Source organism: Esox lucius, chromosome 20, assembly GCF_011004845.1.
Source record: "Esox lucius isolate fEsoLuc1 chromosome 20, fEsoLuc1.pri, whole genome shotgun sequence".
In the NCBI taxonomy this organism is placed as follows: Eukaryota; Metazoa; Chordata; class Actinopteri; order Esociformes; family Esocidae; genus Esox; species Esox lucius.
In genome coordinates, this window is record NC_047588.1 from 23,464,645 (window position 1) to 23,583,903 (window position 119,259).

General features: G+C 40.8%; 4 protein-coding genes across 8 annotated transcripts; all 4 read right to left on the reverse strand.

The window, feature by feature from the left end:
• Positions 1-3,149: 3,149 nt before the first annotated feature.
• Positions 3,150-23,158, reverse strand: ppox (protoporphyrinogen oxidase). The gene is made up of 13 exons (XM_010885085.3): positions 23,009-23,158; positions 21,175-21,282; positions 17,100-17,234; positions 16,726-16,841; positions 15,270-15,402; positions 15,010-15,154; positions 14,138-14,331; positions 13,961-14,021; positions 13,681-13,799; positions 11,641-11,754; positions 10,489-10,638; positions 4,801-4,843; positions 3,150-4,685 (listed from the first exon to the last, which is right to left on the reverse strand). Exons 2-13 carry the CDS (start codon positions 21,259-21,261, stop codon positions 4,552-4,554), a joined length of 1,431 nt encoding a protein of 476 aa, XP_010883387.2. The 5' UTR covers positions 21,262-21,282; positions 23,009-23,158; the 3' UTR covers positions 3,150-4,551.
• A 3,842-nt stretch (positions 23,159-27,000) lies between these two features.
• Positions 27,001-30,794, reverse strand: zmp:0000000951. The gene is made up of 3 exons (XM_010885100.3): positions 30,723-30,794; positions 29,728-30,591; positions 27,001-27,793 (listed from the first exon to the last, which is right to left on the reverse strand). The coding sequence occupies exons 2-3, from the start codon at positions 30,576-30,578 to the stop codon at positions 27,001-27,003; spliced, it is 1,644 nt and encodes a 547-aa protein (XP_010883402.1). The 5' UTR covers positions 30,579-30,591; positions 30,723-30,794.
• A 1,143-nt stretch (positions 30,795-31,937) lies between these two features.
• Positions 31,938-88,012, reverse strand: arhgap33 (Rho GTPase activating protein 33). Of its 4 annotated transcripts, XM_020041344.3 has the most exons (25): positions 87,020-88,012; positions 71,555-71,623; positions 66,822-66,913; positions 63,704-63,788; positions 57,099-57,185; positions 56,724-56,861; positions 56,100-56,192; positions 54,710-54,832; positions 53,196-53,273; positions 52,512-52,581; positions 51,430-51,486; positions 49,948-50,097; positions 49,541-49,643; positions 49,179-49,323; positions 49,003-49,085; positions 48,813-48,920; positions 47,848-47,996; positions 46,336-46,362; positions 44,910-45,066; positions 44,591-44,730; positions 44,311-44,460; positions 43,282-44,024; positions 39,796-39,991; positions 39,014-39,345; positions 31,938-36,546 (listed from the first exon to the last, which is right to left on the reverse strand). In XM_020041344.3, exons 3-25 carry the CDS (start codon positions 66,830-66,832, stop codon positions 34,105-34,107), a joined length of 5,667 nt encoding a protein of 1,888 aa, XP_019896903.2. In that variant the 5' UTR covers positions 66,833-66,913; positions 71,555-71,623; positions 87,020-88,012; the 3' UTR covers positions 31,938-34,104. The 4 variants fall into 4 exon arrangements, with proteins under 4 accessions (XP_019896903.2, XP_019896900.2, XP_019896902.2 ...); XM_020041341.3 differs by lacking the exon at positions 71,555-71,623; XM_020041343.3 differs by lacking the exon at positions 71,555-71,623 and having other exon boundaries at positions 44,311-44,385; positions 87,020-88,011.
• Positions 88,013-88,245: 233 nt separating this feature from the next.
• Positions 88,246-112,109, reverse strand: rbm42 (RNA binding motif protein 42). Of its 2 annotated transcripts, none has more exons than XM_010885081.4 (11): positions 112,010-112,109; positions 111,542-111,598; positions 111,184-111,319; positions 109,227-109,296; positions 107,570-107,641; positions 107,271-107,437; positions 102,977-103,153; positions 102,649-102,795; positions 91,012-91,129; positions 90,658-90,852; positions 88,246-88,871 (listed from the first exon to the last, which is right to left on the reverse strand). In XM_010885081.4, the coding sequence occupies exons 2-11, from the start codon at positions 111,595-111,597 to the stop codon at positions 88,759-88,761; spliced, it is 1,251 nt and encodes a 416-aa protein (XP_010883383.2). In that variant the 5' UTR covers position 111,598; positions 112,010-112,109; the 3' UTR covers positions 88,246-88,758. The 2 variants fall into 2 exon arrangements, with proteins under 2 accessions (XP_010883383.2, XP_010883384.2); XM_010885082.5 differs by having other exon boundaries at positions 111,976-112,105.
• Between the last annotated feature and the right edge of the window lie 7,150 nt (positions 112,110-119,259).

Below are 119,259 nucleotides of genomic sequence, written 5' to 3' on the forward strand. Positions count from 1 at the left end.
ACAGTACTATTAAAGGAACGACAGTTGTTGTACATGATATTCTCAAAGCCATTGATGAGAAATTAAGCTGTGTTGCTCTGTTTTTTGACCTGTCAAAGGAGGTTGATACAGTATATCACTCAATCTTATTGAAGAAGCTCTTTATTGGGCCTGGCCAAGGATACCTGCCTCTGGTTTCAAAATTACCTTAGTGACAGAACCCAGGCTTGTGTAACTCTTTTTGTCCACAAAGGAGTTCCACAGGGTTTAATTTTGGGTTCTGTATTGTTCACTTTGTGTATTAATGAAATATGTAACTGTAAGAAAGTGTATATTTATTCCATGCTGATAACACAGTACTATATGCTTCAACTCTCTTGTTTAAGTTGTTGCACACCTGTAGTCTGATTTCCAATTGTTACAAAACTCAATTATGCAGGTTGGTATTTAATGCTAATAAAACTCTGTATATGCTATTTTCTAAGTCCCAGAACCTAGCTTTGGATGACCCTAAAATTATGGACTAAATTGAAAGATGGTATTGCTCTCATGTTTACGAAACCTGCGGTGAGACATGTACAATGTAACAACTGGAATAATGTACGATTTCCTAATCAAAATAAGACATCTGATGTTGTGTGCCCATCAGGTTCCATGCAGTTTAGATAGGGCCTCATAGAAATATTTACTGTGAATAATTCTATGAAGCCTTCATCATTAAATAGGCATTTTACAATTTTTGATTGAAAACAATATATTTAAGGATCTTTTGTTTCCATTAGTAAGGTACAACAAGCTATATTTGATCTTCGACAAAATTTGGACCAAAACACAGAGACCAATTTAACACAAAGTTTAGGACAACTGTTTTTGGGCCAAGTAATGGCGACAATGAAATTACCTGATTTCGCCTACAATTTTACATCCATGGACGTCATGTGCTGTGTTGGTTAGAGTGAAAAGAGGAAAGCCATAAAGGAGTTGTAAAGTAAAAAAAAAAAAAAAAGATTTATATTTAGCAAAGCTGGTATGATATACAGTTTCTCACAAACTTGAGTACACCCCTAACATTTTTGCAAATATTTTATTATATCTTTTCATGTGACAACAGTGAGGAAATTACACTTTGCTACAATGTAAAGTAGTGAGTGTACAGCTTGTATAACAGTGTACATTTGCTGTCCCCTCAAAATAACTCAACACACAGCCATTAATGTCTAAACCGCTGGCAACAAAAGTGAGTACACCTCTAAGTGAAAATGTTCAAATTGGGCACAATTTGCCATTTTCCCTCCCCGGTGTCATGTGACTCATTAGTGTTACAAGGTCTCAGGTGTGTTAAATTTGGTGTTATCAATCTCACACTCCCTCATACTGGTCACTGGAAGTTGAACATGGCACCTTATGGCAAAGAACTCTCTGAGGATCTGAAAAAAATAATTGTTGCTCTACATAGAGATGGCCTAGGCAATAAGAAGATTGACAAGACCCTGAAACTGAGCTGCAGCACGGTGGCCAAGACCATACAGCAGTTTAACAGGACAGGTTCCACTCAGAACAGGCCTCGCCATGGTCAACCAAAGAAGTTGATTGCACATGCTCAGCGTCATATCCAGAGGCTGTCTTTGGGAAATAGACGTATGAGATCTGCCAGCATTGCTGCAGAGGTTGAAGGCGTGGGGGGTCAGCCTGTCAGTGCTCAGACCATACGCCGCACACTGCATCAAATTGGTTTGCATGGCTGTCATCCCAGAAGGAAGCCTCTTCTAAAGATGATGCACAAGAAAGCCAGCAAACAGTTTGCTGAAGACAAGCAGACTAAGGACATGGATTACTGGAACCTGTGGTTGTCCTGTGGATGGATGTCCTGTGGTCTGATGAGACCAAGATAAACTAATTTGGTTCAGATGGTGTCAAGCGTGTGTGGCGGCAACCAGGTGAGGAGTACAAAGACAAGTGTGTCTTGCCTACAGAGCATGATCCCCTCCCTTCGGAGACTGGGCCACATGGCAGTATTCCAAGATGATAATGACCCTAAACACAACTCCAAGATGACCACTGCCTTGTTAAAGAAGCTGAGGGTGTAGGTGACTAGCCAAACATGTCTCTAGACCTAAACCCCATTAAGCATCTGTGGGGCATCATCAAATGGAAGGTGGAGGAGCGCAAGGTCTCTAACATCCACCAGCTCTGTGATGTCGTCATGAAGGAGTGAAAGAGGATTCCAGTGGCAACCTGTGAAGCTCTGGTGAACTCCATGCCCAAAAGGGTTAAGACAGTGCTAGAAAATGATGTTGGCCACACAAATGATTGACACTTTGGGCCCAATTTGGACATTTTCACTTAGGGGTGTACTCAATTTGTTGCCAGTGGTTTAGACATTAATGGCTGTGTGTTGAGTTATTTTGAGGAGACAGCAAATGTACACTGTTATACAAGCTGTATACTCACTACTTTACATTGTAGCAAAGTGTCATTTCCTCACTGTTGTCACATGAAAAGATATAATAAAACATTTGCAAAAATGTGAGTGGTGTACTCAGTTTTGTGAGATATGTATATGACCCTGTAGCTTAAATGTAATAAATGATTAAACTATAGCCAGGTCTCATTCATTTCATATACATACAGACCCTTCTCAAAATCATAGAAAAGCTTTAGAAATGATTTTTATTTTTGATTCTGTTTGTCAAATATTTCGTTATATTTAGTCCCACTCTACTAACTCTATCTCAACCAACATCAGTTCTCTTTGGCCAGTTAACTTAACGAAGAGTGTTCAAGCATCATCTGTTTTTCTCAGTCCTGGACAGGGGTCTTCCTGTCAGTGGCTGTCAGTATTGGGCAGGTAATTTAATCATAAAGCATTACTTTTCAATGAAGCCATTATACACTCATCATTCTGAGCCAAAATAAGAACCCAGATTAAATGAGATGAGGATAATTAAAAAAAGACAGCAAGATAGAGTGATAAATGGACTGAAAGAAGAAAGAAAAGTAGAGAATCACTTGTGTTTCTGTTAGACTCCACTTGCCAACACCCTCAGAATGGTGAGACAGAGAATGACACGTTTCATTATACTGGTGGCATTTCAGTTAATTCCAGCAGACTGACCATCATCTCTTATTCTTGGCAGGACAATTTCTTATTCTGGGCAAATTTGGTTCTGTCACATATTGTCGTGTCTCCACATCAGGTAACATTCTGAATGAGTTGAATGAATGTATATGTTTACTGACTACTAACGCCATATTATATGTTGATGTTTTAAAGAATGCCATATATATTTTTGTCAAATACAAGACCTCAGAGTTTTGCAGATGTAGCTTGATTCTCTAGCTTTTTTCCACTTAAGTCTACTTAAGCATAGCAGAGGATGTACTTCCTGCAGCAGCTGAAAAAGTTCCACCTGCCAAGGACTATGATGACATTTCAACATTGCCATAATAGTACATTCTGACCTCCATCACAGTCTGGTACGCAGCAGCCACTGCCAAACACAAGGGCCGGCTGCAACGCATTATCCGCTCTGCAGAGGGCGACTGACTGCAATCAGCCGTCTCTACACAACATAGACACCTACAGAACACGGAGGCAAGCGGCAATTATTGGGGCTGATCCCACTCACCCTGGAAATGGACTATTCAGAACTCTCCCCTCTGGCAGAAGGTTGAGGTCTATCAGGGTCAAAACCTATTGCCAAAATAAACTTATTTCCTACAGCAATATGGCTCATGAACATGTCCCCGGAAGCAAACTGACAATAGCCTGCTCCCAACATACCCTCAACCCTCAAATGGACAAAATCTTGCTGTTCTTATTTCAACTGTTCTTATTTCCCTTATTCATTTTGTTGTAATGATTGCACTAACAGCCAAAACAAATTCCTTGTTTTTTTTAATGAAACTTGGCAATAAAACTCTGATGACTAATGCTATTTCAGTCCATTGCTTGCTATGGGATTGTGCTGCACCAATGAGATTGTAGGGATTTAATCACAACTTTTACAGCACAATGTGAGTGAAATTAATGAAATGGTTTAAAATGGTTCTAATTGACTTCTGATGAAATAATTCAGTCATTTAGTGTCATCATGGTGAGTGGCACAGATCAAGAAATATTCTAGATGGGATCCAATGAACTGGACTTCTGCATCAAAAAAGCTTCAGAATCAAATGACCGAGAGAAGCAATGAACTTCAAGTGGACCTGGCTTGAAAAATATTACATATGCAATTACTTTTTTTATTTCTCATAACTTCTCAACATGAAAACAATTTCACTTAAAATAATGATTTAATTTTTGTGTCTTAAATATCAAACAAAAAGTAATTACCATAAAATAACTGTTCAGAATTTACTTTTTGCAAGGCACTGTATGTAATGTATGTACTGTAGCTGACAGAAACTTAAGTTCAGATTGTTACAATTTACATACTGAATTTCACCCACTTTAATTGAGCAGTCTATAGAAAAAGATGACCTTTAGCTTATTACAATGAAACTTCAATATATGCATACATTTTTTTTTTTTTTACAATATAAGCTAAAATTCATGGTTGGAAGCTTCTGTTATATTTTTCCAACAAGGCCCTCTGCCGCCACCCGTCCACTGAAGATGACATCATTGACTGAGACACCTTCATAAGAGGCCCCGACCAGAGTAAGGGGCAGATTGTGGTCTTTGATGTATTTCCTCATCATTTCTGTTGATAAAATTAAAACATGCATAGCTAAAATGTGTCATTTTTATTAAATATGAGAATCAACAGTGTAATACTCCAATTAAATCACACAAAATGATAAAAATCCCAATCTTACCAAGTCTTTTCCAGTGTCCAAGGTAATATTGAGGAATGCAGTCCTACAGGAGACAGTATATATTTAGACAGTAATATTTGTTATATTAATCAAAGGGGAAAGCCCTTAATATGTGAAACAACCTCTTCTCTATACTACGTCATTACAGGCATAGGACACAATACCAGCGACATGTCTATACCGCAACACCGTGCACAGCTTCTATTCCCAAGGTCACAAGACTTGACAAGAAAATAATTGCTAAGCTATCTGAATCTCTCCCCCATTTGGCACTATGCCTTTAGCTTTTACTATATGCACACACGCAGTGCTCACCCCTCACACGCACTTTATGAAAATGTAATAACATGGTGCATTTTGTAACAACCATCCAAAATTGAGGTCTTCATCTGTACAGTTACAATCTTAACAATTAAGCTAAATTAAACTTCCCAAATATTAAGACCCTTATAACCTGTGCCCCCCATGGCGTTATAGTTCACCTAAATAGCCACATAAAAACCTATTTCTAGCAGGGTTGACTATAGCAATAATATTTTGACAGGGCTCCCCAAAAAGACCATCAAAAAGCTTCAGCTCACCTTCTGGTCAAAATGCAGCTGCTAGAGTTCTTACATGGACCAAAAAGGTCAGACCACATCACCTCGATTCTTAAGTCTCTACACTGGGTTCCTGTCAGCCACAGAATTGAATACAAGGCAGTGGTGCTTGGGACTAAACTTGGTGAGTGCCAGGGCTAAACTGGGTGAAGCATCCCATGCTGCGCATCTCTGGACCAGTCTCTCTGTCTCTTAAAAGGTAGCCTAACCCTCAAAAACCTTTGAATCAGGACTCAAATCCACCTAGTTCATAGATGTTTTCAGTTACGTTATTTGAGTCCCTTTGAACTTTAACTTAAACACTTGAATCTAGTTTTCAACTACTCCAACTACGATTGTAATTGTCGGTATTAGTTATTTTATTCTTGGCGCCTAAAATGCTTAACTCAAAAAGTCCATGGTAAAAAAAGCTCAACTTGCATACTGTTAAAATTGTTCACCTTACAGACCCCCACCCTGAATCCTCCACCAGGGGCGCTACAGTACACGATTCAATTAGCAAATTTCTAAATGATGCCATTTCCACCCCCTTTGATCTACGGTCTGATTTCTTTGGTACCTGCCTCATTTCTCATGATGAACAAAAAAAGTCTCAAGAACCCATGAAGGCTGCCATGATGTATCTTTCTGTACAATGAGAATGTGTCCAAAACGACAAAAACCATCTCATGAACCGTAAATCCAATAGACTTGTCCTTTGGCATAAAGGGGTCTTATACATGCCTCCCTAAAATATTTTTAGGAATAAGGCAACTTGCAAAATGCCAGACAAGATGGCTGATTACTGTACAATATATTTAAGCACAATGTTGACTGCATTGACTAGGAGACTCACAGAACTGAGACTTTTCACATGGTATCACGCCACAAGTCCATTTTCTCACCCAGTGAAATGTTTAAGTATTTAATAGTCTAAATGATCGTCCAAAGTTTTGTTAACTACTACAGTGTGGTACATATACTATGCCTAAATATACCGTAATTGGGCACTGAGTGAAATAATGAACTTGAAACAATTTACTGTTCCATATAGGTCTTTTGTTGTGCAACCATTTTTTTACTCTCTGTATAGGCAAAACGTGCATAATCCTTAATGGCAGAGCAGTGTGTGCATGCATGCACATGTATCCTCACGTGTGTATACCAATACTTTGTGTCAAAAGTGTTGTGCAGTTGAACCCTCAAGTACAGTATAAAGCTAAGGAATACAGTGACACTACATAGTTTTGGCAATTGAAAGATATAATTAGTTCAGTAGATTAGCAGTATCTTTTAAAAAGAAAGAATTGAGTCAGTATGATTCATTCTAAAATGCATAAAATATGTTATTACATAATGCAGTGTTATTATGTGTTGTTAAAAGGGGGATTCAAATCTTAACCAACGAGATCCTGAGCCTGCTGGTTTTCTGTTATACCTCATTATTAACTGCACCAACCTGGTGTCCCAGGTCTGAATAAGTCCTTGATTGCAATGAAATATGGAATGGAACTGGCTTCGAGGTCCATATTTGAATACCAGTTGGTGAAACCACCCAATTTTGATTCTGAAATGTCTGGACCCCCACTTTGTTTTTTAAATGTCTGAAATGTAGGCCTAAATTGAGTTTTTAAATCTGTCCTAGTTGGATACACATACTCACACTGACCCCCACCAAGAGTTGCCCTGAACCAGACTGACCTGTTATCTCAGTTGTAGAGACATTTGAATGGTATCAGATAACAAACATTCATTAACCTGCGCCAAAATATTTAAATGGTACAGGAAAAATAACATTACCCCACATGTCACAGCTATCAAATATTTCCTGGAAAATGCCAACGGCTAAATATGAAACTAACTACAAATCTGAAACAGTGATGCTAGGTAATTAATCTACCTCCTCCATCCCTAGGGCTGTAAGCATACACATATTCATAACCATACTACACTGTGCAGGTACACATGACCTCCAATGAATACATTTGAAAACATTTTGAAAAAAGCTAGCTATGCTGTGTTAGATGGCTCTTAAAACTATGCAGAGAAGGCTAATCTGTTTATATGTCGCCTTTGCGCATGTAATTATATCCCATGGGAGCTTTTCCAACCCCAGTTTTGTGAGCCAATACTCAGAAACAGCCGCATAAGCGAGTTGTGGTTGGCTATTGATAAACCAACAGTGTACAATCCTCCAGCTTTATTTAGAACTCCAGTTTAGCAGAATTTTGGCTGTTGCCATTTGACGAAAGTAGCCTAACACCTCAAATGTTGACAGTAGCGATGTTCAGTTTGCAAACAACTTGTTCCCTCTGAAAGCCTTCTTACTGCATTCGGAGTAATACAACTTTATGACTTTTGACAGCAGATCTTTGCAACATGCATCTTCCTGGTGGCCAGCGTTCTTTTTACTAAACAACTCAAACTTCAAAGTCCGTAGAAAGTCTTGAACTTTTCACAAGTTGACATCTACATGGACATCACCCCTGTATGAGTATCCCCAGAGCAACACAGAAAAGCAAAAAACAACAAAACGTTGTCTTCCCCAATGCATTCAAGCAGCGTTTAGCAGCAATCGTGTCAAATTGCAAGAGAAATGTGTGTGGGAGTACTTGTGGCTGCACTTGTGGCTGCAGAGTACCATTACACCCCATCCATTCCCAATATCATCTCAGCAATGAAATGGAGATGGACATGCCAATTATTTTCGGTTAACTGGTTCTTGTGGCCCTGAAAGAGACAATTTGTCTCCCAAACAGGTCCTCCTTTCAAATGCTAAATTTAACATCTACACAAACTTCAAAGCATCTCCTTCCAAAAGTCACCTAGCATAAAGGTCTACATGGCCCTGCATAACAAGCAGTTAAAATTATGATTTTGGCCCAATTCCTTAAGAGAATAAAATAAATAAACCCCGGAACAATGAAGACACTGCAAATCTAAAATGTAAATGCGAAAAAGTAGAAAAGTATTATTTTACAGTGGTTATACATTCTGTCCTAATTATTAGATCGCCTGCTATTGTTTATAAGTTACCTTATTGGGTGTGGAACAGAAATGTGCTCTCCCCACTATTGACTGCATATTTGGACTGGAGAAACAATCTATATGGCTACATTTTGTAAATTATCTGCACATTATCATTGTTTGAGCCAAGAAATGTAGGAAATAGAGGATGAAAATTAACAGCTTCTTTCACCAGGGTGTTGCAGTGAAAAAAATGGAGTGAAGCTGGCTTTAAGGACCAGATATGAATACCACTGGAATAAATGTTTGCAACGTTATTTCCAATATGAAACATTACGTGATGTACCCCACAGACGGTTATATATTATGCAGAGATACGGAGGGGCACTCAAGGGACCAATCACATTTTCAGTGGGGCGTGTAGCCCAAACTTTAGATCCACCAGTGGGTCCAATCAGGCTGTGAATCTTTACAAAACCAGATAAAGTGTGTCTACCTGGCTCCCCTGCAATGTCATGGTCGATTATTATTGTGATTAATCAGATAAAAAAATATTATTTGAATAAATGCACTTAAAAAAAAAAAAAAGTAATCAGCCATCTTGTCTGGCATTTTGCAAGTTCTCTTATTCCAAAAAATATTTAGGCATGTATAAGACACCTTTATGCCATAAATGCACTTTTTTTCTTTTTTTTATAAATTCAATTGGTGTTTTTCCTCATCTTGCACATTCTCCTTAAATCAACTTAATAATAAAACCAGAAAAGGAACCAGGCAAGCCTAGTTCATCCGTCCCACAATTTAAAGTGAAACATTTTGCTGCCTTCACTGGATTCCAACCCAGCTCTCCCACGTGAATAGCTGTGTCTTTAACAACTACACCACGGTATAGCATCTCGACATTAGATCATTTTGTCACACATTAACATCATGCCAGGTTTGAATATTTCACTAGACACCATTAAGCACTATGTTAAACTGACTAATGTTTATTAAGTTTACCTTGACCACAAATAGCATCTATGAAATTTATGGATTTTAACAGGTTATTAGCCTCTCAATCAGTAAGAGACATTCACTCGTCTCAGCCAGCTGCGCTTACGCGTTCCTGCAACAAATAGAAATCTTGTGCAAAAAATAAAGGGCTTTATGAAGTGCAAATAGCAAGTTATTTTGTAAAGCGGTTTTACTCAGCAACATTAAGGTGCTTTTCTGAACAGCTTTGTTAAATAATGACTAAAGGAAACTATGTAAAATAATATGTGGAATTAGCACTAGTATGCTTTAACATGAATGTATGCTTTAACATAGGCTATTTCGGATACATTTTATATTATTTTAATGGAATAATAAAAAAAAAGCTTTACATTCGAAAACAAGGAAATTTCAAAATGACTCCAAACTTTTTAACGGTGGAACATATGAAAAGCAGACACTTGTGGACTAGGTTACAGCAATGAGCACCGCAGTCTCCTCCACATTTTTATTTCAGCTCCGTCTCACATAGTACCAACTAATCAATAATGAAATTTGATGGCAACTACTTTTATTAACTACGTCATTGATTTTTATTGATTAGTTGTTGCAGCATTCATCTCCACCCACAACTAGTGTGATCAAGCAAAACACAAAGGTCACAATAACTGCTACTAAACCTAACTCAAATAATTTTTAGATGAGCCATCAGGCGCAATCAACCAATTTTGCCACTGTTGAACTCCAACAGCAAGAAATACTGCTGTGGGATATAATTATGTCTGAAACATCTCTAATCACAGGAGATGAGAAAACCACCCCAGTTAGTTTAGCTGTGGATTTTCTTATTACACATTTAACAAATGTATTTACCTAGGCTGTGTTAAACAAGATGTTGCCTTATTCCACCGCTTGGGATGGCCTGTACGTATGGACGCATGGTCAAGGCTTTGTGGAAATGTTTGCAAAGCTTAGTATGTCACTGAAATTGTATCTGGATCAGAAATATCCTACTGTGACAAATAATACAAATTAAAAGAAATGCCATATTGATCTGATCCTGGAAAACAAAGATAAGGATGTGAGAATCTGGTTCATTCTTTAAAAAAAATAATAAGAAAAATAAGACACAGATAAAGTTAAGCCCTTCACTCTGAACTTGTCTCACCTGGAGTAATGCCACCACGTTCCAGACAGGTGGGGTGGTAATGCCCAGGTGTGATGTTACTGCCTGGATAGCCCTCTCCAGAAGAAGCTCCTTTGTCACTTCCTCTGGCTTTCCAAACACTTCATGGAACCAGGCCCCACCCATCATTACCTAGTAAACACAGTATAGTGAACATCTGTTTGATAAGGAATATCAAGACTTAACTGCAGCAATTGATCTTTTTACAACAATGTACAGAAAACAAAACAATGAGATGTAATAAAGAAATGCTATGAAAAAATAAATAAACAGTATCTCTCTCTCACAAATACTTGTAACACCTCTGAAAATACAAATCATGTAATACTCTCAAGGTTTACATAGAAGCCATGTAAATCACAGCATGCCTGATGTACCACTGTGGAGGATTTACTTACCCGGTTAAAATTAGACTATATTCATTCGGCTCACAAAGTGTATTGAACCAAATGTCTTGTAACGAACGGTAGGGATACATGTACCATTACACCCTTAATATTACATCCCCACAGCATTATGCTCCCACCACCATCCTCACTGCAGGGATGTTATTGGCCAGGTGATGAGTGGCACCTGGTTTCCTCCAGACTTTACACTGGGCATTCAGTCTAGAGTTTAATGTTGGTTTCATCACATCAGTGTCTTGACAGTCCTTTAGGTGCCTTTTGGCAAACTCCAAGTGGGGTGTCATGTGCCTTCGATTGAGTGGCAGCCCCAATTTGGCTACTCTACCATAAAGGCATGATTGGGGGAGTGCTGTAGAGATGGTTGTCTTTCTGGAAGGTTCTCCCATCTCCACACAGAAAGTCTGGAGCGCTGTCAGGGAGGCCATTGGATACTTGTTCAATTCCCTGACCAAGGCCTTTCTCCACTGATTGCTCAGTTTGGCTGGGCGGCCAGCTCTAGGAAAAGTGTTGGTGGTTCCAAACGTCTTCCACTTAAGAATGATTGAGGTCAAAGTTTACTTGGGGACTTTAAATGCTGCAGGAATCTTTGGGCAACTTTCCCCAGATCTTAGATTTAGAGGCATTACGTCACGGCAATGATACGAAAATGTCTGAAATCGTTCAAGGTGTAGACTTCCTATTAGCTGTCTAGAATAATACTCTTTGTAAGAGGGTGTGTGTGTCTTACTGTTAGTCTGGTGGAAGGGCCTCCACTGCGGTTGTGTTGGGGGAAAGGAACAGAATCATAGACCACCCCAAGAAGACCTCCATCTTCAGAGGATGGCACCAGGTGGCCAAATCCCTGAAACCACACGAAAAAACTCATCAGAAAAACATCCATATGGCTGAGGGATATGGCCTAAAATTCATTGTGCTGTATATTTTGAGTTTTGAAAGTTAACGGTATATAACATGGCAGATTTTTGTTTTTTTAATTGCAATTTAAAAAAAACATTTGAGTAGAACAGATCTTCAAGTAAAAGCATAAACTATTCAAGTATTTCAACATAAACTGAAATTACTATTGCATAGAACAAGCTACAATATTGTTTTCCAAAAAATAACAACAGTAATAATATTATATAGAGCCAAAAATGCACCACCCAATAGAACCCCTGGCTGCAATTAGCAGTGCCTTGACTGTAGCTGCTCAAACCTGTGGTCGTAGTGACACAGGCAGGCTGTTCATCTTTGCTTACAGAGTGTGTGATCAGTGCATTTGTTCACATTTCATTACCCAAATTAAAGTAGCTCTTCATCTCTTTTCTTTACTAATTTGCCACAGCACAAACAGCATGGGCATAGCCCTACTGTATTACAATATTCCCACTGGCATACCATCGCCACAGTCCATTGTAGGGTTGCACGATATTGACAACATGTGATATTGATCATGAATATTGTGATATCAATACTCATTTTGACATTCTTCAACATATGTAGAAACACTAAAGTTATGGGAAAACCCATCAAATAGATACATAAAATATCAAAACAACGAGTTCTTACAACACAAGGGTTTATTTCCACTTTTTTAGTGTACCAGACACGTGCAGCAAATTGGGGTTCAGAACTCCCATTTGCACTTGCCTTTGCCTTCATTGCACATCTATACATTCCACTGGTTCGTACATTATACTTAATACTTGTAAATTTTCTTCCCTCCTCTATTTGCACTTCTGGTTAGATGCTAACTGCATTGCGTTGTACTGTACTTGTACTGTTCAATGATAATGAAGTTGAACCTCAGATTTTTCTTAGGATATGCCCACAAAGATTAGTCTCTACAGTACAGGAACGCTTGTCAACTCTCAAACAGGGACACTCACAGGTATTGGCTTTTTATAAACTGTACTTAACCAACACTAAAAGCAAAAACATTTGGAAAACATAAAAACAAGTGATCGCATGGACACAGTCTGCAAACAAAGCTTTATAAGCTACCGCAAAGGGAATCTGAACGCTGTTCGCTGGAAGTGTTCGGTGTTGCAGCCTACGCAAAGGTGCTTCTTTCTTGGCATAATTTGAGATTAAACCACAAATCCAGTGCAAAGGCATTTTAGAATAATTGTCTCTATAGCTAATAGCCTACTCATTCTTTATTGTGTAGTCTTGTCCCGACTCCATGTAATGCCAAGATGGTTATATTTATTTAGGATTATAATTTTGTAATGCTTTTTGTGACATGGATCAAAATTACTGTTACATTCTATCACATACCTTTCTGGCCACTAACGTTTCGTCTTCCATCTGCATTGTTTTGTTGTCTCTCTGAGTCACACTCGTCTCACTTTTCTGTCCTTTCTTTTCTTTCGCTCCTCTGACATGTTTCGCTGTCCCTCTCTCTCCACTCTAACGCTGTAGAATATTTGCACACGTCACAAGACTTTCTCCATCGGGTATGTTCGTGTAGTGGACCCTTTGCGCTCACACTTGCATGTGACAGGGCAACTGGCCAATGAAACATGATCATTCTATAGTGGTTTCAAGAGGGCTCTAAATCGAACACAACTAAGCCACACAGCCAACGGATGTGTCTCTCCCCAATATAAACAGAATATTGCATACTTTCTGCAACATTTTCCATTTTGATATTGCGCAACGTGATATTGCGATAACGGAATTGAGTCAATATATCGTGCACCCCTAATCCATAGTGCCCACACCTATGCATAACCACACAATTCTTTACTTTTTGCAAATAACATCCAACTCATTGTGTTCTCACCTTTACAGGCAGGACAAAACCCTCATATTCCAGGTTTACCACAGCAACAGTCACCGTAGAGATCTCCCGTAGCTGCTGTGACAGCGTCTGTGCCGCAGAAGGCAGTGCTGAAGCCAGAGCTAAAACACCCCCACCCCACAGACACACAAGGAGAGCAGGAAAGTGAGAGCTGAAAACCAACACAGGTTTTCAGGCAGAAATGCAGGGTCTAAATTCAGAATCACTGTTTGAATGTAAAAGATCAAGGATTCTAGAGCCAGTTTAGCAAAAGACAATTTACCTTTTGCAGGTAGAGCAGCAATAATATGATCAGCTTTTATGGTGCCGTCCTCCAGTTTAATCTGTGTGTTAAAAAATGATTTGATCCATTGATTGTTTGAATTAGATACAAATAATTGTGTATTGCCATTGCATTGGAATGTATCCATTCTAGCATCCAAGTGACCAGTATGCTCACCTCCCAGTTGACACCATTAGTGCTCAGTCCCCTAATAGGGGAGTCTCTGTGCACCTCCACATGTCCCACATTCTTCATCCTGTCTTCCAGGGCTTCTGGAAGGTTCTGTAAACCCCTTTTAAGGGACCACTGGGCCCAGTTCTCCACAGAGGCCCTCTTAGCCAAAGCAGACGTGGGCACGTCTGGTTCAGGGCCTACAGGGTACAGTAACACTTCCTATTTACACACACACACACACACACACACACACACACTTCCATACTCCATGAGTCCTCTGAAACCCCCCGGAGTGAAAGGTCACCTGGTTCTAACATGGTATGGATTTTGAGAAGAGTGGAGATTAAGGGATGCAATTCCCCCTCCAATACAATAGCCACGTACATTTTGAAACAAACAAGCTAGCATGCTTTATTCAGGGGTTGCATCATCTTCATCTGGTGAAAGGAATGATCAACTGAATTGAAACCTGGTCAGTCAAGAACTTTCCACTTTTCAGCCAAAAAAAAAAACTCTGCAGCTATGTGGTCATTGTCCACAATGAACTGCACAATGAAACACTGTCCAATGACTTAAGGGGAGGACTATGAACAAAATATGCAATCATTTCTAAATGGTATCAAAATGCTACAATAAAGCAAAAAATAAATAAAAAAATTGCTAATTGCCGTAAATTAACTGCATTTTAGACTAATACAAACATTTCTGTGAAGGCAAAAATCAATAAATAAAATCAGCCAGTCAGCCTCTAGAAATGTACAACCCATGAACGGAACCAAATCTGAAATAAGGCCAAAATAGGAAATTCCGCTCCCGTTCAAGACTCTTATAATGAAATGTGTCTTTGACATGACGACTGTCTCTCTCTCTCTCACCTGCTCCCAGCAACATGCCAAGAACGACAGAACCTCTGGCCTTCTCTGCATTGTAGAGTATTGGAAGACAAGACCGCACACTCAGCCTCCTGCAGTCCCCTGCAAACACTCCTCTGCACAGACTGTCAACTGCAATGTCTGCAAGCTTTAGAGTGAAAGAAGAGAAGGACATGATCACTTTGCTCTCACATAGAAGGGAGACAGGTGAACACTACAATTGTTTTTGTTTTGCTCTACAATTGCCATCTTTAGCATCTCACCTCAGTGCCTAGTCTCCTAGACACAAAGGAATGGACCGATTCATCATCCTCTTTCCCTCTGCTGATCAGAATCTCCCTCAGCACACTCAGGACCAGAGGGCGTGAGAATGGAGGGACAGTACACATCATCCCACTGGAAATAAGAAGATAGAGAAGCAAATAGATGAGAAAGACAGAGTACCTACAGTTCATATTATGTACAGTGAATGAAAACTAGACATGTGGGTAATAATTTTTCTACATTTTTCATAATTGAACCATCAGATACTTTTATTTTTTGCATGTAGTAATATATAGAGGGAGTCCGACGGAAAATTATGACATAGCTTTGTTGTGCTAGGTAATCTAACGTTGTTTTCAGGTGTGAAAAATGAATTTAACCCCTATTCAAAGAAATTGATTAATATGGTCAGCTGTTTCAATATTACATATATCTACACAATATTAGGCAGGTGGACATAATGTTGTTTCAATATTACATATATCTACACAATATTAGGCAGGTGGACATAATGTTATGGCTGATTTGTGTATGTCTCCCTTTTGTTGCCAAAACAGCCCTGACCCGTCGAGGCATGGACAACAATGCTCAGGTAGGTGGTACGTGTCAAGATAACATCTACATGAATGGCAGGACCCAAGGTTTCCCGGCAGAATACTGCCTCTGCGACTTGTCTCCTACCCGTAGTGCATCCTGGTGCCATGTAAGTGACACACATGCACCCAGCCATCCACGTGATGTAAAAGGAAATGTGATTCATCAGACCAGGCTACCTTCTTCCATTGCTCCGTGGTCCAAATCGGATGCTCACTTGCCCATTGTAGGCACTTTCGGCAGTGGACAGGGGTCAGCATGGGCACCCTGACAGGTCTGTGGCTATGCAGCCTAATATGCAACAATCTTACACCATTCTATCAGTACCAGCATTAACTTTTTCAATTTGAGCATGGACAACAACATAGGTACTGACCACTGCAGACCGGGAACACCCCACAAGGGCTGCAGTTTTGGAGATGCTCTGACCCAGTCGTCTAACCATCACAATTGGGCCATTGTCAAAGTTGCACAGATCCTTACGCTTGCCCATTTTTCCTGCTTCTAACATATCAACTTTGACATCACTTGCTTTCTAATATATCCCACCCCACTGACAGGATAACAAGATTCTCATTTTTATTCACTTCACCAGGCAGTGTATATATAGCACAGCCACAGTAACTCTGACTAACTTTGGCCCTTGCCAATTGAATGATTGGACCACACACTGTAAGCCAACTGGGTGCGCTTTAGAAGGTCTCCTACTAATTTTAAATTATACTTTGAGATCAGTGACTCCACTGTACCACGTAGTCAATGGACGGAAGTAGAAAAACTCATACGGTAAGCAAAGTCAAATGAGGTCTTCCGCGAAAGTTAGCTATTGGAGGCAAATGCTAATAGCCCATTCGTCCTTACCCTAAGCCAGATGGCATTTTGTGCAGCTGCCCTCCCACATAGAGATAACGATTCTTCGAAGCTACGTGGTCATAGGTGACTGGCAAGACCTCACTTTCCAAACCTAAATCTTCCACCTGTTGGACAGACAAAGTTTGATATTTACCTACCTAGAACACATGGTCAAGACCTGGGTGATAATGAAATCCATAAAGCAATGAATCGCCTAAATTGATACGATAATAAATATAACAATACATATAAAGAACTAAAGAACAACTTGGCTTTTATTCTGTAAAGTGGTTGATTTTTATCAGTTTACCATCCTAGCTGTAACAGTCCATCTTAAACTAACACACTGAAAGACTCAAAAACACTCTTTTGGTGGTGCCTACCATGTTGAGTGTGTTTCGCCCAACAGCTCCAGCTGGTCGTATGCCTCTCGGTCCATGTTCAAACACAGCGCCATCCTCTCTACGAGTTGAGCTCAGCCAACCTCCAAACCGACTATCCCCTTCCAGCAGCACAATCTACAGATAGGGAGGAATATACATTAGTGAAAAGTAAACCCATAGAATGAATAGTTAAAGCAGCATTTCACCCTGGGGGATCCTTAGTTGGTTTATATCAGAGCAAGTCAATACTTCAAATTAGCTTATTCTTGATTGTTGTATTTTTATGACACGTATCACTGCTCACATTAAGTAAAGGAGTTCCTGTGAAATTCCCCCTTAAGTACAGTTGCTAATAAGCAAATTAAAGATTAAGAATGTCAGAGCATGGGGGCAGGATTCTGGTAGAAATTTGTAATGGAGAATCTATGGGTCTGAACAGTCCCAAGTCAATCAACTGAAGGCAGGGTTATCCCTAAAACACATATGGTTTAGATGGGGAATATGTAGTCACTATACAACCCAGTTTAAAAAAAAGTTGGGACGCTCCATAAAATGCAAAAACAGAATGCAATGATGTGCAAATCTTTCATCACAATATTTAATTGAGTACAAAGACAACATATCTAAAGTTAAAACTGAGAAATGTTATTGTTTTTGGAACAATACATGCCCATTTGATGCCAGCAACAGGTTTCAAAAAAGTTGGGACAGGGGCATTTTAGCCACTGTGTTGCATTGCCTCTTCTTTTAATAATACTCTGTAAGCATTTGGGAACTGAGGAGACCAATTCCTGTAGTTTTGAAAGCGAAATGGATTCCCATTCTTGCTTCATATAGGATTTCAGCTGCTCAACAGTTCGGGGTCTCCCATGTTGTATTTTTCGTTTCATAATGTACCCAATGTTATCAATGGGTGACCGGTCTGTACCGCAGGCAGGCCAGTTTAGCACCCAGACTCTTATGCTACGGAGCCATGATGTTGTAATATGTGCAGAATGTGGTTTGGCATGGTCATACTGAAATAAGCAAGGCCTTCCCAGAAAGACATCATCTGGATGGCAGCATATGTTGCTCCAAAACCTGTATATATTGTTCAGCATTAATGGGACCTTCACAAGTCAGCCATGCCATGTATACTAACGCTCCCCCATACCATCACAGATGTAAACTGTGCGCTGATAAGCTGGATGGTCCCTGTCCTCTTTAATCCGGAGGACGCAGCATTCATGATACCCATAAGCAACTTCAAATTTTGATTCGTCAGACCACAGGACAATTTTCCACTTCACCTCAGTCCATCTTAAATGAGCTCAGGCCCAGAGAAGGTGGCAGCGTTTCTGTATATTGTTTATGCGACCTATATGTGACTTCCCCCCCATCACCATGGGTGGCTACCCAGTCACCTCTGTGGAGTCCTTTCGCTTTTTGGGCACCACCATCGCCCCGGACCTAAAGTGGGAGCTGTGTTTTCTTACAAAGAAAACACAGCAGAGGATGTACTTCCAGCAACAGCTGAAAAAGTTCAACCTACTACAAACAACTATGATGGTGCATTTCCACACTGCCATCATAGAGTCCATCCTGACCTCCATCACCGTCTGGTACGCTGCAGCCACTGCTAAAGACAAGGGCAGGCTGCAACACATCATCCGCTCTGCAGAGTGGGTGATTGGCTGCAACCTGCCATCTCTACACACAGGCATTGCCAGGATCACAATACATTCTGGGCTTAGCACCCCCCCCCCCCCCCCCCCGGGTCTCAAATTGGTCAATTTGAGACCCGGGGCCATTCATAAAGAATCTGTGGCTATAGCCCCGGTAGCCCAGTCCTAACAACGCCACGGTCTACACAACCTATACACCTCCAGGACGCGGAGGGGAGCGGCAAAGACTGGGGCTGATCTCACTCACCCCGGGAAATTGACTATTAAGTGCTCTCCCCTCTGGCAGAAGGCTGAGCTCTATCAGGACAAAAACTTCCTGCCACAAGAACAGTTTCTTTCCTTCTGCAGTAGGCCTCATGAACATGCCCCTGGAACCAAACTGACTAGTGCCCGCTCTCAACACACACCTCAATGAACAAACACCCACCTCTACCGCATAAATCAATTACCCCTCCCCACATACATAAACAACCTTCACCTGGACAAAATCTTGGACATTACATATACTTGAGTTACTTTTATAAATTTATTAATACAGTCTGCTATTGTTATGCCCACTGTTTCTTATTTGCTCCTTTTGTATTGATTGTTGCACCAATTGCCAGAACAAATTCCTTGTTTGTTGTGAAACTTGGCAATAAAACAATTTCTGATTCGGATATATGGTTTAATCTGTGCTTGGTTGAGTTTTAATTTGCAGTTGTGGATGCAGCGATGTACTGTACAGAATCGTGTTTGTTTTTAATGCAGTGCTGAGAGCCCGAAGATCCAGGGGAGGCCAAACCTCTTGGGCCGGGGGCCACATCAGGATTTCGAAATTAAATGGGGGGCACTTATTTTTTAATTTTTTATTTGTTAATCATAATTGATTAGTGGGCCAGAAAAGGGCAGTAATTAAAACATTTGTACAGTAGGTCCACTATAATGTCTAAACTCAGATGTATTGACTGGGCTGGGGAGTTACTTTTTTTACTTCCCCTCAAAAGTATTTTATTACCTACTACGGGCCAGTATGTGGAACGGCCATGTGGGCCTAACGGACCTTATTTAGCCCATCTCTGGCCTAGTCCCACTAATCAAATTATCTTGAAGTTAAGAAAACCAACTTTTGGTGGAAAATAGTAAAAAGAAAGAAATACCCTTGAATGAGTGTACTCTTTATCAAAGAAGTTTGGTACTCAATATATCATTCATTAACCTCTCGTACCCTGTGGATGGAGAGCACAATTATCCAGGAAGAAACCAATCCCATAATTTAGCCATTTTAGTAACTTAGCCTGTGTTCTTATCCAGAGCGACTTACAACTGCATTCTTAAGGTGTCTTGGAAAAACATCTGACAATCATAAGTACATTTTCTTTCACCAAAGCAAATTAAAGTGCTTTTTTCCCCCTCTTTACTTTTTAAAGGTAGAAATGTTTCCCCTATCGGATAAAGGCAATCACTCAGAATAACTTTATGATCCCTTTAAGGAAGTGTTTCTGAACCCTGCTCCTGGGCGCCCCCTTGCCCGGCATGTTTTAGATCTCTCCCTGCACCTGATTCAAACGAGCAGGGTTCAGAAACACTTCCTTAAAGGGAACGGTCACTCCAAAACACTGCTTTAAGGAGACACGCGGACCCAAAACATGCCACGAAAATTCCCCCCACAGCATAATGGAAATATCAACATAGAATAAAAATGGCCCCCGCAGCATAATGGAAATATCAACATAGTATAAAAATGCCCCCCACAGCATAATGGAAATATCAACATAGTACAAAAATGGCCCCCGCAGCGCTTTTACCTACAATTTCCGACCATATTGACTGATGTCATTCCCATAGCTCTAAATGCAGATGCAACTTTATTCCTATTGAAACACTAGCCATTTGAACAGTTTTTGTGACAGAAGCTCTTGCCATCCGTGCCCCAAAAATGAACCCTCAAAGACCCTGATGTCCATATGAAGGCTTCCGTTAGGGACATTTGTTGTTGGCAGCATTTTCATTTCCCAGACATTTGAGAAATGAACCAGACACACAGTCTACAGCGCTAATGCAAATATTAATAATTGTTATCAAATGTTACTTATATGATAATTAGAAAACAATTGTCTTCTAACATAAAAACAGGTATACATATATATTACACAAACGGTTCCACATGAGTAGTGACGTACAAGGTTTGGGTAAAAAAAAAATATGAAAGGACCCTTCCAGCACCATATTGAACAGACATTGACATTCTCCAGAGAAGGTAATGACATCAATGAGAAATGGGCAATGTTTTATTTTGACTCCCAGGGATTAATAATTTCCCTTTGCAGGACCAGTTGGGCATATCTCAAGTGTACTAACAGCTTTGTAACAGGTTTTGACTTGATAATAAAGACAATAGAGATGTAACCTACCTACTGATTTATATTTACCTTTGAGATCTGGGTGCTTTTGCTGAGGTGGTAGCAAGCAGACAGGCCTCCTATCCCCCCACCTAGGATAGCCACTGTCTTCTGCATTCAGCCCTAAGACGCTCAGCTCTGTGCAATGGCAAAAAAAATGTCTGCAGTGTCTATTCGCTATTTAACAAATAACACAAGCAATAAACATATGGCATTTAGAGCAACCAACCAAGTCAAGGAGTGATAATAGAAAAATAGCACTATAAAGCCCTAAATGTTATCAGACCGTCAAACAACTTATTATATAATGGAAATATGGATGGCCAAACAAAAAATGTGATACTCATTAGTTACATCTGTGGGTTTTCATTCATGAACTACTGATTTCAAGTCCTGCCACAACATCTCAATGGAGCGCTGGTAAAAATGTTGACCTGAGCCCCATTGAGATGGGGTTTAGATCCAACAGCTAATTAAATGTATTTGAACTGAAACGACTGTCTCACTAAGGATTTAGTTGTCTTATTCAAAGAATTACATGTCTAAATCCCCCACTGACTAACTGAGAATGAGGGTTGGGTCTACATGGTGAAACCTGATAAGATAATGTGAATGCCACCAAAGCCTTCTGGAGATGCATGGTCAGAAAGACAACAATTCATGCTTGAATTTTTTTTTTAAGTAGGCACATTTATTTTGCCCACTAGTCTTAAAATCTATTTATTGAATTATTTAAAATGGAATTCATCTGGTAAGACAATTGAGAAAGTATATAAAAAAAAAAATATAAAAAAGTATATTACATGAATGAGTACCATTTGGGTATTTGTGTTGTCAGTTTGAATTATTCAAAAGAAGGGGGGCAGTCTGCATGTTGGAACTATTTATTGGTGGCTTAGTCTATGATAACTGAAATGCATTGGGATTTTGCAAATACAACTGCAGTGTGAATAGAAGTATTTGAATAAAATAAAAATCAACGTTTTATAATTGTTTTGGTATAGCAAGCTTTTACAGTTCCTTCCGTCTAAAGTTGTGCTTTGCTTTCTTATCTAACATATACATGTGGATACAGGCAGTGACAGTACACTTGATCATAGGTCTAGCTGAATTCATTACAACCCAACTACAACTAGCTACCTGACTTTCATACCTTCACTTTCATAAGAAAGGAGAGTGCACGTACAAAGTCATGGCGCCAAATTAAGCTATAGCGAAAGACAGTCAAGTCATTGATTGCATGCTCTTTTACTGTAAATGCCAACAAAAGTAACAACTATGTTTAACGAAACGTGGTCTGTCCTCACAACACATGCTCTCAGATATTATCCTTGCTACTTTGTATGGTTGATGTGTATTTTTCCTTGGCTCTGCGCCCACAGGTTACATAGAGAGGAACGAAGACTAGATGAACAAATTTAAAATATACTGATGGGGAAAAGGACCGTCTTCATTCTAAATAAGTGGAAAGTTAATTGTCCGCGCCCAGTTAAAAGGTACTGCTAAACACTCCAGCGAAAATTATCCAGAAATCTTCTAATCCATGTTTACCATTTCTAATATTGAATGTTTGTGTTCATCTGATTTGATACCATTACTTAGCAGACGTATTTCCACTTATCCAGAATTAAGACCCTATCTACAACAAATTGAAGAATATCTGCGCACATTGCATTAGTCCAGCAACTGCATTCCTATTAACAGTCGTGTTTTATCTCTATTTCAATCATGAACCGCTGAAATGTTTGCCGATAAACAAACAAATGGTAGACTACTACTAGGCTTCAGAGCTGCATACGTTGCAACTAAATGCACAACCTCACTACGGCAATGCATGAAAGAAAGAAAAAGTCCCAAAACATACCGTATCCCTTCGAAAGTTGTACCCACGGTTCGACTGAACTTCGGGGATTAGCGTCTTCTGTCAAGCGTCTTCTTCTAGTAATTTGATGTCTGATCGCATCCAAATGAAAGATGCTGCCACCTACTGTACTTCACCGGATTGTAAGGCCGGGCACTACCTACCTACATCATACCCTCCTGCACAAACGCGTCCGGGTCACGAACATTTCAAAATAAGAGGTCAACGTATTTCTTCACAACTGACATAAATTGAATTTATTCTTTAAATATATCTGCCAAAACATTGATAACATTTAGTATTGTCCCATATTTAAGAGTAAATCAATAAAAAGTGGGTATTAACACATTCCAGACGTTCCAAGGTCAGAATTCAGACAATTCGAATGATTGAATATTGAATACATTGCCTCATAACTCAAAAACTGTTGTATATGCCACAGTGAAAGCATCGTAGGAAATATTTTACACAAGAGTTGCATATGAACGTAATTGTTGAGTTGCATCGTTTTATTTGTAATAGTATTGTTTCTGTTTGTTTCCAATTTTGCATGGTGTTTTTTCTTTTCTGGCAAAAGATTTTTGCAGAGTACATTCGACAGCCAACGCCTATGTGAATGTCTATTGGTCAATTGGCCATTTTCTTTTTTTATATGATTTTATTTAAATTTTTAAGACATAACAGCTTGACATTACCCTTACATTTTTTTCTTTCAACAGACAAGTGCACGAAAACATTGCACTTACAAATATCTAAAACAACAAATTCAACATACACTGACAAGGACAAAGCTCCAAATACAGATTATGCAGACAAACAATTAACATTTCCTGTACAAACAGATCCCAATATTACAAACAATGAAGTCCAAGATCCCACTTATGCCACCACCCTTCCTCATGTGTTACAAGATCACTTACGTTTTTTATGGTTTTGTAACTTCTCCCCCATAACACATTCAATTGTTTAATTTTACTAGTCTAGATTGGAAGACTGTTCTCTAGATTTAAATAATACCAAATGAAATTCTTCCACTCTCTCTGAGATGGTACATGGTTTGATTTACAGTATTACTGTCCTATAATTGCGGAAAAGATAATTGCCCAACCCACTGTTGTATCTCATTGCACTCCCATATATCATGTCCTGAATCAGGCAGCTAGATGGACTGTTATTCTAACATGTATAGCATCAGACAACTTTCCAATTAAGACCAGAGCTGTTGTTCATTACACTCCCAGGAAGCATGAATAATTGACTCTTAATGTGTTTTACACTTAAGACCGGACTGCCATTGTGCTACTGTACACATAAATATTGTCTCTGGTTATAATTCTTTACATTATTTCATACTAGATTAATATATCATTTTTGTTAATTGTAATTTAATTTGTTATATTCCAATACCGCCTCCATCTTGTACCAATATTTTTCCAACTGCAAAAGTGTACTGAAAGAATTTATGTATCCTACCTATTATTTTAGTGTCCTTTTCTGACAATTTTTTTTTTATACTATACACTGATCAGCCATAACATTATGACCACTGACAGGTGAAGTGAAAAACACTGATAATCTCGTTATCATGGCACCTGTCAGTGGGTGGGATATATTAGGCAGCAAGTGAACATTCTGTCCTCAAAGTTGATATGTTAGAAGCAGGAAAAATGGGCAAGCGTAAGGATCTGAGCGACTTTGACAAGGGCCAAATTGTGATGGCTAGATGACTGGGTCAGAGCATCTCCAAAACTGCAGCCCTTGTGTGGTGTCCCGGTCTGCAGTGGACTATACCTATCAAAAGTGTCACAAGGTAGGAAAACCAGTGAATGGGCGACATGATCATGGGCAGCCAAGGCTCACTGATGTACGTGGGAAGTGAAGGCTGGCCCATGTGGTCCGATCCAACAGACAAGCTACTGCAGCTCAAATTGTTGAAAAAGTGAACGCTGGTACTGATAGAAAGGTGTCAGAACACACAGTGCATTGTAGTTTGTTGCGTATGGGGCTACATAGCCGCAGACCAGTTAGGGTGCCCATGCTTACCCCAGTCCACTGCCGAAAGCGCCTTGAATGGGCAAGTGAGCATCCAAACTGGACCATGGAGCAATGGAAGAAGGTCTGATGAATCACATCTCCTTTTACATCACGTGGATGGCTGGGTACGTGTGCGTCGCTTACCTGGAGAACACATGGCACCAGATTGCACTATGGGAAGAAGGCAAGCTGGCGAAGGCAGTGTGACGCTTTGGGCAATGTTCTGCTGGAAAACCATGGGTCCTGCCATTCATGTGGATGTTACTTTGACATGTACAGTACCACCTACCTGAGCATTGTTGCAGACCATGCAACGGTATTCTCTGATGGCATTGACCTCATTTCAGCAGGATAATGCGCCCAGGCACAAAAGCAAAAACAGTTCAGGAATGGTATGAGGACCACAACAACAAGTTCAATGTGCTGACTTGGCTTCCAAATTCCTCAGATCTCAATCCAATCAAGCATCTAAGAGATGTACTGGACAAACAGGTCCGATCCATGGAGGCCCCACCTCAAAACTTACAGGACATAAAGGCTCTGCTGCTAACTTCTTGGTCCTAGAAACCACAGCACACCTTCAGAGTTCTAGTGATGTCTAGTGTTTTGGCAACAAAAGGGGGACCTACAGTGGGGCAAAAAAGTATTTAGTCAGCCACCAATTGTGCAAGTTCTCCCACTAAAAAAGATGAGAGGCCTGTAATTTTCATCATAGGTACACTTCAACAATGAGAGGCAAAATGAGAAACAAAAATCCAGAAAATCACATTGTAGGATTTTTTATGAATTTATTGGTAAATTCCTATGTAAAATAAGTATTTGGTCACCTACAAACAAGCAAGATTTCTGGCTCTCACAGACCTGTAACAACTTCTTTAAGAGGCACCTCTGTCCTCCACTCGTGACCTGTATTAATGGCACCTGTTTGAACTTGTTATCAGTATAAAATACACCTATCCACAACCTCAAACAGTCACACTCCAAACTCCACTATGGCCAAGACCAAAGAGCTGTCAAAAGACACCAGAAACAAAATTGTAGACCTGCAACAGGCTGGGAAGACTGAATCTGCAATAGGTAAGCAGCTTGGTGTGAAGAAATCAACTGTGGGAGCAATTATAAGAAAATGGAAGACATACAAGACCACTGATAATCTCCCTCGATCCGGGGCTCCACGCAAGATCTCACCCGTGGGGTCAAAATTATCACAAGAAAGGTGAGCAAAAATCCCAGAACCACACGGGGGGGGGGGGGGGGGGGGGGGGGGGGGCTAGTGAATGACCTGCAGAGAGCTCATACCAAAGTAACAAAGGCTACCATCAGTAACACACTATGCCACAAGGGACTGAAATCCTGCATTGCCAGACGTGTCCCCCTGCTTAAGTCATGTCCAGGCCCGTCTGAGGTTTGCTAGAGAGCATTTGGATGGTCCAGAAGAGGATTGAGAGAATGTCATATGGTCAGATGAAACCAAAATATAACTTTTTGGTAAAACTCAACTCTTAGTGTTTGGAGGAGAAAGAATGCTGAGTTGCATCCAAAGAACACCATACCTAATGTGAAGCATTAGATTGCACAAAGTTTGCTAAGGCTGAATATACTTGTTTGAAAAATGTCAGCTTGATTGGTATTACTTCTAATAATATATAAATATTTTTGCAGCCATTTCATTCTAAAGAATTTTCATGCCTGTAATATTTATGGAAAGCATTTTATTTTTGGGGGCAAGTTTCTTTAGGTACTACTCTGACAAATATTGTGTTGACCTACATGAAAGTGGAAAATAAAGTTTTGGGCAGATTGGTCAATAGTTGCCAGGGTAAAGTATCAGAAAATTAGGGTTGGCAGATTTGTTCCTAGTTAGTTGAGCTTTTATAAATTGATTATCCAGATCTTTTGTCATTTCACTTAAAAAATTGTATCTATCTAGCTATAATGATTAAATTTGTCAAAATGATTTGTCACTGAAGCTTGCAAAGATCTCCCAGGTTCTTCCCCCCCCACACTTTTGTTTTCAAACTCTCAACCACATAACGGGCAAAAGCAGCCCTTCTGTGGGAGGCCAAGGCACCACGCAATGCTTCTTGCAACTTGGGTAAGTCCAAGTCACCTATATGAAGGGCTGAAACTAGAAAAGTGGTCTGCTTGAGGCCTATTCTACATAAAGTTTCTTCACTCCATCTCCTCACCTCTTCCACGGCCACCTCATCAATCAAATCCGCCTTAGAAATAACCAAGTAGCATGACCTTCCCTGAGCTGACAAAATCTGCAGCAGCTGAACACTCTCTAAGCTAAGCCTAATAGGAGAGACCAGGATGTAGACATCACATGGTGGGTGTAGAGGAAACAGAGGCAAAGAAAGGGGTAGTGTTGGAGGTTGAATTGAAGGAAGCTTGTCATCATTGGGAACCAGATCCCCTACTCTGCCCATGCCTGGTAGATCCCACAGCCAAACATTAGGAAGCTCCGGGTAGGGGAACCCCAGAACATCAATGGTGGTTTCAGTGACTCCTGTAGGAGATGCCCCCTGATCAGTATTCTTCAAGCCCAAGAGGGAGTTGACCAGGCTGGAACAGCCAGAGCCAGTCTGCCCCAGAACCCCCAGGTCCAGCCGGAGGTGCTCCAGGGCCGTGAGGGCTGATAAAAGTCTGGATGGGGGGTTGATTAGATCCATGGACTGGAAGAGGTCACCATGACAATCAACATCCTCCTGACGCACCTTACCTATTTTCAGTCCAGCTGACAGCAGAGATCTGTAGTGAATAAAAAGTCAATAAAAAAGTATCCCTGGGTAATGTCTACAGGTGCTGGTCATAAAATTAGAATATCATCAAAAAGTAGATTTATTTCAGTAATTCCTTTCAAAAAGTGAAACTTTATTCATTCACTACACACAGACTGATATATTTCAAATGTTTATTTCTTTTAATTGTGATGATTAAAACTGACAACTAATGAAAATCCCCAATTCAGTATCTCTGAAAATTACAATATTACTTAAGACCAATACAAAAAAATGATTTTTAGAAATGTTGGCATGTACAGCACTCATTACTTAGTTGGGGCTCCTTTTGCCTGAATTACTGCAGCAATGCATGTGTGTGGCATGGAGTCGATCAGTCTGTGGCACTGCTCAGGTGTTATGAGAGCCCAGGTTGCTCTGATAGTGGCCTTCAGCTCTTCTGTATTGTTGGGTCTGGCGTATCACATCTTCCTCTTCACAATACCCCATAGATTTAAGGTTAGGTGAGTTTGCTGGCCAATTAAGAACAGAGATACCATGGTCCTTAAACCAGGTACTGGTAGCTTTGGCACTATGTGCAGGTGCCAAGTCCTGTTGGAAAATGTAATCTGCATCTCCATAAAAAGTTGGTCAGCAGCAGGAAGCATGAAGTGCTCTAAAACCTCCTGGTAGACGGCTGCATTGACCTTGGACCTCAGAAAACACAGTGGACCAACACCAGCAGATGACATGGCACCCCAAACCATCACTGACTGTGGAAACTTTACACTGGACTTCAAGTAATGTGTATTCTGTGCCTCTCCTCTCTTCTTCCAGACTCTGGGACCTTGATTTCCAAAGGAAATGCAAAATTTACTTTCATCAGAGAACATAACTCAGCAGCAGTCCAGTCCTTTTTGTCTTTAGCCCAGGCGAGACGCTTCTGACGCTGTGTCTTTTTCAAGAGTGGCTTGACACAAGGAATGCGACTGCTGAAACCCATGTCTTGCATATGTCTGAGCGTGGTGGTTCTTGAAGCACTGACTCCAGCTGCAGTCCACTCTTTGTGAATCTCCCCCACATTTTTGAATGGGTTTTGTTTCACAATCCTCTCCAGGGTGCGGTTAACCCTATTGTTTGTACACTTTTTTCTACCACATCTTTTCCTTCCCTTCACCTCTCTATTAATGTGCTTGGGCACAGAGCTCTGTGAACAGCCAGCCTCTTTAGCTATGACCTTTTGTGTTTTGCCCTCCTTGTGCAAGGTGTCAATGGTCGTCTTTTGGACAGCTGTCAAGTCAGCAGTCTTCCACATGATTGTGTTGCCTACAGAACTAGACTGAGAGACCATTTACAGGCCTGTGCAGGTGTTTTGGGTTAATTAGCTGATTAGAGTGTGGCACCAGGTGTCTTCAACATGGAACCTTTTCACAATATTCAAATTTTCAGAGATACTGAATTTGGGTTTTTCATTAGTTGTCAGTTATAATCATCAAAATTAAAAGAAATAAACACTTGAAATATATCAGTCTGTGTGGAATGAATGTATACATTATACAAGTTTCACTTTTTGAATGGAATTACTGAAATACACTTTTTCATGATATTCTAATTTTATGACCAGCACCTGTATATCACGATTTTACAAATAATGTAAATGTAGTTCTACAGTATCTCCTCAAGGGGAAAACTTATTTACACTAAATCAAGATAGATAGTGTTTGCACATTCAACAAAATTAATTCAATGGGCCAGACCAAAAATTATGAAGCTTTGTGGTGGCAAAGGGTTGATGATATTTAATTGTTTCCTACTAGACCCTAATTTAATTGATCCATGATGCCTTCTCCAAAATGTAGTTTAATAGAAAAGTTAAATGTAAAAGTAATGATTAGCCTTTGCCACGTCAAAGTGCCATATGGCATTTGGCCCTCAGGCACATGGATAAGACAAAACCAAACTCACTGTTTGGTATTCCTCAATAGTTTTGGAACTCTGTTTTCTCTGACAACTTCAACCATGAACTGACAAAAGGCTTCCTTTCTCAACTCAGGCAGAGATGCAGTCATGGTTGCTCCAATCTCCCATAAATCCAGTAATGTTTGCTTTGCTTTCATGTCCCCTCCAGCTCTGGTGGACAGCCTTTTCCTTTCAATCTCCATTTTACGATCTCTCATTCTCTCCCACGCACAGGTCTTACAGGGTCCTGTGATCTTCTCCTGGACTAGGTCCTGCTCCTGTTTAGCTCTGACTAAGACCATAGGTTGGTCCCTTTTACGGAGCTCCATGATGGGGCCTGGCAGGTCCTCCTGGTGCTGTTCTGAGGTGAGGACTACCAACACATCATAGTGGTCAATTGGGTGATTTTGGCCATCAAGACTTGAAACTGACCAAATACGGATATTGGGAATCGTGGGGTGCAGGACCATTGGCTGGTTGTCAGTTGGAGAGTCATTATTGTCATCACTTGCCTTAACTGTTATTTTTTCTTTGCTGACCAGTTTTCCTTTTTCCAGAGTAGTTACTCTGGAATGTTCCACCTCCCCCTCCCATTCCTTTTTGCAATCTACGTCATCAATGGCTTCCTCATTCTCTCCTTCTTCCACCTCTTCTTTGTCATCTGTTAACCCACACAGTGCTTTGGCTAGCTGATTGTTTGCGTCCTGAGTTCCCCCAGTAACAGCCACATCTAAATAGAAGTGGTCATACATTTCCAATGCTGCCACAATCCTGCCCTCCAGGCCTGTCACTTGTGAAGATGATCGCCATGGTGCCAGCAGCAACTCCACCATTTCGTCACTAAGTTTCTCAGTCATGTTGAACGTAGCCCTGATATAAAACAAATGATTGAAAAGGCATTAATTACACTTGTATACTCCGAAGTTTGTACAAGTAATACTGTACAAGTGACGAAACCACATTAAGGCAAGCAACTAAGTAAATAATGAAATTTAACTTACCAAAAATTTTATGCAGACTTGATTCTAAAGCTTATACTACAACAGTGCTATTGTAGCTTCATTCGAATTATCCTTCACTACGTAAAGAAAGGTGGTTTCAAAAGACTTGGCCAGGTAAGAAATCATCTGATGTTCACTGTTGACCAAGTCAGTCACATGCTGCATTGTAAACAAACCACAGACCATCCTTCCAGGATATTCAGATTCTTCCAGGTACAGAATGGTGTGTGAATGCAGAGACCAAAATAACTGGTTGATTCTAGAACAAGTATATTGCTTGGCATGAAACATGATTCGTTTTCTTATTTTATATTCTGTCCTTTACTGTTGGAAACATTTTGATATGCTTCAGCCTCATTCTGGAATAATTTTTGGTTCTCGTCAGTCAACACAAAATGCAACATAATGACAAACAAAAAACAGAACTGTTACAGTTACATATATATTCAGACCCTTTGCTATGACATTGAAATTGAGCTCAGGTGCATCCTGATTCCACTGATCATCCTTAAAATATAAATTTGTCATAGTTTCAATTGACTGGACATAATTTAGACACACACCTGTCTATATAAGGTTGAGAGCAAATGTCAAAGCAAAAACCAACGTTTCTGGACTTGAAAAATTAGATCTGAAAATGGTTGAGCAGTGATGTTCCTCATCCAAACTGACAAAGCTTCAAAGGATCTGCAGAGAAGAACATAATCTCTGCAAATACCGGTGTGCCAAGCTTGTAGCATTTCTAAAAAAGGTACCAACTTAAACTAGATGGGAAAACACATTAAGTAACATTTAAATTTCAATAGTAAAATGTCCATTCTACATTAATTTCATACTTCCTTTTTTTGCTCTATTACAAAACACAGGGAAAAAACAAGGACAACTTGCTTCATCTTTGATGCAACCATCAGGTTTTTAATTCACACATAGGAAAATATAAAATAAGATGACCTGCCTTTTGCCAAGTGCTTGCTATAAGGCTTAAAAGAATAATATTGGACTGCAAATTTAGGTTACACCCACACACACTTATACACACATAGGTAGTACAGCCATTTTAAGTCTTTCCAGCTTTCAATGTACTCGGTCACTGCATAGATGAGAGAGAGAGAGGGTGGGAAGCATGCTTGCTCACACAAACAAGGCATACTAACACACACACACACACAAAGAAAACATGCATTCACACACACACACACACACACACACACACACACACACACACACACACACACACACACACACACACACACACACAAAGAGAACATGGACACACACACACACACAACTATCCTTCAAAATGCCAAAGCCCAGAGTCATTAGGGTGTTTAATTAAAAATGTGCAATTCACTTCGATCAAAGAGGAGTTTAGGGACAACAGTACCATATCTGCAGGCTCTGGACACTGACTTTTGACATTTTAGAGCTATAGTGCACCTGGCAAGATAAACATTCACAACTTTACCAGCCCAGAATTAAAGAGCAAAGGTTCATATCCTAACATGCTTTATGGAACCAAATGATTGTTCATCAAAAAGGCACCTTGAACAAAAACGAGAGGTGACATTGAGGAAAACTGGCACCCTGTTTCACATTCTCACCTTACAAAACTTCTCTTTTCCTCACAGTTCCCTTATGTGCGATCACAGCATTACAACACAGTTGAGGACGTTCACCTGAAGATAGTATTAAATGTAGAATAAACAGTACTTCTAAATTAGTCTAATACAACCTTCTGTTTCATTTAGCTTTCCTACAATACTAACTACACTTGGCATCAGTGAAACATTGTAATGACAGGGAAAGGATTAAACCGCACTTGTAGCCCATATAGTCCTAGAGCCATGAATTGTGAGATCTACACATAGAAAGTGTCCAAACGCGCGCGCACACACACGCACGCACACACACCCACACACACACACACACACACACACACACGCCTATATATATATACAAACACACTTGAATTTAGTGGAGAGGTCTATGCAAAACTCATTAACGTACAGATGAAGCTCTACCTATGCTCTCCAATACCAATATTGCAGCCCCAATGCGAAAGTGGGGAAGACATGAACCATAAATAACAGAATTAAGACAAAGTGATTTGTACATGGAATGATAATGACATATACTGTATGTGGTCTCTGCCTCCACCTCATCCATCGCATCAACATCTTCGTAATGGCTTCTATATGCCAAGGATTTGTTGCATAGAGGCAGACAGTACAAATCCCAAAATGAAGGTGAAGATTTCTGAGTTGATTCTGTTGCACTCAACTACAATGTATACAGAAAAACAAGTGAGGATGAGTGTGAGTGGATTGTATTATAAAAACAGTACATTGCTTTGAATAAAAGCATAGACTTTAACATGTACAAAAACATCCTTCAAGGATAAGTACATTAGATAACACAGTACTATCTCTCTGCAATCCGTCAGTCAGACAGAGGCGGACAAACACACACCCTGCATTCAGAATGACAACGCAAAATAGTCTAGTACCACGAATCCTAAAACAACTAAGTACTGTCTGAAAAACAGTTTCTCTTGTAACAGAAGGCAGTGTTTTGATTCAGTTTCATTTGCTGAAATATGTGCTTTCTAACTCACCATGAGAAATTAATGTAATCTGTACATGCATTCAAACATTCATACACTCAATCCTGGGATAAAATCAAAACAAATGATACATCATCTGAAGCTATATATTACATGCATTCAAACTAAACACTAAATAAATAATAAAATCAATTAAAAAAAAATCAGCAACACAGCTGTTAATTTAAATCAAGCTTATGAAATCCACTGAAACAAACTTTTGTTCTTACAAAATTAATTTAAAGAAAAAAGAAAAAAAGACTGTGGTTACTTCCCTGTGTAGTCTTCTCTCTGCCCTACAACCTTACAATAAACAAAAACAAATCTAATTGGACCATACCCACAGCCAAGCAAACAACCACCACTTTGCAGAACATGGACGCTCTGTTAAAAAGTACAGCAGCTATTTGTCACTCAACAGCAGTCTGTTCAGGAATGTTTTCAAATCGAAAGACACTTTTCGGTTTCTCTCTTTGATTCACTTCTATGCCTCTGATCATAGTCCCCTTTCTGCAATTGGTTCATTGGTGGCAGATTTGCAGTGCTGACAGGCCCCAGAGAATGCTCTAACAGGAATTTGGACAGTATGTCTAGCTACCCTAGAATGCCTTGCCATTGGTCCCATGTCTAAACAAGACATACATTATTGCCCCTAAGGCTATCTATTGACTTACTCGCTCTGTGGACCATGTGAGTTTAACACTGGTCTCTCCCCATGTCTTCTCTCTCTTTTAAATGTAAGGTATGTATTGTAAAATACTAGAAGGTCCCTTGTGCTCCTCAGCAGTAGCTACGTGTCTGGCCCTCAGTGTGGATGGTCCAGTTGGGAGATGGTCCAGGTAAGCTGCCCTGCCGCGCCAGCCCTCTCTGGTTCCGCAGGGCCGGTGGCCGCAGCACCGGCTCATGAATCATGTCTCGGCGGGGGGGAGGGTTAGGGTATTGGCCCAACGCCAGACCATGCGGGAAGGGATGCTGGTTGTACTGAACGCCTCCTGGCTGACTGGGGTAGGGCCTTGGGTCTCCCAGCATCAGGGTAGAGAAGGCAGCAGGAGGCGAGGTGGAGGGGTCAGACAGGGGCTGGCTGGGGTAGTCAGAGGAGTGGGGTTCCTGGGGGCTCCGGTTGTGGTAGATGGCCTCCTGGTAGTGCTCCCGCGGGGGATAGGGGTTGGCACCAGCACTTTGGCGCTCTCCCGCGGGTCCTGGTGGGAAGTCTTGGGTCCGGTAGTATTTCAGCACCTGATCGCCTGAGGGCATGACGTCAAAGGCCTGCCTGTATTGGCCCCCCGATGTGGACCTCCGGAGTAGGTCTTGGCGTTGGTAGCCACTTGACCCAACGCTCTGAGAGGCCCTGCTCCGGGAGGGACCCGGCGTGTAGACATTGTAGGCTGGCGGGGGCTGGTTGTGATGCTGGCTGGGGTAGGGGTTGGGGGGGTGCTCCATGGTTGGGGAGGAGTTTGTTGAGGCGGAGGAGGTGACAGTGGAAGGACCCTCCCCTTTCTCCTCCTCATCTAGCTTCTCTATCAAAAGGGAGGCAATCTCCTTCCCCGACAGGCCCTGGATGGGCTTCGTGCTGCAGCTGTAGGGGTCTGAGCGGCTGTGGAAGTGGGCCCCTGCGGATGTGGATGCTGACGGCACCGGGAGGCAGTCGCTCTCCAGGTCGCTCCCGGGGGTCGTTGCTGATGGTTTTTCGCAAGCGGCTGGGCTGTCTGGAGTGGAAGGGCTGAGGCCGATGCAGGTAGAGCCTCCCGGTTCAGGGGCCAAGCAGGGGGAACACGGTGTCTGGTCCTCGGGAGGAGGGGGATTGGTAAGCGGGGCCACGGATTCACCTCGCGGAGGGTCTCCGTCTAGGTCTGTGGTAGTCCAGCTCTTCGTACTGTTGGCAGCAGTGGAGGGGCTAGTGAAGGGGAAGTTGACATAGATGGGCTCCGATGAGTTCTGTCTGAGGGCCTGGGGAGGGGAGCGCTGAGGCGGCTGGCCCTGTAGAGGCTGACTCTGACTCGGGGGACCCTCCTCTGGCTTGCGATAGCACACCTTCCCGTTCTCAAAGTAAGGGTGCAGTAGAGAGGCGGTATGGTCATTGGAGGGTGACCTGTTGGAGCGGTGAAGGCTGCGCTGGTGCTGATGGAGCGCCAGCGGAACCATCGAGGAGGATGAGAGGGGGTGCATCTCGCTACGAGCCAGCCTGACTGAGGAGGACTGGCGTTGGGACCGGAGATGAGAGGGGAGATGGTGGTGGGGGGAGTTGTCCTGGGAGTAATGGTGAGAGTGGCAGATGGAGTGGGACTGGGAGTGAGCGGCTGCCCAGGCCCGCGTGGCCTCTGATGACCAGAGCTGAGGGCCCCTCTCCCCCTTGGACCCACTCTGGTTGTGGTGGATAGGCTGAGGTTGATGCTGGTGGTGCCCCCTGGAAATTGGCCTTTGGTTGGCTTCTGGGTTGGAAGCCTGGCGGAGGTTACCGTCCAGGTCCAGCCTCATGTTCTGGTAGCTGTGACGGGCGTAGCTGGGGGGGCCCTGTGGGTTCTCAGGCCCAGCAATCTCGTAGTAGAAGTTCTCACTTTTCCCTTGGTCCTCTGAGGTGGAGGAGAGGGGCACAGGACGGATTTGGGCCTGATGAGGCTGCTGTCCTGGCACTGGTTGGCTGGCAGCCTTGGCTGCGTGGTAGCGGACAAGATGATCTGGTGCTCCACTCAGGCGCTCTGAGAAGGCTCTGGCCAGAGGAGGGTTCCCTTGTGGACCCTGTTGACCAAAGATCCTCCGAATGCGCCCTGAGTCCAGGGAGCGACGCATCTCAGTTTTGGCCAAAGGTGCTCTATGGGGGCGCTCCAGATCCAGGGGTTTAGGGGGGACTTTGGGGCGGGTGGGCTGTAAGGCACGGACCTGAGCCAGGGGGGAGCTCTCTGACTTGGAGTGTTGGAGATGGGAGTTAGGGTGAACAAAGGAGGGTTTCGACTGGGTAGAAGTTACGCTGGATTTCTGTTGGAGGTGAGGGGCAGAGAACTGCCGGGAGTAGGCTGGAGGCTTCCTCTCAGTGTCAGAGGGATGGGGTCTCTCCCCAGGTAAATCAGGTTTAGGAGGCTGTGCTTCGGTGTGGGGCAGCTGTTTCTGGTTCTTGTAGATAGGGCTAGGTGTCAGTTCGTCCCCAGACGAGTTCCCAGCGGACTGCTCCGAGTTGGACAGCACTGTGTCAGACACAGATGTCTCAGAGGATATGGACCCTGTGTCCTGCAATAGAAAAATACTTTTTAACCCACATATAGTAGGTTAATGTACTGGTAAGGTATGTATGATGGAGCTACGTGGCCTGATATACTGTACTGTTCTATATGAATAGTAATAAAAATAACTCTCAATGCTGACTGGCTAAACCAGGGGTGTCCAAACAGTTCCACGGAGGGCCGAGTGTCTGCAGGTATTAGTTTTTTCCTATAAATCCGTTCCCAGTTCACACCTAAACAACCAGGTGAGGGTAGAAACTAACCAATTAGTAACCTAATTAGTCAGTCAAGTACAAAGTGAGAGCGAAAACCTGCAGACACTCCGCCCTCCGTGGAACTGTTTGGACACTTCTGGGCTAAACGCTGTGGTGTATTTAAGCATTAATGCATGAGGTGGTGTGATATATGGACAATATACCACAGCTAAAAGCCTATCTTAAGAAAGACACAGCACTTAAGGATATATTGCCCAAATATTCCCGTAACAAGTTGCCTTATTGCTATAAACCTCTAATTCTTAACTATTTCTGACATAATGCCTAGGTAGCGCTTTCAAAAACACCTGGCAAGGACTGATTTTACTATGTTTATGGGGACTTCGGCATGTGTGGACATTTGGACATTTTCACTTAGAGGTGTACTCACTTTTGTTGCCAGTGGTTTAGACCAGTGGTTCCCAACTACGGTCCTCAAGTACCCCCAACAGTACACATTTTCATTGTAGCCCCAGCCAAGCACAGCTGATTCAACTTGTCAACTAATTATCAGGCTCTCATTGAGTTGAATTGGGTGTGCTTGTTCAGGGCTACAACAAAAATGTGTCCTGTTGGGGGTACTCGAGGACCCGAGTTGGGAACCACTGGTTTAGACATTAATGGGTGTGTGTTGTGTTATTTTGAGGGGACAGCAAATTTACATGGTTATACAAGGTGTACACTCACTACCTTACATTGTAGCAAAGTGTAATTTCTTCAGTGTTGTCACATGAACAGATATGATCAAAAATTTACAAAAATGTGAGGGGTGTACTCACTTTTGTGAGATACTGTGTGTGTGTGTGTGTATACATACACTCACCTAAAGGATTATTAGGAACACCTGTTCAATTTCTCATTAATGCAATTATCTAATCAACCAATCACATGGCAGTTGCTTCAATGCATTTAGGGGTGTGGTACTGGTCAAGACAATCTCCTGAACTCCAAACTGAATGTCAGAATGGGAAAGAAAGGTGATTTAAGCAATTTTGAGCGTGGCATGGTTGTTGGTGCCAGATAGGCCGGTCTGAGTATTTCACAATCTGCTCAGTTACTGGGATTTTCACACAAAACCATTTCTAGGGTTTACAAAGAATGGTGTGAAAAGGGAAAAACATCCAGTATGCGGCAGTCCTGTGGGCTAAAATGCCTTGTTGGTGCTAGAGGTCAGAGGAGAATGGGCCGACTGATTCAAGCTGATAGAAGAGCAACTTTGACTGAAATAACCACTCGTTAAAACCGAAGTATGCAGCAAAGCATTTGTGAAGCCACAACACGCACAACCTTGAGGCGGATGGGCTACAACAGCAGAAGACCCCACCGGGTACCACTCATCTCCACTACAAATAGGGAAAAGAGGCTACAATTTGCACGAGTCTGATGAGTCTCGATTTCTGTTGAGACATTCAGATGGTAGTCAGAATTTGGCGTAAACAGAATGAGAACATGGATCCATCATGCCTTGTTACCACTGTGCAGGCTGGTGGTGGTGGTGTAATGGTGTGGGGGATGTTTTCTTGGCACACTTTAGGCCCCTTAGTGCCAATTGGGCATCCTTTAAATGCCACGGCCTACCTGAGCATTGTTTCTGACCATGTCCATCCCTTTATGACCACCATGTACCCATCCTCTGATGGCTACTTCCAGCAGGATAATGCACCATGTCACAAAGCTCGAATCATTTCAAATTGGTTTCTTGAACATGACAATGAGTTCACTGTACTGAAATGGCCCCCACAGTCACCAGATCTCAACCCAATAGAGCATCTTTGGGATGTGGTGGAACGGGAGCTTCGTGCCCTGGATGTGCATCCCACAAATCTCCATCAACTGCAAGATGCTATCCTATCAATATGGCCCAACATTTCTAAGGAATTCTTTCAGCACCTTGTTGAATCAATGCCATGTATAATTAAGGCAGTTCTGAAGGCGACACACACCAGTATTACTAACCTGGAGGGGACACAAAAACTCCATGATCCTTAACTCCATCCTTAACCCTAACTCTAACCTTAACCTCAATAACCTAAAAAATATGCCTAAACTTAAACTAGCCCAAATGCCTAAACCCAGCCGGTAATGCCTAATCCTAATTCCATCCCTCTCCCCAATCACAACTTTTTTCAAAATGGGTACAGGAAAAAACTCCCAATGAGTCACATTTTACAGTCTGATTGTAATAATAATAATATTGTTGGGTTAAAAACACAAACACACCTGTCCTGGAACAGTCTCTCCTTGGCCATGTCCTGTATCTAATGCGGTCTCTGTTGTTTTTCCCTCAGTCATCCACACAGATAATGGGCGAACTGTGGAATACAGCTGGTTGGGATCAGAGGACAGCAGCTCTCCTGCATCGGCAGACAGGGACCTTTGACAGCGGGTTTCGGCTGTGTCCTGGGGCCGTGACTGAGGGGGGCGGTAGGGGGGCGAGGCACCCTGTCGTAGGGCCTTGTGGGCACTCTCAGCCAGGGCCAAGGCCATGAGGCGTGCTGGATTTTTAGGAGGGGGAGGGGGAGCCTGGGATGGCAGGGCAGAACCGCTGAGTCCTGTTATACCATTTGAAGGCAGAGAAGGGTTAAAATCCATACTTTTTTAAATGAAAAGATCTTAAATAATAGCAATCAATTAAAGGTGCAGTCTGGGACTTTTCTTTACCTCCCATTTTGGGATGGATGTGTAATCTGTTGTTTTGTGCATAACCTAAGTAGAATTACTATCGTACCTCATTTAAAACAACAAGTGGTTGAAAGCAAGTGGTTTTGATGACAAGCGCCAAATTCATGACATATCTACTGATAGGAAAGAAATCTGATGGCTCAATCAATCAAGGACAACCATGACTAGATATAAAATGCACTTGTAGCGTGATAGGTACAACATGAGGTCTTAATGAAATTAAATTAAACATGACTACATTTACTGTAGTCAAACATGACAACCCCCCACCATCTCTATGAAACTCACTGGCCAAGTCTCTTTAACTTGTGTTTACTAACCCAGTCCTCTGGTCTTGGCTTCAGGGCCCAGTTTGCTGCGAATCTCCTGCTGACAGCTCTCTGTCAGCTGGAAGTCACATGACCTGAGCAGCATGGAGATCATCTGAGGAGGCTGGGATTGGGAGGGCACACTGCTCGGTGTGCCGGCCACTGCTTGCTGTAATTCCCCGGCTCGTCCGCCAATCATGTCCAGCACCTGAGAGAGAAAAAACACAGCAGGCAAAACTTTTTTTTTAATTCAATTTTAGTGATACATAGATGCACAAGAGTAGATATGATTAGGCATGCTCAATGCGCAACAGTCAAACAATAGTAATAGACCCAAATAAAAAACTGATACAGTACATGGCCAAAGGTATCATCAAACATCTTCCTAAATCACAGGCATTAGTATGAAGTCGGTCCCCCTTCTGCGGCTATAACTGCCCCTTCTTGCCTCTGAATGAAAGCAAATCTCCCACATTGCTACAGGCAATAGCTTCCATTTTGCCACAATACCATCGGTGAGGTCAAATACTGAGGTTGGACAATGAGGCCTGGTTCGGTGTAGGTATTCCAATTCATCCCAAAGGTATTTCATGGGGTTGAAGTCAGGGCCCTGTGCAGGCCAGCCAAGTTCTTCCACACCAGAATTGACAAACCATTTGTTTATGCACCTGCTGTGTGCACAAAGGCATTTTCAGGCTGACACAGATAAGGGCCTTCCCTAATTCCAACACTGCGTTGCCATGAAGCACTCCAACAACACAACAGCGCCTCTTCGACCTTAGGTGACTGAGGTTCGGCACAATTCCCTGCATCCTGAGGTCCTCCTACAGCTGCACCGTAGAAAGCATCATGACTGGCTGCATTACTGTCTGGTACAGAACCTGCACTGAACTCGGTCACAAATCACTGCGGAGGGGAGTGTGGACAGCCCAACACATCACGGGAGACGAGTTTCCATCCCGTCCATGACATCTACTCCAGGTGGTTTCTGCCAAAGGCCCGAAAAAACATCAAGGACTCCAGTCACCCCTACTACAAACTGTTTACACTGCTACTGTCTGGCAAGTGGCACCAGGTCTCAGACCACCAGACTACGGGACAGCTTCTTCCTTCAGCCCATCATGCTGCTGAACAGCTAACAACTGCTCACTGCACTACCCTGGGGTCAGCATCCCCTAATCCCCACATCCCTTTTTTTCTGCAAACTTGTACACCACCACTTTGCACCCTTGAACAGTTGCACTAAACGACTCTTACTGCACTGTACTACCCTTACAGCATTGATGCAAAGTAGCATAGGTCAGAATAATGTCATTGTATTTGCATACTAACTTATCCTGTACATATAACATCAAACTTGAATTTGGAACTATTGCTACAAAGTTGGAATCCCAGAATCATCGCTAGAATGTCATTTTATCATGTGCTGTAGGAAGGTTTCCCTACATTGGAACCAACCATGAACCTGCGAGACGGTAAAAACTAATTGATCTGCAGAATAGATTTCCACTGCTCCAGAGTCTAATGGTAGCGAGTTTTACGCTACACTCCAACCCGTGGCAGCTCACAGGCCCTTAAGGAGTAGAAGTACATCAAATCTTTACGTTCCACAAAATGTACCGCAAAATCTAAAACAAATCTCAAGTTTTATAGATACTGCAGGCTTCCATGCAACTTGAAATTCTCTCACTCCTTTTAAGTCACTACTGGCATGAAAAGGAAAAACTAATATACGATGCGAATGGAGGTGTAAAACATACATTAAATAACTAAAATTAGAATCAGGTGCATAAAAACTGGAGCAATAGATTAGAAGATTTTGCCACAACATGTTTGCCAAAATCAATGTTGAAGTGGAAGAGTGAACAGTCAGAAATAGACTGCAAAACAAAACACTGACTTTGAACAGAAGAACCTCATCAATATTGCATAAAGGCGGTGGCATTATGGTTAAGGGATGCTTTGTTGCTCCAAAGCCTGGCCAACTTGCCATTAGACAACCAAGAATTCCATATTGTACCAGACATTCCTTAAGGAGAATATGAAGCTGTCAAAAAGCAGAACCAGCATGGAGAAGCAGGCAAAATAATTCTCCCTGTCGAGGTAAGAGACTGATCGTTATTGGAAACTGCTACAAAGTTACATACTTTGTCTACACTATGAAATTGCACTTGATTTTTTAAGAATAAATGATTGCAAAGTATAATCTTTAGGTTTCAGTTGTTAAACTATGTTACCTTAGTCTGTAAAATGTTGAAGGGACGTTTACACATCCATATGGCCAAATATGTAAACCCGAAAAGGAACGAGGCAAGCAGAGTTAAGCTGGCCTGCAATTACAATGATAAATGCTGTTGCCCTCACTGGATTCGAACCGGGTCTCCCATATGAGAGGCTGTGTCTTTAACCACCACGCCACAGAGATATATATTTGCTTGATGTAGTGTTGATGTAGCATCTCGACATTAGATAATTTTGTCACGCATTAACATCACACCAAGAATGAATAATTAGCTAGACACCATTAAGCATTGTGTTAAATTGTAATATTTCTTATTAAGTTTACCTCCACCACAAAGAGCATCTATGAACTGTATGGCTTTTGTTACTGGCCATTTTAACAGCATATTAGCCAGTAATAGGGTTACTAGTATCTACTAACTTGATAACTGGAATAGTCATAAGAATTGAGCAATTGCTAGTGAGTCGGAACTTTTCACTGCCAAAGCTATTTCATTTCATGGCACAACAACGTTAGTTTTTCCTTCATTCGTGAATGACACTGATACACTAACTATCAATATAGGTTGACGATAACTGACTCATGGAGATCCGTACTCTTTTACTGCCCAAGATCTAGCATGTATTACCCCAAAAACTATGCTTGAATGCGTACTTTGAAAATCCACCTGAAATAGTCGCAATATAACCGTAAACAGTTTTAGTTTAGCTTACTATAACGTAGCTACTGAGTAGTGATGAGCAGTTTGCGGACGATTTGTTTATTTTTTAACTAATCTTTTTAGTGACTCAGGACCCACAAGTCCTTTTTTCTAGTGACGTGTTCAATTGTATCATTCATTCGAACATTTGACAGCGTATTTCTACAACATGATCACTTGCTTCATACCCGGTCCTCCAGCTCAGTTCTCTGATCAACGTCTATGTACATTCACAGGGAAAAATAGATCAAGGTAGGAATATAGACATGTTTTTAACTGATAATTGAACGCAGACTATAATAATTAATATAGTTAGTTGATTACTGATGACATGAAAAACAGATGAAAACAAGCGCGGAGCCTTCGCCTAAGTAAAAAAAAGAAGACTTGACTCGTACAGTTAATCCGTTCAAATGAACGGTGGTTTCGTTTGGTTTCTTAAAAGGCACTTTAAATCCCATGTATTATTATTCTATTATCACTTCAGGGAAGTGATAGTGCCACCTCAATTTCCACCAGTGGTCAGGCAAATGTATCATAAACAGCGTAGAAGTACCTTAGCTGGGACGCTGATGGACACAGGGTCAGAGATGTCCAGTGGAGGTGACTTAGGAGCCTTTTGTGAGAAGGCGTTCACCATCTTCCGAGTGAAAGATCTTTTCTCTAGCGGGGGCTGAGAAGAGGAGGCAGCCGCAACAGGTGTAGTAGGCTGGCCCTGGCTTTGACCACTGGAGGGGCTCTGGTTGGCACCCTCCCCTGAATGGCCTGCAGATGAGCCGGTATTGGCCAGTCTGTGCTGACAGAACACCTGTAGGGGCGGGGCTGTGGCTGCAATGATCAGACTCCTCCTGACAGCAGCGTCAGATTGGTTGAGTACCGAGTCAGGATCCTCTGTGATTGAACGCTGGCTGCTGGAATGGGCATGTCCGTGGTGACTGAGGCAGCGGTAAGGAGGCGGTGTGCCAGTGGGTGGGGACTCCCTGCCACCCGCTGCAACCGCGCAGCCACCCAACCCAATTGGCCCGTCCTCCAGGAAGGTGGGGCTGAAGTCAATGACATCCTCGGCCATCCAGGAGGCAGCCTGGTCTTGGTTTGAGAAGTCAGGCAGCATGTAGACACCTTCCTCGTCATCATCGTCCTCATCATCATTACCAGGCTGTGGGTGGCGGTCCTCGGGGAGCAGGCTGTCATAAGAACGGCTGGAGGGCAGACGGGACGGGGGGCGTAGTGGATCCATGGAGGCAGCCAGAGACAGACCATCACTGCTGGAGCGAGGCCTCCGCAGGTGCTTTGACTGACCTGAGGGAGAGAATGTGAGAGGGGAGGTCAAAGAATAAGTATTGATTCACCACACAAGAGCAAATCCCTTTAAATTTCTCTGTTGATTTATGTAGATCCATTTTCTTCCACAGCCTCCCCTTAAAGAGATGTGTCTCGTACTCCTTTTTACAACTAAGACATGAAAAATACTCTGCTTTCAATCTGTCTTAGAGGTGTTAAGCTACTAAGATGAGCCCATCAGGGAATTCCTGAGTAGCGATATTATTGTGAGTGAGTTAGTGTGCTGTGGCCTACTGTACTGTACCTGCACCACTGTGCTGGGACGATAAGGATTCCTCACTCTTGGCTGAACGCAGGGTCACACTGTCAACACGGCAACCTGCAGGAGAAACAAATGCGAGAGAGAAAGAAGAGAGGGGAATACAGACAGCCAGAGAGAGATAGACAGGGAGATCTGTCATACAAAAAGAGAAGGGGATCCAAAAGAAAAGGTGTGGATGTGGCATCTTCTCCTTTCAACCATCATCAATCCAGGCAAACTGACTCAACATACCCCTGATGTGAGGTCAGTCTAAGAGATCTACCTGCGTGTGAGGTGGTGGGCTGGAACAGGGAGCTGATCCTCATTGGTTTACGGCGCCCTGCCCCTGGGGTCTTCCCAATTGCAAAAAACGTTTTCCAGCTCCCTCCGGCTGCCTTCCTCACCTTCATCCCCCTCTTTCTTCTGCAAGGGGAGGAGGAAAACAAGGTACGGATTGAGGATTGAGCAGACAGAGAGAGAGACAACGTTGGAGAAAGAGGAGCTGGTGGGTGAGATTGTTAAATCAACTATGAGTGTTGGTAAAACTACGTCTAACCTTCATGGTCTGAAATTGTATGTAATAAACCTGGCCTCAAACTCACCTGTCTACAGGTAGGTCCAGCACAGTGTGGAACTTGCCCTGGAACTGGAGTGATGCCTCCTGGAGGAGCAGAGGAGCTTGTGTCCTGGCCTGGGCCTCTTCTAGGGAGAGCAGCCTTGTGGACACAAAGGACTTGGGCCTGGTCAGAGAGTGTCGCCCTGCAGGTATAGACAGGAACTAAAGTGAGCAGGAGGTAAAGAGTGGGAGAAGGGTGTGACTTTGATGGCAGTGCCAAAAAGCTTTTTTACCAAATGAGATCCTATTTCATGTATAGTAGTGCACTACCTTTGGCTAAAGCCCCTGTGTGGTACCCTGTGTTACCCTATGTGGTACCCTGTGTTACCCTGTGTGTTACCCTGTGTGTTACCCTGTGTGGTACCCTGTGTGGTACCCTGTGTTACCCTGTGTGGTACCCTGTGTGGTACCCTGTGTGGTACCCTGTGTGTTACCCTGTGTGGTACCCTGTGTGTTACCCTGTGTTACCCTGTGTGGTACCCTGTGTGTTACCCTGTGTGTTACCCTGTGTGGTACCCTGTGTTACCCTGTGTTACCCTGTGTGGTACCCTGTGTGTTACCCTGTGTGTTACCCTGTGTTACCCTATGTGGTACCCTGTGTGGTACCCTGTGTGGTACCCTGTGTGGTACCCTGTGTGTTACCCTGTGTGTTACCCTGTGTGGTACCCTGTGTGTTACCCTGTGTTACCCTGTGTGTTACCCTGTGTGGTACCCTGTGTGGTACCCTGTGTTACCCTGTGTGTTACCCTGTGTGGTACCCTGTGTTACCCTGTGTTACCCTGTGGTACCCTGTGTGGTACCCTGTGTTACCCTATGAGGTACCCTGTGTGGTACCCTGTGTGGTACCCTGTGTGTTACCCTGTGTGTTACCCTGTGTTACCCTGTGTGGTACCCTGTGTGGTACCCTGTGTGGTACCCTGTGTTACCCTGTGTGGTACCCTATGTGGCACAGGAAAAACTTACTATACAGGAAGAAGGGTGTCATTTCAGATTTCCCCGCAAGAGAGTGAATCAGACGGGCGTGATGAAAAGAAATGATATGGAATAGACAACAAATGAAAGGCTGAGGAATGCAGTGAGTCTCATTTCAAACCCAAGTGCAACCCAAGAGCAACCCAAGTAACCTCAATGGTAGTTTGCTCAAAAGGATGTGTGTCAGGGAAGAGTAGGGCTTGTGCAATCAGACAGTACTGACAACTAAACAAATATGTATTATGCAAATAACAATGAGTACTGCAAAAACGTCTTCTTGCAATTTCTGACAGAAAGCAAGCATCTGAGCCCTAGGTGGGATGCGGACAGACACTTTTCAGTTGAAGATGCATACAGCTGCTGTAGTCTGTAGACAATACTGAGGTTGAACTATTTAGCCCATGAAACAAGCTGGGAATGAGAAATAAGACATTGTTTACCTGCTTGTCCTGTCTCAAAGGAATCCTCTTAAAAGAAACATCCACAGCATATAAGACATACATTTACCCAAAACACAACTATACAATATTTTAAGCATAACAGCTCAAATCAACCTAAAAAGAGACTAATAACCCTTTTAAATAAGACAAAAACTAATATTGGGAGTACAAACAAAATGTAACTGACCGGGTTTACATAAGGATGGGATGCAATTGAAACATTAATGTTTATTGCTAATTCAACTGTCAATAGAATACAAACTCACGCGAGAGTTCACATTTGACCAGTAACTCAACCTTGAAATGTCTCTTGTAGCTTAGTTGGTAGAGCATGCTGCTTACAATGCAAGGATTGTGGATTAAATTCACACTCACTACTGGAAAAGAAATTTAAGTGATAATGTGTTTGAAAAACGTATGTCAGCATTGTACACTACCGTTCAAAAGTTTGGGGTCACTTAGAAATGTCCTTGTTTTTGAGAGAAAAGCAGTTTTGTGTCCATAAAAGTAACATAAAATTGATCAGAAATACCTTGTAGACACTGCTAATGTTGTAAATGACGATTGTAGCTGGAAATTGAATATCTTTTATGGAATATCTACATACAGAGGCCCATTATCAGCAACAATCACAACTGTGTTCCAATGGCATGGTGTTTGCTAATCCAAGTTAATGATTATAAAAGGCTAACTAATTATAGAAAACCTTTTTGCAATTATGTTATCACTGCTAAAAACTGTTGTGCTGATGAAAGAAATAATAAAACTGGCCTTCTGTAGACTACTTCAGCATCACCAATGTGGGTTTGATAAAGGGCTAAAAATGGCCAGAAACAAATAACTTTCTTCTCAAACTTCAGTCTATTCTTGTTCTGAGAAATTAAGGCTATTCCACGCGAGAAATTGCGTACAGGGTTGTCTACTTTCACATAACAGCACAAACTGTCTCTAACCAGGCAATAGAAGAAAAAAAATTTTTCACAAGCCAGCTAACGGAAGCCCTGATACATACATACACACACTGATCAAAGTTGACACCAAGGGAGACAACGGACTGAGTACTTAGGCAAGTAGTGGGTAAAGATGGAATCCTAACTTCACATGACCAGGGGATCCAATGAGCAATGCACAATGAACCTAGCAGCGCCGTCCAGATGGAGAAGGGGCTAACAGGTTGTTCCTTGTCTTATTGTGACACTTCCATTGTCCTGGGTGCCGGCAAGCTGACTGAGGTGTACAGTCAACCAGTGTTTCCACCAACACATTGCTTTTACTGACATGGTACAGTGTGTTTTGCTATGCTTACTTACAAGCCCTTTTCCAAAACAGTGGGATTATTAAAAAAGCAAGAGTAGGTTTTAGCCCTGATTGTGACGCTAGCTGTCAAGTGGCATTTGCACAGTGGCCAGAATTGCCTGGGGAGCCATGTGTGTTTGTGTGTGGGGGGGTGGTAGTACCCAGCGAGTGGTAAAGAAGCCAACATTGGTGTCATGTTCCAGGTGATTTTAGTACCTGTGCCTGTGAAGCGTCCTACTGAGGTAAAGGAGTCACTGAAGAGCACATCCACGTGACTAAGGAGAAACTCCACCACCACAGACTGGATTCGCACCTCCTTAAACGGGTCAGCACCAGTCAGACCCATCGACTCAATCTCCATAGACCTGCCATGAGGGACAAAGAAGCCAGAGAAGGAAGGTGTTGCAGACTGAAATGCTATGGAGAGCTGTCAAAATTCCTCACTACATGTCTGTTATAAGGAACATCATCTCAGTAGCCAGTCATTTGTGTACACCGTTACGTGTCCACAATATGGATCACACCTGCTTGTTGTGGTGATAAGAATGGAGAAAAACCCCATACAGAACGTCGCAAAAAATGGTGCAGTAACAATAATGTGCCAGAGAGGTAGAAAGACATCTCAAACACATGACTTGTCTGTCCTTGTCAAAGTTTGCCTATTGCAGTATCCAGCCACACCCGGCTCCTATTCTGTGAGGCGGATCCAGACAGCATTTGGGCGTAAACATCAAAAGCCCATGCATGACCCATCCTGCCTGGTGTCAACAGCACAGGCAGGTGATGTAATGGTTTAGAAAGGGTTTTCCTGGCGCACACTAAGTTCCTAAATACCAACTGAGCAATGTTTAAACCACGCAACATTTCTGAACATTGTTACAGACCAGGTGCAAGAAGAAAACAAAGCACATAGTCTAAGAATGGTTTCAGGAACATTACAGTTCAGTCAAACCTGCCTGCGCAATCCCCAGCCCTGAACTAAAAAGTCTAACATGATATCAGAGACATGAGACCACTCGTCAGCATAGACCAACATCCGTGTGTAATGTGTGTGCAATCCACATTAGAATAGTTCAGCCTATTCTAGAGGCAAAGGGGTCTGACCAGGTACTAGATGGGCGTACCTAATTAACACATTAGTGTACACGCACACACACACACACACACACACACACACACACCTGAGCAGGTTAGGGGCCCAAACGATAGCCAGGTTCTTTATGTGCATGTTGGTCTCCCCGCTGCAGGTCGCCAGACGAGCCAAGTGTCTGATGAGGTACTCCAGTGTCCTTAAGAGAAGTAGAAGCAACGTGAGTCCAGTGAGGAATGTGTATCGGTCTCTCGGTCTCCCTGGAAGCATTATGGGTATACCTGTAGTGGGGGGGTGGGAGTTGCTGGATGACATCATGTACTTTCACCATGCGCTCATCGTCCGTCATCTCTCCCATACAGTCCTATGGAGGAAGGCCAGGGACCAACGGATGGAGAGTTGAGCCTTTGACAATGGACTTTCAGTGTGTTGTGTTGGGTGACGGTCGTGTACTCACAGCAAACTTGTCGTACAGCTGGTAGGTGAGCAGAGGGTTGGGTAGCTCTCTGAAGTAGAGCTTACACAGAGAGCCCACACAGTGGATGTCCTGCATGTACATATCCTTGGTCAGGTCTGGGATGTTCTCACTGTCAAATTCATGTCTGGTGGGGATAAAATGACAAACAGGGTTCAATCTCAAAGGGTATTCTGATAACTGTCTTCATGTATTTTATGTGGGCAGTAAATTAGCTAAGTACTACAGTACTTCACTGACATAAGAATTTCACTGCTCAGAACAACACTATGTTATTTTGTGCTTTTGACAATCTCAGTCTCTACAAGTTAAGGGCCTGAAATAGGGTTGGTAAGGAGTCATACCTAAGTTTCTGAATGTTAGAGGAGACTCCAGAGTGTCTGTAAATGCCGTCCACCACACCATGTTTCTCAATGAACTCTGAGCAGCTCTTCAGAACCTGTGGAACTGTAAAAGCACAAAAATATCTATGTCACTATTTACAGTAGTACCCTAAAACAAATCAGGGCTTTCAAGGACACCGATGTCTCCCTGAGACTCCCTCTAGAATTATAACCTACAACTGTAACTAGGGCAATTGGCAAAAAATGCTGTAGCATGAATATGTATCCTAAATTGGAATTATTAACTTATACATCATTTTATTATTTAAAACCATCAAAGTCATCTCCCATGCCCTAGCTGGAAACTCAACAGACAACACTAAGACAATTACTGACAACCTAAAGAGTTTCAGCAAATTTTCAAGTACCATCCAGTCCTGAGTTAAGGAGGTGCTCCCCCAGGTCGCAGCCGAACACTCTTTCTTTTAGGATGCCTCTCTGTTTGAGCTTCTGCTTGGTGGGCCTGGACTTCATGAAGGTGCGAAGGAACCCCATCAGTTTACCGTGTTTCTTAGAAACTATCAGAGTGGAGCGACAGAGCTGATGAATAACCCATGCAAAGAACAACATGTGTACTGCAGTGGGTGAAGGATGTATCTTTGTGACTGGTGTACTGTGTACATATTTGCACACATTTACAGTCTTCATAAAAAATTAAATAAACAGATGAAAATACATCAGAAATGAGAAGGAGATTTTAGCAGAAGCTGGCGCATGAACACTAGTAAGAGACTGTGTTGCGTTCTTGATCAATGTGCCAACATAACCAACATCGTTAGACCAGAAAGCAGCAGCAGATTACTTGCACGCATTGTGGAGATTAGGATTAGGGGCAAAGAAATACACAACATTGCCAGAGAGATTATCGTCATTGGTTATAATAAGCCTTTTTTGTCTTCCTCTAAAAACAAGTTGCGTCTCCACTGTGTTCCTATGATTTATAGATGGCTGTAAAGTATATCCACAACATCAATTCTCTAATACATTCTCACCACCCCTGACATAGTGCACCCAAACCGCCCTAAGCTTTGCTAGTTGTATAAATGGCTATTGTGTGTGTGCTGTCTGGCTTGAGGGAAACTGGGCTGTACAGGCCCTGCATTAAAGGGAGAGATGAGGCGTTAAGAAAGATCAGTTGGAGGGGGAAACTCTAATTAGATGACAAATAGATTAATGAAAATAATTCCATTTCAGTTGTTGTTACCAGCAAGTCTTAGGTACCAAGGCTGACGAACTGAGAGAAAGAGAGAAAGAGAAAGAAAGACATGCAATAGAAACAGTAGACAATTCAAGGTAGGTGGTTATAACATTAAGTAAATATATAGTTTTTCTGTACTTTGTATTTCCAAAATGGAGATACAGTGCTTGAAGAGATTCAGTTTGATAAAGATCGAAAATACTATTTTTGTGCTGACCACATTAGACATGTATAACTATCTATGGGCTGAATAACTATATTTTGTGATTAAAACTGTAAAGGCTAGTCATGCTACCTGTTGTGGGTTTCTGATGAAGACAACATGAGGCCAGGTATGTAATAAACAGATCTCTGTTTAGGAGAATTTGTACAAAATGTTTGTTAAAACATTTACCAAAAAAAGATATAAAGGAAGAGGGTGGTAAAATGGCTATAGTTATAATAACAATATGCCATCGAGCAGACATTTTAATCCAAAGTTAATTACAGTCATGGCCCCAGTGAGAATTGAAAACCAAATATTTGACAGAACACAAAATAGCAACCATCCCAACTAGGATATCTATTGTGGACATCTTTTCCAGTCAACCCATTCAGAAGCGGACAGCGGAGGCTCACTCATATTCATAATGAATTGATTGCGTGTGTTTACCTGATGTTGGAGACGGCGGTCCAGGGGCACTGGTGTTGGAATTGGCTGGATCACCATCTACAAATAAACACCCCCATAAAACACTGAAATATTTACACACTGATCTTGAGACACGATATGGCTGTATGAGATATAAATATATAATGGCCTGGATGAGGATAGTTTTGTGGTGGTGCCACTGCCCCTTTCTCTGTGACCAACCTGTTAACACGTCTGTCTCCTCTGAACTCTCTCATCATCTAGATATAATTGCCCATAGAAATGTGACTGACTGGATTTTTTCTTTTCTTGTACTAGCCTTTGGAGTAAATCCTAGACACTGTTGTACCTGAAAATCCCTGGAGGGGGCACACTTTGAGATGTTTTAAACAGGACACCAGGCACTGAGGATGTTTTATTGTACTCAGTCACCTGTGTCCCGAGTTCTGTATTTTCTTACATTGAATTGTATAGTAACTGAATCCCTTAAAGGGGATAGCAGTAATTTACTGCCAACTTGGAAGTTAGCTGAATTACATAATCAGTTTTGAAACTCGTAAAAAACTAAACTTGAATTAAAATTATACTATTTAACATGCGCTTTTGTACGCACCCAAAATAATAAGTGAATGTTGTGAAACGCCATCATTCTACTATTACTACAAACATTCTACAAAATGCCACTTTAATGGCGGTTTGCATGCATTACACTCCAAGCCACGCTCACTATCTGTTGCAGCTATCTATTTAAGTCACCGGGCGTACCAAAAGAAACTGTCTTTGGTGACAAGGTCCTACAGCATGAGCCCTTGTGAACAGCCTTGTGTTTCTGGTATTTGTGAGTCTTGGCCATGCTCATAGGCTGACAACGTGTGACCTCCTGATTGCAGGCTTGTTTAAAACCAAGACAAAGCACATACCAGAGATTATGCTCTGTGTCAGCGATTATGGGCAACAATGGAGAAGTTGGTGCTTTCTGTACATATAGGTGTACAGATTTATGACCTCTGTATGGTGAGAATCCTTTTGAATTTTATGTGATTTATGGATTCAAATTAGATTTTTCAAGTGTGTATGTGTGTGTGTGTGTGTGTGTAAGCTACCAGTTTTACAGGCTGGCTGAGACAACTTCTCGTTGATAAGCTCCACACACTCACTGGGGAAGAAGCCCACCTAAGTAAAAAAGATTGTCAGTTATTAGCTGAACTGAGGACAACAATAAGCCTGGACAGAAAACAGAAGTGAATTGGGTTTCAACATGTTTTAGTGTGTGTTTTAGTAGAACATGGTAATGTTGAAAAAGTTAATGGAAAACAACATAAGAAAAAATTAGGAACAGAAAAATAAAATCTAAAAGGAAGCAAAAAAAAAAAAGGAAGTACAGATAAAAATCATGAGAGTAGTTTTTATATTTTCTTACAAGCTGTTGTCATTTAGCCAGACAGAGTTGAAAAAAAATACAGAGAAGTGTGAGGGAGACGGCCAGAGTTGTGTGAGGGAGACGGCCAGAGTCGTGTGAGGGAGACGGCCAGAGTCGTGTGAGGGAGACGGCCAGAGTCGTGTGAGGGAGACGGCCAGAGTCGTGTGAGGGACACGGCCAGAGTCGTGTGAGGGACACGGCCAGAGTCGTGTGAGGGACACGGCCAGAGTCGTGTGAGGGACACGGCCAGAGTCGTGTGAGGGACACGGCCAGAGTCGTGTGAGGGACACGGCCAGAGTCGTGTGAGGGAGACGGCCAAAAGCTATGTGAGGGACTGGTTTGTGTGTCTAGTGGTTGTGGCCCGTACCTGAAAGCCATGCTTCCCCCTCCACCAGCTGGTGTCCTCTTTGGGAGGCATGTCAATCACAGAAAGTATATCTCCCACCTGAAGTGACAAAACACTTTAAATTAATATACACAAACATTCAACATATACATTAGACAAACTTTTATCAACAAACGACCCCCACTGGGCCAGGATCATTCATTAGACACAGCACAGCCTTGACAGCCAAAAGGCTGATACCAAAAGAAAACATTAGAGACACAACAACCATACCACGGCATACTTTTGTACAACTCCCAACTACAGCCCTGCCTGATTTAATTTTCCTTTAATTTAAAGGGATATTTCAGCTATGTCATAAATTATACACCTTTACATTGGTAGTAGTGGAAATAACCAAGTTATTTGATGCCCCAAAGAAATGGCTGTGGTACACTGGCAATATACAACAAATGTCAAAGGTGCTATTTTGCAAAATATAATTAGCTACTAAAGCAATAAGAACCGTACAAATAATTTTTGGAGATAAAGGGAGATAGCAGCTCTGGGAATATAGCACATTCTAAGAAGTCCACCACTGACGGTGGTTAAGGTCAGTGGATCAAATATGGCTAGGGCATGGCTAATAACAACTAACTTTTTGACTTTCTCAAAGCTCTTCTGAGCAGCACACGTCCACCTGAAAGGATTCGTCTGTCATTAGGCAAAATACAATAAAAAGAATGAAGCTGATTGAGAGAATGACAAGAGTGAGGCCAACAGCAGGACCGACACCTTAAAAGGTTCTTACACAATAACCATTGCTATGGCACCCAGAATCTGAAAGTCAGATAGATCATTCTCTTCTAGAATTATGTACATCAGATTTCAATGTCTGTTTTAGACTTGAACAAAAATAAATCTGTAGCATCCATAACAATTGATTTTCCTGTTAGTTTCCATGATAGTTTTCATGTTCAGCCAAGCCTTCTCTTTGAAATGTCTGTGGCTGTTTTGTTGCACTACTTACTAACTCATAGACGTTCGCTACAATGTCAGACTCCCTTAAAAAGCTTATCTATTTCATGCGTGCTCATTTGTCTTTACTCCAATATACTATTATTTAGAAGCCTGCTTTACTATACCCACACATCAAAAGTGTATTTTTAATTGGTGTACACATCCTAAACATTAAAGTCATGATTTTACGTAAAAAATGTCATGTCCATAGTGCTAGAATCTGTCATGAAGAGAAAGTTGAGGTTGTATGGAGTAAAGGATCTAAATCTGCCTTCATGTTTAGGTCACACCATTCTGAGGTGCTCTGGCCCAGAAACAAAAACAGTATGTAGAGCAGCGTCAGGAGGGTAGGACAGGAATAGGCTGAGAAAAAGAGGATGAAGAGGAGGACTGAGAGGAAACGGGTCAAGACCCAGACAAACAGGGCAAAGAACAGTACAGAGAGAAAAGGCCAGAATAAACGTGTGACATCTGAAAGCTGACTGACACTATTGTAATCTCCTTTGGTCCAGCGTGTCTGGGCGGCAGCTCTGTACCTCAATGGAGATCTCATCGCTGGCCTGTGCTGTGTAGCGCTTGATGACATGCGCTGCAGCAATGGCGGGAACGTTGAGTGAAGCTTCCTCTTTCAGCAGGAACCTATTCCCACGGTTGTCAATCTGGGGAGAATTTTATAACACAAACCTCAGTTTAGAAGGGCAAATAATTCCACAGGGGTATAACACCTAGTTCACACACAAGCAGCATGCCGACATGCAAGGGCAAACGCCCCACTGCTCGCCATTCAAAAATGGCTTCCCGCCCTGCTTCAAGCAGCGGGATGACGGCGCTGGTCAGGATGGAACGGCAGAAGGGAAAGAAAACAGAGCAGTGTTCTATTTTCTTTCCTTCTCTGTCGTGGAAAGGCAATCAGAACATAACGGGGGAAAAAACTATGGGATAGCTTGTAGGAGGTAATTCATTACTGAGTGGTCCATCCCCTTTTACTTATATCGACATGCCAACACTAAATCTATAACGTCAACTTCAAGGACTATCGAGACAATATAAGAAGAAATATGGCGTGATCAAGGATGAAATCCTCTGCGTTGTCTTTTGGTGAGTCTCATTTTAGCAATGAACAGGGATTGCTTTACTACCCTGTTTTATTTAATGTAATGTCTATTTAATGGAATTAGAACAGGGCAGACATGAACATCAGAGGAACTGATGGCATGCAGAACGACATAAAAGCATCTTCCCAAAAATAGTATGTGAACATAACAGCCTCCCACTCAATTTGCAGGTGATATGCGTCTAAGATGCGGCGGATCGTGAAGGCAGCTGTTGGCTCACGTGACTGTCTGATTCCACAGAACCACGATGATGGTGACTGTATAGGCTACATGAGGGAGCTGTTGAGGATGGGAGGCCTACTGGCGACTGTTTAATACTAGTTTAAAGGAAAGTATATTAGCCAGTGCTAAATACACTTAAATTGTCATAACTGTCCTCTTTTGTGACGTTTTTATTACTAGTGAAGCGAGTAACAACACAGCGAGCCAAATAAATAATTATGGCATGCATTCACAATGTTACAATATTGCATCGGCAGATTTTTTGTTTGCAGGGGTGTTTCTTATGTTTGAGGCTAAAAACAATTGATATTTATCAATGTGATCTCCAACTGGTTTGCATATGATTGTTCGATAAATCACACTTCTCAGCATATGACCTTTCTAAATGCTTTTAGAAATTTTAAATTATTTCCATGCAATATTGATAAATGCCCAAGAACTTAGTTAAGCATCTAACTCATTACGTAAGACTTCGGTTCTGAGTTAACCTGTAGAAATGTTTCCATGTTTCTTCCTCCCACTCAATATCAACTTCACATTCTCTTTCAACCTCTTTAATTTTCTAAAGAAAATGCTTCAATAGTTTTACCTCCATCCAAGTGAGCACAGGTCCACAGTTAAGCTTGTTGTCAACGATCATGGAGAGGCGGCTCAAGTACTCTGACAGCAGCGGGGTGAAGATCTGAAACAGCAACACATTCAGGACATTAGCAAGACATTGTACATGTACTATAGAGCTTACAATCAGATACTATCAATGAAAACAGTCAGATACACTGAACAAAATAATAAAATTCTAAGATTTTATTGAGCTACAGTTCCTATTTAAAAACAACACTTAATTGAAATTAGCTCATCAGAACCTAATCAATGGACTTGACATGACAGAAGTAAGCCATTTCTGAGTAAGGGCCATTTCTGGAATCTTTCATTTCAACTCATGATACACAGGACCAACACTTAACATGCATTTACATGTTGGTATAGTATATGAAGCCCTGAGAAAATCTGAAAAAAACAGGCAGAGACAGACATACAATGTTGACTTGTATACCTCTAATGAAGAAATATACTTACCGAAGTAATTGTACACCGCAAATCTCCAACAGCATAACTGACCTCAATACAGTACCAGTAAAACATTTGACAGCAAATGTAGAGAGAATACTATCAAATGCCCAATTACATAACCCAGCCCTCAGTCCACACTTACCTCGACCCGGTCCCCAATCTCGCTGAGGGGGGGCAGGGGAAGCAGCTGGGAGTAGCGGCGGTCGTAGATACACTGATGGAGGTGAGCGTCCAGCGTACAAAACTCCTCGTAGGAGCGTCGCACCATCCACATCTTACCCTATATTACAGAGAGAGAGCAAGTAAGAGAGAGGGGTTGAACAATACTGTGAGTAATAATGTGAGGAAGAGAAAAGGACAAGTAAAGGGGAAAATAAGTTTAAGGAGAGAAATACACAGTAGAATAAGAATGTTTCTGGATTAAAAATAGCTCGGGCAAGAAGAGAATGTGTCTGATGGTATGTGTGTGTGTGCGTGCCCGTGTGTGTTTGGCGAGGGTATGTGGACATATCCTCACCTGGCAGGACACATGCACCAGGAAAACCAGGTCTTTGGCAGAGAGAGAGTTCCAGCAGGCATCGTTCTGCTCGTTTGCAAACTGCAACTGAAGAACGAGACACAGCCATTTAAGTATTAGTTGGAGGTACAGGTGGAACAAGTGTTACAACTATACAACAGCCGACATTATGGCCACACTGGCATTCCAGCAAAAACTGGCCTTCATGCAACATCTTTTGGGCCAAAAATTTATTACGAATGAAATATATTTAAATGCTGAAATCAAGACAAATTGCCAGACCTTTTCAGTAAGACTTTCAAAAAGAATGATAAATTAACTAAATTGATCCTTAATTGAGTCTGAGCCATTCATTGGTTAATCAAGACTTAACATTGACAGCTCTCCTAGTCCTGGACGAATGATGTTAGTGAACACAGTAGGCTTGGAGTTTGCCTTTGGAGTAAGCTGCCATTGGTATCAACGAGAGGACCAAAGCAATGCCAATGAAAGTCAAGGAAGCCATTATGAGGAAAATTATGAAGGAAATCAACCAATACCATCTTCACCTTCAGAGGCTATACTGCAAGATGAAAACCTCTAGCCTCAACAAAACGATGGCTCGGTTAGTTTGCTAAAAATTCTGCAGAGCTCAATAGAGGTGCATCTCAAAAAAATAATATATGAGGGAAAAGTGATTTTTTCCCCTTAATTCAAATCTAAAAGTAACACTTTCATATATTCTAGATTCATCACACATAAGGAAACATTTCAAGCCATTTATTTCAATCTTGGTGATTACGTCCTTCTCAGGTGAAAATTTAACTTTCCACGACATTCTAATTTGAGATGCACCTGTACATACCAGAGTAATGACCCAAGGCAAATGTGGAGGAGAAAATGGAACAGCCCAAGATCCACCACATACCAGCAGGGGCTCAGGAGAAAGAAGAACTGTGTTCTGGACTGACCAAGTCAAAGTACTGACCTTAACTGATATGCTGTGGCAGGACCTGAATCAAGCAGTTAATGTTAAAGCTCACTCAAATGTCCATTTGGGCTTAAGATTAGTATATTATACATTCATTTTAAAATTCTATACAAAAATATTGACCATCACTGTAGGGCAGACATGTCTAAGCTACTTCAGACAAGTCTAAGTCAAGTCTCAAGTCACAGCACGCAAGTCCAAAGTGTCAAGCCTTTTAAACACTACAGGCTATAGTTCTATTAGTCTATTAGTCCAAAGCAAGTCCTTTCAACTTAAGGTGCACTTTTTGGGAATTACTATTATTTTATGGGTTATTTTAAAACATCAGTTGATAATCTAGTACACTAATACTGAAATGCAACATTTATTTTAGCAAACATGCATTTTATGTTTAATTGAAGTATGATCATGTTGAGGCAGGGGCCGGTCTATTCAATCTACTATTCTATCTGCCATTAACCATATTGTCTGACTATTTTACATAGGTTAGCCATGTGTTCTGTATTGTTATGTTAGCTAGTTATTAGCTACTGTATCTAACTAGCTGGCAAAGATTAGAAACAGGTCCAATTCTTGACAGAGAGCTAACATTAGGCTTCTCACTGAATTTAAAAGTTATATGTAGCCAAATGCTATTACGATAGGAACAGATGCACTGTTGCTAACGTTACCTAGGTGACTTTGAACTTTAATCGCTTGAGCTACCAGACCAGAACAGGGCGGGAATACAGGTTTTTTCTTTGGTTTTAGCTATTCTATATTTACCTTCCAAGGCACGAGTCCCATGACTACAAGTCCAAGTCAAGTCACAAGTCTTTTGAAAAGATCGCAAGTCACAACAAATTTTTTTTGGGTGACTTAAGTGCCACTTGAGTCCAAGTCTGCGACTTGCGTCACTAACTCTGCTGTAGGGTTCACTTACTTTAAAGGTGAACTGCAGATCACTACTGCAATTTGTCACTATTACAACCACAGCTGCAGAGGTCACATTAGGTTGCCTGCCAATTAGCAGTACTTAGACAGGTGACAAATTAAAGGAAAACCCTAAATAAATGATTGGAGAAATTTAACGCATGCATATTCTTCCATACAAGTTTACTGCATGATACAATTAAGTAATTTACATCCTCTGTGGCATTTGTCAAATTAATGAGAAGTCCCAGTTGATCTTGATTTTGGATCCAGGCGGCAGGAGGAAAGGATCTAAGTGACTTTGAAAGAGGGTTCATTATTGGGTCTCTCCCAGGATGACAATGCCCCCATCCACAGGGCATGAGGGGTCACTGAATGGTTTGAGTATGAAAACGTAAATGCTATGGCCTTTGCCGTCAGCAGGTCTCAACTCAATTCAACACAGAGGGGAGACTGTAGGCCGATGTGTTAGACAGCACTCTCCAACACCATTATCAAAACATCTAATGAGGGAATATTTTTGGAAGAATGGTATTCCATCCATCCAGTATAGCTCCAGAGACTCGTAGAATCTATGCCATGGCGCAGTGAAGCTGTTCTGATGACCCATAACCTAACTGAGACACTATATGGTGTTTTTTCCTTGAACTCGTCACCTGTCGGTATGTATCAGCTATGAAAAGGAACAAAAAATGTGCACTTTGATATGAGTTTTAAAAGCAACATGTGGCAACCAAGAGTTCCAAAGAGGCCAAATAGTCTGTGCTTGAATTCCACGTGCCAAGGGGGAAATATCATGACAGAATACGCCAAACAGCAACAAACTGCATCGGCAAAGAAGAACAGTGGCTGCAAGTCAAAGTTGACCAACAGGAATAGATGGACACTTAACAGAATACGTTGCTCAGTGCCCAAAAGCACAACCTCAAAAACAACCACAGAATCAGAACCATTGTAAGCTTTACAAAGCTGGAATTGATGGCAGGGCTGCCATTCGGGAAAAAGCTTTTAACCAAGGCCAACACACAAAGACGTATAACTTGGTGTGCGAAGCACAAAAGCTGGACACCCGAGCAATGGAAAAACTTAAAGAAAATGGTCTGAGGAGTCTTTAACCTTTAATGGTATACATTTGGAGAAAGCCAAAGGATGCCTTAAGCCCAAAATAACTGCTACCAACTGTTAAACATGGGGGGCTCCATAATGGTATAGGCAGTGATCTAATTTCTCTGCATGGGAGTATAAGGAAGGAAACCATATTTCACAGTGATAATGAACACCAGGGTGCCATGGCCATACCATCACCAAGTCTGTCATGAAGGGCTATCTATAAACAATGCATTCATATGTTAATGAAACCAATACTTACACATTACAGTATGGGGAAAGTAATATCAAAATAGCTATTTTTGCTGGACACTTTTTTTTGCTGGGCATTTCAAAATATGATTAAAGGAAGAATGAGGGAAAAGTACTGACTGTCAGCTTTCATTTCTGACTTTCAATACATTTTACTAACTAAGAATAGCAGCAATTTGAGTCATAATTTTTATGTGAGCATAAGTATTAAGACAATTCAATTTACAACAAAAGTATATTATGTACTTTAGCCTCATATATAATTGTATTATATTTTCATATGCCTCAAGTGTACAGCAAAAAAAGCAATTTTGACTTTAATATTAATGGAAAGCACTGAATATTCCAGCCTGGTAACTATTCACTCATAAAAACACAGTCCAAAAGGCCAAACAGAGTTGGCAACTGTTGGCCAATAACATACACAAATTGAACAAACACCTTTGCATACCATCAGACACACAAGACCAGGTATATAACCCTCTTGATTAATCCCTCCACCACTAATTCACACAACCACCTCCCAGTTCCCCATACACTGCCACCTAGTTAAAATAGCCACATTGCCTCAAAACTTTCAAAATGGGAGTCAACATTCCAATTAAAAATAGTGTTTAATGCCATGAACCAATAAATGCAGACGAAGCTTTAAACAGAAGACAGTCCTGCTACACTAGTTACATCAGAGCCATCGGCAGTTGACCGAATGCCTCTGATAAAGCCACAGTACACCCTGAGGTTCTTTTGGCCTTGATAGAAAAAATAAACACACAGTCATGTATATTTGTCTCTTTTTGTTGAGGCTCCAGGCAAAATTAAAAGAGAAATATTTTAATCTGGAGAATGACAGGCAGTGAAAGGAGAAAGAGAGAGAATGATGAAGAGCAGATAGATGTAGAAGTGAGTTAGAGAGAGAGATAATGATGAATGCAGGGGAAAAACAGCAAACGCATAAAGGAGAACAAAAAAAGACAGAACAGTGGTCATGTGGATTGTTTGTTCCTCAGTGAGCAATATCCGACCACATAACGACAGCAATCTATTTAAAAAAGAATATTGGGTGGGGTGAGGGGGGGGTTGTGCGGGGCGTGTAGGTGTTTGTTTTAAGACAAAAAGGCCTATTCTTTTTACAAATAAGCCTCTTATGGTTGAGAATTGTCAAAACACTGTGGATAGAAAATGTATCATCTTTATTTTCATAATAGGGTGTTTGATTGGAACAATGATTGAAACCATACATTAAATAGCATATTTTATCTTCTGAGTCTGAGCAATCAATTTGCCCATCTGACAAATACGCTACAAATAATTCTTATTGGTGATCAATGCCAGTAACCATGAGTAAAATCTACTTAAAAATTAAGGGAAAATGGCTAGAGCAAAATACAAGGAAATACTGTAACCTGCTTCAGTCTAATAAAATACTAAAGCTTGGCAAGAAATTAGCCTTTCAGCCGGACCACGATTTCAAGCAAGGCAAAGAAAGCTAAATTGGAGTGACTGCACATTTCTTTATTAAATGTTGGCGCAGTCAAAGTCCTCTTCTCAATCCCATTGAGAAACCGTGCCACTAATTGAAAATAGCCCTCCACAAGTATTGTCCCACCAACCTCAACAACCTGGAGCAAATCTGCCAAGAAAAATGGGCCAAAATCACTGACACTGTGTGCAAACTAATCCCCATAATGATGGTCAAACAAGGTCAATTTTAAGTTGTGCTGACATTGCACCAGTCCGCATGACAAAAAATGTATTGGTTTCAGCGAAGATGTTAAGTATAGGTAAGAGTTACAGTTTGGGTTAGAATCACGGTCCAGGTTAGGACAATGGGACATTGAATGAGAATAAGGTTTGGGTCCTCACAAGGATAATGTGCACTTTGGAGAACAGAATTAGAATACCTACAAATAGAAGAACAAAGTGGGGAAAACATTTTAAAATGAAAAGATATTAGGAGTCTGCGCAGAAATCTGAACTAATATAACTCAGTAGGAATCAGTGTCAGAAAACAGGGGGATATGGAAGCTGCTGCTGCGTTTCCACTCTGATGCACACAGCCTAGAAATCTTTGTATTTGTCCAGTTGTGTGCGTGTGCACGCGCGCGCAGGTCAGATACAAAGAACGAGAGGCAGCCTCAGCCCTGGAGATGTTCCTGCTCTTATCCCGTCCTTCTGCCCCCCCCACCCCCCCCCCCACCCCACATCTAGCCTATAGCACTGATGCATTCTGACAGAAACACAGTTACACACAAAGTGTAAGAGACACACATGGTATAGCTGAAAGAGTTGATAGTCCTTTCTGTTGAAATTTTAGATCTATGTTTTTATAGACTATATGCACAGAGCTTGTCTAATAAAAGAAACATCACAATTGACCAAGAGGTGCCGTATAATTACATTAGGAGCTAGAGATAAGATGGAAGGACCAGAACCTCCAGATTCTACCACTATCCTTCTGAAGTTGCTGGTTTACACACATAATCACTGCTGAAATGTAGCCTTTGATCAGGCTGTCATGAATGGCAATGCATGTTAAGTCAATCATGTTAAAAAGCTAACATTAGCTAGGGATATCATTTCACTTCTTTCGAGTCCATTTCATGCAGATTCATATGGCCTACCTGCATGCAGAGGATTTAGAATAGGATGGAAAGTAACATTCCATCACTTTTGAGGGCAGAGACAGAAAATGACTGGCCACCCCATTCTAGGTATCTATCTAGGTTGTAACCCTCCTTGCCACTACATTTTATGTTGCTGACTGTTCATTGGGTTTAAGGCTGGAAATCTCATTTCTTTTGTGGAATGTTGCTGATATAAAAAGAGCTTTATCAAAAATGTAATTGATTGACTGAATTTCATTGAAGGCTGTGCTCCTACTATGTAAGTCTACTTTCTTCCAAATATCATTAAATACATCTAGCCATCACAATTTGGCCCTTGTCAAATTTGCTCAGATCCTTACGTTTGCCCATTTTTCCTGCTTCTAACACCAACTTTTGAGGACAGAATGTTCACTTGCTGCCTAATATATCCCACCCACTGACTGGTGCCATGATAACTAGTGTTATTCACTTCACCTGTATTGGCTGATCGGTGTAAATCGTATAAACAATAAAAGTTATTCCAAGGATGTATATAGCATACTGTTAAACTGTTGTTTATAAGGAACCTGTTTTTGACAGGCTGACCTTCAGTAGTACTGTAATGTAAAAAAATAACTTTAGGTGCTAATAATAGGCATGGTTAAAACATACAATAAAGCCGACTCACTTCATTTTTCAAGTCAGCCATGTAGGAAACATTTGTAATTGACATTTCTAAACAGGCATTTCATATTTGCACACGACACGTCCAAACCTACCTCAATGGAGCCAAACTCAACGTTTTCATAGTGGAAGTGTGCACAGTCAACGAGCTTGGGGAAGTGGCCTTTCACAACAGACAGCCTGAGAGAGAGACACACACAGCAGGTCTTAGGTTAAAGCACAGCATTATATAGTCAGAAAGAGTGCGAGAGCAGAAAAATAAAGCAGTAGCTACAAAAGCTTCAACTTAAAAAGATACGTTCCAGGACTTTTGCAAAAAACTACAAAAAAGTTTCCAGAGCTAAATTCTTAAGCAGCCAATTGGCTACTTTAACCATTTGTCAATAATAATATTCAGAAGCTACAATTGGATAGCTTGAGGCTGTGACTTCACCATCTTGTTTGTTTCACTCGAAATGTTATTGCCTGCTGCAATCCTCACTAACGTATTTAAATGTTATAAAAAATCTTTACTGCTGGGAACTAGCAGCTTGGTGGCAATAACATTTTCTCAAGTCTTAAACATGCATAAAATCAAATTTTACAACAATATTACATATTACAACAATCATCTCATCTGACTATCACCAGTAAATGTATGCATACAATTGCAGGTGGTCAACAGAAGCCAAGTACACCGCAAATCAAATGCCTTTTCTCGAAATGGTCATCAATATCCTAGTACTACTTTTAGCTATAATGTCATAATTTTGCCCCTGAGGGTTCCCGACTACGAACCAAACCATATTTAAGTGGTTGCACCAGCACAACCTTTAAAACCAAACATTTTCTTTCATTTAGTGTCATGACTTGGTGAAATGACAATGTGCGTCATTCTTGCCCTCATACCAAACTCTCTACTCGTGTCTGAGCCACTCTCTCATTCACCCTTTTTCCAAATGAGGATGTCACTATTACAACAGCCTTCTGTTAATGTACAAAACAGGCAGACTGCATTGAACATTTTTTTTTTTTTATTAGAGGCAGAAGGACAGAACATGTCACAAAAGAGGACACCAAGAGCAAAATTGAACACACCACTAATATACCGTTTAAAATTCAAATCAGAGCTCAAACTCAAATGAAATTCATGACAAGATTTGTGCTTTTCATTGAACGAGTCAGTTGAATTGAACTTTCAATCACTAGTCCTAATTGGCCCTTGTGAATCTAGTATGGCAAAACATGAAGTATTTTCTAAAACAATATTATAATAGCATGATCAATCCAAAAAAGGAACCACATAAAACGTTAAAATTATTTGCATTATTACGACCTACGTCCCAATGCTAGTAGTTAAATCATACAGTGCATATGGAACATATTCAGACCACTTCACTATTTCCACATTACAGCTTTACAGATTTGTTTCCTCATCAACCTACACAACATACTCCATAATGACACAGCAAAAACAGGTTTGCATATATATAAAAAATAAATAGAAATATCACATTTAAATAAATATTCAGGCACACCTTGTTTTCCATTGATCATCGTTGAGATGTTTCTACAACTCCTCAGTAAAAGGTACATGACAGCCCACTTAGAGTTTGCCAAAAGGCACCAAAAGGACTTTCAGAGGGTTGTCATGTGCCTTGCACTGAGGGCTTCTGTCTGACCACTCTATCAAAAAGGCCTGATCTGGGCGGCCAGATCCAGGAAGTGTTGGTGGTTACAAACTTTGAAGAATGATGGAGGCCAATGTGTTCTTGGAGAACTTCCTGTTCTTGGAGAAGTCTTCCTACAGACAATTCCTGCAACCTCACGGCTTGGTTTTGCTCTAACATGCACTATCAACTGTAGGACCTTATATAGACAGGTGTGTGCCTTTCTAAATCATGCCCAATAAAATGAATTCACCTTTATAAAGTAGAAGTAACCTCAAGGATGATTAATGGAAACATAATGCACCTGAGCTATATTTCCAGTGTGATAGCAATGAGTTTATTGTAATGTGAAATATCTTGGGGGTGGGTATTCATTATGGGTTATTGTGGGTAGGTGGATGATACCTTATATAACGTAAAATTAACTGTTTTGGGGTGCAACCAAATCATGTGCTGGTGCCACCAATGGATAGACTCAGTGGAGCCAAAGCACATTGTTAGTCTGGACCCCTGCCCCTTCTGTCCGACTGACTGAATCTGCTCATAGCAAGAATTAAAATGTGCACCTTTCTTGGTTTTCACTACTGTCATTTTGAAGCAATTCATTTTTATATTAGGTCATCATCTTTTCTATCAAGTAAATTTACGTATACAACTGCACTTGTTCAGTTTGGCAGATGCTAAGCAAATCACAAATCAAATGACATGTCCAAATGGTGAACTTTCAAAATGATAATCAGCAAGCTGGCTATTTACCTCTCTGATATCCTAACACCACCTTTACCTATATAGATAAACCAGCTATATAGTTAAAATCACATTAAAAGAGGTGGGATAGTTAGCTAATAGCACGCTACTTATCTTAATAGTAGATTGCACCTGAGCACCTCCAACCCCAGCCTAGGATGCGGCTGAGCTTCCTAGTGTATTCTGATGACACTTCTTGTTTGAACAGAAACCACACTGACCGGAATGCTCGCTCGACTGCGTTGCATGTGTTTCAACTGTAAAATGGCTGTGGCAGTGATAGAGGCAATATGGAGGTCGGGGACGGTTCTAAACAATGACATGACTAACTCCACTAAGCTTTACTTCTCTTCAACCTCTGAGAGTCCACCACCACATCACCAAAACACATCCAGAGATATTGAAAGAGAACAACTTCATTTTTTGTTGCATTTTTTCTATGCATTTCATGCATCACAAAGGGAGATCTGGGGTGTCGTGTATGGCGTGAACTGACTCAGAATTTCTCGGTCTCATCTCTTTACAGTATTGTCAGTAACGGACAGTTTGGTCCAAAATAAATGATACTAAATTTCAAATATACATCCTGAAACACTGGGCCTGTGGTTTGTGGCATCCCCTAACTGGCACCGAAGTTCCATAGCTGCGTAACGGCTCACAGTTCATACCACTTCTCCATCCTGTAAATGTACAGCAGTTACATTTCCCTTACACAGGTTGTGTACTTGTTTCACTTTCATTAAATATGCCTTCAAATACTACAATCCTCCCTGAAATTACATATGGGGCAGGGTGTCAATCTTAGTGCCAGTCTCACCTCTTGTTCATCTTCCCCTTTAAGTTAGCAGTAGTGCCCACAGAGCGGGTAGCGGGCTCCCCTGAAGTGTCCAGATTATCGGTGCTCCGAGCCTGAAAGACATTAGGAAAAACAGTAGTAAGATGACAACACGCCAAGGTGTATGGTAAAAACATGAAGGAAACCCACTGCATGCAGCACAATGGAGAATCCATGAATGAATCGCTGAGAAACAAGTATATCATAATTAGAAAGACAACTTTTCTTTCATGTTTTTTAACAATGAACCTGGAATTCTGGAAACAAAGACATGCATTTATTATGTGTGTTACACACAGAGCACTTTGTAGTGAAAGTATGTCTACAGATCCTGAGGGCCTAATTACACACAACAAAATTGTCAGGACAACATTAAATTGAAATAATTCTCAACATTCACAATGGGAATGTATTATGCTTAAAAAGCTGATGTTTGGAAAACATTGTTTCCAACAGTATGCTGAATGTGTTCTTTGCTATCACAGTCGTTCCTTAATATGACCAGTTTCACCCCTATGGAAAGTGAAAAACTGCTAACAAACTCAAATTGTTATGTTGGGGAAGAAAGACTACTCCTGGTTTCTGGTGCACTACTGTTTACATTATGTCAAGCTCAAGAAAAATATTTTAGTGGATTTTGGCCCAACGTCAAAATATGGTTCTGACATCTTTGAATCACTTCAGACATCCGTCTGCAGAGACCATGAGCTGAAATCTAGACAAATCATGTGATGTTGAGAGACTATAGAGACCGCTGTAGCTGCACAAAATGTATGATGCTGTGCAGAGAGTTTAGTGAGGACTACCAGAAACTGTTCAGTCAATCAGTCCTAATGAGACCTTCCCAGCGAGCCAGATGATGCCGCTGGCTCAAACATTTTGCAATCATTTTTATTCCTAAATTGGGAATGGAGAGGGTATCACTCAGATTCATCAGAGTAATTGTTCAGTTTGTTTTATGCAAAACGTAGACATTACATGTTTTCATGAATTAGCAATGGCCATTAAAAAGAGTACATACATTTCTAGAAATACCTCTCTCCACTATTAGGGCAATAAATAATGTCTAAATTAATTGAAACAAATCTGCTTAGAAAAGAGCACAAACGTAATATCCCCCATGTAGTTAGAAGGATGGTTTAAGTGGTTAACAATTCTCCAAAAATCACAGAAGAATAGCAGAAGTTAGATGAATCTTGGGGTTATCAAGGTTTCAAAACGACTATGAGACATGATCTCCACGCCCAAAGACTATTTGGATATCTTACCAGACAAAAGTCTCTAATCTTATCAAGGCATAAGTATCAGTACTTGGGGTTTGCTAAATGTCATTGGAACTTTAATCTAGCATCCTTGGTCAGATAATAACATTTATTGGCCACAATCACCAGAGGTGGGAAAAGTATAAAAAAGTTCCGATCATACATAAAATAAGTAATGTTGCAGAACCATTTGGAAACCTTGTTAGAATACATCGCATCATGGACTCTAAAATCTGCCTCTGCCAGCAGATAAACAAGAAACCAGGCAAGCCTAGTTCAGCCGGGCCACCTCATGTTGCCACCTCGAGATTCGTACCCGGGTCTCTCACGTGGAAGGCTGTGTCATTAACCACTGCACCCCAAGAATAGTAAACAGCAAGAATAGCAATTTGAAGTTTGTCCCAAAACCTATGGAGGGGCACTATATGAGCTGTTATCTTGGCAAGTGGAGAATCCAAAATAATAAAACACAGGGATGCCATTAATTGTGATGCTGTGTGATGTATTCGAAAAATATATTTATTTCTTAAAGAATGTGTTTAATTTCTTTTAACAATCTAATCTCAATTGGGAGTTTAGATTTCTAAATGTTTTTGTTTAACATCAAGCTGATAAACTACACTGATTGTTTTTCATGCTCATTTTCACCAAGTGGGGCAATAATTCTAAAAGGCACTGTTAAGAATAAACCTCTTTCTCACTATCCACATTTCTCACTCTCACATACTCACAGCATCTTTGACCATTGTCTACCAGGGAAGTTGGACACCAGCCAGATTCAGATTTCTTTACTGCTCAGACTGTCGTTCCAACAATGGCTTTGAAAGGTACTATACCTAACCAGGTTGGTCCTGGTGAATCAACTAACTTTCGCACCATTCGTGAATTCGAAGGATCACCTGATATAGGTTTGCGCCGATGAAGTGACTTAACAGTGCAACTGGACAGCAGTGTCACCACCTGCTGAGTGCAACCGCAAGTTTATGAAATCCCAAAGCACCCCTCAGCTGCTAGAAGCACCTGAACAGGAAACAGAAGTGTCACCAAAATAATCAGCTCTGCATCACTCTGGTATGCAATGCATGCCAGTACTGAGCATATCACAAACAGATGTGCCTGTTCAGCAGTCCTGTAAAGCCCAGCCCCTAAGCTTAAAGTCTTTGGTTGGAGAACTTGGCGACAGCAGTGAAACTCAACCAGCAGAGAAACTTAACAAGCAATGTTCATCATTACAAGTGTGTAAGGCATTTATGAGAACTGTACTCAGCACTGACCGTCTGCAAAATACATTTATTTCATAAAAATTCTAAACGTTTAGTTTGTTAGGTCATTGTTGCATTCTTTATACGCAAAAGGATGCCAAAGGCAATTTAGCATTCCATTAATGTGTCCAGGCAGACCGGGCTTTTAAATGGCAGTACCAGGCATCAGAGCCAGAGGGAGAGATGAGAGGGAAGAATGCACCAGAGCCATGCCCCACATGAAGTCATGGCTCTTCCAGTAACTGTACACCCCTACTCTCCCTCTACACCAGACTAGTGTTTCACTGGCAGCCGGTATGGAACAATACTAATCTGAAATAGGATCTGCTATGAAGCTACTGCTACCAAACAACAGTTGCCTTGACAGGGCTATGGCTAGGCAGTCTGAGAGTAGTTAGCAGTATACACCCATAACCTAGGGCCAATACCATCTGTTAATCCAAAAGGACTAAACGGTAGGGCATTAATGTACAGTGACACTCCATTAAGGTCTTCTATGGATGAAAAAACCTGGTGCCATTCAGGCAGGCAAATAACTCGTCCATTCATTCGCTCTCACATCCAGTCATTGATTCGACAGCAGCTCTCTTTCAATGTGCTCTCCCCGTCTTCTACCTTATGCATCCTCCTCTTCTTAAACATAATGACGACCCTTCCCAACCCTTTCGAGGAGGCTCTTCAGATGTTAATGTAGTCCGTCTTCAGTTTTATACATCTGTTCTGTTCAACTGCCTGTCTGCAAGTCTGTCACCATCTCGTTCTACTATTGTTACCTCCACCCTGCCATCAACACCACGGAGCCCTCTCAATGCATTCTGCTGAGGGGAACAGGTAACCAGACCCAGCATACCTGGCAGATACGTGCATGTGGGCACACAATTGCACATGTAGAAACTGCACACACACACAGTGCTCATTGTCAGTGCTCAGGCTTCTCTGCTGTTCTATGAGAGGAGCAGGAGGCAGCCTGAGAGGTGGCTGGTCACATGACATAGACTTGGTTTCCTTTGTAATCTACCTGGCCACAGAAAACAGTTATACATAGCAACCAAACCTCCACAACATAACCACAGAAGGGAGCTATAGAAAAATCTTTCAAATGTATGTACAGCTTCGACAAGACCAAGAAGAGACAGTCTGGTGGTCCAGAGAAGATGTAGGATGCATAGAACAGTCTCTTACAAACACGTTCTCCGTCTCCCTCCGCGATGCACACAAGCAGTGTAAGACGCGTTTCAAATTACATCAGCTGAACCCACTCACATAGTCCAGATGTTGTGTGTCAATATCCAGCAGACACAACCCCTTTACTGTCTGGTTGGTATCTTACCCCAACATCTTCAGAGAACTGGAAAATATTTAAATGTATTCAAATATTCCAAGTTCCTTAGTGGATTTGCAATAACTTTTAGTTGTCAGAGCTCTAATAGGGCGTGTGTTCCATCGGCTAATGTTAGCTCAAAGTGGGTCTTATTTGCGTTAAAGATGGCTATGTTTCATATACTACTGGTCAAAAGTTTTAGAACACCAAGTTTTTTTATTCAGTTTAATGTCTTAGTGTAATTGACTAACTCTCCAGTTTAAGGTAACCAGTCAGATTGTTATTAATCTGTTACAATGTTGAGCTGTTCATTACAATAATGCTCACAAACTGAAATGTGTACGTTACACTGTTACAGAGATGTTAATTCAATTAATATAATACACGTCATTAACTCAGTCACACTGTTGCCAACATACTGGCAAAAAAACATTGCAGTTTGTGTCTTTGTGTCAAAATGAACGCTATTGGATGTGTTACAAAACATTATTTGACGTGTCATCAGAAATCTAGAAGAGAAATTGTGTAATGGCAGGGACGCAGATGTGTTTACTTGGTGTATTTTCTCAATGACAAATCTAGGAGAATAACTCTGTCAAACCACTGTTACTTCTTTGTCTTTTGTTACATAAATTTCACTAAATGTTCCTTTAATCTCCAAACTTTCAATGTATAAAGGTCACTACCCACAAATGTAAGAAGTTAACATGCAGTCATTCATTAGACATTTTATGGCTGCATCAGCCACATGCACAAACATGAATAAACATGCTAACAGGCCACAACACTACATACAGACACACAATACACAAAGTACACAGTCAAAAGAAAAGTTCCATGCAGACAGTTTAGGTAGAAAGGGAAACTTACCAGACATGACTGTCCGGCTCATAGCACGTATAAGCGTAGTGCATTTCCCAACCCACTGGGGTCACGATACTTTACACAGAAAAAGAAAATGAAGGAATCACATTTAATTTCCCTTCAGACATTAGGTGTATTGTGTGTAGATGAGACAAATCACTTGATTGCTTCCCTGAGTGAATGAATCAACTTGAGTTTACAATTGATTTTGGATGGACAGAAAGACAGACATTTGTCAATTGATTCCTACGCTTCGTAACGAATCATTCCTCTAATAGTTATATACCCTAGGGCTTGGAATTGCAATGGACTTCGCGATGCGAAATAACCACCATACTAAGGTGCCGATATGATGTGTATTGCAATTCTATGTTTTGCTATTCGATATAACAATTTACAGTTTATATTTATTATACATGCAGAGACCCAGATGGCATTGCTCATTGGTGTGCTTCCATTTTAAGCGCTAAAGCATTTTGGATGTGCCCATGGTGAAAGCCATTTCTGAGCCCATATTGCAGCATATGTTCGTGATTTTTGCCTTTGAAATAATCAGGCATACTAGATTTATTATTGGTTCACTATATAGACCCAATGCTGAATGCAGGTTCAGAAATGTTTCCGGTAATCAATCAAATTTATTCATAAAGCCCTTTTTACAACAGCAGTTGTCACAATGTGCTTTACAGAGACACCCGGCCTTAAACCCCAAGGAGCAAACAGTGTTGGATTTCAGTGTTGGATTTCAGTGGCTAGGAAAAACTCCCTAAGAAGGCCGAATTTTAGGAAGAAACCTAGGGAGGACCCAGGCTCAGAGGGGTGACCAGTCCTCTTCTGGCTGTGCCGGGTGAGATATTAAGAGTCCAATTGGAATAATAAATACATTTCTCTGGGCTAAATCCAGAGTCTATTTGATTCTAGACTAGGTCAAAAGTATGACTAGGTGGACAAGGACAGCAACGGGCCCCCCAAACCAGGTACTCCGCAGGTGTGGACCTCCTAAAATTTAAAACTGGAGGAGACTGAGAAAAGTTAGAAAGTGCATTCCTCATATCCCCCAGCACAATAATATAGCAGCGTAACACCTTGGAACTGAGACGGGGGGGTCCGGCGACACTGTGGCCCTACCTGGGGGAGGCCCCGGACAGGGCCCAACAGGCAGGAAATCAATTGCCAAGCATCAACCAAAGGGACACCCACCAACCGCAACCCCCCTGAAAGAGGGCTGAGTATTGCCAGCAGCGTACAGCCCAATTGCACAAGTGCGCAACAGAGAGACAACAACAAGCCAGACTCTTCCCCCGAAAGGCATTGGAGGGAGGGCATCCCAGTGGCGACGAGAGCCCACCTGGCAAGACAGCAAGGGTGGACAGTATCAAGCCTACTGGTCACCTTCACGCCCCCGGGCCAGGCTACACCTAATTATAAGCCGTGCTGTAGAGATTTGTTTTTAGTAGACACTTGAAAGTTTGCACTGAGTTTGCATTTCTAACCTAAATTGGCAGATCATTCCACAGTAGTGGAGCTCTATGAGAAAAAGCCCTGCCGCCAGCTGTTTGTTTAGAAATTCTAGGTACAATTAAAAGGCCTGCATCTTGCGATCGTAGGTTACATGTAGGTATGTATGGCAGGATCATTTCAGCAAGGTAAGTAGGAGCAAGTCCATGTATTGATTTATAGGTTAAGAGTAAAACCTTAAAATCAGCCCTAACCCTAACAGGCAGCCAGTGTAAGGACGCCAGGACAGGAGTAATGTGTTCAAAAAATGTTAGGATTCTAGCAGCCGTGTGCAGCACTAACTGAAGTTTGTTTATTAATTTGTCTGGATAACCAGAGAGAAGAGCATTGCAGTAATCTAGTCTAGAAGTAACGAAAGCATGGATAAATGTTTCTGCATCAGTTTATGATAGAAAGTTTCTAATTTTTGCAATATTTCGAAGATGAAAATAAGCAACTTGTGACATATTTTATATGTTCTTCAAAGGAGAGGTCAGGGTCAAGGGTAACGCCTAGGTTTTTTACAGTTTTTTGGGATACGACCATGCAGCCGTCGAGGTTCACAGTGAGATCTGCTAACAACGCTATTTGTTTCTTGGGTCCTAAAACGAGCATTTCTGTTTTCCTTGAGTTTAAGAGCAAGAAATTCTCTGTCATCCACTTCCTAATATCTGAAACGCATTCTTCCAAAGTAGCTAATTTAGGGGCTTCTCCATGCTTCATTGAAATATATAACTGTGTGTCATCAGCGTAACAGTGAAAGTTTACATTGTAATTTCGGATTATATCGCCCAGAGGGAGCATATATAGTGAGAACAATAATGGGCCCAGAACCGAGCCTTGAGAAACACCAAAGCATACCTTTGACTTGCAACGCGTGCAAGATTGTTGTGCTCTCACACAGTTGACAGAAAATAGGTAGGTTAATAGAGGCAACATATTATTGACTAATTGATATCTGAAACAGAAGTTAATCCAAAACTGGATTCTGAAAACAAAATATAATTGTGTATAACATCACCCATTTTGTATGTTTTTTGTATCACTGTTAATATCCAATTCAATCAATGTTGTGTTATTCATTAATATTTCGGAAAATATGTAACATTTCAAGTCAATACTGTGTGTGTGCATTCAACACTAAACTCCTGAAAGGGACCAAAGTCAAATGGTTATTGTTCAGCTAGGCCAACTATACCATAAAATCACACATGGCTGTTCATTTTAAAAATGTAGGTAGCATTTTTGTCTATGCAGAGCAGATATTGGCATTTGTGTTGAGAATCGATGCATTCTGTTAATTCAGAGCCTTACCAACAGTTGAGATCTTCCTTAATGTGGGCAGTATCACTATGGTAACACAGACGGTATGCATGTCAGGATATGAGAGGGAGATTGGCTGTGTGATTGACCTTGAGCTACAGAATTGAAAAGATGTAGGTAGACAGGATGTAAGGAGTATTAGCGGTTGTCGCATCCAGAGGCAGTTTTGAACTCTGTGGTGTGTAATGCAACAGATGATAGGGAACATTTACACGCTACGCACTTCAGCACTTGGCGGCCCTGCTATGTGAGTTTGCGTGGTCTACCATTTCGTGGCTGGGCTGTTGTAGCTCCTAGATGCTTCCACTTCACAATTATAGCACTTACAGTTGACTAGGGCAGATCAAGTAGGGCAGAAATTTGACAAAAAGACCAGTGGCAAAGATGGCATCTTATGACAGTGCCACGTTTAAAGTCACTGAGCTCTACGATATGACCCATTGTACTGCCAATGTTTGTCTATGGAGATTTTCTGGCTGTGTGCTGGATTTTATGGACCTGTGAGCAATGGGTGTGGTTGAAGCACCTGAACTCAGTAATTAGTAGGAGTTTGCACTTTTGGCCATATACTGCATGTCAGCTCAACCTATGCTATCAGTAGTATTAAATCTGATCGTATTACTACGCGCTTGCATGAGCAAAGAGGTTTGGTCAGTAGTAATCTCGTCCCCACACTATTAAGTCACACAAGTAGCCTAAGAAATATAAAATATTTTGACAATCCTGTTTATGGTGACAATCCACAAACAAAAACCGCAAGGGTATTGGGTTTATACACCTAAATGCACGGAGCTTATTGTCAAATATTTATTAAAAAAATTATATATTTATTTTGTACCTGTAATCTAGACTCATTTGTTTTATCATAAACTTGGTTGTCTAAGAAAACAAACGATGCAGACATTGCACATGATAGGAACAATGTATTTAGAGCAGATAGGTTCGGAAAATGGGAATTCTTTGGCCATTTTTAAAAATAATTTAAGAAATGTCTTTCAGTTTGTCTTTCATTTGTCTTAATTCATATGGAATTACAATTGAAATATTGGCCTCAAACCTCAAAAACAGAGTGTAAATCATGCCTGACAAATCTTATAAACAAATCCCTTGCTGGCTATTATTATGATTGTTTTGGGGGGCTCAGCAGGTGGCCTAGATCTGACCCAAAAAGAAAGAACAATAGGACAGTGACATAGACTATCAGTGAAGCAGAAGAGCCATTTGTTATTATCCATTGTGTTCCATGGTCAGAATCCCCAACCCCTTACCACAAGGTCTCGTTCCCTCAGTCTCAAGGAGACTCAACACAAAGCTGTCTTATAGACTGTGTGGATAAGCTGTCCCTTATCCACACAGTCAAAAACAAGGCCAATTTGATCATGTTGTTTATCATATGCATTCCTATTAATGTATGAAAGGTGACAACCAAGCCAATACATTTCTTTTCTACAATGGATCTAATGACTTTACTGAAACCGAAAGGCTCCTGATTACTATGAATGAAGAATTAATGCACTGGATGTGTGCTGTGACTTTGAGGTCTTGACGCAGAATGCTCAAATGTTCAAAACCTAGCTTATTGACATATCTGGAAGGGCTAAGTCAAACATTGACTCTAACATTGTTGCTGTATGGTCAGGTTGTTTACTGGTAATAAAACATTTTCATCTTGCTTTCTTCCAAAAATAATTGTTAACACCAAACAGTGTAATAACACAGTTTAATTAACACACCAAACATAATAGTTATCAAGCCAGTGCTTTGTTTGCAACTGTAGTAGAACCTTCAACAAAGTAAGGTAAAAGGGCGCTAAATGTAAAACTAAAAGTTGATCTGCGTTCATCATTCTCGCATAGATGGCTGGCTAGCGAAGTTAATACCTAAAGGTATAGAAATAGCCTACATGCTATTATGCCAGCAAATGATAGGCCACACTAAAAGGCTGTCACTATAGCGGAGTCATCCACTCATGAGCACAACTCTGCGACAAACCTTTTTATATATAAATTATTTGCTTTCAAACTGCATAACCAACTACAAACGTTAACATGTTGAGGAGTTCATTGACCGCGTCGTTGCAGCAGACAATCTTTTTGATAAAACATCATTACCTTCCTCAACTGAAATAAGAATACTTGAAAACCCTGTTGCTAATGGCCAACAGTTTTCACTGAAAAATATGGTGAGGATGCTTTGCTAGGTAAACAAACATAAGGAAATCTACAGGGGCAGAAAAACTTGATCCAGTTCTGCTGGCTAGTGCTCCTCCTTTCACCTTCAGAGCTGTAACACACATTTAAAAAATATATATATATATTTTTTGGTGTCATTCCTAAAAAGTTTGGAAAACAATCTATGTGCTGTCGCTAGAGAAGAGTGGGGATACCAATTATCTTCCTATATCTAAACTTTCTTTACTTGTTAAAATACTAATTAACAATTTGCTGTTATTGACATTGCCAAAGCCTTGGATGAGAAAATGTATTGTGTTAGTTTATTTATCGACCTGTCAAAGGCTTTTAATACATTCCATCTTGCTAAAAAAACTTCACTAGGCCTGGTCATGGACACTCGCTTGTGGTTTCAGAATAATTCTCGCAAAATGACTCAGGCTATTATTACAGCTGGGGTCAAATCTGAATTTCTTATGGTTGACAAAGTAGTTCCAGTACAAAAATAGTAGCCTACATTCCAGTACAAAATTTAAAACAGGCAAAAATACACATTAAGAATAGCAGACACAATTCACTGTAAAATGTTCACCCAACAACTGATTAAAATGCAAAATGGACACATAGAAAAAAAGCTATTCTTATATTTTTTACCAACTCAGTGATATAGGTGTTAAAGGAGAGTTTGTCATTCAACCAAATTCCAAAGTATTTGTATGAGTGTACACGTTCTAAAACAACGTTTTCTAGGGTTGCAATTTTAAAATGATTCAAACCTACGTTTCTAGCTCTAGAATCTTTTATATCTTTTATGCATTTAAAACCAACCCAAGATCTATAAGATCTATAAGATTAATTTGTAACAGCCAGGAATCAGACTGCAAGTTCAAAAATGCTTGTACAAGAGATGGCGCAACCATTGAAAAAACTGTCATCAGCATAAAAGTGAAGATTACAGTTACAAATATAATTTATATATATATATTGCAAAAAACAAAGGCCGCAAAATTGAACCCTGGGGCAAATCTTTAAAGAATGGAATGAATCCAGATTCATACCCCTCTGTTGCAACAGCTTGAGGTCTGTCACTGAGATTTGAGTTTTGAAATCATAACCAAGTATTCATTTCCATTTCCAAGGAAGACAGTTTTTCCAGGATAACAGGATGAACAGTTTGTTTCTAATGCATAAGCTCAGTTAGCACTACCCCCTACTACCACCATTAGCACAACCCCCCCTCCACCATTGCCCGCTAACCTTTCTCATAAAAAAAACAGGCCTAGGCCCTCTCATTCTGTCATGCCCCCCCTAACACATCTCCTATAAAATCCACCCAACCCCCAACACCCCAAAAAGCAACCCCATTCACCCATCTACCCAAGGCTAACTGACGTGGCAGGCTGGGAGGGCTGCTCAAGGACAGAGCAAGGTCGGCTCTATCATGGACATTCCAGAAGAGGGTCCCTTGGAAACAGTTATCCCATTACCCCAAAAGACCCCCTCTACGGGGCACTTCGTACCATTTCTTCAGAACGACAGGGCCAGAAATCGAGCCACCGGCAGCATACTAAACACCAAACACTGCCCTCATCCCAGCTGCAGCCATGCGAGATACTATGAGAGAGGCCACACTAGAGACGAAAAGAAAAATAAGCAATAATGAGAAGAAACAAAAAATGGGGACTGGCAGAGAAAAGAGGGAATGAAGAAGCAAAAGGCTGACCAAAGTTGGTACAGTACAAAGATATGCCAAAAATGTTAATCCAACAGAAATCCCTGATCACAGTTGTATATGATGTAATGCCAAACTTAACTAGCGTAGTTTGTGCACAGAAACACATCATCCTGCCTAAGTTGCATTGCGACAAACTTGGCATGTACAAAGATATTTTCACTCACCACATTGCATAACGACAATCTAAGCTAATACACAGAAATAGCTACTTATTTGTTACATGCTTCTTTAATAAGAGTTATACACTAAATGAAAAGTTTACTTTTGTCCAAAAGTACTGAGTGCTAAATAAACATGTAAAGAAAATAACATGCAAAAATTTGCTCAGGCAGCCTTGAATTATTTTAGTTATAGTTCTGCCATCTCCAACCATTGAGCTCTTGATAAAGGCATCAAGGACAATAACTGAATGTTAGACTACAGTATAAAGTAATGTTTGACTGTAAACAGTATCTTTCCTGATGGATGGTTGGCCACTACCAAATGATTGTGTAATTATTAAATATTTCCCAAATTCAATCAAATGCTACTCAAACAACAGACCAAAGAATAACATATTTATTTACTAACATTAATCAAGGCACATCAGTAAATGTATGCAGAACATAGAACGTTTGGTGATTCGACTATTGGGAGATGTTGGGTGGAAACATGACTGGCAAGTATTAAAACATAGCATGGTAACAGTTCTACAAGGAAGGTGTTAGCAGCTACATGATTGACAACATGAACACCTACTCCCTAATGACATACTGAAAGAAAATACCTGAAAAGCTCTCCAGACAAGTCAAGTGCCAATAAAAAATAAAATAAAAAACTACAGAGCTCCAGACAGCTTCCGCTCAAGTCAGAAACTGACTATGGAAGGTTTCAAAGCTGAAACAAACAACACATTAACAACAACAAAATAATTAACAGTCAAGCATTTTAAGTTCATTGCACGAGTTAACTTTGACAGCCCTAATAAGAATTACTATTGTGTTTTTTGTACAGGGTGTAATGGTATAAGAAACGTGTTCTAAAAGGCTTGTCTTTAAATAAAGGCCTTTCTTTTTTCTTTTTGACTACATACAAATACTCAGACCTCCGTTATATTAGCCTATTTCCCAAAAACAAAGCTCCAGCTCTACAAGTCCAGATGTTCAGGCTTTAGGCCATGCGTAAGAGCTCTCGGACAGGGCTGGTGTCCTCAGTTGAGCCTCATTAGCTTAGTTTACAGCTTCTCAGAATACCTCTCTAGACCTACTAAAGGATTGGAGATTATACTATTCATACAGCTTGAGGTGCAGTAGTTACTGCCTGGTAATAACATGGGGAGGGGTCAGGGCACTTCAAATGAGAATTGCCAGGATTAAGGGGTGATGCCAATATGCATTTCAATGCCTTTCTGTCATTTTATTGCAATTTGATCCAAAAGTTTCCCAAACCCATCAATCTACAGCAGAAGGGGAAGAGACAACCGAAAGAAAACTAGTTCAGATCCATCTTGGAAATGAAAGTACTTAGGGTGATCTGGTTTGTGTAATTTGAGGTTGAATCCACAACATAGCCTAGAGTTAGCTTAGGCTACACTCAGCATGCAATATTTTCCCCTTTTGGCAAACTGCTTAAATATGTCAAAGAATAAACTAACAGGAAAAACCATAGACGTAGTGCTCTGAGGCGGTCAAACTAGATCTTTATATATATATGACACATTGAGTGGGAAGTAAAGATGAGCCAAGAGCTGAAGCACAGAGTACACAGGAGGACTGTATGACCGTTAGCACAGTCAACAAGCTGTGAGCTGCCTAAACCAGTCCCCACGCCTCTCTTCACATAATTTCGATGTAACAGTCTACGGTTGCTGATGCAACAGTGTTCTTTTCCTTTCTTAGTGTATGGTAAGCTGTGATAAAATTATGTAATAGTGTAGTAATGTCCATGAGGTACCAAACCAGAACGATTAGCAAAATGGCAAACGTGTATCTATAATCAACCCCTAGTCCCTAACAACTTACTCTAAGGGCCCGTCATTGTCACACACCGCTGATAAAACTCAGCAGGTGACTTCAGAGATTGGTGAGGGGATAAAAATGTTTTACTCTAGGACACAGTCCTGACTTCAACAATACAATGCATGTTTGACTTTTAATAAATGAAGCGGACATGAAATTCCATTTATCAAATCACTTCAGTTGTTTTATAAGATATAAACCTCAATAATAGTTTAAAACGCATATGCGTAATAATTATACATGACTCTGGTACTTGGTGAGAAATTGTGGTACCAAACAAAGAGGATTCCACTATGATCATGAAGGCCACATTCTTGCAGACTCACTTGAAAGGCAAACTGGAGATGCTTATAACTGTCTAAGCACTGGTGCAAATGTTTAAGATGAGAGAGGGTGAGCAAGACAGTAAGGGCAGAGAGAGCAAAGGAGAGGATAAGAGACAGGGAAGGATGGAGGATGGCTTCACTGTAAACAGGAAACTAGGAGAGATGGAGTAGATGATTGGTGGGCGTGTCCGCACTGTGCACGTTTCTGTCTTTTAGATTCGTCTGTCTACCATTTTCATGTTTAGGCTCCTTTCATCTCCATTAATTTTGCAATCTGAAGTCAGTGTGTATGAAAAGTGTAAAAACAGGCAATTACGGGACCAACCATTATATGGAGGCAATTAGCCTACTCACTTGGATAATATAAGATCCACTTAACCTAGTAGAACACAGGGTTGGATCAGAGCATTTGTTGCTATGGTTTCTGATCAAGCTACACTTCACACTTCAAAACTCAGAATGTGCAGGATATCAGGTTTGACAGAGCTCAGTAGGTAACAAACCAAGAGGGATTTTTTTTGAATATCCCTCTGCATGTAATCTAAATTTGTGCCAAGGAAGAAGAGTAGTTCTTGCGCTGCAAATGTAAGCATAGAAGGTTCTTAAAATATTACCGTCCGTCTGCATTGACTGTTCTCAACAAACATGTCACCATACAGGTATCGATTTAATGGAAATCAATTAGGTACGCAGTCAGTGAGCCCAAACCGCAGTAAACTAACATTCTGCACGACACACAAACACACATTCACTCACACTGTCTAAAACGCATTCGGTCTCTGTCTGTCTCATAAAACAGTCTCGATTTCAGGCTCTCTGTCTCAAACACTCAGTTTTCATACCAAACAACCAGTAAATGTGCACATGTACATAGCTTCTGTCAAACAGTGTTATGACTATGCTGAGTTCATAATTAAACACAACGATCACCCACTGCTGACTACCCCGGATGCTGACCTCATCCTTAAACTGACTCTACTGAGGAGAAAAAGACAAGACGAGTTACGTCACCTGGAAATGGAATCCAAATGACAATAATCAAGAACACTGTGTCTGGTAAGGGTTCAGACTAGGGAAGAAATCAATGGGTAACCAGCTCTTGAGACTGTGAGATGGGGCCTAAACTATACCCTACTGCCAAGCATTAAACTCAGGACTTAGAACACGGAAATGGAACAAGTCACCAAATCTAATCTGTGTATCCACCAGAGCATTGGCGATGACCCTAACATGTCCGGTTGTATGGAGAACATTGTGCAATGAATCACTAAACAAGAAAATGTGTTGGATTTTCTAAAGAATGGACGTTTGGAGGACGGATAGATTACATATCACATTTTTATCCAAATATATAACTAAGAAATAAGAGACCAAAATTGGCATATTTATGACTTGTGGGCCTTACCAGGCATCCTTTAAAATCCTTTTCAATGTGTAATTTGATAGCTAAAAAGCAATAATTAGCGTAATAAGAATATAAAATGCTTGCTCTGGAACACAAGTCAAATTTTGACATTAATAATATTTGCTAAGTATTATTATGGAATGACAGAAATATGAGGGTTGTTTAACTTTTCCCACCCTGAGTGATCATAAGACTACTGTCCCCGACATGGTACAGTTTAAAAATGTATTGGGGTCATCCAGTGCCTAAAGTATTCTGTAGTATTTACATTCAAAGTATGAAGCAGGTGCACCAAAAAAGGTGCAAATGATTAGAAAATCATTAAAGAATAAGTTGTAAGGATCCAGTCGTCCATCAAGAATAAAAACTCGGTCTGACTTATATATACAGTATGGGTGTGTGGTAACACATCATGCCAAGACCAAAAGACCCATTTGATGACCCACAGAAGAATGATTATTGATACCTACGAGTGTGGGAGGGGTTACAAATCCTAAGCAATTCAAAGTCATCTTGACACTATCCCAAGGAACAGAAGCAGAAAAGTTCAGACCAATGGCGATTAACATTGGACAAGTTGTCTCATCAAATTCTGCCCAAGAAATCTCTAAGAGCCCCAGGGCAACATCAAGAGATTTGCAGGACTCTCTAGCCACAATCAATGTTGAAGTACACGAGTCAACTGTCAAAAAAAGACCGCACAAACCTGGCCTACATGTACGAAACACCATTTGGGACTTCACATTTCAAAGTTAACATGCTAAATAGGAAACTCGATAATAGAACTATCCTGAAAACAATGAACAGTAACAGCAGTCTTAGCAATGGTTTTTCTTCATGTGACTATATTCGCATGTTCAACTACACTAGTTGAAATTGAGAATAACTTTGTAGATACACTACAGTTCAAAAGTTTGGCGTCACCTAGAAATGTCATATGTTGGGAATTATGGCACTTCGGAACAACGTCACATGCGTTGTTTGTTGGATTACTTGAAGGATGAGCCAATCACATTCAAGTACACATTTTTTCAACACCCATTTAAAACGCCCCATGCCCAAACAGTTTGAATCCCAGGCTGAACAGATGGATATCCATGTAGCATTTAAATGTAAGCTTGCGGGATCAGGCAAGGCTACTCGTCAAAAACTCAAAACCGAAAATGCATGTATAAAAATGATTTCTGGATTTTAAAAATGTATTTCATAACAATAATCCCAATAAATCTAAAAACAGAATTCCCAGCACTAATACGCTGTAATTAATTTTCAGACTGTTCCGGGTGACACAGGTTTTTGAGAAATGCACCTGCACCCACTATTTGGCCTGTTTGGACCTCTGTTAGTTACCTCATGTTGCTTTTAAAACTCAAATATCAAACTGCTAATTGTCAGAACTCTTTATATCAGACGACATATGTACTGCTAAATGCCAATCAAACTAATAGGACCTCTGCAGCTGCATAAAAAGTGATTCAATAACTTCAGAGTAACAGCCCTTTTCTGTGTGGCATTTTCATTATTTTGTGTATCATGTAAGGCCAGCAATTTTTGCGAGTAAAGATAACTTACAAAAATAAGTGCATTCAGTACTAGAAATCCTAAATAAATTGTAAGTTTTACATACCTAAAGCGTATTTACAATTTTAGGTAACTCCCCGGTTTAACTAACTTTATTCTTTGTCGTTTGGAGAAAATTTGGCTTTTTGCATAGAAAAATATTACAGGTTTTACGTAGTATCTTAAATTTCATCACTGATATTACCAATGAGGTTTAAGTTCAACATATTTAAAGCATTACTTTACTTGCTCAGAAAAATTACATTGATACAACTCAAATCTGGACACCTTAAACTGTCACACTGACCTTGGGGTTTTACAGTGTAATATGCATTAAAGTCAATCTTGGGACCTAAGCCAGATTACTAATTGTCAATCTTGAGAGCAGCCGACTCATGGTTGACGGATTTGGGCACTCTGACCATAAAGATGGCTGGGCAATATCACATATACCTGAATGTTACAACACAAACAATTGGTCCCTTGTGATGAAAATGTACACAAAGTTATTCCAGTGAGGTGGCATGTGCGTCTTTTCCCCACAGGTTTACATATGTTTCAAGCTCCTCAGTCTCTTGTAGAACCAGCTGTCCTGCTGGTGCAATACAAGAATAAAGCCAGTGGCGTAGTGAAGGCCATGTGTTTTGTTTTGTGAGCAGGCTCATTTGTATTCCAAAGGTCTCTTTGAGAAAAAAAAAAAAAAACTTCAGATGCAAATGTCCAATGTAAATCAGAAAAAGTATGCTGGAATTACATCACGTCCTACAATTGACATTCCAATAGGCTACATCTAATCTGTCCTAAAATAAGGCTTTAATGGAACTATACCCTACAAAATAATTATGCATCATTCCTACTGTTTCTGCGTTGCAGATACACCATTTTATAGAATAATTTTGTACATTACCTTCAGATAAATTATTGTTTTCAGCTATGCAATTTAGCTAATGCTAAATGCAAACCATGGAGTCAAATGAAAGGCTCCTTTGACCAATGTGATTTAATTCAACATTCATCAAAAAATAGCTTTTTGTTCACAAACTACCTACCAATACATGCCAGTAGGCTAAGATGGCACAATTACGAAATTGGCCCCCCATTTTTTTAAATAAAATATTGCTAGTAGCACGAAAATATGAAATTGTACAAAATGGTATTCAGCAAAATGACAGCAGAGTTCTAGTGTGATAGAGGCTACTTAAATTATGTTAATGCTAAGTTATTACCACACCTGAACCAAATGTTTCCTTTTTCTTGGTCGCTACAAGGCCACTCTAGAAGGAAGACGCATTGCACATGTGTATCAGAAATAAACACAATCACAACTGATAAGGCCCAGTGGGTGCAAAGCAAACAACTGCACTCACCGACTTTCTGCTCATCACGTGCACTTCTTAAGCCTGATTATTTTTCTAGTAAATGGAAAACGTTGTTGCTATCCAGTCTTCTGCAATGTAACGGTTCATTTTGGATGCCATCCCCACACACCCCCATGTCATGCTGCATTCATCCTCTCTGGACATTTGGCTATTATTTCTTTTGCTGTGTTTGTAGTCCATCCTAATCTCCTCTGCTGGGCTCAATTTGTCGACTTCGTCTGCTTCCATGACCCCAGACAGAGTGACTGGAGGTTTTTCTACACCGGCCAATGGTGCAGGCTTTCTATCACTGTTTAGACAGGGATTTCGGTGGCTGCCTCTATGTTGAGCCCTTAGCCATTTCTATGCTCCAGAGTCTTCCCCGGGTGTGAATCCAGTAGGTTCCCTCGGTTAGCCCCCGTTTTGTTAGCTTGTTCTCCTCCCATTGTACTTGCTTGCAGTCGGCTCCGTGGTTTTACTCGCTTTAGTCAACCGGCGTACTGCTATACATTGCTACCAGGTTATGAGACAAAGTGGTTCAAAAAGTCTAAACAAGAAGGTTACTCACTAATTTGCCATCAGTTTCTTCCCTTCTACCCCTCCCTTTCAGTCCACCAATCAGTAGTATCTAAGCGGGTAAGCATCTGCATTGTAAGGACCAGACTGGAAGTTTCCAAACACTATCTGTCCCTTCTATGGTCTTAGGGTGGCAAGTTAAAGGATCAACTTCCCGGGTTGCATCCCCCTGGCTGCTTTTTGTCAGCGTCACAGATTTGCAATGCAGATGTGTGGTTCCGCCACCTTTATGTTAGCACCCCTGGCCTGGCATCTTTGCTGATTTGGGGGACAGACTCATTTATGGGCCCTTTGAGACACGGTTTTCTCCGGCCCCTCTTTTTTTGGCCAGGCCCGTTAGGTCAGTGTTGGGTCTCTCTGGCTAAGCGGAACTGTAGTGGCACTGAATGGGAACCTCATATTTGGAATATAACCTTCATTCCCTGATGGAGCAAATGAGATGGCACTCCTTTTGGACACCAAACCATTCATTCACAATGACAAGAGCCAAAGAAATCAGTGAGTGCAGGTGTTTGCAGGGCACTAACAGCACATGACGTTGGTCTCCCTGCTGTTTCACACCTGCTGGGCCTTATCAGTTGTTATCACTGTTAAGCATGTGATGCATCTTTTACCTAGAGTGGCATCTATATTCATAAACAAAGGTTTCCCTACTAACTGTAAATGTGTGCGTGGTGGAATAATAAAGGGCACGCGCAGAAGCTGAATCGATTAGGCCAACTACGACAACACCTGAAGTTACAGCCCAGACAATGTAAAATTGATGTTGTTTTGCCTTCAATTTCACACTTGTTGCTTTACTCATTTAGAATAACATAACATTATAGTACCTAAAACCTGGGACATTACTAGTTGATAAATTGCAACATGCAGTGTTTATTTCTCACTGGCTGGCGCGTAATTTATGAAATGGAAGCCTGGAAGACTAGACAAAAGATGGTCGGGATCTGGCATTCTCTACTATAGCCATGTAAATAGAGTTACATGGCAATCATAGTAATGTAGGTAGTTACAACTTGTTAGCTGACGATTACACAATGTAGACAGTACATTCGTAAAAAGGCAAGTGAGGAATTGTCGGTATTACCAAATCACCTTGCTTAACTGGCAGTACAACACCGCCATTCATGCTCGCATTTCCAGGGAGGGGCGCGAGATGTGGCTAGTATGGAGGCGCTAACCAGTAAACTACATGAAAGGAATAGCTAAGATAACTACCATACATTGAGATGACAAACGGCATAGCACAGAATATTACTGAATTACACAGTTAGTTATATGAAGATTGGAAGGACAATAGCAATTTCCTGAATGTGTCAAATGACTTGAGCGGCGCAGTGACAATGTCCCGGTACTGATTGTAAATAATAGCAACAACGGACGCGGCAGCATCTTCAGTTGGCCACACAGACGTGGAACCAAAAACTAGATATCACATTTGGTAGACCAAAAAAAACGTGATTTCATTGGGTTCTTAATTCAATGCACATTTGTAGCAAAAAATACATTTAGGTATGACTTACCACCATTCCGATATCCAGATTCTGAGGATAGGGTCGGAGAGACTCCGTCGTCAAATCCAATCACACCAGCTCAAATGGATCTTTGATGTAGCGTCATTCATTGGTTAAATTGTTCAGCTTTAGCGTTATTAAGCTATGCCAATAAGTTACCTCGTATTTAGAAAATAGCCCAGCATCATTACTAGCTAACTAACCAAAGTAGATAGTAGACGAATCAGACACGACAAAATACTGAAGACCAAACCACGGCGTCACACCGCTAGCCCCACCAAGTCATGAGGGCTGGGAGGAGGGACGCCGAGCGCAAGGGTTGGAAAAATGTAGCAAGCTAGATCTCTGCAAATACCTATATTTTCAGCTAGATATTCCTGAAAATTCTGACAACTGTATTCGCATTATTGACAATATAATTTTCCAATGCGAGATGCGAGGATAACAGGTCATTGTTCAAAAATCGCCTTATCTACATTACAGTAAGCTAGCAATATACTGTATATTCATTGCCTTCGTTTACTTTCAGTCAATGAGGGTTCAACACGTGTGGTTCAAATGTAGATAGGCATTGTCTAGCCGCTGATACCAAAACTCACCCCATCGGGGACATGCGTATTACATGAAACCTCAACAAAACGTGAAATACTCTTGCAAACCGTGAAGAAAAATATTCGACAACACCAACAATAACGAATAATCTATTTGTATAGATCAGCCAATCACACTCTCATAGCAATGCTATAATGCGCCCCTATTGTGTGAATACAGATCCAGTGAAGACTCAGCTGGACCAAGCTATTGAACCCAGCTCCAGAAAACGAGTCGATGGTAGAACAGATAAAAGGTTCTGTGATTTCTTTTAAGCTTTCGAGTTTAAATCAAATCTATTCAGCATGTTGGTTGGTGCATTTTCCTGCGTTTCAATTACGTCTTCAAATGTTTTAGACATCCTAATACGCTATTTCCAACAAATGAGGTGTAGGACAATATGCAAATGGTTTAACGGAGTCTTTAGATTTAACTAGACCATTTGTTTTCCGCACACTGTCAGTAAAATTAGGAAAATTCAGGAAACCTCCCAATCTGGCAACACTGTTAAAAGCTATTATTTTGTGTATTGCATTTACAATGCAAGAAATAGACTATTGTAGCGCCATCTTGTGATTCATTATTGAATAATTACATCAGGAAAAACAATAACCTCTACTAGGGTCAGGTAAAATGTCTAAATCTGTAATAAACATGGTTTTATTGGAAAAACGTTCAATTGTTTTCAACCTACTGCTTCTTCAAAATTGTCCAGTAATTTACAAACATTGAGATATGTTTTTGCAGTGTTGTCTGTATTAAAAACATATACTCCTGAAACACAAATAAAATCAACACTCATTCTGACAATATGAAATGCACAAGAAGCAATTCCCCAAGAAAATTGTCACAAAATGAAAAATAAAAGCAGTATATTGGGCATTTCAAAATGACATGGTACTTTGGAACATGGGAGGACAAATTCTAAATATTACAACCAGGGACACTGCCATGTACACTATGGTATTTTGTAGCATTGTTTACCCATGTTCTATAAGTAAAAAGGCATCCCTACTCAGACAACATTTGAAAACATGACAGGTAAGCTGGATAAGTGGCCTTCCAATTGGGCAATAAGAACAGTTCTGCTGTCAGTGTTTGTAATACATACTGCCTCAGTCAAAAACCAACACACTCACATATACAAAGGAAAAAGTTTATCTAAGTCCAAGTTTCTTTTTCTCCTTCTGTTTCTTGCGTACAACTTCCATGTTTCTGTCCTTCCACATGCTCTTTCGCAATTTGATGGGTCGGCTGCCAACATACTTCCCTGTGAAGAAAAATAAGATCAGATTGACATTATAGTCTGTAAGATAATTTGACAATTGCTCGAAGAATCACTACTATGAGAAAGGTAAGGGCCCCTTTTACACAATGTGGGAGAAAAATAATCACTGTGCCTACTTGTTAATAGATTTCAATTTGTGCCTGAACTAATGAGTAAATGACAAGGTTTCCTTCTCATCCAAAGTCAAATACTGTATATTTTATACAACAAATTCTGCATAAAGACAGAATTACAGCAAAAACTAAGTTTCAAATAGTCAGAAATGTATCAAGATAAATAATGTGTAAAATAAAATAATAATATCACTTCAAAAATTCAGTATTTGTTATCTAACAAAGGGTTTTAATGGGCGGGAAGCATTTTTATTCACCCTTTGGTGATGATTAATTAATTGGCAGAAACCTAAAACATTAATTTAAAAAATAATAAGCATTCATTTTTGGAAAGATTGTCTGGCACAAATGATTAGGTCACACCCACAACCTCAGAAAGAGACATCCACAAGTTGATGAAAAAATAAAAAACATTGAGCGGCTCTAGTATTTTTAAAATATCTTTCAGTAAGGTATCGTAGTGCAAATGTGCACAAAGCCAAGGCACCAAACTAACAGTTCTACTGGTGGCACTGGTGCCATAAAGTCATTCAGTTGGTGGTTCCAGCAAATTCATTGCTGGACAACATGTAACTATTACATTAAAAACCTTTCACATAATACACTGCACAAAAAAATTAAGGGAACACCTAAATCACACACCCAGTCTCAATGAAGGAAGTATATTAAAAATAACATTTTAACTGCATATTGTGTAATTCGTTGAGAACAATATGATGTTACAATGGTCAATGAAAACCAAAATCACCAAAACCAAAAACTCACACAGGAATATGAAAGCAAACAATTGAAATCACAGGCTGTTCCAACTTATGTGAATTTCATCACGGCAACTCATAATGTGACTCAGTAGTGTGTATGACCCCCCATGTGCCTGTATGCACTCCCGACAATGTCTGGGCATGCCCCTGAAGAGACAGTCGATGGTGTCTCCTCCCAGACCTGGATCAGGGCATTAGTGAGCTCCTGGACAGTCTTTGGCAATACTTAGCAGCATCGGATGCACCGATACATAACGTCCAAGAGGTTCTCAATTGGATTCAGGTCTGGAGAACATGAGGGCCAGTCAGTGGCATCAATGCCTTCGTCATCCAGGAACTGCCTACACAGTCTGGCCACATGAGGCCGGGCATTGTCCTGCACCAGGAGGAACCCACGCCCCACTGCACCAGCGTAAGGTCTGAGGATTTAATACCAGCAGTCAGGGTACTGTTGGCTAGCATGGGGAGGTCTGTGTGACCCTGCAAGGATATGCCTCCCCAGGCCATCACTGAACCACCGCCAAACTGGTCATGCTGGATGATGTTGCAGGCATCATAACGTTCACCATGGCGTCTGGACAGAATGATATCCCTGAAGTTTAACTGACTTGGTGTTATACTTTGATGATTACATGTTCCCTTAACCTTTTTGAGCAGTGTAGTGTATTAGTATATGAAGGTTAATTCAGTAATTTCATTAGATTTCATAGTTACACAGCTGATAGGGAGCAATAAGGGGAATGATTCACCCATGGAACAGCAGGAATAGGACAATAAAATGTCAGGCAGGTGGGGGGGTCTGGACCTACATAATTGGAGTTCAACAGGCACCCCTTTTTCAAATAATATCTATGGACACAAAAGAACCCATTTTATAATACATCTCTTGCTCACCATTCATCTCCCTCATAGCACGGACATAATCATTGGGGTCCTTGAAGCTGACGAAGCCATAGCCCTTGGTCTTGCCTGTGCGTTTATCCCTCACCACCTTAGCTTTCAGGAAGGACGGGTAGCGGCTGAATGCCCGTGCCAGGATGTCGTCGTTCACTTCATTGCCAAGGTCTCCACAGAAGATTCTGAAATCATCTTGAAGGAGGGTAAGTCAGAAGATGACGTGTGATGCCAGGTAAAGAGGGAGACAAAAGAAGTAATCTGTTTGCAGTGAACACTTACATTTTAATATCTCTATATAGGTAATTAGGCATTTAACATCTCAGTGTAATCTGAAGTCATAAATTAGGTTACCGGAGTCCCACTCCAGTAGACTCTGGTCCTCCCAGCTGGTGCCCGCAGCTGTACGAATACACTTCTTAGCCTTCTCCTGCTTTCCCTTTTTCTTCTCCTCTGCTGTGCCATCCGCTGGCTGCAAAGAAATACAAGATTATATAGCACCCTCTGGTAATGCTGCTTTCTATCACTAAACTCAAAGCTTCAGCCTCCAACCCTTGGACATTCCCTTTCTAATCTTCAATCTCCCTCGTACCTTAATTCAGACAATTTTTTGGGGGGAAGGTGGAGGCAGGAAGTCCTTGCGAACCAAACTGTATAAAAGACAAGGATTATTGCAAAAGTTTGCATCAGTAATAAAATGTAAGGCTACCTGGTAGACTGTATCCAGAGGTTTCAGCTCTGATACTGAAGCATGCACAAAAAGCACGTCACCAAAATCTAGCACCAACATAGCAGTTGTTTTTGTCTTTTAAAAGACAGATTTTCATATAACAAAATTGCAAGGTACAGTATTTCTAGGTAGAAACATGTGCTATGAAAGACCCTGACAAAGTAGTAATTTTGAAATCATCCAACAAGCTGTTGTATGCATTTTTTTTTCTCCAAATGGTAATTTCGTCTAAAACTGTTGAAAATCAACCCGTCAATTGCCTCAAAACCAGGCGTTACCAAACTCAGGCTTTGCGTGGCTCTAACATCAGATTTGTTTTGGGGCACCCAATGTTTTGCAAGCAGACATTTAATTGAATCTTAACCTGCTCAAAGCCAGCTACTGCTGTTGGGACATCAAAACTGCCTAACTCCTTTCGAGCACCTTGCAATGCGTATAATCTGGTTATGTTTTCCAAAAACGTAACCTGTTTTTTTTCGGTTTTGGAGAGAGAATCCCCTCTCCTCAGGCACACAGTAAATTGGGATTATTAAGACAATCTTGGCTAGTTTTGCCCAGTTAGGGTACACTTCACCAAACTCCCATAGGAGGACTTTGCATTTTTATATATCAAACAAAAGTTGGCTATAGCTAGCTAATAGTAGCCCTGTTGCTAAGGTCATTTTTAAACCATTTAGCAAAAGGAAGTGATCCTCTTTATACAAAGCCATTGACAGGCCAATAAAAAGGGCAACAGTGATTTTTCATCCAATGCTTCGGCAATATAATTCAAGAACAATGTCATTGCTGTAAAAATAGCTGAACTAAGGTCGAAAAACCAAACTGTTCAAAACTAAGCTGTCAGATAATATGGTGTATATTTTCCAATTAATTTTAACAATGCATCACAATTTAGAGAATCCTTTTCATAGTCAGGGTTCCCCTGTAAGCGGTGCTCTTTTTAATGAAACAAACCATAAATGTTTTTGGCAGTTATATATGCGTCAGTATTGAACCCTACACAGACATGAACTGTATGTTTACAGGCAATAGCATAAAAGCAAATATACAGCGCTGCGTGAAAGAATGCAAACTCCTTGTGCAATTATATTCTTTTTTAGTGTTCACTATGACATTTTTATTTAAATCAGAACCAGTCTTCAAAAACATGCTGTCATTTACTATTTATCAGTTAGCAGAAAAACAGGGGGGAAAAGCAGAAAAGGCAGGGATCCATAGGAAAGTGTTTGGGCAAGACTGGTATAGAGACAAAGTACGTGGTCAGTTTGGTGTTATCCTTAAAGGTAAATGCAAAACACACCAAGCGGAGAGGTAATTAGATCCCACAGGACATCAGGAAGAGGGTAGTGACCAACTCAGCTAGGTGGACACTTTCCAAGATACAAGAAAAATAAAACAGGTAAATGCCAAATAAACATAACATCCTGAGATTTGCAGTACACCCTTGTTACTGTGCTTGCTTCAACAATAAGAACACTGGATCAAAACTGCCAGTCTTTACTTTGCCAAAGACCACCTAGACCAGGGGTGGGCAATATTTTTCACTGGGGGGCCACACCGAAAATGCCAGAGAGCATCGTGGGCCAGATTACTTTTTTAACCAACATGCCTAAAAAACACACAACATAGCTAACTCTGTTAACTTGCATATTATATTTATGCATATTTATTTTTCATGCAACACAGTTTTCATAATTGAACTTAATTTACTTCAACAATGTTTTTTTTATAATTATTTTCTGTTAACAAATGTTATTATGGCAGGCAAAGGCCTAAGAAAAACTCAACAGAAATGTTGCAAAACATATTTGCCTTAAAACTTAGTTTTCAACTCAACAGGGTAAGCTACATTACATAAGGTATAGTGTATAACAGTTATATAGGTATAATAGTTATTAGGCAGACATAAGTCTATGAAATCACTTCTGAAGATTTTCACTCAAAGCAAATGTTGGTATAATTGCCGTCATCTAACTTCATACAGTATATTTTTTGTACTACATGTTTTTAACGACAGCGATTCCAGCAGCCCAGACCAAAGAAATCAACTTTTAGGGCTACTCACTCAATATGAACAGGAGAGCCTCGTATGGGCGTTGACAAGTGAGATGAAGTCAGGAGTCATTTCTGTTGAAGCAGTGTGTGGTACTGTTGAAGCAGTGTGCGGTACTGCAGCAAGATGTTCATCAGTGAGGCTGCATCTGCACTTGGACTTGTTGAATTGTAGCATCGGGTGACAGTTTTTGTATTTCGTTGCATTCTTGCTCAGGAAGTGCCTCTGCAAATTGTACTCTTTAAAAACTGTGACGTTAGCTTAACGTATTAAGCAAGTTGCTTTACCTGCGACATCTGCAAATAAATATTTTCCTGTCAATAGTTTAAATACCCTGCTTTCGTTATCAACTTTTCTTAGGCTAGAGATCGCTAGCCATTATGCCCAATTGCGTATAGTACGTACAAATGATAACTTCAGCATGTGGATTGTGGTGCCGGTACCTTGTTTCAACTTAAAGGTATTTTAAACAGACAGTATGATACTGCAGTACTTATTACTGGGTGTGCCACAGGACTTTGAATTTGAAAATAAACAAATATGCAACAGTAAATAAAGTAACGCAATCTGCAGACCTCGTCCGGTATTTTTCTTTTGTATTATTTTAAAAGTTTTGGATGTATCGCAGCCGGATAGAATGACTCAACGGGCCTTATTTTGTCCAGGTCTGACCTAGACAAACCTAAAGGTTTCCTGAGTCTGACATTTACATTTTGGTCAGATTCAAAAACCCAACACTGCCTACCACCAAAATAACCTTACTAACAGCCAAGCTTGGTGGTGGGAATGTCAAGATCTGGAGCAGCATCTCTTTCTCTGGACCTGGTCGACTGCACATCATCAAGGGAACCATGAATTCTGAGGTATACAGAGATTCTTGAACAGAACGTCAGGCCATCAGTTAAGGAGCTAAAGCAGGGATGAAAATAGATCCTCCAACAATGATGGGCAGCCCTCAAACTTCACCAGCCAAATGCGGGTACTTTTTTGGAGCGGTAGGTAACTTTGCCTTGTATACCAGCCACTATAGCAGGTGGACTGTAAAATACATACATATATATATTCCTTTGTTATTATTTAAACATTACTTGTCACTGATTGAAAGATTGTTTGGATTTCAGAGCAAGTCTGTGAACCATCTAGTCAGAGCTGAGGTACAGACGAAAGGAAAGTTACTAACTGAAATGTGGCAAAATATGCTATGTGTTAAGAGGACTGCTGCCAAGGCAGAACCAATAGACAAGGTGAATGTAGAAAAGGTTACAGGCAAAACCAAGAAAAATGAAAGGTACTTCTCGAAATTGTGCCACAAGGACCAGGGAAAAACCAGGGGAATGGTTAGCCTACGACGTCCCTAAAGAGCACTGTCCTTACTGCCGTACTTACACGTCAGAAAATCCTAAAACAACAAACAAAATCTGAGCAAATAGAAGAACACTGGTCATCCAAAATGCATTAAGTGCACTGCCACAAAGCTGGCAAAGACAGAACCGCAGGAGTAAGACTGTAGCAAAAAGTCTATGTGCGACATTCAATCAGCCATTTTGGACACAATGAGGATTCTCTTCAGAGGACTGACCTTTTCAGGACTACATTTGGATGTGCAAATAAGTGAATAACTAACTTGAAGTTGTGTTTTGGGATGCCAAAAGAAAACTGCAATGTAACTAAAATTGTTAAATGCACAACGGAAGTTGCATATTTGCAATGCAGGTAAATGTTATCCAAGTCACAGTGCTAATTCTAACTACCTTCAGAGTGGATGAGCAGTAAGGACTGGTGACAGGGAAAACTAATCAAAACAAGAAGCAGGCCAGGGTTTTTGTGCTCTACATTGCAGAGATGTCAAGGAGGCAGTAAATATACAAATAAAAATAAGATTAGTCATTCAAAGTATTCAGCAATTACGTCAGATGGAACTGACAGTGCAGTGTTTGAGGACTATATGCTTCAGAATTAGTGGATATCATGAGCTGGCCTACTGCAGATAAATGTAAAGGTTATCATCATGCGCATTCAACATTTGTTTTTGAAAACCTTTCACTGTCTGCGCAACTGTCCCCTAAGATTTCCTTTTGTTTGTCTTTGCAGATTTCAGACACAGGGTGTCTTATAAACCACTGTGGGGTCAAGACCAGTGTACCATCCTCAAGAGCAGTCTGTACCAGCATTCAAATGTGGACCAGCTGTCCTGGCCAGAAATAAACCAGATTGGTAGGCCAGAGCCCTGATCGCATTCAGCTTGTCTGCAACCTAGTTCTGTGTATACCAGCCTCCACAGCAGTCTGAACGGGGTTCAGATTTGATTTAACAGGTAAAGAGTGGCTAGAGGTCAGGTCTGAGGTCAGACACACTAACTGACCTGATCACTGTGCAAACACCCACCCCTGACATTGAACCCTGATTCTGACTCAGCCCTACAGCTGTGGCATGAGGAAAGTGACAGGGCCAGGAGACTGGATTTCATGGAAAAGCCAGGAAGGGAAAGACCAAACATGAAGATCAGGAGGAGACATCTGAAGAGGAAGATGACAACTTTGAAGAACACTAAAGTAAAACCTTCATGCTATGTTACTGACTGATGAGTAATATCCAGTACCACACTGATTAGCACTATTTGTGAATCTGAAAAATCCACTGCTTGTTTTAATTTTTAGTAATTTGCCTATACCCTATGTATTAACAGCAAAATGAATGTATTGAAGAAATTCAAAATATGCTTGAATTGGGGAAATCATTGGCTGGTAAGAAATGTAAGTAGCTGATGTAAGTTGCATATACAAACCACTGAGACTGTTGGGCAAAAAAGTTAATTTTCCCACGCTGAACCTCACTCCAGCAACTATAGGAGATATTTACTCCAAGTTATCGCTTGTAATGGAGGATCTATTGAATTAAGGGTTTCACATTTTTGCCCACATGAAATGTAAGTTTTTGTTGAATAAACCACTTTTGTTAAACAGAAGGAAATATTTCATTATTGTCCATTATTTGCAATGTCTGTTACAAATTGGTGTTTACATAAAGATTGAGTTTATTTTTATATTTTATACAAAAATAATTACCATTCCTGAAGGGTTCACTTATTTTTAATCAGTACTTTAGATAATTAGCAAAAATCACTGGTAAAAATAACTTCCTCTGAATGTTTTACAGCAAATAAGTAAATACTGCAGGAGTTCTACAATTGGGAACATACCAGTCTTGAGTGCAATTAGTTACTTTTAAACATTCCCTACAGTGCTGCCAAATAGCTTTAGCCTATATCTGCCATACACCACATTATCACCAATTATTATATTATTGCTATTTTTTTATTTATTTTTACCAAAAACAAATTCCAGAATGAAATGCAAGTGTTTTATCTAAAATGTTCATCTACAATGCAGGCAGCAGTTATAAAACATAAAAATTTGCAAAAACTAAAATGGTTATAATATAATTTTCCAGGACTGTTGGAAAAGCATTCCAGGGTATCATAAAACGGTTTTAAAGACTTGACTGATATTGTAAATGTTAAAGGAAACTGTAATGCATTTAAATGCCTCAATGTTTCTGTTGTGGGTTAAATAATGGGTTAATTAATGGGTTAATTCATCTGTAAAATTGTGAATGGTTAGCTAGTTGGAGATGCTCAACTATACACAAACTTCTTTGTTGGTGAAAAACCTGAAGTTATTGTTAACTCAACCATGCATTCAGGATTAACCATTTCTCAATTTAAAAACATAACTCCATGAATACAATTTATAATGAATTAGGAATTATTATTATATTAACTTGCCATCCTGAGCACTATTCATCTTTTGTCATCACAGCTACAACGTATTTTCTTGAAATGCTCATGCATTACAGTCGTGCTCCTGTGCCATGAGAGTTCTGCGTTTGCAACAAATTGTTTTCGTTTAAATCTTAAATGTAAAGTGGTCCCAGACAGCGGGCTACTTTTTACGGTTCTGGTCATACGCAACTTCTCTTTGGTATAGCCTCCGCCATCTTTCAAAATGTATATATTCTTTTGCTGCGTCACATGTAGACCCAACTAATAGATAATGATATTAGCAACAATTTATATAAATCGACATTATTGATTTTTATCAATTAATTGTTGCTGCCCCACACCTGGCAAGAAGACAATGTCAAGTCTGCAAGTGCACACAGAACATGAACAATGATAACTGTGTGCAGTCCAACTTTTGTTTGCCGGTCTTGCACCTACAAACTCCTGACACTGTCTGCTGACTGTTGGACAGAAGCATAAAGATTGAACATACATAAATGCATGGGCAACAGTAACCTAGAGTGTCCAATACAATCAACAAATTACCTTTTCATATATTAATGGATATATTTAATCAAATAATCCCCATCATTACATAGGCTAGTGCAAAACATCCTTGATGATACACTAATGTTTTTACTTGAAGAGAAGACTGATGCCACATACCCGAGCCTATGCATTTGGAGAACAAGACAACAGGCTACATACATCGGCCTATATATGGCAAAGCATGTGTAAATCCTTTGATCTGCCAACATTGGTTGATAATTTATCTTCTACTTCATCAAAATAGAATCAAAATGTAAACTAAATTGAATTGCATTTATCTGTGAAGAATGTATCTGTGTTGTATTTTCAATGTATACATGTTTAGTGTAATAAAATAATGAAAACGTTATTGTCTGTGTTCTTTAAAATAATGTTTTTTTCATATTCAAATCATAAGACAAACATTTTTGTATTCTTCAAGACAAAGAAATTAGTGAGACATTTAATGCAAATTCTGTAATTCAGCTTTATAGACTGTTCCATTTAGTTTGATAACACAGTAGATGAACTGATGCTGTGGCTGGCTGGTGATTCTGCGGAGTAGAATGTGCATGCTAATAGGGACAATTAGTATGCTAATGACACAACACTACGCTAGATCTAGCGGTGGGTCTGAAAGGCCTGGCGGTTGTAGTGTTAAGCAAACATTTCTTTGCGGTGGGTGGACAATATAGACCTATAGCTGTAACATTAAAGTTCTCTCCTAATTTGAGGCTTGAGGTTATTATTTAGGAATGAAGACAAACTTTAACAGGAAGACTGAAACATTTGTTTTTGTAAAACTCAATACCTTACCCAAACTATGCTCTAAAACATACTGAAATCTCATCTTCATTATTAATTTCCTTTGGTAACTAGGTGTCATTAAAAATATTGACGTTTAAGTGAGATACCGAGATCCATCTTTGACAGTAGAACCTCTACATTTAAAGGCAAAAACCTAAGCCCCCTACGATATATAAAAAACTGAATTCTCAATAAATACAGGATAACTACAAACAGGTTCATTTGTTTCTGGAGATTGCAAGACAATTGGGATTAAATTCTGTGGTGCAAATGTACCCTGCCTGTTTCATCAGCTTTGCACAAATGCCTCCAAAGAACAAGGATGTAGGTTGTAGAACATTCCAGGGGCACCCATCAGGGCCAGCACTGCCCCTACACAGCTGCCTACTTTTGACACAATGTCAGGGGAGGCATTTAAGAGCTCCCAAGGAGCAGCTCCGGGCCAAGGCCAACATAGCCGAGAAAGAACAAGGCAATGCTGCACAATGAAGGTGGAAGACAGCCAGGATATGGTGGGTTCGTAGCCACCAAAATGACAATGGACTGTTCCCATTCCTCCTAAACTACCAATAGCTACCCTTAAGTGTTTGTCATTTGCATTAGATTTGTCCAACACCTCCCTCTTCACATTTTGTTAATAAATGTAATTGGACAAATTAACACAAACATAAACAAAATGTTTAATACTTTGTACAAGAATCGTTTGAAAAACTCATCTCTACAGCACGGTTTATAATTAGGTGTAGCCTGGCCCGGGGGCGTGAAGGTGACCAGTAGGCTTGATACTGTCCACCCTTGCGGTCTTGCCAGGTGGGCTCTTGTCACCACTGGGATGCCCTCCCTCCAATGCCTTTTGGGGGAAGAGTCACTGGCTTGTTGTTGACTCTCTTTTGCGCACCTGTGCAATTGGGCTGTACGCTGCTAGCAATACTCGGCCCTCATTCAGGGGGGTTGCGGTTGGTGGGTGTCCCTTTGGTTGATGCCTGGCAATGTGGGTGGATTGATTTCCTGCCTGTTGGGCCCTGTCCGGGGCCTCCCGTCCCTGTCCGGGTAGGGCCACAGTGTCACCGGACCCCCCCGTCTCAGTTCCAAGGTGTTACGCTGCTATATTATTGTGCTGGGGGATATGAGGAATGCACTACTAACTTTTCTCAGTCTCCTCCAGTTTTACATTTTAGGAGGAGATGAGGTCCTGGTCCACACCTGCGGATTACCTGGTTTGGGGGGCCCGTTGCTGTCCCTGTACTTGTCCACCTGGTCATATTTCTGACCTAGTCTAAAATCAAATAGACTCTGGATTTAGCCCAGAGAAATGTATTTATTATTCCAATTGGACTCTTACTAACTCACCCGGCACAGCCAGAAGAGGACTGGTCACCCCTCTGAGCCTGGGTCCTCTCTAGGTTTCTTCCTAAAATTCAACCTTAGGGAGTTTTTCCTAGCCACTGAAATTCAACACTATTGTTGTTTGCTCCTTGGGGTTTAGGGCCGGGTGTCTCTGTAAGGCATTTTGTGACAACTGCTGTTGTAAAAAGGGCTTTATAAATACATTTGATTGATTGATTGATGGTTTGCAGGCAATGACTGCTTGAAGTCTGGATCGAATGGACATCAAACACTGTTTCCTTCTTTGTGATGTTTTGCCTTTACTGCAGCGGTCTTCAGTTGTTTGTTCGTGGGTCTTTCTGCCTTAAGTATGGTCTTCAGCAAGTGAAAGGCATGCTCGATCAAGTTGAGTTCAGGTGATTGACTGGGCCATTGCAGAATATTCCACTTAAACTCCTGGGTTCCTTTCACAGTATGTTTTGGGTCATTGTCCGTCTGTAAAGTGAAGCGCTGTCCAATCAACTTCACTGAAATTGGTTCAATCTGAGCAGACAATATATCCCTACACACTTGAGAATTCATCCGGCTGCTTCTGTCACATCAATAAACACTAGTGACCCAGTGCCACTGGAAGCCATGCATGCCCATGCCATCACTCTGCCTCCACCATGTTTCACAGATTATGTGGTATGCTTCGGATCATGAGCCGTTCCAAGCCTCCTCTATATACTACCCATCGTTCTGGTACAGGTTGATCTTAGTTTCATGAGAAACTAAGATCATGAGCATTCTTTGGACACAGCATTCTTAGTGTCCAAAGAATGCTGTTCCAGAACAGGGCAGTCTTTTTTTGGCAAAATCTGGTCATTCTATTCTTGAGGCTTATGAATGGTTCCCACCTTGTGGTGAACCCTGTATTTGCTCTTGTGAAATCTTCCCTTTATGGTAGATTTGGATAATGATATGCCTACATCCTGGAGAGTGTGCTTCACTTCGCTGGAGGTTGTGATGGGGTTTTTCTTTACTATGGAAAGGATCCTACCATCATCCACCACTGTTGTCTCCACGGACGTCCGGGCCTTCTTGTGTTGCAGAGCTCACTAGTGCATAGTTTTTTTTCCAGACCATTTACCTGCTTAATTAATAACAAAGGAATAGTCCACACCTGTTCATGAAACAGCTTTTGAAAAATAAGGGGGCTACATATGAAAGAGCTGTAATTCCTAAACCCTTCCACCTATTTGGATGTGAATACCCTTAAATTAAAGCTGGGATACTGCAATTTAAGGCCATAATGTGAATATGTTTTGGTAAACAGCCAAAATAACAAAACATGTATCCACCTAATAACACATTGACGATAATATAAAGTTAGTTAAATAATGAAAATAGCACAAAACTTTCCGATGCTTCTGCATTTTATGGGTTATAATAAGTTACGGTGAAATGGGTAGAGGAATTATTTTGACAATGCCATGCTCTCCCTAGCCAGGAAATCATTATGCAAACAAAAATAGGTATCTCATGTTATATTCTTTCCCTTGTAATGGAAATAAGCCCAAAATGCTATTTTACCTCATGGTGAAAACAATTTTGCTAATTGAATTTTAGCATGTGAAAAAGTTAATATAGCTACATAGCTCAGTTGATTTACATGATTTCAACGCATATTTTTATTCAACGCATAGAGGAACGAATAATGTTTCCGGGAAGCAGACTGATTTCTGGGAAACAAACCAAACGCATTGTAATGGTTCCAAACCCAATGTTAACCAGAATGCACTGCACTGCCAAGTGAGACACATTCTACTAACAAAACCAATTAATGTTAATATACGATTCCAATGTGATTACCCATCTCCTCAAAATAATCTGTCAAGCCAGGAGACTGAGGAAAACATGGTAACTGCTTTGGAAGTATGTCTTTGTCCATGCTGTGCACTTTGAGGAAATGTTAACAAAATACATACTCCGTCATGGCGGATGTGTTTTAGACAAGAAAGCCCACACCATCTAATCGGTTTGGGCGATCAGGAGTGCATAAAATAAACTAACAAAAAATAATAATTGAGAATCGACTGTAATATTGTCAAAAACTGTATATATATCGATTGATTTCCCCCCCGTTCCATACTATGTTCTAAGTATGATGAACAAGACTGGGTTATGAGTTACATGTACAAGATGACTATTTACAATACCGCTACTACAGAACAATGGAGCTACAAACATCTTGCCCCTACAGGGCTTGATTTCATCAGTTAATCTCTCATGGCTGCCTTGTAGTTTGAGTTAAAATCCCAGCTCCTTAGTTGTTTGGGTGGAATTAAAAAAAGAAAGCAGGACAAAACATAAAATCTTGACAGGTGGCATTTCACCACATATTTTATAAGGCCCTAGTCAATTATTTTCTAATTTCCCCCTTCTTCCACCTAGGTGGCGATATATCTCTATGTTAGGCCAATATCTTTGCTTGGATGTTGGTTCAATCTCAAGCTCAACTGAAAAAAACTGAGCTGATCTTCCTCCTGGGAAAGGCATACCAGCTCCATGTCCTCTCTGTCACAGTTGACAAATCCACACTACCCCCTTCCAGAGTATAAATGGACCTTGACATGACCCAATTCCTTGTTGAAAACAAAATGTAACGGCTTGGCAAGGATCCCCATGTTCGAGTCGTAGGTACAACTGAATATCAGAGGAAACTCTTACATCTTCCTTCCATGAGAGTATTTGCTAGAACAATAAACTGTAAAAGTTCTGTACCTCAGGGTGGACGGGCTCTGGCTCCGGCATACTGGGTCCAATAACACTGTCATCTGAGGAAGCAAGGCTGGCCTCTTTCTTAGCCTCCAGTAGTCCAGCGGCCATCACTGCTGCCTGCTGCTCTGCTACAGATGCAGCAAGTTCTTCCTGATGTCAAAGTGAAAGCCGAAAGAAAGAAAAAAACAGACAAGATCTGCATAAATGGAATTTACTGTGAATTTCCAGTAAACTGCAACATACTTGGCAAGGTTTATGTGAAATGCACATTATATAATTGTTAAATTATATAATTGTTTTTTTATCCAAGAGGTAACTGGGAATTACTTACCATGCGAGCTTTTCTCTGGGCATGGATGTCTTGTCTCTTGGGTATTGGGGGAGCGGTGTATACTGTAGGGGCCGCAGAGATGATTGAAGAGGTAATCTTGGGAGGGGCCTGGGTTACAGGTCTTAGAGGAGCTGACACCATATTGTGTCCCATGGGTGTACTATGGGTTGAACCAACCTGCAGATGGGTAGAAACCGTAAGCACCTTAAGAAAAAAAACAGGAAACAGAAATCCACATACATCCAACCTTCGCCTTATAATGACAGCCTTGTGATCCTCATGACAGCCAGTATTTGTGACCGGACATGACGGAACTTTCAAAGATCTTGAAATGTTCGGGATTGACTGTCGATTTCATAAAGTAATGATGGACTGTTCTTGTTGCGTATTTGACCTGTTCTAGCCATAAATTGGGCTACTACAGTAAAGACATGATGATTGTCTTCTGTATACCAACCCCACCTGGTCATAACACAATTGATTGGCTAATATGCATTATAAAAGAAATTCACAAATTACAAAGGCACACCGGTAAATCTGAAATGCATTTCAGGTGACTTCATGAAGCAAGTTGAGAGCATACAAAGAATGTGCAAAGCTGACATCAAGGGAAAGGATGGCTACATTGAAAAATCTACAATACGGAATGTATTGTGAACCTTTCACCACTTGTGTTGTGTTATTTGTTATATGTGTTATTACTTCCTGCCAGGTGGGCACTGTCCAGGTTTATCTTCAAATAAGGTCAGTGTAACTGGAACCCCATATCAGTTCCAAGATTTTATGCTGCTAAATTATTGTGCCGGGGGAGTAAAGTCAGTTCCCTATGTGAATCCAAGGAATGCGCTCTCTACCTTGCCTTGTGTCCTGTTCTGTTCAAACTTAAAAGGACATGAACCGTTGGACCACACCTCAGGACAACCAGGCCCAAATGACTTGTAGCTGTCCCTGCCCAAAGTCCTCCTGATTGTGTTGCAGATCAAGTTCCTGCCTGACGATTCTGGCCGTTTGTCCCTTTCCTTGTCCACCTGGTCATAAAGCTGATGCGGATTATGTTTGTAGACTCTGGACACAACCCATATGCATTTATTAATTATTATAATCTGGAATTCATAACGTTCAGAGTCTGGTTCCTGTCTAGGTTTGTTCCTAAGATCCATTCCAGTTTTTCCTAGCCACTGTGCATGAACTGCATTGTTGCTTGCTCTTTGGGGTTTCAGGTCAGATATCTGTAAAAGTACCTTGTGAAAACTGCTGATGTTTTGATTGATAGATTGATTTTGATGCTCTCAATGTAGAAAATAGCGAAACTAAAGAAATACCCTTGAAATTAGAAGGTGTGTGGGAACTTTGGACTGTTACTGTATATAGACATACACAAAACATGTCCGTTTGCTGCATCAGCAACATACCAACACCTCTAAAGAAGGCTGGCAAGTTCAGTAACCTTCCAGGCCAGACTCAACCCTCTCCAGCTGCATCTCTTCTGAAGCTTGACGCGGGTGACAAAGAGGCACTGGAAAGCGGGGGGTGGGGGGTAGAATGTAAGAAAGGCTAAAAAAAAAAATCACAGCTGGAGAAGCGGAAGATGCAGCAGGAGAAGATGAGGATACTGAAGAAGAGGAAGCGGCAGCAATACAGGGCAGAGCGATGGCAACCCTTTGACAATTGACCATAACTGCCACTGCCAATGCCCAGCCATACCCTAAACATCTATAGGGTGACTGTTCTGTGTGTCCTAATCACAAAAAATTAGACATGTCCAAAAGGAACATTTTCAAAATGCAACAACTAATGTACAGGTGCTGGTCATATAATTAGAATATCATCAAAAAGTTGATTTATTTCAGTAATTCCTTTCAAAAAGGAAAAAAAACTTGTATATTATATTCATTCACTACACACAGACATACATTTCACATGTTTATTTCTTGTAATTGTTATGATTATAACTGACAACTAATGAAACTCCCAAATTCAATATCTCAGAAAAATTGAGTATTACTTAAGACCAATAGAAAAAAATAAATGTTGGCCAACTGAAAAGTATGAACATGAAAAGTATGAGCATGTAAAGCACTCAATACTTAGTTGGGGCTCCTTTTGCCTGAATTACTGCAGAAATACGGTGCGGCATGGAGTCGATCTGTCTGTGGCACTGCTCAGGTGTTATGAGAGCCCAGGTTGCTCTGATAGTGGCCTTCAGCTCTTCTGTATTGTTGGGTCGGGCGTTTCGCATCTTCCTCTTTACAATACCCCAAAGATTTTCTATAGCGTTAAGGTCAGGCGAGTTTGCTGGCCAATTAAGAACAGGGATACCATGGTCCTTAAACCAGGTACTGGTAGCTTTGGCACTGTGTGCAGGTGCCAAGTCCTGTTGGAAAATGAAATCTGCATCTCCATAAAGTTGGTCAACAGCAGGAAGCATGAAGTGCTCTAAAACGTCCTGGTAGACGGCTGCGTTGACCTTGAACCTCAGAAAACACAGCGGACCAACAGCAGCAGATGACATGGCAGCCCAAACTATCACTGACTGTGGAAACTTTACACTGGACTTCAAGCAACGTGGATTCTGTGCCTCTCCTCTCTTCCTCCACACTCTGGGACCTTGATTTCCAAAGGAAATGCAAAATGTACTTTCATCAGAGAACATAACTTTGGACCACTCAGCAGCAGTCCAGTCCTTTTTGTCTTTAGCCCAGACGAGACGCTTCTGACGCTGTGTCTTGTTCAAGAGTGGCTTGACACAAGGAATGCGACAGCTGAAACCCATGTCTTGCATACGTCTATGCGTGGTGGTTCTTGAAGCACTGACTCCAGCTGCAGTCCACTCTTTGTGAATCTCCCCCACATTTTTGAATGGGTTTTGTTTCACAATCCTCTCCAGGGTGCGGTTATCCCTATTGTTTGTACACCTTTCTACCACATCTTTTCATTCCCTTCACCACTCTATTAATGTGCTTAGACACAGAGCACTGTGAACAGCCAGCCTCTTTAGCAATTACCTTTTGTGTCTTGCCCTCCTTGTGCAAGGTGTCAATGGTCGTCTTTTGGACAGCTGTCAAGTCCGCAGTCTTCCCCATGATTGTGTAGCCTACAGAACCACACTGGGAGACCATTTAAAGGCCTTTGCAGGTGTTTTGAGTTAATTAGCTGATTAGAGTGTGGCACCAGGTGTCTTCAATATTGAACCTTTTCACAATATTCTAATTTTCTGAGATACTGAATTTGGGATTTTCATTATAGTTGTTAGTTATAATCCTCAAAATTAAAAGAAATAAACACTTGAAATATATCAGTCTGGGTGGAATGAATGTATACATTATACAAGTTTCACTTTTTGAATTAAATTACTGAAATAAATAAACTTTTTGATGATATGCTAATTATATGACCAGCACCTGTATATAGATACAGTATCTCACAAAAGTGAGTACATCCCTCACATTTTGTATAACAGTGTAAATATGCTGTCCCCTATAATTACACAACACTGCAGGTTGGTTCAACCCAAGATAAACTTATTTGGTTCAGATGGTGTCAAGCGTGTGTGGCGGCAACCAGGTGAGGAGCATAAAGACAACTGTGTCTTATCTACAGTCAAGCATGGTGGTGGGAGTGTCATGGTCTGGGGCTGCATGAGTGCTGCCAGCACTGTGACATACTGAAGCAGAGCATGATCCCTTCCCTTCGGAGACTGGACCGCAGGGCAGTATTCCAACATAACGACCCCAAACACAACTCCAAGACAATCACTGCCTTGCTAAAGAAGCTGAGGGTAAAGCTGATGGACTGGCCAAGCATGTCTCCAGACCTAAACCCTATTGAGCATCTGTGCGGCATCCTCAAACGGAAGGTGGAGGAGCGCAAGGTCTCTAACATCCACCAGCTCTGTGATGTCGTTATGGAGGAGTGGAAGAGGACTCCAGTGGCAACCTGTCAATCTCTGGTGAACTCCATGCCCAAGAGGGTGAAGGCAGTGCTGGAAAATATTGACACTTTGGGCCCAATTAGGACATTTTCACTTAAGGGTGTACTCACTTTTGTTGCCAGCAGTTTAGACATTAATAGGTGTGTTGTGTTATTTTCAGGGGACAGCAAATTTACACTGTTATATAAGCGGTACACTCACTACTTTACATTGTAGCAAAGTGTCATTTCTTCAGCATTGTCACATGATCAGATGTAATCCAATATTTACAAAAATGTGAGGGGAGTACTCACTTGATTTTGTGAGATACTGTATACATAGATTAACTGTCTGAGAAAGAAAAAGGGCACTATAAAAACAAACCTGAGGTCCGCCTGAGCTCAATTGTCCCATTGGGCCCATGGGGTGTTGAGGGGGTCCCTGCATGGGTGGCGCCATCATCATGGGTGGGGGGGGAGGGGGGCGTGGCAGCGGGGGAGCCATCATACCCTGAGGAGGGGGTCCACGCATCAGAGGCATCCTAGGACCCCCTGAAAGAGATGTCATATTAGCCCCCTAATACACTGTGGTTCAAAGACTGAATCACAGTAGAGATTTAATGCCATTTAAATGTTAATTTAGCTAGTATTGAAGTCAATTGAGCAACATTAGAGATGGATGACCTGGTCTCTGCAGGATGTGTGGCATAAATGCCGGTCTCATCATAGGCGGTGGTCGGACACCTGGTGTTATAGCTAATGGAAGAAAAACAACTGTAAAAACAGACCCATTGCAGAGTTCTCCCTAAATAAGAAAATATGAGCACCCTACAACCTGTGTACTAGCTCTGCAAATATGTAATTAAAAAAAATCTAGTTTTGTCCCCTATAAACATGTCGTATAAGCTGATGAGGCCCTCTAGGAGTTGTTTAGCAACACATAATTCAGTGCCAGTGAAATGTCAATTAATAATTGTTGGAGCCTGCCGCTACTTTAAAATTCTGTTCCAACAATCCCGTTCCATCCTATTGCCTTCTGTGAGGCGGGCTTTCCTCCTTGGTTTCTTTTGTGAACGCGCATTTTACCTGGATAATTTTTATAGCATAAGTATGCCACAGGGAGCTCGCTTACTGTAAGAAACTACAATTACAATTACAGACTATGACGACAAACTGCCAATTCCTCCATTGTCTACTACAGCACACACTACAAAAACTGCAAAGAAGCAAAAGAAGATTTAGACTAGCCCTCTATAAACTAACTAACGTCAGCAAAGCTAAGAATAACAAATCTGAGTTTGTGCTTTCTTTTGGAAAAGGTAAATAAATGCTTTCGTATTATTATTCGGAACGTCATTCTCTATTGGGCATTGGTGCGGAACCACTTTCTGATGAGCAATTGCAAAATGCTGGAATAGTTGTTTTCCTGAAAAAATCCTATCTTGTGCAGCTTTAACGACAGTGGCAATGGGCAAAGTTTATAACTTTGTAATAAATTCAAATAAATATTATGTTTGGCATGTCTTTTTCCACTGTACAGAAATCGTACCTAACAGGGAAGTAAACACCTTGTGGTTTTACGCAACAAAAACTGCCCTTTAAGAACTTCCCAAACCTGTTGTGCATGTCAGAACTGACATCTGGAAAGCCTTGTATCCTTGTTTGGAGAAAGCCAAAGGATGCATTTAGCCCACAGTGTGCTACCAACTGTGGTATCTGTAATGGTATGGGCATAATGATATGAACATCATTTTGTAGCCAATGAAATTCGTTTTCGTGGTCTATATCCTCTTATGGGCAACAGCTCAAGTGTTTTTATTTCATGCAGCTAGTTAGTACAACCTCCCCATGTTAGAAACTTAGCATCTTTACTGCACAACTTGCATTCTGCACATCTTAAACTTCTGTTAGCCATGACTTATACTTTATGTGTAACTGAGAATTGTTAGAATAACTTTTACTCTGCTAGCTATCATTGCAAGCAGTCTTTTAGCATGCCAACTACAGCAAGTTAGCTAGTTCAAGGTACACAAGTGAGGCAGTAGCATACAACAACACAGGACAGAGGTGAGGCATATTATTTGCATCATTCCCATCATGACAAATAGTTTTTTTTATCTCACTGATGTTAAAGGAAAGTTAGCGATAAACATAATTACCTAACCCATTGACACGTATTTTCTGAAAATGATGAGTCCTAAACTTAACCATGACGGTTCCTAAATTACATGACTATTCCTGGATTTTCATTACGGTACGAACGGAACCCTGATAAATGGTCAACATGGTAATTGGAGTTGAAAAAAACAAGCAACTTAACATAAATAAATGAAAATATTACCTGGGCCTACAAATGCAGGCGGTGGAGGTCCCACAAAAGTTGCAGCTCTTGCCTCCAAGGTTTGCTGGACCTGAGAAAAAAGGGAGTGATACCTCATGAAACCACATTGTGTTTCATCTAGTAAAAACCCAAGATCCATTGCATTGATCTACTTCCGCATCCACCAACAAGTACACTGCGAAAACAAAAACTGTGCTTAAACCTGCATTGGTCAGAAGTAACTGATGCTGCTATGGCAAAGTTCCTAGAGTGGGCTATTGTGTTTTGCACATTTGATACATGTTGATATAGTACATGATGTAATCAACAGTGGTAAGAAGTGATGATTCATGTGATCAACACTTAAAAAATTACATTAATGGGCATCAGAGGGAGTGTAGAGAAGAAATTCAATGAGATTCTATCCAACTCGAAGTTCAATTTACAACTAACTAACAAAACACCAACGTAGGCTTCCCATCATCTATTTAGAAAAATAAACTCACAAAGTGATTGTTTTGTTAAACTTCATTATGAATGCTTAAAATAATGTTTAAACAAATAATGTCAGGTATAAAGGTTTTGTACTTTTTCTGTAGAAATGTATAATCATGACTGGAAAAGAAAGCTATTAGGCAAACATATGGCTCCATTGCTTGGGCATTGCCCTTCCTGGTAAATCTACTACCATTGTGGCATAAAAATGTGCTAGAATTAGAACGTTCAGAATGCACTTAATTCAAATTGATGGAAAATGGTCAGGGTGAAAAAAAGCCCTAAAATAAGGCCAGAATGCTCACAACTACAGCAAAAAGCTCAGATATAGATGTAGCCCAGGGTTTGTCTAGGCTGGTTGAGTTAGTCTTGTTAATAAGAGAGAAAACTGAACGGTTGTAAATTGTAGAAATTATATATTTCACAGTTTTAACGTTGTCCGGGGCCAACTGGCAACACAATTAAATGGAGACACCATACAACAGCAATTTGGTTTTTAGTTTCCTTTCGGGTTGTCTGTGATATGCTGTTACTTTAGCTTGTTAGTTACGGTTAGCCGCTAGCTAGCCTTTACAATATAAAAGTTACCACAGCAACCTATTAATCTTTTGCCATAAGAGGCCTAGCTTAGGTATATTGAAGACCCTGAGAGTTAACATTTGGCAAACTCAGATAGCAACCCTAGGTATCAGGAGATCTTAGGGTTTCCTCTGAGATGTGAAGAAATCTTTGGCTAACCAACCAAGCTCTCCATGACCCTCCACTGCACTGGACTATCCTACTGTTTGGAACTGCCCCCATACACGCACACATACATACGGATAGACAAATAGGACATCATATTGCTGTCATTTACTCTGATACAATTTTCAAAGGTCTGCACCAACATATTTCAGAGCCCTGATTAAGATTGTTTCTTTAATACAGGTACCCCGGGTATAATTGTTATTATTTATTTACTCTGAGTGTGCGTTCAAGTGAAAGGAATTTTATACAAACAATACGTTGCTGTATATTAGTTAGATTAGTCGCCATAGTATTCGTTTGTTTGAATTGTACAGTTATAAGTGATTCATGATATTAGATATAAGTTGCTGATTCCAATCATTTCAATACTAGTGCTCAAATGAAATGTTCTCATGTACATATTCTGTGGTAGTGTGCTCGATAAAAGTAAAGGGTATTTAGCCAGTGAAAGAGGAATACTCTGGGGTTATTTTAATTATCTAAGACACCAAATCACCTGAAATCACCCTGGTTAGGAAGACATAAGGTTATCTAATGAAATATGCTGCCATGCAATGAACTAAAATAAATCCGGGAGAAGTTTTTTTACGTTATCTGTCAAGCCTGTCAATGGGAAAGGAGTGAGCTACATCAACTGACAACACATTGTCTATGCTTTTGGCAATGAACAGGTTTGAGCATACTCATTCTAGTGTTGGATATTTGTTTATAATAATTTCCTCAGAATTCTCAGTACCTGCCGGTAGGTGTTGGTACCAATGATGGGTCGGATCATAGGTACAGCCATAGGAACACCCATAGGGACTACCTCCATCACTGCAGGGCCTCCTGCAGTCACAGCCACTGGACCACCCAGGACCTCCTGCTCAAACCTGTAGCAGAACCAACAAAGTTACCGACAGAACAGGACATTCGTAATCTACTGCGTGCTTGCTACATACCGCAAAAAAATGAAAAGAAACTCAGAGATAACTGATTTCCTGTCCTAAGATAAGCAACCATATCACTAAGCATATATTACGATTTGTCACCGCAAACGTCAATGTAACACTGCTGCAAGTAGCGTCATGTCGGAGTTCTTGTTAAGTACTCACAGAGCCATTTCTGCCTCCATCTCCTTCAACCGCTCCTCCCCGGACTTCATCGCCATACTGTAAAGACAAAACCGTTTAGTTGGCATTGGTGTACTTTGGTGGTGCACACCCGTAGTTGGCTAGTAGTCCCGACTATGTCACGTTTACCGTAGACTTAACATAAGGAACAACACTGATAATTAACGTTTCATGTTAGCATTACAGCTAGCTAACAAGCTAGTGTAAAAGGCTAGTAACTAACTGTTTGCTAGCATACGTTTCTACTCTAGCTAGCATTGTACATTAGTTGGTTGGCTGGGGTTAGCCGATTCAACTAATTTATTTTCAAGTTGAGCTTAATAGGCTAGCTACCGTTAGCTAGTCAGTCTGGTTAATTTAATAGAACAAGCAAAGGCAACCTTAGAATAACAAGTTTGTTCGCAAAACGTCATTACCATCAATTGTAACGATAATAAAAAGAAAACAAACTTCAATTTCAGCTAGCTCTGGAAAGCATGAATTGTTGTTTGTCCGTCGCTTCCAACCCTGACCAACGTTCGAATGGCGTTGGTCTCATAATTATGACGTTGCATAGACTTGGAAAGTGAGGTCTCGGATGCAAAATATCCATGGTTTTGAGCAGTGGATTATTTAAATATGATTGATTCCTATATTACGGTGCAACGTAGACGTTCTGTTCATTGTCAATATGGTAAAATAATTCGTATGTCAATGTAGCGTCAATCAGTTGTAAATGTTTCAACCTCTGTTTAGAGAAATACGTTCCAGTTTTCTAAGAGCCAAAAACTACACTAACCACAAGCCTTATTAGCGGCCCTGCGTTCTGGCAAAAGTACCAGTCAAATTATTTGCATAGTAAATAGCAAATTGTGGAAAACAATAAGTTAAATCGTGAGAAGGCAAGTCGTGATAGATAGTAAAACTGTTTTTAGACAGGTTCAAACTGAACATGGGGTCAGTCGGTCACTCACTCACTCAGTGACATTCGCTCTTCTTGGCCGGCTTATTCCAGTTGTGTGGAGCATAGCTGTTAAATGCAGCTTTGTCATGTTTGGTTTGGACTCTGGGCTCTAAAAAGTGACCTGAGTTCATAGATCTAAGAGCCCTGCTCGGTTTATACTCTTCAAAAATATCAGAAATGTTTTGAGGGCTTAACCCATTCAGTGATTTATAGACTAAAAGCACCACTTTGTCCTAGTTAACATTCCAGCAGCAGCATTTGGAATGAGCTGCAGCTGTTTTACAGTCTTTTGGGGACTGCATTTAAGAGGCCATTACAGGAGTCAACCCTACTATCTTTAAGATGACAGAATGCTGTTTTGGTGACAACTTTGATATGACTGTTGAACATAAGGTCTGAGTCTATCAGAACATCAAGATTACGCACTTGGTCCCTGGTTTTTAGGACCCAAGAATCCAGCTCTTTACAAATGCTAGTTCTCTAATTTTTGTGGTCAAACACAATAATCTCTGTTTTATCTTGGTGTAATTGTAGACAATTTGGGTTCATCCAGGTATTTATGTGCTTTGTACAGTGACACAATGAGTCCACTGAGCTGTGGTCATAACGTTAGAGAGCCATATATATTTGAGTCTCATCGGCATAGCTATGGTAGTTAATGTTGTTGTTCTGTGGAATTTGGCACAGAGGTAGCATATAGAGATTGAGCAGAAGCGGTCCGAGAACTGATCCCTGGGGAACTCTGCATGTCATAGCCACCCTATCAGATTCATGATTACCAATGGTGACAAAGTAACTCTGGCCACCTAAATAAGATCTGAACCAATTAAGGACTGTCCTGGTGAGTCCTACCCAATCTTCCAGTCAGTCTAGAAGTGTTCTATGATCTACAGAGTCAAATGCTGCACTGAGATCTAATAGAACCAGAACTGTTATTATATCTGAAATAATATATCTGAAAAAAATTAAAATGTTACAGGATAAGTGTTAATTTAGTCAACCAATATTGTGACGAAAATATTTGTCAAACACCCCTTTTCTAAAGAAAATGACGATTACAAACTAAAAACTATAACTAAATTTCATTTCAATTTTGATTAATTACAACGAGACCACACGAAAACTCTGCCACTGACAAAGTAATTTTGTTAATTGACCAATCATATTCATGCACCAGTAGTTCAGAACAGACCGTTTTTGAAAGTTGCATTCCAATCATGTCATTGGCCAAATAAAAAATTCCCCGCGCTGTTTTACACACATGCAAAACGCAACAGCCACAGAAAGTCCTAAGGCTTGTCAACAGCGTCATTATATCGCACGTAATTATTAAGTGGTCAATTCACATTAGGCACGCAACTACTGCATACGTTGTTCTTCGTTTATTTAGCTGACACCTTGTTAGGAACCTTGCAAGTAGTGACTTGGGCTTTGTAATAGGTTCTGTGCACAAGCGTATGGACGAACGTCCGCTTTAGCCAGATGTCGGCATATCTTTTTCCGGTTTACTTAAGGCGATCACCCGCGTCGCACAACATTTCTGTTTTTAGTAGATGTCTCCAAGACCTGCCTAAAATAAGCATTAGTGATGTCCATCTAATTGTTGATGCCTGGTCCCCTGCTCCAACAAGCAAGCGGAACAAGAGATTCAAACTCTACGTATCAAGTTATCTGCACAACTACAAGGGTAAGTAGTTTACTGTGGTGTGCCGGCCGGCTATCGGCTAAGCTAGTTAGCGACGTGTTCCTTTTTAGTGTAGTATTAACCGGAAACTGCTATACCGACTTCTAGACAAAAGCAGAAGTTCTTCACTACGCTGGTGCAGAGTCTATATTAGGCAAACAGCGTCCCTGTTCCTTTTTAGGACATGCCCTATTAACACATACATTTTCATTAACATAGTCCAATGTGCAATTTGTCTGTTCCTGCACTTGTTCTATCCCAAATCAAGCGCTTTGGGCGAGTGTTTGACTATTTCTAGATTAATATAAATATGACTTGATGATAAGTTACCTTTTAAGGGGTGATAAATAGTCTTCAATTTTATAATTTAACAGCTCAACTACAGCTTATAGTACTGATTGAATTTACACATTTACATGTTCTACTTGAAATGGCTACTACTATCAAGCTTGCTGATGCATGCACATAAGCTAGCTCAAATTTACTAACAACATATGCAACCATAAGTAAATTCTCACGAGATGACCCGGGGAGTCTTGAAGAAAATGCACGCCAAGCAATTTCCTTACTTGGTAGGGCACACTGACAGGGTCCCCGCGGGTCCTTAAAAAGTCTTAAAACGTCTTAAATAACATTTTCCATTTTTAAGGTCTGAAAATGTCTTGAATTCTGGAAGTTTCGGTAAGGAGGTCTTAAATTTCATGTGGGACCTTAAATTTCAATTTGACCAGCACACCATTTGGGGGCAGCACTTCGATTTATGTGGGTGCAATCTGCATCTATAGGTGACATTCGAGTAAGTGACTGACGAATGCGTTGCGTTGATGGGATCGCTATCACAGCATTTAGCTAATTCGCAAGCATGGGCAAATGTGTATTTAATGATAACTGGTTGGAGGAGGAAAAGTATCGGGGGTGGCTGAAGAAAACAGCTAGCAACCATGAAGCGAGATGTGCTTTATGTAAAAAAACTATACAGCTGGGGACAATGGGCCACCTAGCGCTCGACTCGCATATGAAAGGAGAGAAGCACAAGAAGTATGTGTCGTCGCAGGCAAGTAGTTTGCCCATAAGTATGTTCTCATCTCGTGATGAACCGAGCACTTCGACCTCTCAGCCTTCCACAAGGCCGTCCACTTTGCGAATGTAGCTACACTTAAGGCCGAAATACTGTGGGTTTTTCAAACCGTAAGCCGCCACCACTCGTACACCTCAAATGAGGACATCCACCTGGTTTTTCAAGCAATGTTCCCTGACTCAGATTGTGCGAGTACGTTCACATGTGGGAGGGACAAAACTGCATACTTAGCACGATTTGGTATTGCCCCATACCTAACGAAGGAATTAATTTCACGAGCAAACAAGGACACTTTCGTCATAATGTTCGATGAGTCCATGAACACAACAACAAAAAATAAACAGTTGGACTTGCATGTCAGACACTGGTCAACCGACGAGACTGGCGCCCCGATTGTCAGATCTCGCTATCTTGGTTCTCAGTTTTTTGGCCACTCAACGGCAGAAGACTTGCTGGAGCATTTTAAGGTAAGACTCAAAATAACATTTAAAATGCTTTGAATATGTTAAAATACTTAACCAATAAAAAAAATAAATGTTTTATATATATATATATATATATATATATATATATATATATATATATATATATATATATATATATATATATATATATATATATATATATATATATATATATATATATATATATATATATATATATATATATATATATATATATATATATATATAGTGACTGACATGGACAGTGTCACAGTCCATGTCAGTCATCAAATTTTTGTTGATGACTTTTGCTCACATACCTCTTTGGTAGTCTGAGGTATGGTAGTCCCCAGACCAAAGTTAGATAATTACTACTTAAGATAAACCAACTAAGCTGAGTGAACATGAATGAAAACTTTATCATTCTTGAGGTAGACTTTGTTTTGTATTTTTTTTATAATTTCAGGAGGGCACCAAGGAACTTAATTTAAGGAACATGCTTTCTGTGTCAATGGATGGACCTGCAGTAAATTGGAAATTCATGGATCTCCTACAACTGGAACATGGAGAACTGTTTGGGGGGATTCAACTCCAAGTTGTGGGAAGCTGTGGTATCCACACCCTACACAATTCATTTAAAGGTGGATTTGAGGTGTGGCATGTAGAAAAGGTGCTGAGATCTCTCCACTATCTCTTTAATAATGCCCCAGCAAGAAGAGAGGATTTCACATCTGCAACCCTGTCATCCACATTCCCCTTATCCTTCTGTGGCCATCGTTGGCTTGAAAATGTGCCTGCTGCAGAGAGGGCCATTGAAATGTGGCTGTCTATTGAGAAGTTTGTTGACCAAGTGTCAACAAAGAAGGTGAAGAACCCAGGGAATGCATCCTTCAACACCCTCTCTGAGGCAAGAAAGGATCCTTTTATCTGTGCCAAACTCCACTTCTTTATGTTCATAGCAAGAGCCTTTCAACCATTTCTGGAAAAGTATCAAAAAGATGCTCCCATGATGCCTTTCCTGTGGAATGGAGGATTTGATAAGGGTAATTATTTGTCATAATGCACAACACCTTTAGTACACATAAGTTCACTGATCTAACTCCAATATATATATATATATATATATATATATATATATATATATATATATATATATATATATATATATATATATATATATATATATATATATATATATATATATATATATATATATATATATATTTATTTATTTTACTAGAGCCTTCTCAAACGATTCATCAAGCGCAATGCATTGCCCATAAGTCCGTATAAGCTGGTGAGGCTCGATGTCACTGACCAGAAGCTTTGGCTTGGCACAAAAGATGTTGACATCGGCATGGGTGCAGCAGCTGTTATTAAGGTGGGTATATTCAGTTTCATGAAAGAAGTTCACAATGACATGTAGATATCAACATTGACTCTGTGTGTGTGTGTGTGTGTGTGTGTGTGTGTGTGTGTGGAGAGGCATGTTCTGAATGTGCGCCTTTAATCTCACCCTAACTAGTGTATCTTATGCTTAATTATTGCAGACCATGTAGGGACAGATATGTTGTAGATTTGACAAACCAATGTTTTTTTTGTCAGGGGCCAAGGGCAGGGTGAGCGAGCTTGTTGTGCTGCAGTTTAGAAAAGAATGCCAGGGTGCGCTTTCAAAAATATGCAAGAAGGCACTGGATAAGTGCCCTCTAAAATATGCAACTGTCCATAACATGATGTGTCTGGACCCAAGAAAAATTTATTCCAGCCCTGACAAATGCCTACAGAAACTGAAACGCCTCATTGAGAAGTTTTTGCTGGACAAACAGTTGACAGGCGGGATATCTTCTGGTAAATTACAGGAATAAGAATAGAATGGCACTCACTGTTTACACAAATCATCCCATTTGTATCAGTTTTAAGACCAATATCTATAACATAACCTGTAACATAAAATTCAACATGTATTCCCATTTCTGTGTACATATTTGATACTATTTCACTGACTTCAAATGATAAGGTTATGTAGTCTATTTAAACAGGCCATTCCACACAAAAAAAAATAGGGCAGGTTGGCATATAACTTGAGTGCAAACCAATGAGCTGCAGAACTCTGGGATTTTCTTTAGTACAAATATTTCTCATGGAAGAGGGATTAACAGAAAATGGATAGAATCTGGGTGGATTGGGCTCTTTAAAAGAACGCAACTTTGCCTTTTATGTTGTGATGCTAATTTTTTATTCACACTGGCTCTTCTTTATGCATTATTACAGGTGATGTGATTTCTCTACAGTTTGAGAAGGCCCTTTCCAATGAGGCCAAATCGCTGGAATTTGCCAATTTCCAGCCTTCAGTGTCCAGGGTTGATGCATTCCTTTCTCAGAATCTTAGTTCCTACACTGACCTGTGGAACTTCTGCAAGAAGTTACTACTCCTCTCACATGGACAAGCTGAAGTGGAGCGGGGCTTCTCAATCAACAAAGAAGTGGAGACGTGCAACATGTCTGAGGAGACAGTTGTTGTTCAAAGGCTCATCTGTGATCAAGTGAATGTTTGTGGAGGGGTGACACGAGTGCCACTTACAAAAGAGCTAATCAGTTACTGTTCCTCAGCACGGAGTCGTTACCGGGCACACTTGGAAGAGGAAAAAAAGAAGAGAGAGACAGAAGAAAACTCCAAGAAAAGAAAGTATGTCGAAGAGGACCTGAAAGAGCTAAAGCAAAAGAAAAAATCAATTCGAGAAATTTGCACATCTTTGGAGAATGATGCAGATAGAATGGCAGTGGAAGCCGAAAGTTCATGTGGTAGTAAAATGGCCACATTGATCACAGAATCCAATTCTTTGAGGAGACGAGCTAAAGATAAACATAAAGAACTTATTGAGTTGGATGCAGAAATTGAAAACAAGATTGTAGAATTGACAAAATTGTCATGAGGGCTTTTAGTTTCAGAACTTGAAAGTTTACATACCTTTGGTGATTTATTTAGTTTATTTATTTGATTTATTTGCTGAATGTTACTGACTGGGCCTAGTTCCTTTTTTGTTTGAGCAGCACTGTGGCTTTATAGGTTAGTCCAAAGCCGTTTCTCAATTTTTTTTCTCATCCTATGTAAGCATGACTGTTTTCATGCTATTGTTTGTATACTGTTAGTAGTAACTGAACAAAGCACTTTTAAATACATTTTTGATCCTGATCTTTCCTACAGTTGTCTGACTGGATCTTCAATCATTATGTCTATGCATAGATTATTGCATTTATCTGTGTCTGAAATGACATGGAAAACACTAATCTGTCCCTAAACCTTTCCTTGGGGGAGAACCCCTAAACCCACCTCAACAAGGCTATTTGACAGCCACATTAACTTGTGTATTTGTGGGCTTTTGTAATGTCCTGGGGCTGTCTTCCGTGTCTTTTTCCAACTGCCAGGGGCCAAAATTTAGAAATTACTTGAAGTACCTTAAAGGCTGAAAGTTCATCCATAATCAACCATGTGAGGGTTCAGCAGGAATCAGGACTTGCTATAAAAGTTTTTTTAAGAAACGGTTAACGCTT

Bases quoted from the DNA above. Each gene is read 5' to 3' on its own strand.
- rbm42 (XM_010885081.4), bottom strand. From the start codon at position 111,597: ATGGCGATGAAGTCCGGGGAGGAGCGGTTGAAGGAGATGGAGGCAGAA. The intron at 111,320-111,541 runs GTGAGTACTTAA...GTTCTGCTACAG, and splicing joins ATGGAGGCAGAAATGGCTCT to GTTTGAGCAGGAGGTCCTGG. The intron at 103,154-107,270 runs GTTTGTTTTTAT...ACCCATCTGCAG, and splicing joins TGAGCTCAGGCGGACCTCAG to GTTGGTTCAACCCATAGTAC.
- zmp:0000000951 (XM_010885100.3), bottom strand. From the start codon at position 30,578: ATGACTGAGAAACTTAGTGACGAAATGGTGGAGTTGCTGCTGGCACCA. The intron at 27,794-29,727 runs GTGAGTTTGGTT...TATTCACTACAG, and splicing joins CTATTGAGGAATACCAAACA to ATCTCTGCTGTCAGCTGGAC.
- arhgap33 (XM_020041341.3), bottom strand. The intron at 54,833-56,099 runs GTAAAACTATTG...AATTCTCCCCAG, and splicing joins CTGTGCTCACTTGGATGGAG to ATTGACAACCGTGGGAATAG. The intron at 49,644-49,947 runs GTACTTGAAAAT...GTGCTTTTACAG, and splicing joins CCTTAACTCAGGACTGGATG to TTCCACAGGTTCTGAAGAGC.
- ppox (XM_010885085.3), bottom strand. From the start codon at position 21,261: ATGCAGAAGACAGTGGCTATCCTAGGTGGGGGGATAGGAGGCCTGTCT. The intron at 17,235-21,174 runs GTAAATATAAAT...CCCTATCTGTAG, and splicing joins AAAGCACCCAGATCTCAAAG to ATTGTGCTGCTGGAAGGGGA. The intron at 14,332-15,009 runs GTGAGAGAGAGA...TGTACCCTGTAG, and splicing joins TGGCATGTTGCTGGGAGCAG to GCCCTGAACCAGACGTGCCC.